At 37.3% G+C, this 144,179-nt stretch overlaps 5 protein-coding genes, 1 long non-coding RNA gene and 1 pseudogene across 10 annotated transcripts; 4 read left to right on the forward strand and 3 right to left on the reverse strand.

Moving 5' to 3' along the window:
* Window positions 1–399: 399 nt before the first annotated feature.
* On the reverse strand, window positions 400–1,944 carry LOC123878447 (annotated as a pseudogene).
* A 14,911-nt stretch (window positions 1,945–16,855) lies between these two features.
* On the forward strand, window positions 16,856–19,826 carry LOC123878881. The gene is made up of 2 exons (XM_045926259.1): window positions 16,856–18,245; window positions 18,420–19,826. Exons 1-2 carry the CDS (start codon window positions 18,216–18,218, stop codon window positions 19,761–19,763), a joined length of 1,374 nt encoding a protein of 457 aa, XP_045782215.1. The 5' UTR covers window positions 16,856–18,215; the 3' UTR covers window positions 19,764–19,826.
* A 1,517-nt stretch (window positions 19,827–21,343) lies between these two features.
* LOC123878880 (dihydrolipoyllysine-residue succinyltransferase component of 2-oxoglutarate dehydrogenase complex, mitochondrial-like) lies at window positions 21,344–26,588 on the forward strand. 3 transcript variants are annotated; one of them, XM_045926256.1, is made up of 4 exons: window positions 21,344–21,505; window positions 23,788–23,954; window positions 24,407–24,488; window positions 25,344–26,587. In XM_045926256.1, exons 2-4 carry the CDS (start codon window positions 23,814–23,816, stop codon window positions 26,498–26,500), a joined length of 1,380 nt encoding a protein of 459 aa, XP_045782212.1. In that variant the 5' UTR covers window positions 21,344–21,505; window positions 23,788–23,813; the 3' UTR covers window positions 26,501–26,587. The 3 variants fall into 3 exon arrangements, with proteins under 3 accessions (XP_045782212.1, XP_045782213.1, XP_045782214.1); XM_045926258.1 differs by lacking the exon at window positions 21,344–21,505 and adding an exon at window positions 21,512–21,679 and having other exon boundaries at window positions 25,344–26,588; XM_045926257.1 differs by lacking the exon at window positions 24,407–24,488 and having other exon boundaries at window positions 23,788–24,036.
* A 10,504-nt stretch (window positions 26,589–37,092) lies between these two features.
* On the reverse strand, window positions 37,093–50,418 carry LOC123878904. Its single transcript, XR_006798907.1, has 3 exons — window positions 50,406–50,418; window positions 48,558–48,564; window positions 37,093–37,239 (listed from the first exon to the last, which is right to left on the reverse strand). It is a non-coding gene; the product is annotated as an uncharacterized LOC123878904 (long non-coding RNA).
* Window positions 44,132–46,451, forward strand: LOC123878888 (protein ALP1-like). The gene is made up of 2 exons (XM_045926265.1): window positions 44,132–44,563; window positions 45,505–46,451. The coding sequence occupies exons 1-2, from the start codon at window positions 44,262–44,264 to the stop codon at window positions 46,382–46,384; spliced, it is 1,182 nt and encodes a 393-aa protein (XP_045782221.1). The 5' UTR covers window positions 44,132–44,261; the 3' UTR covers window positions 46,385–46,451.
* Window positions 44,562–46,622, reverse strand: LOC123878890. Its single transcript, XM_045926266.1, has 2 exons — window positions 46,445–46,622; window positions 44,562–45,446 (listed from the first exon to the last, which is right to left on the reverse strand). The coding sequence occupies exons 1-2, from the start codon at window positions 46,620–46,622 to the stop codon at window positions 44,686–44,688; spliced, it is 939 nt and encodes a 312-aa protein (XP_045782222.1). The 3' UTR covers window positions 44,562–44,685.
* Window positions 50,419–51,229: 811 nt separating the features above from the next.
* LOC123878878 lies at window positions 51,230–111,961 on the forward strand. Of its 3 annotated transcripts, XM_045926252.1 has the most exons (6): window positions 51,230–51,468; window positions 60,758–61,166; window positions 87,430–87,822; window positions 90,905–91,126; window positions 95,973–96,197; window positions 111,586–111,961. In XM_045926252.1, exons 2-6 carry the CDS (start codon window positions 60,766–60,768, stop codon window positions 111,776–111,778), a joined length of 1,434 nt encoding a protein of 477 aa, XP_045782208.1. In that variant the 5' UTR covers window positions 51,230–51,468; window positions 60,758–60,765; the 3' UTR covers window positions 111,779–111,961. The 3 variants fall into 3 exon arrangements, with proteins under 3 accessions (XP_045782208.1, XP_045782209.1, XP_045782210.1); XM_045926253.1 differs by lacking the exon at window positions 90,905–91,126; XM_045926254.1 differs by lacking the exon at window positions 95,973–96,197 and having other exon boundaries at window positions 111,586–111,959.
* Window positions 111,962–144,179: the final 32,218 nt, after the last annotated feature.

The raw sequence follows: 144,179 nt of genomic DNA on the forward strand, positions 1-144,179 counted from the left end.
TAAGAGTAGGTACCTATGTAAGATTTAAATGTGTACTGATGGAGGAGGCCTATACCCACGAAAGGGTAACCCAATAAAGGAAAACTGAGGATGTTAAGTTAAGCATAGTATTGTATTATCATACTTATATAAAACATAGTTAAAATTATAAAATGTTAGCTATAATAAAAGCTACAGCAAAATGTTATAGTAAAATAATAAAATATCGAATATTATATAGAATATATATATATATACCTAAAGCATTCTTAGTTACTATATTTTCTTTGTAAAGGCGAACGTAGATTATGATTCTAAAAAAAAAAAAAAGGTACATTTAGGCCTACTAATCACAAAACTACTTATTACAAAAGTGGTATTAAAATATGATCGTAACTTGACAACAATGTACCTAATAAGTTAAGAATTATAACTAAAAACAGCATAGCTGAATAAAGAATAAATTAGCTTTTTCACTATTTTTTGTTTTAACTGTATAATTTATTGTATTTAAAAAGAAAGTAGTAATTTATTGTTTATTTTATGTATCAATAGTTTCATATACTATGCCAAACAGCTGATGATAAAATACCTAATAAGTTAAGAATTATAATTAAAAACAGCATAGCTGAATAAAGAATAAATTAGCTTTTTCACTATTTTTGGTTTTAACTGTATAATTTATTGTATTTAAAAAGAAAGTAGTAATTTATTGTTTATTTTATGTATAAATAGTTTCATATACTATGCCAAACAGCTGATGATAAAATACTATCACGATTTGAACTTGATTAACAAAACACTTAACTATGTAGGTATTATTTTTTGCCAGTATGTATGGTAACAGAATTCAATGAACTGAACTAATAAAGCATATCCTACCTATTGTAATAAAATAAAATAATCTTATTATATTATTAATCTTAAAATTGTATTATATTATTAATCTTATTGGGAAATAAAGGCTTATTATTATTATTATTAATCCCTTTGACCGAAGGCTGAGTTGAATAGTTCGCCAGAGCGTTCCGTTAAGTCGTTCCACTTGGCCATTACCCTGGGGGCGTCGTTCTGGACGAGGCTATGTTTGACTGCCGTAGAAATGATTTGAACTCTTCGGACATGAATGACGACCCTCTATCACTATGAATGTAGAGAGGTTGGCCAAATGTCAGAAAAAGATCTTTCAGGCAAGTAATGACGGTGGCTGAGGTCATATCCTTACATGCGTAAGCAAAAGGAAACCGACTGTACTCATCAATAATCGTAAGTATGTACTTGTTGGCTGTTTCAGAAGGCAGTGGTCCTTTAAAGTCTATGTTGATCCGTTCAAACGGCGACGTAGCTTTTATCAATTGACCCTTGACCTTAAAAAACCTCGGTTTTATTTCGGCGCAGGTAGGGCACGAAGCGGTCATCTCCTTGACATCATTAGCTGAGTAGGGCAAGTTTTTAGATCTTACCCAGTGATACATTCTAGTTACTCCCGGGTGGCAGAGTGCGTTATGTAGTTCTTTCAACTTGTTTATATTCATGTAGGCGCATACGCGAGATAGAGCGTCCGCAGCAGCGTTTTCAGTGCCTGGTCTGTAAACTATATCGTATTTGAAGCAAGACAGTTCTAATCGCCAACGTTGAATCTTCTCATTTTTTATTTTACTGTTATGATTTTGATTGAACATGAAGGCTACCGATTGTTGGTCTGTTATAAGAAGAAAATGTCTACCAATCAGGTAGTGTCTCCGTTTCTTTAGGCTCTCTACTATCGCACAAGCCTCTTTTTCGATTGAGGATTGTTTGCATTCCGAGTTATTCAATGTCCGAGAGAAAAAAGCAACTGGTCTTCCATGTTGCGTCAGCGTAGCCCCTAGCGCGAATTCCGAAGCGTCTGTTTCGACTGTAAACATTTCATTGTCGTTAATGGCTACTAGAGCGGCTGCCTTAATATCTTGCTTGAGTTCTTCAAAGCACTTGAGCGCATCAGGTGGCAACGGGAAAGTAGTCACGCATGTAAGTGGCTTTATTTTTTTCGGAGAAACGCGCGATCCATTTAGCGTAATGAGCAAGCATCCCTAGGACTCGTTTTAGTTCACTAGTTTTAGTTGGAGCGGGAAGCTCTAGAAGAGGTTTTAGTCTTTCCGGGTCAGGACTGATTGTGTTATTTTCAACAGTATATCCAAGCAAGTTGATTTTAGTCTTATTGAAAACACTCTTCTGTTCGTTTAGAGTTAAATGAAATTTATTAGCGGCGTCCAAAAAGCGTTTTAGATTGTGGTCATGATCCCTTTGATCTTTGCCGCAGACGGTTACATCATCTAAGTAGGCAAACGTTCCTTCTAATTTCTCTTCTGTTATGATGAAGTCCAGAGTTCGTTGAAAAGCTGCAACGCCATTAGTCACGCCAAATGGAATGCGTGTAAACTGGTACAATTTGCCGCAAGCTTCGAAAGCTGTATATATCTTTTCATTTTCTAAGATGGGTACTTGATGATATGCGCTCTTTAAGTCGATTTGACTGAACACTTTAAATTTTGATACGTTGTTCACGACTGATTCTATGCTTGGCAAGGGGAAGGCATCCAGTTCGGTGAATTTGTTTATTGTCATGGAGTAATCAATGACAAGTCGTTTTCGATGAACTCCTCCTCCCGCTACGAGGACTTGAGCTCTCCAGGGGGAAATGCTTGTTTCAACGACCCCGTCTTCAAGTAATTTAGACACTTCTTCTTTTATGAAGTCCTCATCTTCCTTGCTGTAGCGCCGGCTTCTCACGACGATCGGTCGAATGTTTGGCGACAGATTTGTAAATACGGAGGCTGGTGGCACCGAAGCTTGTAACACGTTGCATATCTCTAAAGGTTCGCCAGGCCCACCAAGATTGAAATGAATGCTCGAGTGATGTTTGAGCAAGTCATGGCCGATGATGACGTCGGCACAGAGGTTGTCGACAACTAGAAGAGGTGTTTGTTTATAAGTATGCTTATTCATCGTAATAGTAGCAAAGCAGACACCTTCAACAAAGGAAACTTGATTGAGAGAAGCGAGATTGACTGTCTGCTGGCAGGGTTTTTTGCGTAGTTTCATTATGCGAGCAACTTTACCATTAATAAAGCTGACCGAACTTCCTGTATCGACGAGAGCATCAGCCTTGTATTCGTTGACCATGATTGGAATTGTTGCACTCCTAAGGCTCGAAGGAGAGGCAGCAGAAATAGCTCCACTGTAGAATTGGTCGTTGTTAGGGGTTGTAGGATCTTCAACTGTCGTGGAGTTCAAGTTAAAATTGCCCGATCTACAGACGCTTGCGAAGTGTCCTTTCTTTGAGCACTTTTTGCAAGTGGCTTTGTTGGCTGGACATCTGAACCTTGTGTAGTGATTCGAAAAAAATCGAATCACGGAATTGTAATAAACAATTACGAACGACATCTACCGGTCGCGTAATACATTACTAGGACAAAGAATTTCTGACATTGACAGACTTCAACGTCAACACTGATTAACATTCAGTGCCATCTGTCGGAGAATAGTTTACATAGACTAATCAAACAATGACAGTTTTTCTAGAACATTCTTTAAAATAAAACTACTCATACAAATTAGCGACCTCTAACGACAGATAGCTTTCCATTTAAAAATAACTGTCAAGACTATTTAATTAATCATATACGCTAGCGACATCTGTCGATCAATAGTCTTTCATTCTGGAAACTTCCCCGACAAACTAATAACATTTCCTGTAGCCAGAACACTCGAGAATACACCTTATTTCCGCTAAATTTAATATAAATAAGCAATCCTCCTAGTTCAGGGACATTCCTGATTTCTATTACCTGCAATCACGACGCAGGAGTGAAGTGAAAGTAATAAATAAGTGTAGTGAATTCTGTGTAACCCTGGATTAAGGTTGGTAACTGTGATGTTATTAAATTATAAGTTTAGGCTAATTGTTTTGTACTCGTTTAACCTAACCCTTGCGATAGGATATTTACTAACAGAATCTGTAAACTCGTTCCATCACTTTTATATTATACGACCTGCACTTGGCTCAGACGACCCAAGGCTCATCTAAAGTTATGGAACGAGAGTTTGAGCAAATCATTTAAGATTGCCTCTCTCGATTCCAGGGTTCCTTCTACCAGGAAGCTCTAACAGTTACACTGAAGCTCTGCTATTAACCTGACTGCTACCCCACCGGCGAAGTGTCTATCAACTTCGTACCGTCTACCCAAGCCACGCTGCACACTGCTGTCGAGTAGCCTACGCACAAGCACTGAGCCGCCGCACCGCAGCGCCGCCCGAGCATCGTCGATTGTCCGATGCGTCTGCGAGCCCTCTGCGAGCCCGTGTCTGCCCCCGGCGTCTGACCAAGGCCAGTTGTCTTCCTTCGGACGGTCAACGTGTCTTCATGCGTATGCGATTCTCAATTAACTACCCTGTGATTGTAGCGCGTTACCTACGGCCGCTCCCGACTGAGTTATCTATTAAGTTTATTTAGTTCCACAATAAGACACAACCTATTTGTAAGATTGTTTGACTATAATTATAAGTATCAAACCGTCTTCGCGTTTTACTAAATTCCTACCTGTCGCACGAAGCGCGACACTTGGATGAAGACTCCCGCCGCAAAAGAAGCAGGGTTTAGCCGGAGGTGGTGTGTTCGGGGCGGCTTGAAAAGTTCGTGACGATAGAGCCGCCACTAGATTTTCGGATTCCTTTACCCGTGAAATACCTTGCGATATGGCGGTAAGTTGCGAAGAGCTAATACCAATAGTAACTGCATCCTTCTCTGCCGTTTCCAGAGCTACGGCTTGATTAAGTGCTTCTGAGAGAGTGAGTTTAGAGTTTTCTAGTAACCGCTCGCGAATCCTTCGTGATAGTAAGCCGGATATGAGAGCACTACGAACTGCTTGGTCTTCATGCTCTTGGGCTGTGACGTCTTCGAATTTACAATCTTTCGCAGAAAGTCGGAGAGCTCTAACATAGTCAGAGATCGTTTCGTCGGCTCGTTGCTTGCGATTGAAGAGAATGTGTCGAGCTAGAATAGTATTTTTCGGTTTGACATAGATGTCTTTTAGAACTTTCATCGAATCTTTATAAGTGGAGCATGTTTTGATATGCTTATAAATCGATGCCGATAAGTGGTTAACTAGGATCTTACGCTTAAGGGAGTCCGGTACATCTTCGGTAATCTCTTCTGCTAAGAAGCTTTCGAATGTCGATTTCCAATGTAGCCATTTTGTATCGGAGTCCGCGACATCAGGCTCGATGTCAAACTTATCGGGTCGCAGATATCTTAACAGCGAAGGCTTGCCTAGTTTTTCGTCAGTCATTCTCAGTTAAATAAATTGTGGCATAATAAAACGAGAAACCAAGAAATTTTCGATTTCGCCTCGCGAAATTTATTAGCGGCGTCCAAAAAGCGTTTTTAAGGAGTATCAACAGATCCTATAAATCGAAGAGATAACAGAGTGACGCAATTTAAATATATATTGAGAAATACGGAAAAATGACCTCTACACCTGGAACATCAACTATGGAGACGGACCAAACGAATAATAAAGGAGCAACCAAAAGAGCAATAACTGTGGATCCCGATAGCAATGAGATTATCCAAGAAAGCAAAAAGCCAAAAATTGAACTGGATTTAAATAAAAAGGAGATGTGCATCACACTGCTTGTAAAAGGATTTGAAGAAATACTTACTTGCTATTTTCCAAATATACCTAGTGGAGACAAAAAGAGTTTTACAAGAAGCCCCGAGTATACAGTTGCATACTTCAACCTTCCCATATCTATCCAAATAGCCAATATTATCTTCACCCTTCACACATACTGTAGACAAGTAGCGGCAGGAAAAAAAGACACAAACATTATAAAAAAGTCGGAGAAAACAGAATTCACTATTACTTTGATGGGGAAGAGCTACATTAAAAAGAGGGATGATCTTTTAAAATTATGGACCTCTTTGACTGAAGGGATGGGACTTGTTTATAAAAATTATGGTAGAGATGAGCAGAAGGATAACTGGTACGGAACATTCGGACCCTATATTGATTTTTGCTGTGGGTTTGGACTGAGAATGAAGGAACTAAGGCTAGGTCACGATAAAATGCCCATCTCCAAGAAAGACGATGTGATGCAGGAGGTTCCAGTCAAGAAATACGGTCTAAATGGGGCACACCACATATTATTAGAAATTCTCCCCCGGTTCAGTTTTCACTCTCACTCCCATCAACCACAAAGTCCGCCAGGTAGGTGGGTAATTTTCGCGCCCTATTAGATTTCCTGGGAAGTCCAGTCCGAAGAACTGGCGAGGACGTTGACGGCTCTTCTACACGAGGCGACGACGAAGGAGCGATATTTTCAGGTGGAGGTGTGGAGTTGTTTTCAGATGAAAACGTGAGGCTATCGTCTTCGGAGGCCGTTTCAAAGTTATCATCTCTACTATCATCAGTAGAACTGGGGAAAGGAGCCAATTGACGGTTTGATACCGTTGAGGTTTCTCCATTATCCCGTCTTATGAGAGAGTAGTAGGGATTGGTCTCTAGAAGCTCGGCTTCCTCGACAAGAGGGTCCGTTTTTGAAGAGCGGATGTTCTTCTTAACGAGGATCGGTCCCGGCGTGAGCCAAGATGGCAGTGAATCTAACGACCAATTCTACAGTGGAGCTATTTCTGCTGCCTCTCCTTCGAGTCTTAGGAGTGCAACAATTCTAATCAGGGTCAACGAATACAAGGCTGATGCTCTCGTCGATACAGGAAGTTCGGTCAGCTTTATTAATGGTAAAGTTGCTCACGACTGATTCTATGCTTGGCAAGGGGAAGGCATCCAGTTCGGTGAATTTGTTTATTGTCATGGAGTAATCAATGACAAGTCGTTTTCGATGAACTCCTCCTCCCGCTACGAGGACTTGAGCTCTCCAGGGGGAAATGCTTGTTTCAACGACCCCGTCTTCAAGTAATTTAGAAAATTCTCCTCAATCGAAAAAGAGGCTTGTGCGATAGTAGAGAGCCTAAAGAAACGGAGACACTACCTGATTGGTAGACATTTTCTTCTTATAACAGACCAACAATCGGTAGCCTTCATGTTCAATCAAAATCATAACAGTAAAATAAAAAATGAGAAGATTCAACGTTGGCGATTAGAACTGTCTTGCTTCAAATACGATATAGTTTACAGACCAGGCACTGAAAACGCTGCTGCGGACGCTCTATCTCGCGTATGCGCCTACATGAATATAAACAAGTTGAAAGAACTACATAACGCACTCTGCCACCCGGGAGTAACTAGAATGTATCACTGGGTAAGATCTAAAAACGCCCTACTCAGCTAATGATGTCAAGGAGATGACCGCTTCGTGCCCTACCTGCGCCGAAATAAAACCGAGGTTTTTTAAGGTCAAGGGTCAATTGATAAAAGCTACGTCGCCGTTTGAACGGATCAACATAGATTTTAAAGGACCACTGCCTTCTGAAACAGCCAACAAGTACATACTTACGATTATTGATGAGTACAGTCGGTTTCCTTTCGCTTACGCATGTAAGGATATGACCTCAGCCACCGTCATTACTTGCCTGAAAGATCTTTTTCTGACATTTGGCCAACCTCTCTACATTCATAGTGATAGAGGGTCGTCATTCATGTCCGAAGAGTTCAAATCATTTCTACGGCAGTCAAACATAGCCTCGTCCAGAACGACGCCCTATAACCCCCAGGGTAATGGCCAAGTGGAACGACTTAACGGAACGCTCTGGCGAACTATTCAACTCAGCCTTCGGTCAAAGGGATTATCGGTTGAAAATTGGGAAGTAGTACTGAAGGACGCATTGCATTGTGTCCGCTCTCTCCTATGTACGGCAACGAACGCTACTCCGCACGAAAAACTTTTCACATACCCTAGAAGATCCCCGAACGGAGATTCACTGCCATCTTGGCTCACGCCGGGACCGATCCTCGTTAAGAAGAACATCCGCTCTTCAAAAACGGACCCTCTTGTCGAGGAAGCCGAGCTTCTAGAGACCAATCCCTACTACTCTCTCATAAGACGGGATAATGGAGAAACCTCAACGGTATCAAACCGTCAATTGGCTCCTTTCCCCAGTTCTACTGATGATAGTAGAGATGATAACTTTGAAACGGCCTCCGAAGACGATAGCCTCACGTTTCCATCTGAAAACAACTCCACACCTCCACCTGAAAATATCGCTCCTTCGTCGTCGCCTCGTGTAGAAGAGCCGTCAACGTCCTCGCCAGTTCTTCGGACTGGACTTCCCAGGAAATCTAATAGGGCGCGAAAATTACCCACCTACCTGGCGGACTTTGTGGTTGATGGGAGTGAGAGTGAAAACTGAACCGGGGGAGAATGAGGTGATGCGACCTCCGCGCTGTACCTCCATAGACAACTGTCATCTAACTACTGTCAAATGAGTCAACGTTTCAGTTAAATAAAACCAATATTTTTCTTGGTTTCTCGTTTTATTATGCCACACATAGGCTGCACTAAAAGTATCGGGAATGGAATATTTCCACTGTCCCTGTTATAATAAAATCTTTTTAATTGAAAACTCCTAGGTTTTAAAAATCGAATACCATTTATTTATTTAGAAAAAGATTCTCGGTCTTGTCACAAGGTCTTGTCAAACTTGTTTAGTCGTTGAGAAAATGGAATTGACTCGAGAAAATTTTAGAGCGATGATTTATTATGACTTTCGAAGTGGTTTAACACAAAAAGAGTGTGTCGACCGAATGATTTCTACATTTGGTGATGAAGCCCCATCTAAAACCACAATTTATCGCTGGTTTGCTGAATTTCAACGTGGACGTGTCAAGCTCAGTGATGATCCCCGTCAAGGTCGTCCAAAAACTGCAGTCACCCAAGAAAACGTTGATGCTGTGCGTAAGCTGATTGAGGAACATCGACATGTGACATACCGCGAAATTCAGGCAACTTTAGACATTGGCATGAGTCAAATACAAATAATTTTGCATGAACAATTTAGGTGTAAAAAAGTTGTTTTCCCGATGGATACCGCATTTGCTCTGTGAAGAGCAAAAAGCGGCTTGCGTTACTTGGTGCGTCAGAACTCTCGAAAGATTCCACGCAGGATCCTCAAATGCTGTATACAACATCGTATCAGGTGACGAATCCTGGATATACGCGTACGAACCCGAAACAAAAAACCAGTCACGAGTTTGGGTGTTCGAAAATGAGTTAAAGCCAACAAAAATGGTTCGTTCACGAAGTGTTCCAAAAAAATGGTGGCTTCGTTTGTCTTCAAAACCGGCCATGTTGCGACTATTCCTCTTGAGCGACAAAGAACAGTTAATGCTGAATGGTATGCTAGCATTTGTTTGCCACAGGTCGTTTCTGAACTCCGTAAAGAGAACTGCAACCGCCGCATCATCCTCCATCACGACAATGCGAGTTCTCACACCGCGCACAGAACAAAAGAGTTTTTAGAGCAAGAAAACATAGAATTATTAGACCATCCGCCGTACAGCCCCGACCTAAGCTCTAATGATTTCTGTACTTTCCCTAAAATAAAGAATACATTGCGTGGTCAGAGATTTTCATCACCTGAAGAAGCTGTGGACGTCTACAAAACGTCCTTCCGAATGGAATGGTTGCTTCAATGATTGGTTCCATCGAATGGAAAAATGTGTCAAATTTCGCGGAGAATACTTCGAAAAGCAATAAATACATTTTTAAATAGTAATGTTGTGTCACTTCCTTGATTCCCGAAATTTTCAGTGCCGCCCTCGTAGTAGACAGCTGACAGAAAGAAATAACAAAGAGATCGATTTTGAACCCCCGACCCAAAAAGAGGGGAGTCGGAGGTGTTATAAATTTTTAATTTACACTTGTGGAACAATTCGAATTCCTGCAGCCACATTCCCACCGAGACCCTCAAGCCAACACCGGTCAAGCAACGCGCTCCCGATTCTCGTCACGTTCAGCACCACCACGTTGTGAATACAGCGTGTAAATAATCAGGTGTAAATAAGATTGTAATATAATTGTACATAAATGTGTGCGGCGTTTAATTGGAGTCCATCAACACGCTGCCACAACAGCTCAAGTTGTTTGATATTCTGATTAAATCTTTTTTTAACCCCCGACCCAAAAAGAGGGGTGTTATAAATTTGACGTGTGTATCTGTGTGTCTGTGTATCTGTGTATCTGTGTATCTGTCTGTGGCATCGTAGCGCCTAAACGAATAAACCGATTTTAATTTAGTTTTTTTTGTTTGAAGGGTGGCTTGATCGAGAGTGTTCTTAGCTATAATCTAAAAAAATTGGTTCAGCCGTTTAAGAGTTATCAGCTCTTTTCTAGTTTTCTTGTATAAAAGAAGGTTAGATAACCGTTAGGTTCATAATATTGTCAATAGACAATCAAGATGGACGTTGCCTAAATACATAATTATTTATTTGAAAATGATGTTTTGGAAAACTCAAATACTTTGGATCGTCGGGGGTGTTATAAATTTTTAATTTACACTTGTTTTTAAACATATTCCTTCGGGATCATAGAACGAAATCGTGCGTGTCTCTCCTTGTCTCTTTAGAATTACTTAATTTCTTTATTAAAGACAAACCGTTTAAATAACTCATCAACCAACTTAGTCCCACAAATCAAAAAACGTTTTCACAAGCGCCGACGCACGCAAGCGTTTTTAGTAACAAACCTCTTTTGTATTAATTATATTATTTATTATTATTATTTATATTATTTATTCTATTATGTGATATATAAGAGGCTTATATGTATCTCTTATCATGTTCTTTTGTTGTGAATAAAAGAGGAGCATGGCGAGATACTGAGGCGTGATTTCGAAAGACTAAGGCAGGAAAACGTGAAACTAAACAGGGAAAAATGTAAGATTGATGTAGAACAATTAAAATATCTAGGACATATTATTATAAGCGAGAATGGTGTTACTCTTGATGACTGAGGATCAAGTACCTATACTATGTGGATGAAAAGTCCAAAAGATAGAAAAGAGTTAGTAAGATTATCAAAACAAAAAAAAAGTGTATTATTTTTGTGTCTAGTTTGATAGGTCTACATGAAAATTAATGTTTTTACATTGTTAATTTTTTCGGCTGAACGTACGATGTTTCATCCAATCGCGTGCACCCGCGCCGAGTGATCAGCCAATCGCGTGCAAGTGCCATTCAGGACCCAAGATTTTTGCCGGCCATTGTATTCCTGGCGCTCAAGCCGTGTTGCGTTGGCGTTCATGTGGTTGTGGTGGACGAGGACGGATCCCCGTGCCATGTGGAAGCTGACATTAGCTCATACATTACTACCTTACACGGCACGGTAGATACCATGCCATGACCACGCGCGTGTGAAAGGGCCTTTATGTCCACGAATTTTTATGGATTACAAAAATAACCCTCCATAATACAAAAATTCAATTCCATGGAAATTCAATTCTTAGGAGTAGTGAATCGTGTTTCGATTCCAAAATTTTCAGGGGTTATTTTCATCGTTGAGAGGTTTATAAAAAAAGGATGTCGAGTTCGTTTGGTTAGAGCAACATGAAAAAGCGTTTGACGAATTTTAAAAGCCCAAAATAAAACACCCGCTATCATCAACGAGTCGCAAATTACGACGGAATTCTCAGAATACCGCAAAAAAAATTAATTTAAAACCAATGTTTTTAACTAATCTAACTTTTGATAGCTTGTGTACTTGTGTTGCGTGTTATTTTTCTATTCTCGTGTTTATATCGATACAATCCTGGGCTGAAACCAGCCCAGGAAGAAGATTTCAGATTCGCATCGATTCTTTTTAAGGACGAAGATGAAAATAATGAACCAATATTAGACGAAGTTGTTATAAAGTCATTGATTATCATTTATATTACGAAGAAGAAGAGATTACATCACAAGAGATGGAAATTATCAATCTTCTTGAATGATCTTCCTCAGGAGGCTGTGATACGAGTACGTGTAACAGGCCACGGAAACGTTGCAATCCCAATGTTATAAGCAAATAATATTATGAAGCGAAGTCTGAGCAGTCAAAGTGCGCTCAATTGATCTCAGCCCAAGACTCATTATAGGTGAATATCTAAAACACAGTGGCTTCACCTATAAACTTTCATCATGATCAACCCATTTCCGCCCCACTACTGAGTACGGGTCTCCTCTCAGAATGAGAAGGGTTTAGGCCATAGTCTGCCACGCTGGCCCAATGCGGATTGGCAGACTTCACACACCTTTGAGAACATGGAGAACTCTCAGGCATGCAGGTTTCCTCACGATGTTTTCCTTCACCGTTAAAGCAAGTGATATTTAATTGCTTAAAACGCACATAACTGAAAAGTTAGTGGTGCGTGCCCGGGATCGAACCCCCGACCTCCGATTAGGAGGCAGACGTTCTAACCACTAGGCTATCACACCTATAAACTTTGCCTATAAAAAACTTGACAAACGTCAAAAAAATGGCGCAACTACGCGCCGCGGCCGCACTCAGTACGCCTCCGCAACCGAGCATGGCCGACGAAGAGTATACCTTGAAGGAATATTTGAAACGCCAAGGAAATCCACAGATCACATAATTAACGCTTTCCTCGATATTAGAACGCTCCACAAACATGACCCAAGCAGACATGGCGATGAACCGACATGACATGTCCTTCTCCTAGTGAAGATAATATTCAAGGAAGCAGAAGCAGCCAAATACATATACAAAAGACACTTCCCAAACCATACACGGAGAGGCCAAATTAGAGGAGAAATATGGCTTCCTACAATGGAACATCCGGTTTTGTGGTCTGGACAGGGAGACGTCAATGGGCGACAAGAAACCAAGATTCGAAACGCCAACGGATCCGATAGTAGTGCTCGCTAAGTGTCCAAGGGTGATGCTGGAAAAACAAGGGATATTGCGGGTGAAGAAAACGAGGTCTTGGCTATAATCCACAAAAAAGGCAAAAAGCCAGCCACCAAGCAAGCCCTAATTACCATCACGCAACACCACACATATCCACCAGAACACACTCGACGTACGTTCCGCTCCGACACAGAGCATCCTCAGGAGATGTAGACCTTACAATGCAAATTCAAATTCAAATTCAAATTATTTTTATTCAATTAAACTTTTACAAGTGCTTTTGAATCGTCAAAATAATCTACCACTGGTTCGGAATGCTGTTCCTACCGAGAAGAACCAGCAAGAAACTCGGCGGTTGCTCTTTTCAAATGTACAATTTACAACAATATGCCAATGCACATTGTAAGGTCCTGCATGATTAGCAGAAGGAGGGCGGGTGGAACAAAATGACATGCTGCATGTAGTACCATACAAATTTCCTTTTTTAGCGGATGAAGCTTTTGGTCCTTTGATCATGGGACTTCCGCAAAGTAACGCCTACTTCCTAGATACAATATTTAAGAAACACCTCCTACAGTGAGCATAGGCGCGGAGTTCGCTTTGGCGGAGGGCAACCTCCAACAAAGCAAGTCATACGCGCAGAGAGAAAAATCTCGCCACTAAATACATCACAAAATGCTCAAGTTCAAAATATTCCTTCTGATAACAGTAGTAATATTTCTGATAGTAATAATTATAAAACCCGTAGTGATCGTAACTTGATATGATAGTGATACGCACATTCTGGAGGATGTTCTTCCTTGCCTTTGACATCCTACTTGTTTTTCGACACTAATTACTGACAGTTGCAGAATCTTACTCAATGATTGAAAACTGTAAAACAAAGCAATCAAGAATTCAAATTCTTAGAAAATATCTTCCATCTTGAAAACATTTTAAGTGGGTTTGACAGTTTATTTTTACCCCTAATCATCATACTAAGAAATCTGCAGACATATTACTCTAAAGAGAGTAATACAAGAGAGAGAGAGACACGTTCAACTTTTCTGAAAACTTGTTGTAAAAACTTATTTGTGTATAATTACTGACGTTCTGTTACAACTTACAACCCTAGGCCAGGCCACGTATTGCTGAGGACCTGTGGGTGATGGACACGGGGTGGACCGTCGCTCAAAGTGTGGTCCTCGGGTTGGTTGGCGTGCCTGTGCACATGCTTTCGGCATGCCTCTAACGGTGTTTAAGGGCACGTAGTGTCCCAGTGGTGGGTCTGCTGAGGCGGAGTAACGAGGTGTTTTCGGCCCATTGTGCTTCGTCATCAGCCGAGCGGTGGGATGGAACTTCGTGAGGTTTTTAGTCGGTAGTAGTCCGACATAACCACCGTGCTCCCCCGTGGTCAGTGGTCAGTGGTATCCATGACGAATTTTAAAAGCCCAAAATAAAACACCCGCCATCATCAACGAGTCGCAAATTACGACGGAATTCACAGAATACCGCAAAAAAATTAATTTAAAATCAATGTTTTTTAACCAATCTAACTTTTGATAGCTTGTGTACTTGTGTTGGGTGTTTTTTTTTCTATTCTCGTGTTTATATCGATACAATATCGCTAAACCAAGAACCGGCAAGACGTCGCGTCGTGTCGCCATGCGGCACGGACACACGAAAAAATACCAATGGACAATACCAATGAAAATACCAAAGAAAATACCAATGGACAATACCAAAGAAAATACCAATGGAAAATACCAAAGAAAATACCAATGGACATTACCAATGGACAATACCAAAGAAAATACCAATGGACATTACCAAAGAAAATACCAATGGACAATACCAATGAACAATACCAAAGAAAATACCAATGGAAAATACCAATGGACAATACCAATGAAAACACCAATGGACAATACCAAAGAAAATACCAATGGACAATACCAAAGAAAATACCAATGGAAAATACCAATGCACATTACCAAAGAAAATACCAGTGGACAATACCAATGGACAATACCAATGGAAAATACCAATGGACAATACCAATGAAAACACCAATGGACAATACCAAAGAAACGGTATTTAAGGGCACGTAGTGTCCCAGTGGTGGGTCTGCTGAGGCGGAGTAACGAGGTGTTGTCGGCCCATTGTGCTTCGTCATCAGCCGAGCGGTGGGATGGAACTTCGTGAGGTTTTTAGTCGGTAGGAGTCGACATAACCACCGTGCTCCCCCGTGGTCAGTGGACAGTGGTATCCATGACGGAAAAAAAAACGCCACATATTGCTATTTCCGATATTCCGATATTTGATGTTAATAATACATTGTCAATTAGCATGGGGCCTATAAAAACGGTACAACATTTCGACCAAATACGTCAGTTTACGGTCCTTCAGTCCTATCAAAAGCGGGCAGTCCGAATATAGCCTACGTACCGCAAGATACCCCAGAGCTCGGCCATATTTTAACAGGCATATTAACCCTACCCAGCTTACACATTTTAAATGTGGCGCAACATAAAGATGACTTTGTGAATAGGGGGAGCAAAGTTTTTAATCTACGGCGTCCTAATCGTCTGATGGCGAAATATCACAGGCTTGAGAAAGCCTCGCGTACAGTGGTTGGAATGGGCCCCGAGGTTTATAATCGGATCCCCCACATCAAAAATGCGAAAAATATTAACATTTTTAAAAGAAAATGAAGAGCTGGCATGGCTATTATGTCTCACACGCACCGCCATTATTCGTTTTACTACGCGAACATAATCGAGCGACCAACAACTCCTCGATATGAAATTAGCATAATAGACGTGAAGTTGCTTTCATCATTTTCATTGCTGGAGCTTATCAGCGACGACGGTAGCCCCCATTTCATCGGAGCGCATTCCCTTGTCTGGTAAGTAACTGCATTTCGAACACTGACCGTCAAATCACTTCATTAACTTAACAATAATTGTTAAAAATCTGAAGTACTTTATAAGTTAAAGATCGGTGTCTCTGATTCTCTTTGGTCTATGACTTATCTGTGACAGTTTAGGGTGAATAACTGGACACAACAAAAAGAAACATGTTATCTATGGTCGATGGGGATGTAACTAACAGTAGAAAAACGTGAGACAAGATTGTATTTCGAAATAACATAAAAATAACATGTATTTGAAAATTTGAGCAATTGGTGAGATTAAAAGAGGACACTGATTATCCTAGTTTATCATTTTTATCACAATGAATAAATGAATATGAATATGAATAATATCTGCGCCACCTTCGGACCCGGTTATTGCCTTGCCGGTTGGACTTCAGAGAAAGACTGGAGAAGAGACTACGGCCCGAATAAACCCTTCACTAGGGTTTAATGTGTGATATAATTCAAGAACTCATTACCTTAACGGCCGTATTCACAATAATTACTATGAGGTCTCACAGTGCGCTCGAACGCAGTGTCGGTTCCACCAATCAGATGACTGTGTCACGTCATTTTACATTGATCTGATTGGTGGAACCTACACTATGCGTTCGAGCGCACTATGAGACCTCATAGTAACGACTAACGTTTGTGAATACAGGTGTAAGTGTTAACAGTGACTGCAAATGGGGTGTCTATCACCATTGTATCTTTGTTTTATGAGCATGACACCTCCACCACACAGTTCGCAGAACAAACAATTGAAAATAGAGAAACAAAGCAAAATCAAGAATAATTCCAACCCTTTTTTACAACATCACCTTTACAAAGTGACTTTGAAGTTTGTCAATTTATTTACACCCCAAAATATTTTATTATATTGGCGAAGTAAATCGCGCCCACCTGGTGCAGCTCCGCGGCCAAAATAAAATTGAATTGAATTGAATATTTTATTATCCCAAAAAACCCTCTGCCATGAAAATTACATTCTGGAAGGACATATACAGTCAACTTTTCAGCAAACTTTAAAGTTGCAAAAACTTTTTAGTGTATATTATTTAATACACTTCATAAAAGTTGTTGCAACTTAATTTCATGAACTTTTTTGCAGAACCTTCACTCAACAAATGAAAATAGAAAAACAAACCATTAGTTAAGAATTTTAACCCTTTTTTACAATATCACCTTTGGAAACCGACTTTGAAGGGGTATGGGCAATTTATTTGTACCCTGAATTATTATCATCCCAAGAAATCCACAGCCATGAGAATTATATTTTGGAGAGACATTGTGGCGAAACGGAACGTCTCTAACGCCAATGCATGCCCATAACATCATTCAATTGTTTTCATAATAAATTAGGAAAACAAAGTTTGTTTCAAATTGCTACCAGTCATGGAATTCGTAAAAAAAAAAGTATCTGGGTTAGTTGTTTTAATTTGATTTCAACTATGTGAAACTTGAAAGGCTGCAAGTAATTAAACTTGTGATGAATAAACTGTCACTTTTTCTTCATTTCGAACAAAATGTTTCTGCTTAAAAACTTGTTTTGTGTTGTGTGACATGTTCTGGAGTGGAGACCGCGTATCAGTAAGCGCAGTGTGGGATGACCTCGACCCGCTGGACTGACGACCTCAAGAAGATAGCGGGAAGTGGGTGGATGAGGAAGGCGGAGGAGCGTGAGTGGTGGCGCGCTCTTGGGAAGGTCCATGTGCAGCATTGGAAGCAAACAGGCTTTTTAATTGATTGATAATATAAATGTAACTCCAGAACCAAATAGTCAAGCAGATTTGTGATGTTGATATGAGTGATCTCCAGTCTATATTTGACTCACCATAGACTCATCTAAAAAGAAAAATTAATCGACTTCAAATTCACCATCAGCTTTTTTGTAAAAACCTCAAAAGTATCTTCCATTTTGAAAAATTTTATGCAGGCATGCAATTTATTTTTCACCCCTAATCATCTTGAGAAATTGGAGAGAGACATATTCAAGTTTTCTCCAAACTTATTGCAAAAACAAGTTGCAAAAACTTTTTATGTGTATTTATTAGAATAACACTTTATCAAAGTTGTTGCAACTTAACTTCATGCTCTTTTTTTTGACAATAATTTACTGACATTTACTCTTTACTCAACAAATACTTGGAAACAAACCGACCATGAAATCAAACCCTTTCCTGAACAAAATCTTTGATTTTGTAGATTCATACATCTTTTTTTCATATTGATAGTCCTTGAGTGCCTGTTGACTTCAATTTTAGTACAGAGGGCGCAATCTGACAAGGAACTATACATATAAGACAATACTCCGTCCGTACCACCTATACTTTTTGCAATTCACGAAGTCGAGTGAGCTTTACTCGTGGTTGAACGTGTATATGTACATTGCTGTAGTGTGCGTGTCTGACGGAGCGGTCAGTTGCGACCGAGCCGTCGCCACGGTCACTTGTGCTTGTTGTTTCCACGACGCTTATTACCACGAAGTACTGTCAGCATGTCAAAACGCAAAGTTGTTCATAGCGAGGTAAGGCATTTTTTATTTTGAATCGTTTTTTGATGAATTTTGAAATAGTTAATTTATATTTTGATCTGTCAGAAATAATAGACAGTAGAAGCCATTTTTCAAGAAAAGGTTTTTTGGCATGCAATAATTTTATAAGTGTTTTGGATATTTAATCGTATGTTTTATTATTTGTAGGGACGAGCAATTATCGCTAAAGTCTTTCACTTTCTTCAAGAAGAATATAATTTTATGAAAGTGAATAACAGTGACAAATGTGATTTAAGTCCTTTGGCTAATGTACTTAAACGTACTGCGGAAGCAACTGGCGTCTCTGAGCGCACTGTAACTAGAATATTGAAAGAAGAAAAGGAGTTGCCGTCACCTTCCTCCAAGTTCACTTCACCCATGAAAAAACGACGTAAGAGAGACAGCAAATTCATGTTGGACAATATGCATAGAGAAGTAATTCGAACTACTATACAAAATTTTCACATTTCACACAAACAAGTACCAACTTTAGCAAAACTTCAGTCAGTTTTGAGAGAAAAAATTGGTTTTGACGGATGTTTGAGCACTTTACGCTCTTTGCTCATAGAAATGGGCTACAAATGGAAAAAAATTGATAACAACCGCAAATCATTACAAGAAAGGCACGAAATACAATTATGGCGTTTTAATTTTTTGAAAAAAATTAATCAATATCGTTCAGAAGGCCGTCATATCGTATATACCGATGAAACGTATGTGCTTACTTCTCATGTACGACAAAACACCTGGTGTCTAAAAAGCAAAGATCCAACAAAAAAAGACACGTCTTTTTCAAAGAAGTTGAGTACGGGCAGCCGTTTCATTATAGTACATGCAGGCAACAGTAGTGGTTTTATTAAAGATGCTTCTTTAGTATACAAAGCGGCATCCACAACTGGAGATTATCACTCCAACATGAATTTTGACAATTATGTCAAGTGGCTTAATGAAAAGCTTCTGCCAAATATTCCAGAAAAGTCAGTTATTGTGATGGATAACGCATCTTATCACAACACCCGAAGCAGTAAAATACCTACATCAAATTCTTGTAAGAGTGACATGAAAAAGTGGCTGATGGAAAACAATATTCCGTTTGATGAACGGTCGCGCAATATAGAACTGTATGATTTAATTAAAAAAAATAAAGAGCGTTTTGTAACGTATAAAATTGACGAGATAATAAAAAGCAAGGGTTGCGAAATATTGCGATTGCCTCCCTATCATCCCGAGTTAAACGCGATAGAAAATATCTGGGGTATTTTAAAAAATCGCATTGCCTCTAAAAACATAGCACAAAACATGACTGAAGTACAAAATTTAATTTTTGAGGGCTTGAACAGCATTGACAGCAACACTTGGCTCAATACCTGCAATCATGTAGAAAAAATTGAAAAAGAATACATGAAGTACTTTGATTCTGACTTTGAATTTGTTATTAATGTAGGTGAATCAAGTGACAGCGGTACTGATGAGTTTGAAAGTAATAGTGATAGTTTAAACGAAGATGATTGATTATCGAATTAAATTAACCTAGACAGTAATTTTGTGATTTTATTATTTTTATTATTTGCAACAAAAAATTATAGGATTTTTTTTTCATTTTTTTTATGCTAACCGTACCCGCTTTCTATCTCACGCACACTGTTACAAATATACAGATACGTGCTTACCACAAGTAAATCCCGCTCGACTTCGTGAATTGCAAGAACTGTACTACTATGGTACTTTATTGAGAATGGTCTTATAAAACTCAGTCGCTGGTCGAAATGAGGGTTTAATGAGAAGCCGACAAGAAACTCAGTAGTTGTACTTAATTCAAAGGCTGTACTTACAGAGTACAAAATGACCAATTTTCATTCTGGAAGCTTTTTCAACAATTAAAACACAGAGCAGCGAATTACGTTTTTTGCCCCAAAGACATGGGACACCGTTTGAATATGCGTCAGCGATCTTCTACACAGGGAAAATCTATTCGAACTTTCAATAAGTATGAAAACATGATCAATACCAAATCAGTTATTACCTGGATACTGTGCCTGGATATAGTTTATAAGAAATACACCCGATCTAAATAACACATGGAATGGATTGATGAATTGTAATACAATACGAACTTCTGAGTTGTGACCACAGCTCAGGGAAATTGAGAAAAACGAAGTTCGAGACCATCGATGATCGAGACACTTTCAGAGCAATTTCACCTTAATCAAGGAGGAAGGAGAAATTCAGAAAACGTGAATATAAAACCCCAATCATCAAAATTCACACACAAACAACACAAAAATGGCGTTCCTTATAACGACAACGAGCGGAAGTAAATCGAATTCCGAAAATTGCAGCCCCTGCCGGAAATGGATATTGAAAATAATAAGAACCACAGATGAATGTACAGACGAGAGAGAAAAAAAAAAACAGATGAATGTATGCCAAAAATCTATGGTCTCTATTGCTTATGAAGAGAGCACAGACCTTTCATAATCGAAGAAGAAACACAGACGTCATGATTTGGTTGGATAGGGTTGAGAGTTAACGTTGGATCCGATTCATCCATTAATCTATTGAATCTGAATCTTTATGTATAAACCTGGGGATTTTGAATCATTTATCGTGGTTTGACTGAGGCTTTTCATTTCGGTCCTCGCAGCCTTCTCGCAGCACTCTCGGAGATCTTTGGAGTACTTTGGAGTTTGGACTTCGGACCATAGATAATATAATAGATTATCTACTGTCTTCTTCGGACCATAGATAATAAGCTACGGACGCGGACCAAAGAATAAGTACTAGGTACCTATCTAATTAGAGTCTAGGCTCGCCATTTAATTATAGCGCCATCTACTGTTGAGTAGCTAACCTATAGAATCATTACCCATAGCAGATAAAATAATTAAGGGAGAAAGAAAATAAGGAAAAACGAAACGCACCAAGCCTTTTTGATTTATTTTCTCTTTGATGATTTATGTGTATACAATATACTAAATTAAGCGATAGTACACAATTTACAGGATAAAAATACAATTAAATGAACATAAGATTTCATTTTGATACAATTTTTATTCAAAAACATCACAGAGAAAACATAAAATAACTTTTAGCGAAAACGAAACGTTGGTGTTCCACATGACAGGTACCTTGCCCTACCTTACCTACCGCCAACTGGATTTTTGAAGATCTTGAAGAAATTCCGAACACCCCATGGTGCAATTAATGTAGATCTTGGGACCTCAAATTCTCAACCAAGCAGCGTATCAATCAAAGTGAAGTATTAGTTTGTTATTTCTGTGCTAGTTCTTATGTTGCCAATACACTAAAATCGATTTTAAGTACGATTTTCACGGTGCACCCAGTGTCATGAGACCTGCGCTTATGTAACAATTTTGCCTTAAAATAGCATATCGGTCAGTGATAGGAATTGTTTACCTGAAATAAAGGTAAGAATGCACATTTATCTCTTACTATCTAACACTTGAAGAACGAAATATCACATTGGTTAACCTTGAAAATTGGGTTCACATATGTTTGAGCGAAAGCATTTTTTATCATGTTTGTAAATGACAAGCTTGTTATCTCGGAACACCAATTTATTATTTGTTTTTGGTTGTCTATTGTTGTATATTTGGTTTGCATCCTAATTAAGTTTTTAATAAATCTAGATAAAAACTACGTACTTGATAGGACCACTTTAGTTAATAGTATTGACAAGAGTAATTCACATGTTCTATTTTCAAAACCTAGTTTACCATTCATCTAAAGTGAAGACTTTAAACTAGGACACTTGGTGTACATTTGTAGAGCGCTAGCTCTTCTACTGTCATGCGTTTTTAGGGTTCCGTACCTCAAAAGAAAAACGGATCCCTTATAGGTTATAGGATCACTTTGTTGTCTGTCTGTCTGTGCGTCCGTCCGCCCATCATGAAACCTATAGGGTTCTTCCCGTTGACCTAGAATCATGAAATTTGGCAGGAAGGTAGGTCGTATAGCACAAGTAAAGGAATAAATCTGAAAACCGTGAATTTTTAGTTACATTATTTAAAAAAAAATTAAAATGTGTTTAAATTTTCAAAGTAAGATAACTATACCAAGTGGGGTATCATATGAAAGGGCTTTCTTTACCTGTACATTCTAAAACAGATTTTTATTTATTTTTACCCATAATAGTTTTTGATTTATTGTGCAAAAGTTGGAAAAATACCAGAGTACGGAACCCTTAGTGCGTGAGTCTGACTCACATTTGGCCGGTTTTTTCTTCTGTCTTACTCATAACCAAGCATAAACTATATAACAGGCCCATAACATGCCATGTAATATGTCTAATGTCATTACTTGAAATGGTAACAAGCCAAAATCAATACTGACCGAAACCAGTTATAACCACATAAGAGTAGAAAAAAAGATTATTTTGTATTACTAACATAACATTGACTCTTCTTATTACCATGATACATCCGCAATCCATAGAATTTTGTTCCACAATTTTGTATAACTGATTGTATTACACTAATATTATAAAGATGAAAGCTTGTGTGTATGTGTGTGTATGTTTGTTACTCCTTCACGCCTAAACTACTAGACGGATTTGGCTGAAATTTGGAATGGAGATAGATAATATCCTGGATTAGCACATAGGCTACTTTTTAACCCGGACAACCAAAAAGTTCCCACGGGATTTCAAAAACGCGAAGTCGCGGGCATCGGCTAGTAGTATTATATAATTCAGTGTGTAAAAACCGGTCAAATGTGAGTCAGACTCGCACACTGAGGGTTCTGTACTTGGATATTTTTTCCAACATTTTGGACGATTGGACAATAAATCAAAAAGTGTTATGCATAAAAACAAATAAAAATCTGTTATAGAATGTACATGTAAAGTCCTTTCATAATATGATACCCCACTTCATATAGTTATCTCACTTTGAAAATTCAGAATACTAATTTTTTGTTCATGAACACATTTTAATTTTTTCTTGTGATGCAACCACAAATTCACGGTTTTTGGATTTTTTCTTTTACTTGTACTATAAAACCTACCTACCTGCCTTTCATGAATCTAGGTCAACGGGATGTACCCTATAGGTTTTCTCGACAAAGACGGACAGACAGACAACACTGATTCTATAAGGGTTCCGTTTTTCCTTTTGAGGTAGAGAACCCTAAAAAGTAGTTTATATGATATTCTATTCTATTCCCAGCCAAATATGTCCAGATCGTTTTTGCGTGAGAGTTACAAATACACACACACACACATGTACGTAGAAATTTTCGCCTTCATAATATTAAGCACTAGAGGATGCCCGCGGCTTCGCCCGCGTGGATTTCGATTTTTTAAAGATCCCATAGGAACTCTTTGAATTTCCGGGATAAAAAATGGCCTATGTCCTTCCATGGGATGTAGCCCATGTCGGTACCAAATTTCATTAAAATCGGTTCAGAGGTTGGACCGTGAAAATGTAGCAGACAGACAGACAGACACTTTGACATATATAATATTAGCATGGATGACACACAATTTATTAACATATACAATATCTTATAATTACAGAACAAACAGAGAAAGCATAACCGAAAATGTTACGACGCTGCTCAAAACACCTTCAGACGATATACCGGAGGCAGGGCTTCCGGTTCCGGTCGATGGAGGTGCCCAAGATCTGTGGGGTATACTCGGCCAACCAGCTCGTCAAGCCCCGAGTGCTGGCCCGCAAGCAGGTGGCTTCCATACACATCACTAACCCATGCTACGCCGAGGTGGAAGTCATGACCCCCAGTTTTCCTGACTCTGTATCTGAAGGTAATTTTTTTTAATTCTTAGACTAGCGCTTGGCTGCAATCAGACCTGATGGAAGTGATGATGCAGCCTAAGAAGGAGCTAGCTCTTGACTGCAATCTCACCTGATGGTAAGTGATGATGCAGCCTAAGATGGAATCGGGCTAACCTGGAAGGGGTGTTGCAGTTTTTAGGGTTCTGTACCTCAAAAGGAAAAACATAACCCTTATAGGATCACTTTGTTGTCTGTCTGTCTGTCTGTCCGTCCATCCGTCCGTCCGTCCGTCGTGTCTATCAAGTAAACCTATAGGGTACTTCCCGTTGACCTAGAATCATGAAATTTGGCAGGTAGGTAGGTCTTATAGCACAAGTACAGGAATAAATCAGCAAGCAGGTGGCTTCCATACACATCACCAACCCATGCTACGCCGAGGTGGAAGTCATGACCCCCAGTTTTCCTGACTCTGTATCTGAAGGTAATTTTTTTTAATTCTTAGACTAGCGCTTGGCAAGTAGACCTGATGGAAACAATGATGCAGCCTAAAAAGGAGCGCGCTTGCCTAGAAGATGCAAATTCACTCTTGACTTTATTTTTACTCGGATACAAGTTAGCTCTTGACTGCAATCTCACCTGGTGGTAAGTGATGATACAGCCTAAGATGGAATCGGGCTAACCTGGAAGGGGTGTTGCAGTTTTTAGGGTTCTGTACCTCAAAAGGAAAAATGGAACCCCTATAGGTTTGTTGTCTGTCTGTCCGTCCGTCCATCCGTCTGTCCGTAAAGTATGGATGTAAGATATAATCTCCAAAACTACTCATCCGATTTCAAAAGTTCTTTCAATCATAGACATTAATCACTATTCCCAAGAACCTAGTGGTTAAGACCTCAGCCTTTAATTTGGGAGGTTGGGGGTTCAATCCCGGGCATGCACCTTTATTTTTCGGAATTATATGAGGAATGTCTGAGAAAACCTGAGTGCTTGAGTATATTGAGAGAATTAGGTTTTAAAAAATCCTGTGGGAACACTAACTTTCCAGGATAAAAAGTGGCCTATGTCAATTTTCGTGGATGCAATCAACACTGTACCAAATCTCATATAAATCGGTTAAACTGATGGGTCTTTATGAACACTGTGGAAACTCAATGATTGCCCGGGATAAAAAGTAGCCTATGTCTTTCCCGGGGGTGTAAATTAACTTGGTATCTTTCATCAAAATTAATTAAACTGTTCTAAGCTTTTAAGCTAACAGACAGACAGACACACACTTTCGCACTAATAATATTAATATGGATGATATTACTGATTAAAACTGCTTTGCTCTTCGTTACAGGCGACGTGAAACTCGACAAGAAAGTCGGAGACGCGGTCGCAGCGGACGAAGTCGTGCTAGAAATCGAGACAGACAAGACAGCTATACCCGTCATGGCACCTGACAACGGAATCATCAAAGAGATCTACGTGAAAGATGGTGAAACCGTGAAGGCTGGTCAAAAGCTGTTCAGGCTGGAGATAACCGGAGCTGCTCCGAAGAAAGCAGCCGCTGCACCAGCTCCAGAACCTCCGAAAGCTGAAGCTCCTCCGCCAGCAGCTGCAGCACCTCCCCCACCCCCACCCCCACCACCAGTAACACCCCCAACACCCCAAGCACCCCCCAAACCAGCTCCAGCACCCCCCAAAGCAGCACCAGCCTCATCCATCCCCGTCGCAGCCATCCGTCACGCACAAGCAATAGAAACCGCTTCCGTTAGAGTACCACCATCCGATTACAGCAAAGAAATAGTCGGTACACGAAGCGAGCAACGAGTCAAAATGAACCGAATGAGACAACGTATCGCTGAACGACTCAAACAAGCTCAAGACACCAACGCTTTACTCACAACGTTTAACGAGATAGACATGTCTCACATAATGGCTTTCCGGAAGAAATTCTTGGATGCCTTCACGAAAAAGCACGGAGTGAAGCTCGGGCTTATGTCACCATTCGTTAAAGCTTCGGCAAATGCATTAATGGACCAACCAGTCGTCAATGCTGTTATAGAAGGCAATGAAATAATATACCGTGACTATGTAGACATATCCGTTGCGGTTGCAACACCAAAGGGCTTAGTGGTGCCGGTCGTTAGAAATGTACAAACGATGACTTATTCAGACATCGAGTTAACCATTGCTGATTTGGCTGAAAAGGCTAGGAAAGGCAAGCTAACGATTGAAGAAATGGATGGTGGTACGTTCACTATAAGCAACGGGGGTGTGTTCGGTTCGTTATTGGGTACCCCGATAGTTAATCCACCGCAGTCAGCCATACTCGGTATGCATGGGATCTTTGAACGACCGATTGCGTTGAACGGTCAAGTCGTTATCCGACCGATGATGTATATAGCCCTCACGTATGACCACAGATTGATTGATGGTCGTGAAGCCGTGATGTTCCTGAGGAAAATAAAGGAAGGTGTGGAGGACCCTGCAACGATCATAGCAGGCTTGTAAATTATAGTAGTGTTATAGTTGGTATCAAGTTTAAAGAGCTATTAATTTATATCATACTATCACTAATAATTTCTCGATAGGGGATAGTTAGTTGCCTAGGACAATATTTAGTTGCCTAGGACAATATTTAGTTGCCTAGGACAATAGTTAGTTGCCTAGGACAATATTCGGGATGCAAGCTACCTTTGTACCAGATTTCATATAAACCAGTTAAACTGTCCATCTGTTCAAGGTGCATGAGACGGGCCTGCCCGCGAAATTCAAATTTAATTCGGTTTTTCGCAATTTGTAAACTAATACGACAAAGTAGGCTTATGGTATTTTAATTGCGCCAATGGCAGTATCATCCTCACAGGTTTATATAAAAATCTTTACTTCCAGTTTCAGAAATTAGCTATAGTATCAACTAATTTGTGAGTAACTCATTATTTTAACTAATGTCTTAAACAGAACACTTTCAAGTAAAGGTTTTTATGTAATCCTGTGAAGATGATACTGCCATTGTCGGAATTAGAATGCCATAAGCCTACTTTGTCGTATTAAATTTACAAATTGCGAGGAACTAAATTAAATTTGAATTTCGCGGGCAGACCCGTCTCTTGCACCTTAACCGGTTTCCTTCGGTTTTAACCTCTAAAAATCCCATAGGAACTGTTTATTTTTATGGGATAAAAAATAGTCTATGTCTGTCCCTAGGATGTAAGCTAACTCTGCACCTTCATCAAAATCGGTTAAACTGTTGGGTAGTGAAAAGCTAACTTAGAAGAATTATCCCGGAAAAGCATAGAGATCCAACGGGATTTTTCAAACCTAAATCCACGCGGACGAAGTCGCGGGCATTCTCTAGTACTACATAAATCTTTGTAGTGGGTGATTTATATACAGGGTGTTTGGTAATTAGTATATAATGACGACACGTACCCATGTTACTTTGATCTGATAAACACAATGCTGGAGTATAATGACGAAATAAAATTATATAAAAGTTTCCATGACCCTAACGTGCCTTAACTCACTGAAATCGTTGGCCGTCTTTAGATAGGCCGAGGCCAACGATCTCAGTGAGTTAGGTACATTAGGGCCATGAAAACTTGATCATAAAAAAAAAAAAAAAATTGTATGGAAATTTTTATAATTTTATTTCGTCATTATACTCCAGCATTGTGTTTATCAGATCAAAGTAGCATGGGTACGTGTCGTCATTATATACTAATTACCAAACACCCTGTATTTGGTGGTACAAAGTGAGAGGGGTGACTTATCTGCTGCACGATTGGTTCATCAGTCAACCACTATCTAGAGCTCTTTATACTTGACACCAACAGTGTTTAACCCTTCAGCAGTGGAAATTCGAAATTGTATTTTTTATCTTAGTTACAAACACAAGCTGGGAATTGCATAAAATACTTTTTGAGTTATTTTAAAAAAAAATGTGGTTCACAAAAACCAATGATTCCAAAAAAGAATGCTACGTAGGACCAAACTAAAAACCTTGATTTTACATAGCATTAAGAGGGGTCTCTCCGTCATTCGCTCCATACAAACGTAGTTCCAATTTCATTTGAATATTAAGCAACCAAAGTCCATGAAATGCAGACATATTCTAGAAACTAATATCTATGTCTGTGGTTTTCCAGATTTCCGTTAAAATATTCGGTTTCAAAGTTCCGCGGTCTTAAAAATTCACATACAAATCTTTGAGCCCCTGTAATTTTAAAACTACATATTTTTAGAAAAATCTAAAACACCACAGGCACAGATATTAGTTTCTAGAATATGTCTGCAAAGTTTCATGGACTTTGGTTGCTTAATATTCAAATGAAATTGGAACTACGATTGTATGGACTAAGTGACGGAGAGTGCCCTGTTAAGTTTGAGCAAAGTCAAAGTGCGGTCTATAGATATCAGCCTAAATATGGCAGTAAGAGCTTGTGTCAACTTACGTGACGAAACATGTTTTTTTTTAATTTTGAGATTATTATAATCTGGAGGGTAGTTGAACAATCTTCGAATCATGTAAATTATTATTTACGACTAATGTTAGTAGAGACACTTACCTATGTATGGATGCGTTTTTGTTGTTTAAAGTTCTGGTCACACATAACGCGGAACGGCAGCGGTTTTTTTAGGAGTTTTGTTATAAGTATTTGTATCAAGACGGACTTTATATTCAGTTTTCTTTTTAAGTAATCTCATAAGTTACGTATTATATTTCTTACATTCAGTTCATCTGTTATATGTCATATAAAAAGTATTGTATGAAGGAAATATTCTTTCTTTGGGCTAAGGGCTACTTTACAATTACGGGAGGTTTTTAGGCAATAGGCAAAAGTAAAAGCGAACAAAGTCGCGTAAATAAGCTAGTTAACAAATCTAGGTTATTGACGGAACGTAGCGTAACGTCCAGTGTGACGCCGCGCCGCCACGCGTCTTGTTTGACCAGGACCTTAATCGCGTCTGTATTTTGTTTTGTATTTATTGAACACGTCCGTTCGCTTGTATTATTGTATTATTTATCCAGTTTTTAAGTAATAAATGATAATTATGAATAATTAAAGTTAATTTTTCCTCTATGATCCTTGGCTGTTGTTTTTATTATAATTTTTAGGGTTCAGTACCTCAAAAGGAAAAACGGAACCCTTAGGATCACTTTGTTGTCTGTCTATCTGTCTGTCCGCTGTCGTGTCTCTCAAGAAAACCTATAGGGTACTTCTCATAGACCCAGAATCATGAAATTTGGCAGGTAGGTAGGTCTTATAGCACAAGTAAAGGGAAAAATCCGAAAACCATGAATTTGTGGTTACATCACAAAAAAATGTGTTCATGAATAAATAATTTAGTATTTTCAAAGTAAGATAACTATACCAAGTTGGGTATCATATGAATGGGCTTTACCTGTACATAGTAAAACAGACTTTTATTTTTATGAAAAAAATACCCGAGAACGGAACCCTCGGTGCACGAGTCTGACTCTTACTTTACCGGTTTTTATAATTAGTTTTACTTGACGCAGCTTTTTTTTACTCCGATACGTTAGACCTTGACTGCTATCTCACCTAGTGGTAAGTGATGATGCATTTCAAAGTGGCAGCGGGCTAACTTGAAAGGGGTTTTCAATTAATCGAACAGCCCTAATTAGGTACTACTTGATACCTTATGTGGCATCCATAGATAAAAGAAAATAATTTTATCTATGGTGGCATCGTACCGGAACGCGGTGGTACGGCTTTGCCGGTAGGGTGGTAGTGGTAGGTGGTAAGTAGACACGGCCGAAGCCTCCCACCAGACTCAAATTGTTAGAAGTACCTTAAATGCCCCTGACAGGAATCAAACCCGGAACCACCATCAAGGAGGTAGGTATATAGGAAGTAATGAAGTAATACAAAATCCATTCTAATGTAAAAGTCTGTCTGTGCTATCTTTTCACGGTCCATATTGACGAATTTTGTGCAAAGATAGCTTTAGCCATTGAACTAGTTGTATCCTTGAAACAGACATAGACTGTTTTATCCCGGAGCATCATAGAATTCCCACGGGATTTTTAAAAACCAATCTACGCGGTCGAAATAGTGGGCATCTAGTAATTATAAGCCTTCCGCCTGAATTATTGTTATAAATGTTGTTGAACCGTGGAAAATAAAATCCTCTAAAAAATATGTTAATGCTGCACTGACAAACAAAAAACTCCTAATGAAAGCAAAAACTTGTGTTCAAAAAATTAGTCATAATTATTATATCTCTTCTCTATGGTTGCTTACTTATTTTTTTTGGTTAGTCTTTTTTTGAACCTAGTAACGCCATCTGTTACTAAGTAGTGTTACTATAATACAGCTACTCAACAAGAGATGGCGCTCATCATAAAATAAAACTAGACACTCAACAACAGATGGCGTTGTCTATTTTTATTTAAATTATACTTTTTATTTTACAAAAAACCAAATCTTCAGTCGTATCGGATTACCTGTTTCTACTTTCTGGAGGCATGCAGGTTTCCTCATGATGTTTTCCTTCACCGTTAAAGCGAATGGTTTTTTTTTTTCGAAAATTTCTTAAAACATCCATAACTCGGAAAAGTTAGAGGTGCGTTACACGGAATCGAACCCTAGACCACCGAATAGCAGACCGACCACTTAACCTAGAAGTTATCACAGCTATCAAAACATTAGTGAGCTCCTTTTATTAAATTCGTTCAAAGTAGGTTACTCCATTGTCAAAGATGGGAATATTCCCAATATCGCATTATTTGCGCGGCCCACAAACAGCAGTCAAGTGGCGGCTTGCACCTCTCTCCGCGCAGTCGGTAAATCTGACAAATGCACTCACGATGACGTCACACTGAAGAATTCAGGGCTGACACTTACGAGTTTCTTTTTTTAAAGAAATATTTTTTTTCCTCTCTCGTCTGGCTTTACACTGATTAGTCAATGTCAAGTTTGTAGTTATTTACAAGTTAAGGAAACTATATGTATAAGTATAGACTTCGTCTGTGCCGGCGCCCGCCGACACACGCGCGGCGCCCCTTTAGAGCGCATCCCAGTCAGTTCCACCACCAATAAACACCAGCAGAACACAAAAACCGACCATTTTTAACAAAAAAACACTCCAAAAAGGCACAACACGCGCGCCAGCAAACGCCACCACAGACGAAGTCCCTAAAGAAATATTATTTTTCGATTTTTTCGATTCCTGGCAGAGTTTGAAATTGGCTAGTTACCATCCTACTGGCAAAGCAGTGTCGCTAAGCGATTTAGCGCTCCGGTACGATGCCTTGTAGAAACCAAAGGGGTATGGGTGAAATAAAAAACTGCCATACCCCTTTCCAGGTTAGCCCGCTTCCATCTTAGACTGCATCATCACTTACCACCAGGTGAGATTGCAGTCAAGGGCTGGCATGTATCTGAATAAAATAAAATATATATATATAATATAATTTTTTTGTGAATGCACAGCACAGCCCTTGTGAAATGCCGACTTTTTCGGTGATTTGGCACCTTCGCTGCAGCACTTTCGTGGTTTGGTCCAAAGTTAAAAACTTTATTATATCAGCATATATTTTTTCCAGGTAAACGCATCCCATCTTAGACCACATCATCACTTTCCATCAGATATGATTGTGGTCAAGAATTATAAAGGAGAAAGTTTGTATGTGTGTGTGTGTGTGTGTGTATGTTTGTTACTCCTTCACGCAAAAACTACTGGACGGATTGGGCTGAGAATGGAGATAGATTTTAACCTGGATTAGCACATAGGCTACTTTTTATCCCGGAAAATCAAAGAGTTCCCACGGGAATTTTAAAAACCCACATCCACGCGAATAGTCGCGGGCATCAGCTAGTAGTGAATAAAAAACAAAAAAAAAGCATTTCCATCTGCATCTTCTACAATCTAGATAAAGCGCCTGTAGATAGTCCTTGGGCCAAAATTCGCTTCCCATCAAGTGCGATCCGCCGTGGTCGTGTAATAAAAGTAAAATATTCTTTATTGTACACCGAATTTACATAGTAATCACATTAATATTATAAAGGCGAAAATTTGTGTGTATGTGTGTGTGTGTGTGTGTATGTTTGTTACTCCTTCACGCAAATACTACTGGACGGATTTGGTAGACAATGGAGATAGATAATATCCTGGATTAGCACATAGGCTACTTTTTATCCCGGAAAACCAAAGAGTTCCCACGGGATTTTGAAAAACCTAAATCCACGCGGGCGAAGTCGCGGGCATCGGCTAGTGTATAACATAATAACTCAAAATTTTAAATAATTTTTTTGTGACGGGGGTCGTCACAAAAACCTCTATAAGAAAACTAGAAAAAGTTGATAACTTTCAAACGGCAGAACCGATTTTCTTGGATTATAGCTAAGAACACTCTCGATCAAGCCACCTTTCAAACAAAAAAAATAATTAAAATTGGTTCATTCGTTTAGGAGCTACAATGCCACAGACAGATACACACGTAAAACTTATAACACCCCTCTTTTTGGGTCGGGGGTTAAAAAATAGATTATTTAAGCGTATGCCTAGGCAGGTACAGGTAGCTAGGTCTTATAGCAGAAGTAAAGGAAAAAATCCGAAAACCGTGAATTTGTAGTTAAGTACATCACAAAAAAAAGTGTTCATGAACAAATAATTAGTATTTTCAATTTTCAAAATACCAAGTGGGGTATTATATGAAAGGGCTTTACCTGTACATTCTAAAACAGATTTATATTTATTTTTTGCATAATAAGTTTTTGGTTTATCGTGCAAAATGTCGGAAAAAATACCCGAGTAGGTACGGAACCTTCAGTGCGCGAATCTGATTCGCACTTGACCGGTTTTTTACTATGTAGAGATTATTACAGGGACTTCGTCTGTGTTGGCGTTTGCTGGCGCGTATGCTCTGCCTTTTTGGACTGTTTGTTTTTTTGTTAAAAGTGGCCGGATTTTGTGTTTCACTGGTGTTTATTGGTGGTGGAACTGACTGGGAAGCGCTCTAAAGGGGCGCCGCGCGTATGTCGGCGGGCGCCGGCACAGACGAAGTCCATACTTATATAGTTTCCCTAACTTGTAAATAACTACAAACTTGACATTGGCTGATCTTTGTAAAGCCAGACGAGAGAGAAAAAAATCGCGCATCCGCTCGTGGCTTGCGTCGATCGGATCGCTTGCAGTGACATGAAATATGATTGTCTTGTAAGTGGTGCTACAGGGAGCATATTATTTGTAGGGTCTATCGAGCGTTGACAAGTCGCTTCAATCTATCTTTTTAACCCCCGACCCAAAAAGAGGGGTGTTATAAGTTTGACGTGTGTATCTGTGTATCTGTGTGTCTGTGTATCTGTGTAAACTTAGGAAGGTTGTGGGACTCATAACAGGGCATAGCCCACTAAACAAACACCTTTTTAACCCCCGACCCAAAAAGAGGGGTGTTATAAGTTTGACGTGTGTATCTGTGTATCTGTGTGTCTGTGTATCTGTGTATCTGTCTTTGGCATCGTAGCGCCTAAACGAATGAACCGATTTTAATTTAGTTTTTTTTGTTTGAAAGGTGGCTTGATCGAGAGTGTTCTTAGCTATAATCCAAGAAAATTGGTGCAGCCGTTTAAGAGTTATCAGCTCTTTTCTAGTTTTCTTGTAGAAAAGAAGGTTACATAACCGTTAGGTTCATAATATTATGTCAATAGACAAATTTCAAGCTGTCAAGATGGACGTTGTCTTGATACATAATTATTTATTTGAAAATGATGTTTTGGAAAACTCTGATACTTTGGATCGTAAGCGTGGAATAGTGCAAGAAAATCGGTTCAGCCGTTTGAAAGTTATCAGGTATTTTCGGTCTTTTCTAGTTACTGTAACCTTCACTTGTCGGGGGTGTTATAAATTTTTAATTTACACTTGTCGTTATAGGTGTTACCGACAGACCTCTGTGCAGGGCCTGCATGGAGGTCGATGAAACACTGACACACGTGCTCCTGGAGTGCACGGGCCTGCAGGACAAGGAGAACGCCATCTGGGATCCCCAACCTCACTTCATGAAGCCTTAGGCAACCTGGGCGGTCTACGTCATGTAATACGCTGAACTAATAGGCGATATTCTTCTTAGTTGAAACGTACCACACTATCAATCGCACTAATATAATAAAGGCGAAAGTTTGTATGTGTGTGTGTGTGTGTATGTTTGTTACTCCTTCACGCAAAAACCACTGGACGGATTTGGCTGAAATTCGGAATGGAGATAGATAATATCCTGGATTAGCACATAGGCTACTTTTATCCCGAAAAAGAGTTCCCACGGGTTTTTTAAAAAACCTACATCCACGCGAACGAAGTCGCGGGCATCAGCTAGTTAGGTATAATACTTTATTGTTTTCAAAATAAACTTTAGGTTCAAGTTCCGGTTGACATTTCACCACTCGCCATCTGACGCACTTGGTCATCTTTAGATAGCTTTAGATTAAGTAAATAATAATTAGTCAAAACATGTGCAATGCTGCGAAATGTTATCTCTTAATAAATATAGGTGTTGCTGTCAACGACAACGGGACTGCTCCGACACGATTTTTAAATAAATGTATGTATTTTCAATCGATTTTCAATCTCCAACAAGTCCGATAATTGCGATCTTTAAAGTAACTCAACCAATAATACTCTTTGTAGCCTCAATAGCTCAATTACCGGTAAAGGAGTGGACTGAAAACCGAAAGGTCGACGGTTCAAACCCCGCCCGTTGCACTATTGTCGTACCTACTCCTAGCACAAGCCTGACGCTTAGTTGGAGAGGAAAGGGGAATATTAGTCATTTAACATGGCTAATATTCTTTTTAAAAAAAAAAAACGGATCTGAAAAAATTAGCGGTCTTACCACACTAATTTTAAACGCGTGGTTAAGTCAGTTAAGTGTTATAAGTAGGCACTGCGTACGGAACCCTCGGCACGCGGGTCTGACTCGCACTTCGCCGGTTTTGCTACGGATAACATGTAAAACTAAAGGTGTGGACTTCGTCTGTGTTGGTGTTAGCTGGCGGGCGTGTTTCTCCTTTTTGTAGTGTTTTTTTTGTTAAAACTGACTGGAAAGCGCTCTGAGGTGCCGTGCGTGTGTCGGCGAGCGCCGGCACAGACGGGGTCCATACTTGTATAGAAAGGGGTTTGGGTAAAATTGGTGCCTTTTTTTAGGATTGCGGCCACCGATAAAACTGGTATTTTATGACAGAGCAGCAAAAAACAAACAAAAAATGTTATATAATACTTATGGCTAAATAACATCGGGGCAGAGATATTCCATCTTCAATATGTTAAATTCCATTGATTACACCCAATGTCTTTTTGTAATTGTTCGCATTAAAAGTAGTAAAAAATGCTTTTTTTTAACTCACAAGCAATGCCCACACCAAGATGTATCATCATCATCATCATTATCAACCAATAAATGCCCACTGCTGGACACTGGTCTCTTGTTAGGACTTCCACGCGCCACGGTTATGCGCCACCCGAATCCAGAGGCTCCCTATGACTTGTTTGATGTCATCTGTTCACTTAGTGGCGGGGATGGGGGGGAGAGAGTCTTCCGACGCCGGAGGTCGCATCTTGGGAAGTTGGGACCCCCACTTCAGCTTCACAACATGTTTAGCAAACTCTTTCTCCAGCCTTGACATACATAGCGCGATTGTTCGTCCTAGGTATACATACTTATCTACAATTTGCAGAGCTCTTAATAATTACTGGACGAGACAAGAGCATTGGACATGATTTTCGTCCTCCTCACGTTTATTTTTAGACCCAACTGTTGAGAAATTCTGCTGAGGTCATTAATGTCATTTTGTCAATGTCAAGTCTGTTCCAACCCAGAAGCTTAAAGACTTCTTCCAAAGAAGCGGAAAAGAGCTTCGGGAAGATTACTTCTCCCTGTTGCAATTGGATAAGCCTCGTAGTCTGGTATACGAACTGATATAATGGTGGCCTATTCGTGCAAGCACTTCAGCACTTGGATATATTAGTAGCCGATGGGACATCTCTGTGGCAACCTCAATACAGCCTTAGTTTCCACTGAATCGAAGGCTTTCTCATAGTCCGCAAACGGTAAGCAAAGTGGTCGATTATGATCTTCAGTCTTCTGTATAACCTTTTCTTACATAGGAAAATCCTCATGGATAATACTGCGCTCGTAGAGGTAAGAGTGGTTATTTCGGACGATTATCGACTAAAGCCCCACGGTTTTCCATCTCGTCCGTTGTTGCTAGGCATAGGGACACGAATGTATTCAACTGCAATCTAGCTAACGGCATCCGCCAAAGCAGGCCTCGCTCTGGGACTAAAAGGGATCCCTAACGCACAGTTTAAGGCTCGCCGGGAACAAAGGCTTGCCTTCCAACTCAAGGACATACTCTTTTACGAGTAACACTCTCCGTGCCTATTACCTAGAGATCTTATTCAAGGGTACAAGCGACGGTCATGCGCATCTTGCCTGCGCCCGATTCTCCTGCGGTGCATGGGATGAGAGTTTTTGGCTTCCACTCTCAACCTCTCTACTGCCTCCTTCTGCGTCATTACTTCCTCGCTGTAGGAGACCATCGGTTTTCAAGCCCTCTCTCTGTCCACCATGGATTTGGCCACGACGTCTTGCCCCATAATTTCCACCAGCGATTGACGCGGCTCCGCTTATGCCGGGCACTCAGACAGCGTATACTGTGCCGTGTCTGAACTGAAGCACTACCACGATGGTGACAATCCTCTCTGGGCTCTCTTCACACCACCTTGCCCAGGTATTTCCCAAAGCACCCGAACCTCGTAAGAACCTGTACAAGGTGAAACGTGAGTGGTCCGTGCTTCCTCTTCATCCACTCCTCGAGGGTAGAATAGATAGCCTCAATAGTCTTGTGACCGGCTGTGGGTGACTCGAGCCTCCTCTGCCAATGGAAAAGGAACTCGATCTGCGCTAATATCTGCCACCCATCTACTTCCGTCGCACGAGTGTTCCGCCAGTCAACGGGCATCCACTTTACTCTGGTACACACAAGCCAGTGTCATAGCGTCCAGTTCCCATGGTGGGGTCCCAGTCAAAACACAGGATGCCTCTAGGTTATGGTTCGATATCCTCTTCCGGTATTCTGTATAACCTGCCGTAACAGTGTGGGTGTGATCTATGGTACTGAAGCCTATTCGGAATACGGCTTGTTCGGGAGGCTGGAAACCTACGAGCGAGACGATTCGTGATGACTTTCGAGAACAACTTATAGACATGGCTCAGCAGGGATATGGGTCTTTAATTCTTTAACAAGGTAGTGTCTCCCTTTTTAAAGAACAGAACCACTACGCTTCTGTGCCATGCCTCTGGCGCTATGCCCTCGTGGATGGCAGGACTATACAAGCGGTGGAAGACCTATGTAATGGTTTTCCATCTGCTTTCAGGAGTTCTGCTGTGATTCCATTGTTCCATTGTTGTGATTGTTGTTCTTGAGTTGCCTGAGAGCCATACTTATCTCATAAAGGCTGACGTCCGGAACATCTTTGGTGTAGCATCGAGTCAATTTGGCTCTGGGATCTCTAGCCAAATCTTCAACAAGCTTTTGTGTAGTGGTTTAGGACTGTCCATAGAACTTCTCCCAAAATACAAATGGAGGCGCATCGCGTTTATGGCTCAGCCAATCACAGCGCAGGATTCGTCTACCTACGGTCAGCGCACGGTGGGCAAATGCTCGAAGTTTTAAGTCCCGAAATCAGTCCCATCATTCCTTGAGAAGAATTTACTTTGTTTAGGTATATAACCTGGAGATCATAGGGACTACATACTCTTATCATCATCATCATTATCAACCAATAGAGGTCACTGCTTCATATAAGTTTCTTGTAGGGACTTCCACACGTTACGGGCTTGCACCAACCGAATCCAGTGGCTCCCTGTGGCTCGTTTGATGTAGTTTGTCCATCAAGTGGGGGTTTTTTTAGCTCAAAATAAGGTCATTTTATCTTTATACATCGTATACATTGTCATATCTACATATTTAAAGATATTATTCAGTTAGAAAGTGCATTTGAAATCGGGTTTCATGCTTCAAGTTTAATTTTTCAAATTCAAATATCTCAGCCCCGATGTCACTTAGAGCACAATTATTTACTATCATTACAATGTTTAAAGTAGCACTATAAAATAACACAAATACCATCAGTGGCCGCAACAAAAAAAAAAGGCACCACTGCTCCATACAAAGTTACCCAAACCCCTTTAACTAACTTGTTACAAATAACTACAAACTTGACATTGGCTAATCAGAGTAAAGCCAGATTTAAAGAAAAAAAAAAACTAAAGATGTTTTTGTATTGGGCCAAATATTTTAAATACTTAGGTATCTAGTACTTAGGCAAAGAAGAATTATTGTGACAAATAATGTTAAATGTCAATATATTTATTTGTACCTAGAGAAAAGAAAGAAAAAGTGGACAGGGAAGCACTTATCTCTATAAGAGATCTCTACCAGTGACCCTTGGCAGTGCGAGAGGTTGTAAAGGAAGTAGAGTAGGTACAGCAAAGATAGACAGTATTCATGAAAAAAGCTTAGAATATATTAGTGTGTGTGTGTGCGTGTGTGTATGTTTGTTAGTCCTTCACGCAAAAACTTTTGGACGGATTGGGCTAAAATTTAGAATGGAGATAGATTATACCCTGGATTAGCACATAGGCTACTTTTTATCCCGGAAAATCAAAGAGTTCCCACGGGAATTTTAAAAACCCACATCCACGCGAACGAAGTCGCGGGCTTCAGCTAGTTTTATATAAATGTCGTATATTGTAAAAATGATACACATTCCTATTATAAAAGAAACTCTATGTAAATTGTAAATACAAGATACTCGTAAGCATTATTTAACAATCCTACTACTGTACTGTTAAACAGGAATTTATTATATTTAGACCATATTGTATACTAGCTGACGCCCGCGACTTCATCCGCGTGGATTTAGGGTTATCGAAATCCCGGGAGAACTCTTTAGTTTTCCGGGATAAAAAGTAGCCTATGTGCTAATCCGGGATATTATCTATCTCCATTCCGAATTTCAGCCAAATCCGTCCAGTGGTTTTTGCGTGAAAGAGTAACAAACATACACACACACACACTCACACACACACACACACACACACACATACAAACTTTCGCCTTTATAATATTAGTGTGATAATGTATTTATTTTAATGTATAACATTAATAACATAGTAAGTTGCTTGTTTTATTTCGCTGTAAAGATAAACAAAATTCTTTAGCTAAACTCAAAGGTCGAATGTTTGGAATTAACCTCGGAAATTAAGGTGGAAGCGACGGGCCTGCCCGCGAAATACAAATTTAATTTGGTTTTTCGCATTTTTTAAACTAATACGACAACGTAAGCTTATGGCATTTTCAACTGCGACAATGGCAGTATCATCCTCACAGATTTATATAAAAATCTTTACTTGAAAGGGTCCAGTTTAAGAAATTAGCTCTAGTATCGACTAATGTGTCAGAATTAGTCGATACTACAGCTAATTCAGTACAATCCGATTTTTAAATGATTGGCGTCCAATGGTCGCTTTTCAAAATGAGCCTTCAAGAAGCCACAAGTAAAAGCTAGTCTGTCGCTAACCGGAGATGGGCTAAGTGTCGAAGATCAATTGCCATCTAAAGTGTCAGCAAGACAATACATCAGACAGACACCGAATTGGCAATCAGTGTTCATTTAAAATCATTTAGCGCTGACGCGTTCCGTTAGACGCTTATTTATTTGCTACAAGCGGATGCCCGCGACTTTGTCCGCGTGGATTTTGGTTCTTGTTGTTTCCTACCAATTACAATCCGGGTATCTTTAAAACAAGAGTGAATAGGCACCTTCTAGGTAAACGCGTCCCATCTTAGACCACATCATCACTTTCCATCAGGTGTGATTGTGGTCAAGCGCTTACCTATAGTGAATAAAAAAAAAACCCGTTGGAAATCTTTAATTTTCAAGGACAGAAAGCTGCCTCATCCCTGATTCAAAATCAATTGAATAGACAGAGAGACAGCGGTTTATGGGATACTAGCTGATGCCCGCGACTTCGTCCGCGTGGATTTAGGTTTTTCAAAATCCTTGATTCAAAATCCCGGGAAATCTTTGATTTTCCGGGATAAAAAGTAGCCTATGTGCTAATCCAGGATATTATCTATCTCCATTTCAAATTTCAGCCAAATCCGTTCAGGACTTTTTGCGTGAAAGAGTAACAAACATACACACACACACATACGCCTTTATAATATTAAGTGTGAAGTGTAATGGCCCCTTAAAAAGCAATAGGTAACTTAACACGCACCTACTTGAATTAAACAATGGTGTAGGTACCTATAACGGTTAGTATTTAGTGAAGCAAGCCGGGTGACAGTACTTATGCATATTTGTTTAGGGCAGCTCAGCGCAAATAGGAAAGTAGGCTACCTGGGCGGCCCTTTGTGTATACAGGGTGCTTGGATTTTAGCTTGCTCTTTTTCTTAGTTTTTTTTAAACAAAAAACACTTTGAAGGAACAAGTTTTCTCTAAAATATGAGTCTGTTAGACTAGCTGATGGCCGCGACTTCGTCCGCGTGGATTTAGGTTTTCAAAAAATCCCGTTGAACTTTCGATTTTCCTAGATAAAAGGACCTTTTGTCCGTCATTGAGAAACAAGACTCATTTATAATAATACTAGGCGATGCCCGCGACTTCGCCCGCGTGGATTTAGATTTTTCAAAATCCCGTGGGAACCCTTTGATTTTCCGGGATAAAAAGTAGTCTATGTGCTAATCCAGGATATTATCTATCTCCATTCCAAATTTCAGCCAAATCCGTCCAGTAGTTTTTGCGTGAAGGAGTAACAAACATACACACACACACACACACACACACACACACACACACACACACACACACACACACACACACACACACACACACACACACACACACACACACACCACACACACACACACACACACATACACACAAACTTTCGCCTTTATAATATTAGTGTGATATTAAGTATGGATGGCCTAAACTATTTACATGCAAGAAAGGTCTCTGATTTTTTTTATTGGTAGAGGCAGCTTCCATCCCAGGGACGGGCATAGACTACTTTTATGCCGGAAACCCCAAAAGTTCCCACGGGATTTTTAGAACCCATAAATCCACGCGGATGAAATCTACTTTTTATCCTGGAAAATTAAAGAGTTCACACGGGATTGTTAAAAGCCCATCATTTTGACGATTTCAAGACATTTGGTGCAGAGGTAACTTGCGTCCCGGAAACTGATATAGGCAAATTTTTATCCTTTAACAGGGCTCTCTCCGTCACTCGCTTCATACAATCGTAGTTCCAATTTCATTTGAATATTAAACAACCAAAGTTCATGAAATTTTGCAGACATAAAATATGTAGTTTTAAAATTACAGGGGCTCAAAGATTTGTACGTAAATTTTTAAGACCGCGTAACTTTGAAAACGAATATTTTAACAGAAATCTGGAAAACCACAGACATAGATATTCGTTTCTAGAATATGTCTGTAAAATTTCATGGACTTTGGTTGATTAATATTCAAATGAAATTGGAACTACGTTTGTATGAAGCGAGTGACGGAGAGACCCCTCTTAAGAGTTGCCACGGGATATTTAAAAAACCTAACTCCACGCGGACGAAGCCGCGGGGATCATCTAGATAATAATTTCCCAAAGAACAGACACCCTGTACATAATAGAACAGTAATAATTCTCGCCAGTCATTTCGCCACCCCACACAAAGGGCTCGAAAGGTGTCAATTCTACGATAATGTGCGCGCGGCTTTACATGTCTTCACGACCACAGACAAAAAACTTATGGCAAGAGTGTGGAAGGGGCTTAGGTTCCGTACAATTAATATTATTAACCCACTAGCTGATGCCCGCGACTTCGTTCGCGTGGATGTAGGTTTTTTAAGAATCCCGTGGGAACTCTTTGATTTTCCGGGATAAAAAGTAGCCTATGTGCTAATCCAGGATGTAATCTATCTACATTCTAAATTTCAGCCCAATCCGTCCAGTAGTTTTTGCGTAAAGTAACAAACATACACACACACACACACACACACACACACACATACAAACTTTCGCCTTTATAATATTAGTGTGATACAAGGTGTAACGGGTGATAGTACTGATGATTACTGGTAAGGTACCACAATAAAACGTGATTTTTTTTAACGACACTGTTAAAACGAGACAGCCAGCATAAATCTGTCTCATTTTAACTGAAACTTAAGTCAGTTAAAATGGCTCTTTTCAGACTTGGGCGCATTTGGAATCCTCGTAGCTTTAGTTTCAAGTTACGTAATTAATTATCACCACTAACTATATCGTACAAATTTTACGATTTCCATCAAAAGGAGTACAATTGTGCTTACTTTGAATAAATGATTTTGACTTTGACTTTGACTTTAAGACATTGGTTTTTTAATTTTACATTGAACCCCAAAATAGAGACGGCCAGTTTCTAAAGACGCGGCGGTGAAATGTGAATTAAAAAAGTTAAAAAAAAAATACAAAACAAAACAAAATGGCAGGCGCAGTCAAGTGGAATGCCGTTGATTCCCTTCCCAAAGAGATCGTAGATCTTTTGCATGGGCGACTTTTGTTTTTTTCTTCTTATTTATTTATTGTTATACGATTTTATTATTAACTAACTGTTGACTGTCGATTGTGTAATGGGAATTGGGTGCCCAGTGTCTTTTTAGTTTTTAGGGTTCCGTGGAATAATAATACTATAGGGAGTCTTTTTAGAAAACCGTGTTTTTAAAAAAAAAAAAAAAAGAATATTAGCCATGTTAAATGACTAATGTTCCCCTTTCCTCTCCAACTAAGCGTCAGGCTTGTGCTAGGAGTAGGTACGACAATAGTGCAACGGGCGGGGTTTGAACCGTCGACCTTTCGGTTTTCAGTCCACTCCTTTACCGGTTGAGCTATTGGGGCTCTAAAGAGCTTCTAAGGCTGAAATCTATAAGGCGCACTTTGACTTTGCTCTGACTTAAGAGTGAGTTAAAACGAGACAGATTTATGTGAGAGATAGAGCTCTGTCTCGTTTTAACTCTGTCCAAAGCCAGAGCGCGCTCTATAGATCTCACCCTGAGAAAACCGTGTTTATTTTTTTTAAACCAGGCAAAGGCAAGTTAGACTCGCGCACTGAGGATTCCTAGTTCCTACTACAGAAGGATTAAAAGACGGTGAATCACTTTTGTTGACGAATCGCAAAACTAACTTTGTTTTACGATTAGAGCTGGCAGTTACCTCGGACAAAGAATTTGTTTATTAATTAAAACGCTGCCAGTATCTTCGGAACCTTGCCTAAAGGGACTCCTTTTAATAACATATTTTAGTTATTATATTATATTTTTAAGGTTTTTAGTTTAAGGTTCATTGTTATAGTAATACTAGCTGATGTCCGCGACTTCGTTCGCGTGGATGTAGGTTTTTTAAAGTTCCCGTGGGAACTCTTTGATTTTCCGGGATAAAAAGTAGCCTATGTGCTAATCCAGGGTATAATCTATCTGCATTCTAAATTTCAGCCCAATCCGTCCAGTAGTTTTTGCGTGAAGGAGTAACAAACATACACACACACACACACACACACACACACATACAAACTTTCTCCTTTATAATTGTGTGAAAGTATTTTATAAGCTTTACTTTGTTTGTAGAGGTTTATTGCTAATATCAATAAAACTATGATAGTTACAGCGTTGGTTTTATTTTTTCTTGGTAGTTAGAGCGTTGGTTTTCGCGACAGGTTGAGTTGGCAATCGGGAAATGAGGCGGGGGGACGCCCCGCACACCCGCACGTCACCCGTATAGGTACTAGGTGCCTACAATAAAACCAACATAGTTTAAAATAAAGTGTTGGCTTTCTATTTTTTTAATGATTATAAAAACTAGTACATGGGAATGGAAAACCGCATAAACTCAAGTTTTCTTGGAAAACAACCGGGCCCATTACACTTACACTAGAATTTGAAAAATGCTGTTTTCTTTACATTGCGCGGTCTGCTAAGAAAGAGGGACTCATTTCAGAACAAGATAAATTTAAAAACTAAAACCCGACTGCGATCGTCTTAATAAACGCTGAAATCTACATTATATTACTTAGAGCCTGTCCAGAAAGCGCGATTTGCGCGCGTGTCCACTCGCGCGTTTTGATTTGTATTGCGTCCAGATGCGGCGAAATCACTCGCGTTTCACGCGCGCATGTGATGAGACGGCTTTAGGCCAGTTATAAACATGGACTCGGATAAAGCGGTTCTGTTGTGGCTTGCATACCGTCGATGGAGACGTCGTAAACGAAGAGAAAGTCGACGATTTAACGTGCATCCCATTCTACGCGACAGAATGACGCATAGTATGTTTATAACTTTATACCCAAAACTCAGAGAATATAGTGAAAAGTTTTTCAACTACTTTCGGATGTCAGTAGCATCGTTTGATGATTTACTAGAAATTATCAAAGAAGATTTGACTCCTTGTCAAAATTATGTGGTACGGGATACTGTTTCTGCAGAAGAAAAACTCGTGATTACTTTGAGGTAATATTTTTTATAGCTTTAGTAAGTATAAACTAAGACCTAATTAACAAAAATAAAGAATTTGAACAAAATTAACAAAAATTAGGAATCATTCTTATATAGGTAGGTACTTAATATTGAATTTAATTATCGTAAAGTTCCATTAATTCAGATTCATTGGAATCTTGTGTAGATGCCGGTGATGGGGTTTTGTAGCTAGACGTCATTGGTGGTCGTGAAGCAGTACAATAACCTCGATTGTAAGTCGAAAAGGTTGCAGGTGGAAACGAAGATGTTGAAGGGTCTGTTGCGGTATACCCTGTTTCTCCAAAATAATCTCTCTGTCCACGTTGAGTCATTCCTGTTTGGTAATGATATTGTGACGAAGGTTGGTAGTCGGAACGAGCAGCTGCAGGTTTAAGGCACAGTACTTGTTGAGCTTGAAGTACTTTCATTAATTCAATTTTTGTTTGAAGTCTGTGTTCCTCTGGTACTTTAAGAAGCTCTTTGTGTAAGGACAAACAAAATAGTTTGTCATCATCTGACTCCGTTTGGTTTAATGTCTGTGGCTGATTTCCAGATGCTAAATTTGTTTTTATGATGGAAAGAAATTCTTCGTCGGCTGCATTTAGTTTTTTCTTCTTTTTCGCCTGACTACGTGGAGGTCTCATTACATCTTCCCCATCGCCCGAAAACTCCTGTTCTTCAACTGCAACAGACGCGGTGTTGATATTACTCTCAGTTATTTTATTCCGTGTCGATCTTTCGAGGAACATCAAACGTTCAAAATAAATATATTTGGCTTTGCTGGAGGCTCCTGATCCAGACGGTGTGGTTTTCTTCTTCTTCATTTCTCTTACAAAGCCATCACGCAACCCTTTCCACTTCTTCTGCAATAAAGTACCTGTAAACAATAAAAAGATTGGAATAAAATAATAATTCTTATGTAACTTTTTTTTCAGATATTTGGCTACAGGATGTTATTTTGCGGACCTGCATTATGCCTACAGATTAGGAAAGTCTACAGTTATCGAAATAGTACAGAAAACCTGTTACGTCATATGGAACAAACTGCAAAATATAGTAATGAGAGAACCAACGAAAGCTGAATGGGAAGAAATTTCGAAACAATTTCAAAAATACACAAATTTTCCAAATTGCATCGGCGCCATTGACGGCAAGCATATCCGTATTATAAAACCTAACGATTCTGGATCTCTTTTTTATAACTATAAGAGTTATTTTTCAACTGTTTTGTTGGCCGTATGCGATGCAAATTATTGTTTTATTGCAGTGGACATAGGCGCATATGGAAAAAGTAATGACTCCACAATTTTTAAAGACTCTATTTTATATAAAAAACTTGTCGAGAAAACTTTAGATATCCCAGATCCAAAGCCAATATCGCAAACAGATACAACCCCCTTACCTCATGTCATAGTAGGAGATGAGGCGTTTAGTCTGTCTGAAAATATAATGCGCCCTTATTGCGGTAAATCTCTAACAACCAAAAAAAGAATTTTCAACTATCGCTTATCCAGGGCCCGGCGCTACATTGAATGTTGCTTTGGCATCTTGGTAAATAAATGGAGAATATTTCATAGACCGTTGAATGTGGACATAAAATTTGCAGAAAACATCATTAAGGCTTGTTGTGTTCTCCATAACTACGTAAGGTTAAGGGATGGCTACAGGTATGATCACACTCTCTACGAAACATCTCTGATTAATTTGAACACTGAGGCAGTGAGGCCTAATGCGAGATCATTGAATGTAAGAGATAGATTTGCTGATTATTTTGCTAACGAAGACAAACTCCCTTGGCAAGATAAAATGATATAGCTTATTACTGTAAAATCTATGCAAGGAATAATATTATTTAATAAAGTATTATTTACTTACCTAAAGTTTTTTTTTTCTCCTCGGAATCACCAGCTTCACAAAAAATTTCTACTATTTCTTCCCAGTTCCTACGTTTAATGATTCTATTAGAATAATCTGATGATTCCATATCCCATATAGCTACCCTTTTCTCAATTTCGTCGATAAAAAGTTCTGTGTCAAAGTTATCACGCTCCATTTTGAACCGAATACGTCCACTCGCCACGGACACGCGCGTAGTACTGGACGCAGCAATGGCGCCGAAGTATCTCGATATGCGCGGCACACGCGCGTAAAACGCGCGAGTCGAGAGTCCCGCTCATTGCAAGCGTTTTACGCGCGTGTGAGGTAACGCGCGAGGGCATCTGGACGGGATGTATGTAGCTCTAGTATCTCGAGAACGCGCGAGTGCTTACGCGCGAGTTGACACGCGCGCAAATCGCGCTTTCTGGACAGGCTCTTACTAATAAATAAAATTGAAGTGTCGTTTCTGTTTGAACGGGCTAATCTTTTTTTTTCTCTCTCGTCTGGCTTTTACAATGATTAGCCAATGTCAAGTTTGTAGTTATTTGTAACAAGTTAGTTAAAATATACAAGTATGGACCCCGTCTGTGCCGGCGCTCGCCGACACACGCACGGCACCCCCTTAGAGCGCTTTCCAGTCAGTTTTAATAAAAAAAAAACACTTCAAAAAGTCACAACACGCGCGCCAGCAAACGCCACCACAGACGAAGTCCGGGCTAATCTTCGGAATGGCTAAACCTATTTTGACGGGACTTTCACAGACAAGTAGAGGATTAACCAAGGAGTAACATAGGCTACCTTTTAAACCGACTTTGAAAAACTGAGGGGAGTGCTAAGCCTCCACAGTAGCACCTCATCGGTTTTCTTATTATTATTTCTATTCCTTCATAATCTTCACTGCGGAAGGATCTGGGTACCCCCGCATTACTATCCTAAGAGAACTCCTACCATTATATGATTAATGGAAAGGGGTCACGACCTTCAGTAATGAGGGATAACGACTATAGAGAGAATCTGCACGCTATGCCACACCAAGGATGGAATCCAGGACCGCCTATTTACAAAGCACATATAGTTATTGTATGCAAGCAGCTAGCTTATTAGGGTTCCGTACCTCAAAAGGAAAAATGGAACCCTTACAGGATCACTTTGTTGTCTGTCTGTCTGTCCGTCCGTCGTGTCTGTTAAGAAACCTATAGGGTACTTCCCGTTGACCTAGAATCATGTTTGGCAGGTAAGTAGGTCTTATAACACAAGCAAAGGAATAAATCTGAAAACCGTGAATAACAAGATAACTAGGGGTATCATATGAAAGGGCTTTATCTGTACATTTTAAAACAGATTTTTATTTATTTTTATGCACAATACTTTTTGATTTATCGTGCAAAATGTCGGAAAAAAATACCCGAGTACGGAACCCTCGGTGCGTGAGTCTGACTCGCACTTGGCCGGTTTTTATTATTAGGTATTGTACCTATTGTAAGTAGATTTGCCAAGTCGTTTTAATAAGTTAGACCAACAAATCGCACGTTAACCAGGCCAGGCCAGTTTACAGCTCGTGGCTCAGTTTTGCGTGGGGACACCCGTCTGACTGTTCGACACTTACTAGACACCTACCTATAATACCTGATAGGTAAGTACCTACCTTTGTTTGAGGTTCCGTACCTCAAAAAGAAAACGGAACCCTTATAGGATCACTTTGTTGTCTGTCTGTCCGTCCGTCCGTTGGCGCCGTGTCTGTCAAGAAAACTTATAGAGGACTTCCTGTTGACCTTGAATCATGTTTGGCAGGTAGGTAGGTCTTATAGCACAAGTACAGGAATAAATCTGAAAACTGTGGTTACAACGAATTTGTGGTTACATCATTTAAAAAAATTAAAATATGTTTCAATTTTCAAAGTAAGACAACTATACCAAGTGGGGTATCATATGAAAGGGCTTTACCTGTACATTCTAAAACAGATTTTTATTTATTTTTATGTATAATAGTTTTTGATTAACCGTGCAAAATGACGAAAAAATACCCGAGTACGGAGCCCTCGATGCGCGAGTCTGACTCGCACTTGGCCAGTTTTTTCCATTTTGTCTGTCTGTCTGTCTGTGTCACCACGTATAAACTACCTGCTATACACGCTGTAGTTTTTATATCGATAGGTTGTACGTAATTTTTTGCCGATCGAGTTCCGAACAGGTAAAGAGGCGAAAGCGCCTTATTTAATCACGATCATACGATGTGTAGATCAACGTGGCACCATGCATTCAGTTGCAGGTTAGGCTGGTTTATCTCAGGGCTGTCATAAGTACGATTTTTTGATATCATAATCCATTTTTTTTTTCTTACTTTAAAAAAAAATATTAGCCATGCTAATCATGATTAATACTCCCCTTTCCCCTCCAATTAAGCGTAAAGCTTGTGCCAGGAGTGTGTACGACAATAGTGCAACGGGGGTGGGGTTTGAACCGCCGACCTTTCGGAATTCAGTCCGCTCCTCAACCGTTGAGCTATATAGGCTCTATATACATTAGGTACAAATACGTAAGTTTGTTGGTTTATTGGTTTGTTTTTTAATCACATCGCAACGGATCGACGTGATTTTTGCATGGGTATGGTTGAAGATCTGGAGAGTGACAGAGGCTCGGAAAATCAGAGTTCCCAAGGGATTTTTAAAAACTTAAATCCAAGAGGACGATGGCATCAGCTAGTAATAAAATAAACTGCTATGCACGCTGAATTATTTATATCGATAGTAGATATGTAATTTTTTTGCCGGCAAGTTCTAACCCCCCGTCCACACACTGCTCTACTCGCGCAATTAATCGCGACGCCGCCGCACTAGGTCGCTTGCCTTTGCAATGCGATGAACGTAGAAACTGTGGCAGCGTGCGCGCTATTGCATACTTACCGACACAAGTGTAAATTAAAAATTTTCAACACCCCCGACAAATCATTTTCAAATAAATAATTATGTATATCTAGGCAAAGTCCATCTTGACAGCTTGACACTTGAATATTATGAACCTAAGGGTTATCTAACCTTCTTTTCTACAAGAAAACTAGAAAATAGCTGATAGCTTTTAAACGGCTGAACCAATTTTTTTGGATTATAGCTAAGAACACTCTCGATCAAGCCACCTTTCAAACAAAAAAAAGTAAATTAAAATCGGTTCATTCGTTTAGGCGCTACGATGCCACAGACAGATACACAGATACACAGACACACAGATACACAGATACACAGATACACACGTCAAACTTATAACACCCCTCTTTTTGGGTCGGGGGTTAAAAATAGGGAGCGATGGGTGTGAACGAGGAACACGCGAGTAACGCGCCCACACTACGTCTCTGCCTCCGTTGCTCGCGCTTTCCCATGCCACACGGACAGTGTGTGGACGGGGGGTAACAGGTAAAGAGGCGAAAGTGCCTCATTTAATACGATCATACGATGTGTGGCTCGACGTGGCACCATGCATTCAGTTGCAGGTTAGGCTGGTTTATCTCAGGGCTGTCAAAAAGTACGATTTTTTGATAAATTATAATGATACTTGCGGATACCCGGCGTATGCTACTACGCTAAAAAAACAATGTGAATGCATTTTTTTTCGTCAATAACCATCTTCGCATTATTGCCTATTATCATTTACCACACACATTACTTATAGAATTTTAGGATAAATCTGATCAAAAATTTGCACCTTTATGCTGAAGTATCACACTTCACACTAATATTATAAAGGTGAAAGTTTGTATGTGTGTGTGTGTGTGTGTCTGTGTATGTTTGTTACTCCTTCACGCAAAAACTAGTGGACGGATTTGGCTGAAATTCGGAATGCAGATAGATAAGATCCTGGATTAGCACATAGGCTACTTTTTATCCCGGAAAACCAAAGAGTTCCCACGGGATTTCGAGAAACCTAAATCCACGCGGACGAAGTCGCAGGTGTCAGCTAGTGTTACATAAATATACTTAAGCGCTGATTGCGAAAGGTTATTCAGTGAATTAACATTTAAACAATTGGCAAAGTCAAAGTCAAAATCATTTATTCAAAATAGGTACTATTGGGTACTCCTTTTGATGGTCGAAATTGTTAAATTTGTACGATATAGTGGTGATAATTAATTACGTAACTTAAAACTAAAGCTACGAGGGTTCCAAACGCGCCCAAGTCTGAGAAGAGCCCACAACTAACTCAGCCGGGTATTCTTTTTTTATTGGCAAAGCAAAAATCAACAATGGAAGCCGAAAACTGTAGTAATTTTTTCCCAAGACGATATGATTCGACTAAAGCATCCAGATATACAAAAAAAAGAACAGGTAGTTAGCTATCAATGTGAAAAAGTTAAAAGTTTTCCTTCTTTTGAAAGAAGAAAATGAACCAAAAGCTTAATTTGCTAAAATCCAATGACTTCTATGTATCTAAAATCCGATGAAACAGGCAAATCTGTATGGTGCAGGATGCAGCATGCGATATGCACCATCCGCTCTCCCACTACTAAAGATGTAGGAAAAGCTAGTCACCAAGCAAGCAATGGCAAAACCAACGCCACACAATCAATATCATCATCAACATTTAATATGCATTTATTACAGATCTGTATATCCTTCCGCAAAGTAACGCCTGCGTCTATACAACATTATACAACGAAAATTTTAATAGCTATACGACTTTTTTTTCATTTTTCCTCTGGGCGCACGACTTTTTTACTACGATTTGTGCATTTTCTACCTGGCAGCCCTGGTTTTAACTTTACTTCTTTCAACTTTAGTAGTGTTGGCTAAACGCCCATCGGGAGTGGTCGTGTTGCTTTTCGCTAAAACACCGCGCCAAAATTACGCACGAAAACTTTTATCACATAAATTTGCGATTTTATCGAGTTTTATTCAATAAAAAACGTTGAAATTCTTCAGGAAGTTGATTTATTTGGTGTTATAATGGATATAAGTTTGAATTAAAAGTGATTTTAAGTGAAATGTTCGTGTAAAAGTTCAGTAGATTGGACCGTGTCAACGGATCGACAGGTGGGTGAACCATTTTTTTTTAAGTTATTAAAGTTCAACCCTGATTTTAGTGATCTGTGAAATTGAGCGTATTTTTTTTATTTTTTAAGTCTTGACTCTTGATTGGGTAATTTCGTGAGAGAAAAGTTAAGGAAGATTTGACTTATTGCTCGCCCCAGCAATGCGCAGGACTTTTATAGGACATGGCATAATATTGTACATCAAATCCTTGAAAAGAGCAACCGCCGAGTTTCTTGCTGGTTCTTCTCGGTAGGAAAAGCATTCCGAACCAGTGGTAGAGGCACTCGATGATTCAAAAGTACTTGAATAAAAATATTTTGAATTGAATTGAATTCAAATTTAAAGTATCAGCTTGTAAGTTAGGTAGGTAGGTACGTAGGTATCAATTATAATCCGCGACAGGTTGACATGGCAATCGGGGTATGAGGTGAGGCGTCTCCCAGCCTCATACTACTAGCTGACGCCCGCGACTTCGTCCGCGTGCATTTAGGTTTTTCGAAATCCCGTGGGAACTCTTTGGTTTTCCGGGATAAAAAGTAGCCTATGTGCTAATCCAGAATATTATCTATCTCCATTCCGAATTTCAGCCAAATCCGAAGTTTTTGCGTGAAGGAGTAACAAACATACACACACACACACACATACAAACTTTCGCCTTTATAATATTAGTGTGATGTGATGTGATATGTACCTACCTATGTATTTGCAAAAAGGCACTCTACACTACCTACCTATTTGAATTTTAAATTCCAAACATATGTATTCTGCAAATTAAATAGGTATTTGGAAAACAAATATGAGCATATTATACCTACCTATTTACTTATTTACTTATTCAGTTATCAACTATTTGTCTAATGAATTAGTTAATTATACATTAAAATATAAAACAAACACATTTTAATGAGCCACTTTAATTATTCAGTGAAATTAGAAAATAATATGGTCTTACTTTATCAAGTTACAGCCACAAACATACATAGGTACCTATTAGAATACCTATTTTCCTTATTTTAATGACAAAAATCGGTCTAGTCCGAGTCAGATCCGCACACGAAGGGTTCCGTATAATCCTTTTTAATTTTTAGGCCTCCGTACCTCAAAAGGCATAAGAAACCCTTATAGGGTCACTTCATTGTCTGTTTGTCTGTCAGTCTGTCCGTCGCGTCGTGTCTGTCAAGAAAACCTATATGGTACTTCTCGTTGTATTCAAATCATGAAATTTGGCAGGTAGGTAGGTCTTATAGCACAAGTGAAGGAAAAAATCCAAAAACCGTGAATTTGTGGTAACATCACAAAAAAAAATGTTTTCACGAAAAAAATAATTTACTAATATACATAAAAGTGCGTATACCTTGTAGGATGTTACGGAACCCTTCATGTGTGATTCCGTCTCACACTTTACCGGTTTTTTTTTAATTTTCATGGCAGCCATTTTGAAATTTTTATTATCTGTTATTACTTATAGCAGCAATAGAAATACACATTCTACGAAAATATGAACTCTCTGCCTATTACGGTGACTTCGTCTGTGGTGGCGTTTGCTGGCGCGCGTGTTGTGATTTTTTGGAGTGTTTTTTTTGTTAAAACTGACTGGAAAGCGCTCTAAGGGGGTGCCGTGCGTGTGTCGGCGAGCGCCGGTACAGAAGGGGTCCATACTCGTATAGTTTAGCTAACTTGTTACAAACTACAAACTTGACATTGGCTAATCATTGTAAAAGCCAGACGAGGGAGATAAAAAAAAGCCTATTACGGTTCACGAGATACATTCCGTTGACATACAGATGGACGGACAGCTGAGTCTTATTCGCACCCATTAGAAAACGGAACCCTAAAAAATTAAAAATGCATGATAGCAATCGTCAATCGGGTTTGCATTGAGCTGCTCATAAGATTATTGCTATACTTATTGTGAGTTTATTAATCGGATTAAAAAAATAACGGTCTTAAATTACAATATGTCAGTTTTATGTTGTCACACTAATATTATAAAAGCGAAAGTTCGTATGTGTGTGCGTGTGTGTGTGTGTGTGTATGTTTGTTACTCCTTCACGCAAAACTACTGGACGGATTTGGCTGAAATTTGGAATGGAGATAGATAATATCCTGGATTAGCACATAGGCTACTTTTTATCCCGGAAAATCAAACAGTTCCCACGGGATTTCGAAAAACCTAAATCCACGCGGGCGAAGTCGCGGGCATCGGCTAGTTTATTATATTACTAGCTGACGCCCGCGACTTCTGAATTTCAGCCAAATCCTAAAAATTTATGACACCCCCGACAAGTGAAGGCTACAGTAACTAGAAAAGAGCTGATAACTTTCAAACGGCTGAACCGATTTTCTTGGATTATAGCTAAGAACACTCTCGATCAAGCCACCTTTCAAATAAAAAAAACTAAATTAAAATCGGTTCATTAGTTTAGGAGCTACGATGCCACAGACAGATACACAGATACACATGTCATGAAAATGAGAGTTCCCACGGGATTTTTTAATACTTACCTAAATCTCTAGACTCAGTTAAAGGCTAAGTTAGCCCTTGACTGTAATTACACCTGGTGGTAAGTGATGACTGATGAAGCAGTCTAAGATGGAAGCGGGCTAATCTGTGGTATGGCAGTTTTCATTGAACCCATACTCCTATGGTTTCTATACGGCATCATACCGAAACGCTAAATTGCTTGGCGGTACGACTTTGCCAGTAGAGTGGTAACTAGCCACGACCGAAGCCTCCCTTCAGGGAAAATCATAATTGTTAACAGGGCTCTCTCCGCCACTTACTCCATACAATCGTAGTTCCAATTTCATTTGAATATTAAGCAACCAAAGTCCATGAAATTTTGCAGACATATTCTAGAAACTAATATCTGTGCCTGTGGTGTTTTAGATTTTTCTAAAAATATGTAGTTATAAAATTACAGGAGCTCAAAGATTTGTATGTGAATTTTTAAGACCGCGTAACTTTGAAACCGAATATTTTAACAGAAATCTGGAAAACCACAGGCATAGATATTAGTTTCTAGAATATGTCTGCAAAATTTAATGGACTTTGGTTTCTTAATATTCAAATGAAATTGGTACTACGTTTGTATGGAGCGAGTGACGGAGAGATCCCTCTTAATGTTTATTCCTTAACCATGCGAAATAGCGGCAAAAAGCTTGTATAGGTATACAAGTGTAAATTAAAAATTTATAACACCCCCGACGATCCAAAGTATTTGAGTTTTCCAAAACATCATTTTCAAATAAATAATTATGTATTTAGGCAACGTCCATCTTGACAGCTTGACATTTGTCAATTGACATAATATTATGAACCTAACGGTTATCTAACCTTCTTTTCTACAAGAAAACTAGAAAAGAGCTGATAACTCTTAAACGGCTGAACCAATTTTTTTAGATTATAGCTAAGAACACTCTCGATCAAGCCACCTTTCAAACAAAAAAAACTAAATTAAAATCGGTTCATTCGTTTAGGCGCTACGATGCCACAGACAGATACACAGATACACAGATACACAGATACACAGACACACAGATACACAGATACACACGTCAAACTTATAACACCCCTCTTTTTGGGTCGGGGGTTAAAAATCGACTGGCCGATCATATAATTAGGTATGTTATTAACTTAATTATATGAAATATGGGCACTTGACCGCATGTGTTGTTGTCATGCCTCTTGACTAAAGGACGTGGATTCAATTCCCGTTCGATTTAAATACTGGGCGATGGAAATCCATACCTACTAATATTATAAATGCGAAAGTGTGTCTGTCTGTCTGTTTGCTAGCTTTTCATGGCCCAACAGTTTAACCGATTTTGTTGTTTGGCGTTAGCTTATGTCCCAAGGAAGAACATTTTATCCCGGAAAATCAAAGAGTTCCCACAGAATTTTTAAAGGCCACTTGTTTAACCGATTTATATGAAATTTGGTACAGAGGTACTAGCTTGCATCCCGGAAACTAATATAGACAATTTTTTATCCCGGAAAATCAAAGAGTTCCTACGGGATTTAAAACCGGCCAAAAGTGATAAATCAAAAACTATTACTATATGGATAAAAATAAATAAAAATCTGTTTTAGAATCTATAGGCAAGTCCCTTTCATATGATACCCCACTGTATACCTAGTTATCTTACTTTGTAAATTGAACATTTTGATTTTTTAACCCCCGACCTAAAAAGAGGGGTGTTATAAGTTTGACGTGTGTATCTGTGTATCTGTGTATCTGTCTGTGGCACCGTAGTGCCTAAACTAATGAACCGATTTTAATTTAGTTTTTTTTGTTTGAAAGGTGGCTTGATCGAGAGTGTTCTTAGCTGTAATCCAAGAAAATCGGTTCAGCCGTTTGAAAGTTATCAGCTCTTTTCTAGTTAGTGTAACCTTCACTTGTCGGGGGTGTTATAAATTTTTAATTTACACTTGTTTCTAATGACGTAACCAGTTCACAGTTTTCAGATTTATTCCTTTACATGTGCTATAAGACCTACCTACCTGCCAAATTCATGATTCTAGGACAACAGGAAGTACCCTATAGGTTTTCTTGATAGACACGACAGACGGACAGACAGACAAACAACGAAGTGATCCTTTAAGGGTTCTTTTGAGGTACGACGAATAGTTTCCTATGAATTCTCTGAACAAGTTATTTTGGGTCTGGATTCTACATAATGCATATAACCGATTTAATAATGATTCACAGTTTTCTATGAATCTAACTCTAAACACCTATTTGCTTACTTCGAACGCATGTGTTAAGGAAAACGCATGGGTTCTGCGTAAAATGATCATGCGTAGGTACATATTTAAATCTATACTAATATTATACAGAGGAAACCTTTGTATTTTTGTATGTTTGTATTGAATAGGCTCAATAACTACTGGACCGATTTCAAAATTTCTTTTACCATTACTTAGAGGGATTCTTCCGAATCCGTATAGGCTATAATATTTTATCCCGGAACACCCGTGCGAAGCCGGGGCGGGTCGCTAGTGTTTTAATATTTTTAGGGTAACGGATCTTAAAACGAAAAAAATTAAAATAAAATCCGACTTCAGTAACCACAAACACAGAAAATAAAAATAAAATAATTTAATTTATCTATACATATAATAAAATTGTAGAAAAGTGGTGTCTGTACAATGGAAATATATAAAAAAAAGTAGCAGGGGTTGTTATTATATCGGTGCCGAACCCGAAATTGTAATTAATTTTTTTGTCTGTTTGTCTGTGTGTTTGTGCGCGCTAATATCAGAAACGGCTTATTCGATTTATATACGGTTTTCACTAATATATTGTAGTAAGCTTCACTATTTCATGTCAATCGGTTCATAAATAAAAAAGTTATGTCAATTTAAAGAATCACGGCGAACATTTTTAACGTACAGAGTATATGCTGCCCGAAAAGTCACTATTCCACGCGAACGAAGTCGCGGGCACAGCTAGTTACCTAATATATTATGTATACAAGAGTTTAATGTAGAAATGGCCGCCATTGGAAAAATTAACAATTAGTGTTATTTCTTACGCGACGGTACGGAACTCTTTGTGTGCGATTCCGACTCGCACTTGACCGGTTTTACTAATTCGAGTGGTTCTCGTTAAAATAATAATGTCTTACTTAAACTAGAAAAGTGAAAATCGGTCCTGAAGAGACTGTATTTGATTACCACTTCACTTGAGAGTCTTTTTACTCTACGACCATTCTACGACATTATTATCAATCGATGCGACGCTATAATCCATACTTCCATACTATTTAATATTAAAAATACGAAAGTGTGTCTGTCTGTCTGCTAGCTTTTCACAATCCAACAATTTAACTGATTTTAGTGTTTGGTACAGAGTTAGCTTACATCCCGGGGACGGACATAGGCTACTTTTTATCCGGAAAACTAAAGAGTTCCCATATGATTCTTAAAAGTCAATACGTTTGACCGATTTATACGAGGTACAAAGGTAGTTTGGGTCCCGGAAATTGACATAGACAACTTTTTATTGTCATGGATATATGTTCGAAAACCTATCCACGTCGTGTCGGATCCACGTCGTGTCGTATCCGTGTCGTGTCGTGACTCGTAAGGTATAAGTCGCCGACTCTTCCGCCACCGAATCACGCCATTTCACGTCATCGAACGTAGCTTCCATCGAGGTGACACGTCATCTTGCATTTTGCCAACTCATATGCAAGCACAGACATAGACGTATTAAATAGACGTACGCTGGAAGAGGTGTGCCATACTGGAATACAAAATGATAGTTATTTTTGTGCCGATTCGAATAGTCCCATTGAGTGTAATGAACTGGCAATAAAAATTGGTGAAGTGCAGACGTACTCGTGTAATGTTGGAGGCCCAAATAAAAGAGTTGTTTGTGGTTAGCATGCTTTACTGATACTTACTCCTAATTCTAAGGTGCGTTACAATATATATCTGTGCATCAAGTGCCGTGGGTCACATACTACACACACGAGGGGGTTCCGTGCCATCGTACAAGAAAACACTTTTAAATTTTCATGGCGGCCATTTTGAAAGTTATATTATTTGTTGTTACAGCAGCAATACAAACACACATGTATGTACGTATGTATGTATGTATGTATGTGAAAGCGTCAAATCTCTACCTATTACGGTTCACGAGATACAGATTGTAATACAATAATAATTGATGCAGGTTTTACTGCATCTATCATAAAACCGCAGGTCCAGTGTTCTTGTATTGGTATAGGTCAGTGGTGTATGCAAGCCACGATTTATTATGGGCATATTTACATTCTCGCTCCAAGGCTACAAGGTCACACGCCCATTTTATATCGAAAAGTGTAAAGGGCATTTTAATTAAAGTTCGATTTTAAAGAGCCAATTGGCTGTGACAGATGTACAGACAACGAATGATCCTGGAATCGTTTTCAGGGTTCCGTTCCTCAAAAGGAAAAAGGAACTGTTATAGGATCACTTTGTTGTCTGTCCGTCCGACCGTCCGTCCGTCCGTCCATCGTGTCTGTCAAGAAAACCTATAGGGTACTTCCCGTTGACCTAGAATCACGAAATTTGGCAGGTAGGTAGGTCTTATAGCACAAGTAAAGAAATAAATCTGAAAACCGTGAATTTTTGGTGGTTTGGTGGTGTTTTACATCACAGAAAAAAAAAATGTGTTTTAATTTTCAAATCAAGATATTTATACCAAGTGGGGTATCATATGAAAGGGCTTTACCTGTACATTCTTAAACAGATTTTTATTTATTTTTGTGCATAATAGTTTTTTGATTTATCGTGCAAAATGTTGGAATAAATACCCGAGTACGGAGCCCTCAAGTGCGCGAGTCTGACTCGCACTTGGCCGGTTTTTTAATGCTGATCCTAGAAAAACCGTAGAGAACCCTAGAAAATATGACGACTCCATAGCGAAATATGATATTAAGCTTGTGTGGTAAATACTTGTATGTAATAGGATAGACCTTAGTAGGCTAGAAACAATATTGGCGCCGTAGACAATTTTTTTGTTTTTATTAATTCATCCTTCCATCCAACAAGCAAAGATCAGACGTTTATTTTTAGATTTTGATTCCCGAGGTCTGAGCGATTATGGCTACAATTTTTTTGGAAATAGTTCAATATAGCGGCTATGAGGTGCCATTTTTTTTTTTTACTTTTTAGTTTGAATGAGATTTTTTTTTATTAGTTTTTAGGCTTCCGTACTTCAAAATGGGAAATGAAACCCTTGTAGGATCACTTTGTTATCTGTCTGTCAATCCGTCTGTCTGTCTGTCCGTCTGTCTGTCGTTTCTGTCAAGAAACCCTACAGGGTACTTCCCGTTAACCTAAAATCGTGAATGGCAGGGAGGTAGGTCTTATAAAAAAAAATAAAGGAAAAAAACCGAAAACTGTTTTATGGTTACATCACCAAAAAACAAAATTTAAACGTGTTCAAGAAAAAATAATTTACTAAATCACATGAATGGCGCTACATAAAAGTGTTAGGTATATCCTGTATATCTTGTACGATGGTCGATGGTACGGAACCCTTCGTGTGCGAGTCCAACTCGCTCTTGACCGGTTTTTTGGCAAGACAGTCGTGTTTTTAACAGAGCTCTCTCTGTCACTTCCTCCATACAATCGTAGTTCCAATTTTATTTCAATATAAAGCAACCAAAGTCCATGAAATTTTGCAGACATATTCTAGAAACTAATATCTATGCCTATGGTGTTTTAGATTTTTCTAAAAATATGTAGTTTCAAAATTACAGGAGCTCAAAGATTTGTATGTGAATTTTTAAGACCGCGTAACTTTGAAACCGAATATTTTAACTGAAATCTGGAAAACCATAGGCATAGATATTAGTTTCTAGACTATGTCTGCAAATTTTCATGGACTTTGGTTGCTTAATATTCAAACGAAATTGGAACTACGTTTGTATGGAGCGAGTGACGGAGAGACCCCTCTAGAGACTAGGTACTTACTACTTATTATGAGACTAGGTACCTAGAAAAACTAAAAAATTGCGCGGACATGAATTTCTAATAGTTTTAAACGATATTGTGACATAAACAGCTCTTAGAATAGTGAAACAGAACTATTTTATTAGTTAGGTTACCTACCTACAGCCTTTCCTGGCCAAATCATAGCATCAATCTCATTGTTATCTTATCTTGAAGTTTGAGTAAAGTGGAAACAAACAAACATTTTGATTGTTTGGTTTGTTAATGAGGTTAATAATAAAAACCTGCCAAGTGCGAGTCAGACTCGCGCACCGAGGGTTCCGTACTCGGGTAATTTTTCCGACATTTCGCACAATAAAGCAAAAACTATTATGCATAAAAATAAATAAAAAATCTGTTTTAGAATATACAGGTAAAGCCCTTTCATATGATATCCCACTTGGTATAGTTATCTTACTTTGAAAATTAAAACACATTTTAATTTTTTTTTAATGACGTAATTCACGGTTTTTGGATTTATCCCTTTACTTGTGCTATAAGACCTACCTACCTGTCAAATTTTATGATTCTAGGTCAACGGGAAGTACCCTATAGGTTTTCTTGACAGACACGACGGGCGGACGGACAGACAGACAGACAACGAAGTGATCCTACAAAGGTTCCGTTTTTCCTTTTGAGGTACAGAACCCTAAAAATGGATCAAGGTAGATCTGTAGGTCGATTCCGCAAAACCTGCATCAAACCAGTGAGGCCGTCAATTACATTTTAAAATTAATTCCCCTCTCATTTTACTGAAATAAGAAAAGGATAAAAACTAAATGACACATCTATTTGTTTCAGATTTCAAAATGGAGCTAAAATCACCAAAAGCGAAGAAAAAGCTACCACCTGTTTTATCGTGGAAGAAAATGTTGCGTACTCCTATACTGCTGCTGTTGCTCCTCGGCTCAATAAACTGTGACAGTGACAGTGACAGTGACGTTGACATTGACATTGAAATGTCAAATTCTACCCATAGACTAAACAGTTTCAAATTGAGGCACCGGCATGGACCTATGCCTAATACTAAGTCAAATGGTACTGTAGTGGATAACAAACGGATTTTAAGCGAGATTAGGTATTTAAGGCGGCATTTAAATAAGGAAATGGTGAATTTTGTGATGACTGACGTTCTAGTGGACGGTGAGATTGAGAATCGGATACATTTCAACGGAGTCACTGCGAAGGAGACTTTTGTTAGTGCTGATGGGTAAGCATATTCTTTAATCTATGATAATAACTACCTTTTGAGCAATTTTGGAGGTAAACTTGAGAGTAGTTCAGATCTTTGTCAGATGGAAGTAACGTTCGTATAACTTCCGTCCGTTACAATGGCCGCCAAACAGAACTGCTGTTTTGATGCCGCCATCTCTGTGTTTTAACCGACTTGCACATAGAAAGCGGTTCTCCTCTAAACTCTAAAAACAAATAATTATTATTTTCAACTTTCAAAGTAAGATTACTATACCAAGTGGGGTTTCATATGAAACTATGAAAGGGCTTTACCTGTATACATTCTAAAACAGATTTTTATTTATTTTTATGCATAACTAGCTGATGTAGGTTTTTCCGAAATCCCGTGGGAACTCTTTGATTTTCCAGGATAAAAAGTAGCCTATGTGCTAATCCACGATAATATCTACCCCCATTTCAAATTTCAGCCAAATCCGTCAAGTAGTTTTTGCTTGAAGAAGTAACAAACATACACACACAAACACACAAACTTTTGCCTTTATAATATTAGCGTGAAGTGTGATAGTGTGATTAGTGTGATAGTTTTCTATGTAGGTATCGTGCAAAATGTCGAAAAAATACGACTGTAATACGGAACCATCGGTGCACGAGTCTGACTCGCACTTGGCCGGTTTTTTTACATATCACACTAGTCACACTAGTATTATAAAGGAGAAAAATTGTATGTGTGTCTGTGTGTATGTTTGTTACTCCTTCAAGTAAAAACTACTGAACGGATTCGGCTGAAATTTGGAATGGAGATAGCACATAGGCTACTTTTTATCCCGGAAAATCAAAGAGTTCCCAAGGGATTTCAAAAAATCTAAATCCACGCGGGCGAAGTCGCGGGCATCAGCTAGTTAATAATATAATCGTTGATTGTATAATATGCTTTGCGTTGCTAGATACTTGCCCACGCTCTTTTCAACACTCAATTCAGCTTTACTCTTTATCTTGTTTTGCGCGAGTTTTTCTCACTACGAATACACAATTTCAACAGCTCAATAGTTATTTACGATTTTCTATGAATAACCAAGTACGCTTGGTGTAGTAATCGACCTATTTTTGTGTACACTTCATTTACGCACTTACACAACCCCATTGTGCGGCCGACCTTATGACAATGGCCTATTTGACATGATGATCCCGAATAGGGTTCCGTACCTCTAAAGGAAAAACGGAACCCTTATAGGATCACTTTGTTGTCTGTCTGTCTCTGTCCGTCTGTCCGTCTGTCCGTCCGTCCGTCCGTCGTTATCGTGCAAAATATTGGAAAAAATACCCGAGTACGGAACCCTCAGTGCTCGAATCTGACTCGCACTTGGCCGGTTTTTTATATATTTCAAGAGTGGTATCACTGACCTCTATTACACTAACGAAACTAATACGAATGAGTGCACAATGCCTTTAGGGGTTGAATTTTTAAAAATCCCTTCTTGGACCTTGGTGGATGTCTACGTCATAATAGCTATCTGCATGCCAAACGGCATCCGTCCTGCAGTTTGAGCTGTGCGATGCTAGATCAGTGTCAGTCAGTTTTTCCTTTTATTTTGACTAGCTGACGCCCACGACTTCGTCAGTGTGGATTTATATACTTTTCAAAATCATGAAGAGTAACTCTTTGATTTTCCGGAATAAAAAAAAAGTAATCTAGTATGTGTTAATCCATCGTATAATCCCCGCTATCTTCATTTCGAATTTCAGCTAAATCCGTTAAATAGTTTTTGCGTGAAACAGTAACAAACATACACACAAACACACATATATACACACAAACTTCCGTCTTTATAATATTAGTGTGAAGATTTTGGCGCAAGTCTGGAACTGGCTTAGGTTCGAGGTAACCTATAATTCAAACGCGTAATAGATCCCGATTTGATAGGAACAGAAGTTCAAATACGTAGCAACGGTGATTGTTTATCAGATAGAACGGAATGCGAAGATGGATAGATACCGCGTGTTGAAAACGTGGTATTTTAGAGCGGTAGGTACATGTATGTATTTTTTTTTAATTTCAACTTTTTTTACCTACGACAGTTAGGATACTTGTAACAAAACACCTCCGTTCCGTACCCCAAAAAGAAAAATGGAACCCTGATAGGATCACTTTGTTGTCTGTCTGTCTGTTTGTACGTCTGTTGTGTCTGTCAAGAAAACCTATAGGGTAGGTACCTACCTGTAGGGTAGCACAAATAAGGGAATAAAATCTGAAAACTGTGAATTTGCGGTTACATCATTAAAAAAAAAATTAAAATGTGTTTCAATTTTCAGAGTAAGATAACTGTACCAAGTAGGGTATCATATGAAAGGGCTTTACATGTACATTCTAAAACAGATTTTTATTTATTTTTATGCGTATTAGTTTTTGATTTATCGTGCAAAATGTCGGAAAAAATACCCGAGTACGGAACTCTCAGTGCGCGAGACTGACTCGCACTTGGCTGGGTTTTTACAAAGGTTGTCCTGTCAGGTTAGCCTAAGAGCTAACTTGACAGGATAACCTTTGTAAAAAACCTACCTACCACATGAGTAGATATTAGTAGGTAAGTAGGTACATGTTCTGGTGAAGATTTGATGAATAGTTTTGGAAATAGGGGGCTAATCGATCGAGATCAGTAGCTATAATACCTACTTAGCTTAGTAAAAAGTAAACTATCATATTAATATTATAAATGCAAAAGTGTGTTCGTTTGTTAGTCCTTCCTTCACGCCCAAACTAAGCAACCAATCGACTTGATTTTTAGCATAGAGATAGTTGAAAGGACGGAGAGTAACATAGGCTACTGTTTACCCCGGAAAATCACAGAGTTTCCACGGGATTTTTAAAAACCTAAATCTACGACGAAGTCGCGGGCATCAGCTAATGGCTAACGTTCCTAACTTCACAGCTGGCCGGGATGTTACGAATATTATCTAACAGCTTGTATAATATAAGTACCTAATTTGTTATTGTACATAATAGAAATAACTGTTGAAATACTTGGCGGCCGCCTTGGCATTGACATTGGCAGTATCAGTACTGATATAACTGTTATATAATCGCATTATACGGATTATTTACGATCTACGCTATGTTTACAACTCTCTTTAACCTTGCTTGAACCACAGTACTTGAACTTAGATATCTAATGACGCCGATTTTGTTGTCTTTGTGTAAACTAAATTTAGAGTAGGTATCTGCATCCTCCTCCTTTTAATATTGCTAAAAAAGGACGCACAAATTTTACATTTAAAGTAACAAGGTTTGACACTGTTGATAGCAGACATCCCACTCGATAGGTACAATAGCAAAAAAAAATGTTGGAGACCCCCCACTTTTTTTGATGTTACTCCGTTAGGTCAATTTTTTCGTATAAAATGAAGCCTATGTCACCCGGACCTTTACAACGAATCAATTGGTCCAGTAGTTTAGGCACTATGGGTGAACACACAGAATCTGGATATAAACATACATACATAGACTGCTAAAATCATAACCCTTCCTTTTGGCTTTGCCGCAGTCGGGTAGAAAGGGCGGGCATACTTCATACTTGGCTTTCCTTAACTTATATAATAATTAACTGGAAACCTGACTGGCTAATCTGTGTAAAGCCAGAAAAAAAAGGTTTGACAGTTCTAAATTTAAATTAAGTTTGTCTGTCCTTTTCTTACTACATTGGTAGAAAAAGGTGCGAATATTCTAAAATTAAGTTGCCGTCAGAATCAGTACCATTATCTAGGTACCTACTTAGCTGAAGGCTGAAGGTTTATTTTTATTAAGTACTTACCTACCTACTTTTACAAAGTTACGTAATAAAAATACGGTAAAATAATCATTTTAAAATGATGCAATCAGTAATTTCAAAGTCCGAGTTACTTTTCTTACAACTTACCACAGATAAAACTATTTCAAAAAGAAACCTTATGACATTTGCAATAAGAACTAACCACATGACCGATATAATTTATTAAAATAATACATAAAAGTAGACATCAGCATCACGCCACTTCGTCTCGTTGGCAAGCGGTATATATTATTTTTAAACATGTACAAATTTTAAACCATCATTTGCCAATCAAAAATCAACTTAATTCCTTTGAAATAGAGTCTATATGAACTGCAATTTAATTTTGCGTATCAGGTTTTCATTACCAATTTCATTAGATTAATGTGCAAAGAAAAATGAATCTTATTGCGTTGGATTAAAGTAGGCATTAAATGCATCATAGATTTTGTTGACAAGACGCTAATAGTTGAAGGAAGTCAGCGAAAGTCAAAAGAGAGCAACTGTATGGTGTTTTATACCTCACGATTATGATACGACATTTCTATTCAAGCACAAGACCTGGACACGACGTTAAAAAAATGATAAAATAGTGATATCGATTTTTCTTTCAAAGAGGTTTTAGTTTCATGTAGAAATCTTTATAATATGAAATATAAGGAAATTTAATGTCTCAAATTCGCAACCGAGTATCGTGAAAGCTAAAGACCTAAATAAACCAAGGAAAATAAAATATTTCGACGGCATTTTTGAAAAACCTAAAATCAGGCCGTGCTGTTTTTTAACTAAATACTATATATAAATCATACTATAGGCTATTGAAAAAAAAGCAAAGCAAGTTGTTTCAAGAAGATCTTGATAAAATTAAGTAGGTATTAAAATATTCAATGCGTTATTTTATCGTATATTATAAACCGGCTACAATCGGAAGTTACGAATATCTGTTTAATCTGTGCCGTGTCTAATTACGTGATATCAATTCGAACTGCACTAGCGCGTTCCAAATATAAATTTTCAACATGGCGCGTAAATTTCTTTTTTTTTTTATTACACTACGCATGCAATGGTCAAGACTTTGATCTTTAAATACTGTATAAGTTAAACTTTGAATTATGGCAGCTTGTTAGATGCTTTTAGTTTTAACCACATAAAATTATATTACATCCATGTAATTAGTCACAACATTTAGAAAATATACCTATTACCTAAGTGTATTAAAAAAATGATTTTTTTTGACAAAAAATATTTTCTTCTAATGACAATATTTTTATAAAATCTATCACAAAACTCGAAAGAACAGAGATTAACTATACAAAAGAAAAATAAAACCGTCTTCAAAAACCACAAACACTACTAAAAAGTAAAAAATATTTTTTGTTTCTACCCGTGTATGTATGTGTGAAGTCGAGCGAGCATAATAAAAGAAACTAGAAATCCAAGTGTGAAGCTTTCACACAAAAAAAAAATTCAAATCGGTCCAGGCGTCTTTGAGTAATCGGGGAACATTCATAAAAATAATAATAAAAAAGTTCCGACGAATTGAGAACCTCGGTTTTTTGAAGTCGGTTAAAAAATAAAAACTTTATTTTTATTATTCTTTGCTTTCCCGCCAAAACAACATGGCGTCCGCACAAGTTTACTGCCGGTTTATTTATATTTTGTCGCGAATAAAAACATGAACCCGGCCAGGCCAGGCCAGTTGGCATCGCTTCCGTTCACACGGGATAAAAGTGCAACTTTACTTTCCAAAGTTGGTTAAGTTTTTTTTTAATTTAATTTTGCTCTGGACTCTGGTTGAACTAAAAAGTTTATAGTTCGACCAAGGTTTGACCTATTTTTTTATTCGCAACGTATCCTTTTTCCGTAGAGCTTAACAGGGCTCTCTCCGTCACTCGTTTCATACAATCGTAGTTCCAATTTCATTTGAATATTAAGCAACCAAAGTCCATGAAATTTTGCAGACATATTTTAGAAACTAATATCTGTGTCTGTGGTGTTTTAGATTTTACTAAAAATATGTAGTTTTAAAATTACAGGGGCTCAAAGATTTGTATGAAATTTTTTAAGACCGCGTAACTTTGAAACCGAATATTTTAACAGAAATCTGGAAAACCACAGACATAGATATTAGTTTCTAGAATATGTCTGCAAAATTTCATGGACTTTGGTTGCTTAATATTCAAATGAAATTGGAACTACGATTGTATGAAACGAGTGACGGAGGAGCCCTCTTAAATACTGTCAATTTACCCAACTACTGGAGGAGACATTTTGGGGTTCCATACCTCAAAAGGATAAACGGAACCCTTATAGGATCACTTTGTTGTCTGTCTGTCCGTCCGTCCGTCGTGTAAGTCAAGAAAACCAATAGGGTACTTCCCGTTGACCTAGAATCATGAAATTTGGTAGGTAGGTAGGTCTTATAGCACATGTACAGGAATAAATCTGAAAACCGCGAATTTATGGTTACATCATTTAAAAAAAAATGTATATCAATTTTTAAAGTAAGATAACTATACCAAGTGGGGTAATATGAAAGGGCTTTACCTGTATATTCTAAAACAGATTTTTTTTTATGCATAGTAGATTTTGATTTATTGTGCAAAATGTCGGAAAAATTTCCCGAGTACAGAACCCTCGGTGCGCAAGTCTGACTCGCACTTGGCCGGTTTTTTATTTAACAGTATGGTGTCCATGTGTACAACAATGTATGTGTTCGTTCTTCGATTCCCTCGTAATTGCGTATTGCCTAACAATTCATTCATCATGATCAACCCATCACCGGCTCACTACGGAGCACGGATATCCTCTCAGAATTACCTAGAAGGGGTTTTGGCCATAGTCTACCACGCTGGCTAAGTGCGGATTAGAAGACTTCACACACTTCACATCCGTAGCTTTTCAGATGTCAACTATGACCAAACTATTTTCCGGGATAAAAAGTTGCCTATGTAACTCTACAGTGCTACAGTGTCCCATGCGAACATCACGTCGATTCTTTGCTCCGTTGTGACGTGATTGAAGGACAAATCAACAAACAAACACACTTTCGCATTTATAATGTAGTAAGGTAGTGATAACCATATTTTAGGTAAATATGAGAATAGCAAATTAGTAGGTACCTTTTTAACCCCCGACCCAAAAGGAGGGGTGTTATAAGTTTGACGTGTGTATCTGTATATCTGTCTGTGGCATCGTAGCTCCTAAACTAATGAACAGATTTTAATTTAGTTTTTTTTTTGTTTGAAAGGTGGCTTGATAGAGAGTGTTCTTAGCTATAATCCAAGAAAATCGGTTCTAGTTACTGTAACCTTCGCTTGTCGGGAGTGTTATAAATGTTTAATTTTCACTTGTTGTTTATGAATTTAATCATGCTTATTTCCGAAAATGGTCACAAAGTAAATCATTAACATTTTGATTAGATAGAGTAAAACACCGTATTGAAAAGCTGGTATTGTTTAACGCGAACAGTCATAAGGACAGTTTCTTTACAATTCCCATTTCGCCCCGCGCACAATCTCGCATTGTTCCGACTCGGCGACGCGGGAGTGAGCACGCGTGTGACAGGTATGAACTGTGACACAGATGCTGAATTACACAGATACACTAAAGTATTATATTTTTTTTTTATTCCGCCATAGCCTCAAAATGTCTGAACAAAGGATGTATTTTAAATGAATGATTAAGTATAAAGATTATGTAGAGTTTTTACTCCATCTGATGAATTACTAATAAATAGTAATACTAATAATGCTAATTTTTATATGGTATTTTTACCGTATAAAAAATCTGGTATTGTTTAACGCGAACAGTCATAAGGACAGTTTCTTTACAATTCCCATTTCGCCCCGCGCACAATCTCGCATTGTTCCGACTCGGCGACGCGAGAGTAAGCTCATGTTTGACAGGTATGAACTGACACAGATGCTGAATTACACAGATACACTAAAATATTATGTTTTTTTTTATTCCGCCATAACTTCAAAATGTCTGAACAAAGAATGTATGGGATATCGTTAGAATCCTTACATAATCCCGATTTTTTTGAAAAAAATAATAATATGGCGGCTGTATATTTAAATGAATGATTTGGTAGAGTTTTTGAAGTCGCGGGCATCCTCTAATAATACCATAAATTCAGCCAATCACTACAATTGCGACTGTAATAATGATTGATGCAGGTTTTTCGGAATCGGCCTACTGGATATTATTTTACCTACCCACAATTTGTATGTACGTACGTCGCGATTACCATCGGCTGACCTCCGTAACCTAAGGATAAACGATTAATCTTGATTAATACTTTTATTTCCAAGAACACATTACTCTGTGACAGAAGTCGCCGGGTTTGAGACCTTTTGACCGCTTTGCTCATATGTATTTTGTGAAATATGCACGCTTATCATCATATGGATATACCCGGTCTCTTTCTGTGTCGTTTTCCTTATTTCTGTAAGTCTTGACTCTTTTGGGGTTATCTTGGTATAATTCTCTCTCTCGTAAGAAAAATTCTACAAAATAATCCAAAATAATCCATGTTACATGAGTACAGGTTACAGGGGTCCGTAAATAAATAAATAATAAATAAATAAATAATTCATAAAATCAAAAATTATTATGCATAAAAATGTATAAAAATCTGTTTTAAAATGTACAGGTAAAAGCTCTTCCATATGCCACTCGGTATAGTTATCTGTCTTTGAAAATTTGAACATTTTTTTTTTTTTTAATGATGTAACCACAAATTCACGGTTTTTAGATTTATTCCTTTACTTGTGCTATAAGACCTATCTACCTGCTAAATTTCATGATTCTAGGTCAACGGGAAGTACATAACCTATAGGTTTTCTTGATAAACACGACGGACGGACGGACAGACAGACGGACAACAAAGTGATCCTATAAGGGTTCCGTTTTTCCCTTTGAGGTACGGAACCCTAAAAATTAATCACTCATACTATTTTGGTAAATCCATACTAAGCTGTATGAAAGAAAAGAGCTATTAAGCTAAGTTGCACTTCTCGAGAAACCCCTTGTATTTTCACTTTCAGCGCATCGGGGCAATTGCACCACGCGGTCGCAATCACAATGCAATCACTTAACAAATATATATATATATATCAATTTAAAAGCGACTTTGATAAAACATGACATGTTTTATATTATAATTTTAGGTTTCCATACCTCAAAAGGAAAAAAAGAATCCTTATACGGGTACTTAACTTCGTTGTCTGTCTGTCTGTTTTACTTAATAATAATTATTGTGTTGTCAGCATAAATAAAATTGAATACGTATCTCGTATAACTTTGGTAATATCCACACTAAACTGCTGTATGAAAGAAAAGAGCGATTAAGCTAAGCTGCACTTCCCGTGACACCCCTTGTATTTTCACTTTCAGAGCATCGGGGTAATTCCACCACGCGGTCGCAATCGCTATGCAATCACGTAACAAATTAATCACTCAATCTGAAAGCGACTTTGTTAAAAATATGTCGTGTTTTATATATTTTTAGGGTTACGTACCTCAAAATGAAAAAGGAATCCTTATACTCGTACTTAACTTCGTTGTCTGTCTGTCTGTTTTACTTAATAATAATTATTGTGTTGTCAGCATAAATAAAATTGAATACGTATCTCGTATAACTTTGGTAATATCCACACTAAACTGCTGTATGAAAGAAAAGAGCGATTAAGCTAAGCTGCACTTCCCGTTACACCCCTTGTATTTTCACTTTCAGAGCATCGGGGTAATTCCACCACGCGGTCGCAATCGCTATGCAATCACTCACAAGTGTAAGCGATTTTGTTAAAATATGTGTTTTACACAATTTTTAGGGTTCCGTGCTCGATAAGTCGGGACCCTTTTACTAAGCCTTCGTTGCCCATCCACCTTGGGTCAATCCGTTTGTCTGTACGTGTCGGACTCGCCCACGAAGGTTTGCGCACAAGATTATGTATTTTTTTACCCGACTGCGGCAAAGCCAAAAGGAAGGGTTATGATTTTAGCAGTCTATGTATGTATGTAAGTATGTATGTATGTATGTTTGTATTCAGATTCTATGTGTTCCACCGTAGTGCCTAACCTACTGGGACGATTTTGATGAATGAGGTGTCAATTGATTCTTCGTAAGGGCCCGGGTGACATAGGCTATCTAGATATTTTATACGAAAAAAATCGGACTGACGGATGTTAAATAAAAAAAAAGTGAAGGTCTCAAATTTTTTTTTATTGCTTTTGTGTCGAGTGGGATGTCCAACGAAAGAGGAGCAAATTCTGAGTTTATAAAAATAAATATAGTTATTATTAAAATATACTAAGCGACAGAAACCCCCTTTTACTATAATTATATTTCAGCGTTTATTAAGACGATCGCAGTCGGGTTTTAGTTTTCAACTTTATTTTTTAACTAGCTGATACCCGCGACTTCGTTCGCGTGGATGTAGGTTTTTTAAAATTCCCGTGGGAACTCTTTGATTTTCTGGGATAAAAAGTAGCCTATGTGCTAATCCAGGGTATAATCTATCTCCATTCTAAATTTCAGCCCAATCCGTCCAGTAGTTTTTGCGTGAAGGAGTAACAAACACACACACACACACACACACACACACACACACACACACACACACACACACATACAAACTTTCTCCTTTATAATATTAGCGTGATTTGTACATACCAATCACCAACATTGCTTCTAAAATCATTTCCCTTCTTCGTAATCGGATAAAGTCCATTAACTGGGTGTTAACTGTAAATTAATACAATCTGATTGATTGGCCGAGCATCAAGATATATAGTGGATAGGGTTGTCACTTGTTAATACACACTTTGTTGGCTGTATATGTATGTTACATTATTTATTACTAGCTGATGCCCGCGACTTCGTTCGCGTGGATGTAGTTTTTTAAAAATCCCGTGGGAACTCTTTGATTTTCCGGGATAAAAAGTAGCCTATGTGCTAATTCAGAGTATAATCTATCTCCATTCTAAATTTCAGCCCAATCCGTCCAGTAGTTTTAGCGTGAAGGAGTAACAAACACACACACACACACACACATACAAACTTTCGCCTTTATAATATTAGTGTGATTTATCATCATTAGCTTAGTCAATTTTGCATAGGGAGGTCAATCGCACAGGTCAAACAGAATAATATCTAGACTGATCCGGGACGTCGAGCTGATTTTTTTTCAGGGGTTGCCTGAAAAACAGCGCTGAGGTAGTGTATCCACGTACACTACTACATCATTATGCTGAGGCGATTCCCTTTTTGGGACAGTTTGGCGCCACAGACACGCATTCTGATTTTTACTATTATTTAGATTTTATAATTGTTTATTTTTAGATTTAATATAAGTAGATATAAGATTCATTGAAATTCCATGCAATTCGGCTCAGAGGATCACCGTGCCTTTGCAGTACAAGTTTATTATTTACTAGCTGATGCCCGCAGCTTCGCCCGCGTGGATTTAGGGTCTGAAATCCCGTGGGAAAGTTGTCACAAAGTTCCTCTATCGATTAAAAAAAAAATTACGCAAATCGGTTCAGAAATCTCGGAGATTTCGGTGTACATAGGAAGAAAAACACAACTCCCTTTTTGAAAGTCGGTTAAAAAAGTAGCCTATTTTACTCCCTGATCAATCCTCTACTTGTCTGTGAAAACCCCGTCAAAATCGGTCCAGCCGTTCCGAAGATTAGCCTTTTCAAACAGACAGACAGACAGACAGACAGACAGACAGACAGACAGACAGACAGACAGACAGACAAAAATTTTAAAAACGTGTGATTCAGTGTTGGTATCGTTCAAATAACCATATGAGCTTAATATGAGGTAGTTATTTCGAAATTACAGACAGACACTCCAATTTTATTTATTAGTATAGACTAGCTGATGCCCGCAGCTTCGCCCGCGTGGATTGGCCAGATCCCCTGCAGCATCAGGATTGAGGAGTTGGAATCCAATTTTTTTATGAAACAATGTCACAAAGTTCCTCTATCGATTAAAAAAAAAAATTACGCAAATCGGTTCAGAAATCTCGGAGATTTCGGTGTACATAGGTAGAAAAACACAACTCCCTTTTCGAAAGTCGGTTAAAAAAGTAGCCTATTTTACGCCCTGGTCAATCCTCTACTTGTCTGTGAAAATCCCGTCAAAATCGGTTCAGCCGTTCCAAAGATTAGCCTTTTCAAACAGACAGACAGACAGACAGACAAAAATTTTAAAAACGTGTGATTCAGTGTTGGTATCGTTCAAATAACCATATGAGCTTAATATGAGGTAGTTATTTCGAAATTACAGACAGACACTCCAATTTTATTTATTAGTATAGATTAGAACTACGAAATAGCGGTGGTCGAAATGCATGGAAAGCTCAGTAAGTTATGTTTTAGATAAATATTTAGGTTTTTAAGTTTAATTTATTAGTTTTTATGTTTTATCTGTTTTCATTCTATGTACTGTGTTTGCGCCTAACTTTATAGTCCCGAATAAAAGTATATTTATTTATTTATTTATTTATCATCATGATCGACCCATGCTGGCCTCCTGCTCAGAATGAGATGGGTTTATATGCCATAGACCATAGTTCGTCATGCTGGCCAAGTGGGGATTGACAGCCTTCACACACAAATTTGAAAACATCGGCTAAGTGCGAGTCAAACTCGCACTCCGAAGATTCCGTACTCAGGTATTTTTTCCGACATTTTGCACGATAAAGACTGGGCTTTACCTATACAATCTAAAACATTTTTATTTATTTTTATGCATAACTAGCCGATGCCCGCGACTTCGCCCGCGTGGATTTAGGTTTTTTTGAAATCCCGCGGGAACTCTTTGATTTTCCGGGATTAAAAGTAGCCTATGTGCTAATCCAGGATATTATCTATCTCCATTCTCAATTTCAGCCAAATCCGTGTAGTAGTTTTTGCGTGAAGGAGTAACAAACATACACACACACATACAAACTTTGGCCTTTATAATATTAGTGTGATATAGATTTATCGAGCAAAATGTTGTAAAAAATACCCGAGTACGGAACTCTCGGTGCGCGAGTCTGATTCGTACTTGGCTGGGGTTTTCTTAAATCTCTTGATTTTTGACCGACTTCTAAAAAAGAAGGAGGTTTTCAATCCAGTGCGTATTACGAGATAAAAAGTTCCCACAGGGTTTTTGAAGGAACCTTTGTCCATCCACACGGACAAAGTCGTGGGCAGCGTCTAGTCACACTATCACACTTCACACTAATATTATAAAGGCGAAAGTTTGTGTGTGTGTGTGTGTGTGTGTGTGTGTGTGTGTGTGTGTGTGTGTGTGTGTGTGTGTGTGTGTGTGTGTGTGTGTGTGTGTGTGTGTGTGTGTGTGTGTGTGTGTGTGTGTGTGTGTGTGTGTGTTTGTTACTCCTTCACGCAAAAACTACTGAGCGGATTTGGCTGAAATTTAGAATGGAGATAGATAATATCCTGGATTAGCACATAGGCTACTTTTTATCCCGGAAAATCTAAGAGTTCCCACGGGATTTCAAAAAACCTAAATCCACGCGGGCGAAGTCGCAGGCATCGGCTAGTACTTGATAGAAACAAAATGTTGGGCAACCCTGTCTAACATTTAATTCCGAAGTTTGATTCCCACACTTTACACTGAGATCAAAAACCTATACCGAAGCGAAAGCTATGACTCGGCAAAAGCAATAGATAAGTAATTGTTCTGCAACTAAATATAAAGGCTAAGGCTACTAAAAACTGGTCAAGTGTGAGTCCGTCCTCTTTGTTTTACGGTTCCGTAGATAATTATTTCATTTCCGTGCTAGACACTACAACAAACCTTGATTACTTTCAAACGGCCGAACCGATTTACTTGGATTATAGCTAAGAACACTCTCGATCAAGCCACCTTTCAAACAAAAACAAACTAAATTAAAATCGGTTCATTAGTTTAGGAGCTACGATGCCACAGACAGATACACACGTGAAACTTGTAACACCCCTCTTTTTGGGTCGGGGGTTTAAAACGAATAAAAAAATACAACATCGCCCGTGCTTAAATCATAGCTGTCAATCATTTTGGAATTTGGAACTTATAACGAATCGAACTGACTTTTCCTGTGTGACCACTTTCTGCTTAATTAATTTTAATATTACAGACTAAAATATGACGCCCGCAGCTTGGCCCGCGTGGATTAGTCAGACCCCCTGCTGTGCAGCATCAGGATTGAGGAGTTGGAATCCAATTTTTTTATGGAACAATGTCGCAAAGTTACTTAATCGATTAAAAAAAATTACGCAAAACGGTTCAGAAATCTCGGAGATATCAGTGTACATAGGTACAAAAACACAACTACTCCATTTTTCAAAGTCGGTTTAAAAGTAGCCTATTTTACTCCTTGGTTAATCCTCTACTTGTCTGTGAAAGTCCCTTCAAAATAGGTTTAGCCATTCCAAAGATTAGCCCGTTCAAACAGACAAACACTTCAATATTATTTATTAGTACGGATAAGTAATTACCACTTGCTGTGATTATAAAACGCGTTCGATTCTAGACAGAACAACGGGTCTTTTACGCGGCTACTTTAGTACCCAAAAGGTAATAAAGGAGCCCTATTAATGTCACTGCTGTCTGTCTGTCCGCCGTGGAGAACCAGCAAGAAACTCAGCGGTTGCTCTTTTTAAAGATTTGATATACCTACAATATTATGCCATAACAGTCCCAGGCATTGCTGGAACGAGCTTCAAGTCAAATCCACGCTCTATAATCTTCGATTGTGTAACATGCTTTATACATATTTGTAATACTAGCTGGTAGTTGATGCCCTCGCCTCGTTCACGTGGATATAAGTTTTTTAAAATCCCGTGGGAACTCATTGATTTTCCGGGATAAAAAGTAGCTTATGTGCTAATCCAGGGTATAATCTATCTCCATTCTAAATTTCAGCCCAATCCGTCCAGTAGTTTTTGCGTGAAGGAGTAACAAACATACACACACACACATACAAACTTTCTCCTTTATAATATTAGTGTGATAGTAGCTGATGCCCGCGACTTCGTCCGCGTGGATATAGGTTCTTTAAAATCCCGTGGGAACTCATTGATTTTCTATGCGTTCACCCAGGGTATAATCTATCTCCATTCTCAATTTCAACCAAAATTTCGTTCAGTAGTTCTTGCGTGAAAGAGTAACAAACATCCATACATACATAATAACACACTTTCGGGTTTATAATGTTAGTAGCATAATAATATGATGATCACTGAGTTAGTGAATCACCCCGCAGGTTGCCAATCGGAGCTCCAGTGTACTTGGTATTTTAGTAGAGGTCAGTGAATGGAACAAGATATCCGCAGACAAATAATAACCTACTCAAAGACAAAAATGCTGATTAGTTTGTTTTGGAATCGAACTTTGGACTGAAATCCGATGCGTATGCGTTTTTTTTTTTTTTTAAATGAACAACTCTTCAAATATCTTTTATTCAAAGAGCCTATTATGTACGTAGTACTAGCTAACGCCCGCGACTTCGTCCGCGTGGATTTAGGTTTTTTTAAATTCCCGTGGGAACTCTTTGATTTTCCGGGATAAAAAGTAGCCTATATGCTAATCCAGAGTATAATCTATCTCCATTCTAAATTTCAGCCCAATCCGTCCAGTAGTTTTTGCGTGAAGGAGTAACAAACATACAAACACACACACACATACAAACTTTCTCCTTTATAATATTAGTGTGATTCAAATAGCCTATTATGTAGTATCTCATTTTATTTTAGTTCAGAGAGTTGTGTAGGTTTTTTTAGATACAGGTTAGCCCTTGACTACAATCTCACCTGGTGATAAGTGATGATAACATAGTCTAAGATGGAAGCGAGCTAACCTGGAAGAGGTATAGCAGTTTTTATTGAACCCATACTCCTTTGGTTTCTACACGGCATCGTACCGAAACGCTTAATCGCTTGGCGGCACGGCTTTGCTGGTAAGGTGGTAACTAGCCACGGCCGAAGCCTCCCACAAGACCAGACCAGAAATTCAGAAATTGCCTGCCGGGTATGAAACCCGGGACCTCCCTCAAATAAGACCACAGCGCTTAACCACTGCGCCAGAGAGTATGGATGTAGAGATAAGTTGTATATAAATGGAAGGTGTCATGACCCTCAACAATGAAATCTACGAAGAGAGTTTCTATTCCAGAGTTTTTTTTTTTTTTATTCACTATAGGTAAGCGCTTGACCACAATCACACCTGATGGAAAGTGATGATGTGGTCTAAGATGGGACGCGTTTACCTAGAAGGTGCCTATTCACTCTTGTTTTAAAGATACCCGGATTGTAATTGGCAGGAAAAACAGATCGCGGAAGAGTATTCCAAACCTTAGCCATGCGTATGAGGAATGAAGACGCAAAACGTTTCGTGCGTGTAGATGGAATGTCAACGACATAAGGATGGAAACTTCGTTTGAAATGTCAAAATGGCATTTCAAAAGCTGCGGTCGAGGTCCGAAATTCGGGAATTGCGAGCGGCTTCCCCGGCGGGAATCCATTTTGTAAGTTTGACGTTTGTGCCAAAATGGCCGCCGCAAATGGCGACCGCCGGTAATCTTGTTGACGAGTTGTTGCGGAGTTGGGGACATGGCTTTACATTGGTAGGTTTAGGTTTTTAGATTTTGTATAGTTTTCTGAGCTGAAAAAGAATGAATTTATTTATTACCCGACTACCGGTAAAGTCAAAAGGGCTTTGCCGTCGGGTACTAATAACTTAAAATTTAAAAAAAACCCCCAACGCAAAAACCTCTACAAGGAAACTAGAAAAGAGCTTTCAACTCTACGTTAGAACGTTAGAACTTTCAAACGGCTAAACCGATTTTCTTGGATTATAGCTAAGAACACTCTCGATCAAGCCACCTTTCAAACAAGAAAAACTAAATTAAAATCGGTTCATTAGTTTAAGAGCTACGATGCCACAGACAGATACACAGATACACACGTCAAACTTATAACACCCCTCTTTTTGGGTCGGGGGTTAAAAATTATGAAAAGTTGATTACATTTATGAGAGAAAAACGTTATCTAGACGATCCTCTTAAATTAAAAAGTTAAAACCTATAATCCATTGGTAAATAACTGAAGATCGTTCAACCTGTTTAAAAAAAAAGATTAGCAAAAAACACGATTGTGTAATTAGAACTTTGGGGCCCTAAAATGCTGCTTGTTTTCACTGCATATAGTTTAACCGCTCAAAAATATTCAGTTTTTGACGTTTTCGATGGAGAGTGGAGGCGGTCATAAAAAAATTTTAATCACGAAAAATCAACGGTTTTCCACGGGATTTTTAAAACCCAAAGTTTGAAAGCTTTTTATTTCAAAACTATAAATAAAATATGTAAATAACTTGAACTTTTCACGATGTTATTTTTAATTCCTCATGAAATAAAGCCTCCATAGCTCAACGGTTGAGGAGCGGACTGAATTCCGAAAGGTCGGCGGTTCAAATCCCACCCGTTGCACTATTGTCGTACCCACTCCTGGCACAAGCTTTACGCTTAATTCGAGGGGAACGGGGAGTATTAGTCATGATTAGCATGGCTAATATTCTTTCTAAAAAAAAACACAATTGGATACAATTTCCTTATTTGAAACAATCCGGGAACTGCTCCAAATATCAAACTTTTTTTGTTTAATCGGAAACGGTAATTAATTTTTCTTTATTTGTCTCTGATGGATGTGGCTTGTTACAATTTACAATTATTTAAAAAAAAAACCTTAAATTGTTTTTTGTTTATTTATTGACATAGTTCATTTTTAAAACGCTATAATTTGTTTTTATTCGTCCCGTGGCGGTCTACATTGCTTTATTGCCATCTTTTCCTCGGCACACTACAAAGTCAAAGTCAAGTGACTTTGATTCTCAAGATCTATCCTTCTCACTTTTTCTCTTGGTTCTCTTCTCTAGGTATATTACAAAAAATCGGTCAAGTGCGAGTCGAACTCGCACACGAAGGCTTCCGTACTTGATTTTTTTTAAATTTCATGGCGGCTATTTTCAAATTTTTATTATTTGTGGTTATAGATAGCGGCATTACGTGAAAATTTCAAGTCTCTATACCTATTACGATTTACGAGATACAGCTCGCTGATAGACAGACGGACGGGTGTACCGATAGTAGCGGCATTTTATCGGCCCCGCGAAGAGAGATGATTTTATATCTCATGGTTGAATCACCCAGCCGATTGTAAGGTACCGTAAGAAAAACAAAGGCGTTTGATTCAAAGAGGCGATCGAATTGCAAAAAGTATTATAGGCTATTAGATTTATGTTATGTACTAGTGTGAGACACAGAATTCGAACCCCTAATTTAGCCTCTTAGGGGTTGAATTTTTCAAAAATCCTTTCTTAGCGAATATCTACATCATGATAGGTATCTGCATCCCAAATGTGGTTTTGTGTTTACATCACAAGAAATATTATACAAATACACACAATGTGTTTATGAAAAATAATTAATTAACTAGTATTTTCAATTTTCAAAGTAAGATAACTGTACCAAGTGGGGTATTATGGCTTTACCTGTACATTCTAAAATAGATTTTATTTATTTTTATGCATAATAGTTTTTGATCTATCGTGTAAAATGTCGAAAAAATCCCGAGTACGGAACCCTCGGTGCGCGAGTCTGACTCGCATTTGGCCGGTTTTCAAACGTCAAATAACCACTATATGAGGAATTTTGAGGGTTTGACAGTTTCGGTATAGGAAATACATCATTACTCAGAGATAAAAGTTATTTGACGATTGAAAAGTCAGTAGTAAGCTCAAGAAAAGTAAAGTATAGTATTACATTAAAGTACCTATAGAAACTGGAGTAACCAGCTCTCCATTTCAATCCATTATCGAGGAATGTCTATCTGTGTGTCCGCACGCAACCTCATAACTCCGCAGTGGCACTTACAGAAAGTGCAATTTGTATACTGTCTAAGATCGTGTGGAAATATGTTAATTGTATGTTAACTAGCCATGATACAACGTGCATGGCTACTGGATGGTATAAGTAATTTACTTCTCTTTGGCTAACGTGGGAGATAAACATATCAAAGAAAATTTCTTGGAGAAATGGAAAAACGCGTAAGCGACGTGATTTCCTCGGCGTGAGTTAGGTTTTCACTCGTATCATGTGTATACAAAGTGCATGACTGGATTGGATTGGATTGGATGGTGTAAGTACTTATGTTCGCTTTAGCTGACTTGAAAGTTAAACATATCGTGCATATCACAGAAACTTTCTTGGAGAACGCGTAAGCGACGTGACGGCGGTTTGGACCTTCTAGAGTTAGATTTTCACTCGTATCATGTGTATACAAAGTGCAAGGCTACTGGATGGTATGAATACTTTAGTTCTCTTTAGATGATTTGAAAGATAAATATATGTCAGAAACTTTCTTGAAGAAACGCGTAACCGACGTGATTTCCTCGGCGTTTTGGACCTTCTAGAGTTAGGTTTTCACTCGTAAAGTGCATGGCTACTGGATGGTATAAATGCTTTAGTTCTTTTTAACTGATTTGAATGATAAACATATCACGAAACTTTCTTGAAGAAACGCGTAAGCGACGTGATTTCATTGTCACAAAGTCGTATGGGCCATTTTTGTGATATGATGTTCATAACTTATGTGCGGATCCCTAAAAAAGCGAGGCCTGACTCTCACTTGACCCGTTTTTACATAATAATGTTGTCAAATGTCTCATACTTTACGTAAATTGAATAACTGTAACATCTACGATATTCCATGATATGTTCGACCACAGATATCAAAGTGGAACTTTTTTACATCGCTGTTCAACGAACTTATTTCTTTATAATAAAAATCTTGAGCCTAACCTAAACTATAAAAAATATCCCACGAAGTACGCATTACATCATTTATAACAATATTATAGCAGTCAATACAATCATCTTTTATATTCGTTAAAAATTCAAAAGATTTATTACTGAATTCATTTACCTTATACAACCATTTTAACTCTACCATCTTTCTGAATACTTACGTTCAATTTTCAATTCTACTGCTATAAAAATAAGGTTGTACAAATTTAATACAATGGTAAATTCAATTTGGTACAACGTACACCGATGTATCATTTCATTTTATTTCAAAATTCGAATTACTTACTTTGCCGTCAATAGCAGCGCTAGTGTCTTTACAAAATGATTATTGTATGCAATTTTGAACCTTATTTCTTACCAGTCAAATTAGTTCCCAAAATTGCCACCAGCAAAGTTACGCTTGTGATAAGAAGGTTCTTTTATATAGAATGATAACTTTCTTTATGGCAGCGCTGATGTTCTTATTTCAAATTGATTTTACATGTAATGAGTGTTACGGCGGCCCGATAAAGAACACAGGCAACAGATAATAAATCATCTGACTGTAAAATAACTAATCTTAAAAAAAAGAGAATTGTCTATTATACGTGTGGAATGATGTTATAGGAAAATAATATTAATATTAGCTGTTTTTTTATTTCTCGTCTGGCTATATTAGCTGTTGTACATATTTAATAAACCGTGATAGCCTAGTGGTTGGAGCCTTCTCTAACTTTTCAGACTTTATAGTATGTTACGGTAAGTAGGTAGGTTTATCATAGGGTACGCATCCGTACGTAGTTGAAATTCCTCGGACACGTACGAAGCGATTTGCTTCTTCGTTTCTAACCCGATCTGCTAGGATATGGAACGCCCTCCGGCATCAGTTTCCCTTCCACTTTTAATATAAGTAACTTCAAGTCAAGAGTGATTATGCAACTTCTTGGCAAGCGCGCTCCATCTTAGGCTGCATCATCACTGGTCTGATTGCAGCCAAGCGCTTAGGCTACTTTGAAAAACAAAGGTATACTGATGCTGTAGAAGATGTTTATTACTGCCCAAAAAAAAAAAAAAAAAACGTTTTCAGGACGTATTATTGTACCTACCTAAATGCGATTTTTTTTATTCCACCAGACCTTCTAAATGTCTGAACAGATTTGGATGTGTGGGTTATAGAATCCTTACATCATTCCGAATGACGCTGGCAATAAATTAAAAAAAAAACGACCAAGTGCGAGTCAGACTCGCGCACTGAGGGTTCCGTACTCGGGTATTTTTTCCTACATTTTGCACGATAAATCAAAAACTATTATGCATAAAAATAAATAAAAATCTGTTTTAGAATGTACAGGTAAAGCCCTTTCATAATATGATACCCCACTTGGTATAGTAATCTTATTTTGAAAATTGAAACACGTTTTAATTTTTTTTTAAATGATGTAACCACAAATTCGCGGTTTTCAGATTGATTCCTGTATTTGTGCTATAAGACCTACCTACTTGCCAAATTTCATGATTCTAGGACAACGGGAAGTACCCTATAGGTTTTTTGACAGACAGACAGACAACAAAGTGATCCTATAAGGGTTCCGTTTTTCTTTTTGAGGTACGAAACCCTAAGAAAACAATATGGTAGTAATATGGTGGTTGTTTTTGACAGGGCAGTCGTGTTTGTTTTTATTAAGTACCCCTACGTCTTGTTTACCTTAGTTTCAAATCCTAGACCTTATTGGGTATTTAAGCGTACAAATGCAAATTAGCTGTAGGTATAGCAGCGTGAATTTAAAATGAGAGCATGCTCGGCCACAATCCGTCTGCGCTGTGGTCTGGCGCGAGAGTGTGGCGCAGCAATAAAGATTAGCCCTACTCTATGGTCACGGTCACTCTACTCTCCGTGTCTATGCTCAGTTTTATTCACTTACTGGAATTCTATTTATATTCTATTTAATTCGGATTGTAAATAAGTAAAACGGTGAAATAGAATTTTGTTTGTTATATTAATTTATGCCGAGAAGTTGATAATTAATTATACTGGAATCTACTAACTAAACTTTAGTTTTCCTTCGTAACTTCTCGCTGAAACGCATACAGTATAGTTTTTAGGGTTAATAGGAAAAAATTAACGGCCCGTTTTTTGCTCGTCTAGTTAAAATATTGTTGTGAAGACTTTAAATATTTTTAGTTCATTCGTCTGTAACTAGATGGCGTTGCTGGGTATTCCGCCGCGCTATCTTTCGACGCTATACTAAATATAAGATCCTTTGGTGAACGGTAATTGACAAATCGGTTCAGTAGTTTTTGAGTATTTTTGGATACTATTTCGGCGTAATACTTTTACGCTTGAAATAGACATAATTAAACAGAGACATTATAATCTATCAGGTTCAAGATGTTGAATTCTCATAATGTTGAATTTGCAAAATGTTGAATTTCAGAGTTGTGTTGAATATTCACAAAAAAAATTGATAATGCAAGAACTATGCAAAATAATTTATCTTTGCCTGGGATTTGAGGGGGGGGGGGGGGGGGGGTTATAGGCAGTAGGCGATTAGATAAGAGTGGTGTTATAAGTTAGACGTGTGTATCTATCTGTCTGTGGCATCGTAGCTTCTAAACTAATGAACCGATTGTAATTCAGTTTTCAGTTATCAGTTCTTTTCTAGTTACTGTAACCTTCACTTGTCGGGGGTGTTATAAATTTTTAACTTACACTTGTATTGACTTTCGAAAAGGGTTGCATATGGAAAATGTTGTTAGGTTTAAAATAAAACAACGTTTTCAAGCAGTTGCATCTTTATTAAAAAAAAATATTATCGATATGTCTTTATTTATAAAAATGTCATCCAAACCACTGTAAAGAGGCAGGGTGGCCAGAACGTTGGCTTCGTTAGCACGTTGGATGGCCAGACTCATATTCTCTGACCGAGGTTACAGTCAGACCTCTGGTGACCCGTGGACTCCACGAGACGGGATGACAGGTCCTAAAAAGAGGCAAAAAAAAAGAAAACAATTGTGACAGGAGGGCTGGCTCATTTTTTGCGCAACGGATCAGCCTGGCTGTCCAGCGTGGAAATGCAGCCAGTGATCTTGGCACCATTCCACGCGGGCATGATTTGTATAGTAATAATTACAATTAGATAAGGTTAGCTTTAAGTTTTATTGTAATATTTTCAATTAAAAAAAAAAAAACAATTTCATATTTGTAACTTTTGGCGTGGAGACCATGGGCTGATCCTTTATTCATATTAATTTTCAAAGACCGTAAACTTTTATATTAAAATAATAATAATTATTTATGCACTTGTACATTATCTCGTCTGCTATTAATTATTTGTTAAAAGATTTAAACAAAGAAAAGGATTTCAAAAAATTTATTCCGAAGGCTAAGGAGTTTATTCGTAACTTGTACTCCGAACAAACGTAGTTTACAATAATGAATAAAATAATCCACCAAAATTATAGAATTATAGGACTACAAAGTACAAACCCCTATTTTACCCCTTAGGGGGTTGAATTATCAAAAATCAAGCTCAATTTCAGTCAGCAGCAATCTCTTCTTAGTCACACTAATATTAAAAAGGCGAAAGTTTGTGTGTATGTGTGTGTGTGTATGTTTGTTACTCCTTCACGCAAAAACTACTAGACGGATTTGGCTGGGAATGAAGATAGATTATATCCTGGATTAGCACATAGGTTCCTTTTTATCCCGGAACATCACAGAGTTTCCACGGGATTCCGAAAAACCTAAATCCACGCGGGCGAAGTCGCGGCCATCGGCTAGTAAGGAATAAGGATGTAACATGTCGATATAACGAGTAAAATAATGTTCGGATTTCACCCAAATCGGTTAAGTAAAACATAGTAGCGGTTAAATGAGCTGTGATTGGGTGATCGAGGGGTCCAGCTATTGGGGTGAGGGTGCCACATGTCGGTAATCTAATTGTGTTGGTAAGCGATAGTGCCTTGGGATGGCTTTTGATGGGTGCTGAAACATAAACAGACTATGGGAGTGAAGGAATGGAGAGTGCAGTATTTACAAGGACAGCGTCTTACGTAAATTGAGCGGGACAAGGACAACGCTTTACACAATAATCCATTAAAGAGCCTTATTAGATTCAGAGCCTCGATAGCTCAACGGTTGAGGAGCGGACTGAATTTCGAAAGGTCGGCGGTTCAAACCCCACCCGTTGCACTATTGTCGTACCCACTCCTGACACAAGCTTTACGCTTAATTGGAGGGAAAGGGGAGTATTAGTCATGATTAGCATGGCTAATATTCTTTTTTAAAAAAATTACTCATTTTACTTCAGCATTGTATTTATCAGATCAAAGTAACATGGGTACGTGTCGTCATTATATACTAATTACCAAACACCCTGTACAGAAATAAATTTCCACCCTAATATCCAATGTCCGCGAATAATAATTTTGCAAGTACATACAGTAATTTTATTACATCCCCTAAAACTAAGAGTAAACCGACACCAATTGAAATCAAGTAGAAAAGCAATAAACATATATCTGTTACAAACTACCCTATCTGTTTGTAGTGTAACGATTCATGCAAGAGATTGCCAACCACTGAAAATAGGGTTACCAGATGCCCCGTATTTTACGGGTCACCCCGTATTTCAGGGTATGATAATACAGAAACCCGTAATTGCGAAAATGAAATACGGGGTAAATAAAGCTCCCGTATTTTATTCAAATTCAGCCGGGGCTGGCTGGCGAAACCAAACCCTTACGTTTAGTCCAGTAGAAAGAATATTTTCCTTGTGCGGTAATGCCTGGACCAATACCCGCGTAGCCGAAACCGAACGGAATTATAAGTTAAATGTAATTTTAAGTTAACATGCAGAGATTTTTATACATTTGTGTCACAAAATTCGTTTTTATTTCTTCATCCAGGTGTCTAACCAGATCTTTATATGCAAGGGTAATCGGAATGCAAAGTGCAGTTCGATTCAAAGCAGAAAGAAATAAAAACGAAAATTAAAAACTGGCGAATGGCTGACGTAGGAATATGTCCATAGACTAAACAGTTACTCGTCATATTATATCAATAATTGACATGACCTAAAAAAACAATCTTAAGGGCACAGACAGTATTTTTTCTGCCTTTTCCGGAGAGCTATGCATTAAGAGTCCTCTATGATAATTTTATGGAACGTTCGCTGGAAAGGTCCTCATTCTATGGTGTGGATACATCATATTGCATAAAGCCATCCACCCTCTCGCCATGTTAGTCCCTGTGGACTTGTTAATGTCCCCAGTGGGCAACTTAATTTTATTATCGTTTAAAAGAACATCAAACAGTAATTTTTATGACATGAAAAAATGTAATCCATACTGTTATTAGAAAATACTAGCTAAAGCCCGCGACTTCGCATGGATTTAGGATTTGAAATCCAGTGGGAACTCTTTGTGAACTAGACGGGTCTGCCCGCGAAATTCAAATTTAATTTGGCTTTTCACAATTTGTAAACTAATACGACAAAGTAGGGTTATGACATTCTAATTGCGCCAATGGCAGTATCATCTCCACAGGGTTATATAAAAATCTTTACTTGAAAGTGTTAGTTATTAAAATAATGATTTTGATGTAAGTTACTCACAAAAAAGTCGATTATTTTGACTAATTACTTTTGGTTTGTACAGACTACTTTTTTTAATTAATTTATTCATTCAGATACAAGTTTAACTGCAATCTCACCTGATGGTAAGTGATGATGCAGTCTAAGATGGAAGCGGGCTAACCTGGAAGGCGTATGGCGTAGGCAGTCTTTATCCAATCCATATCCCTTTGGTTTCTACACGGCATTGTAACGAAACGCTAATTCGCTTGGCAGCACGGCTCTGCCGGTAGGGTGGTAACTAGCCACCGCCGAAGCCTCCCACCAGACCACACCAGAGATTTAGAAATTATAAAATTCCAAATCTCTACCGGGAATCGAACCTGGGACCTCCCACTAATAAGACGTTTACCACTGCACCAGAGGTTGCCACTTACATATATGTATTAACAATGTAAAACAAGAAGTAAGCATTTACATAAAACGGAATAATAATTCTCTACACGATTTGGGCGTTCCGTTTTACGCAGAAATCATTAAAAATCTTTGATTAAGTCATTACCGTTTTGAATTATTATTATTGGAAAGTTAATCATTTCAACATGATTTCACTTGTGCCCTTTAGCTATACATAAATCCATACATTTTTACTCTCAATAAATTATACCTACCTAGCTTTTTAGCTTATACATATAAAAAGTCTTATAATTGTCGCAGGTATATTGTCAAAGCCGCGATATTACAATCTCACTAGTGATATTATAATTAAACGGTAGATTGTCAATTGACTTAATTTCTTACGATTTACCGGCCTGGTTTTAGTGACATTGTAATGTCCCGGGGTCTTATAGTGACATTCGGTCAAGGTCAAGGTAATCACGTGGTTAGTCGACGTAAGCCCGACAAGTTCGACTGAAAAGAACCCCGGATGGGTTCAAAACTAGTCGGGCTTACGTCGACTAAACCACGGGAGTACAGCTGGAAATAAATTTTAACGCTAAAACAAATCTTTTTTTAATAATATTGTGAGTAATAGGTGATGTTTTTCCTTGTTTCAGAAGCGGCCTGAAACTCCGTCAGCTGACCGATGGCCGCCATCTTGTGCAAGTCATATACACACCAAATGGCGTCCTTCAGGACTGCGAATACTTATCAGAGCCAAAATCAGCGAGAAACTTCATTAAAACATTAAGAAAAGAACTAAAATTAGCGTTAGACGAAGAAAGTTATAGGTTACTAGAAAAAACCCCGCGGAATTACGAAGAGGAGCGATATTACCGCCATTTTGGAAATGTGACGTTTCGGATTTTAAAAAATGGCGAAAAGTTACCACCAGATGTCGCTAGTTGGTTCAACTATGACAGATTAAAAACGGAATGCTTTGAAAAGCACGAAGAATTAACTTTTATGATGGAAAACAGGAATAAAGTCAGCGAAAACAGCTTGCAAAGGTTAGTTTTATTGTTATAGATTCAATGAGTGAAAATAGAAAAATCCAGGAAAAATCATGATTATCTTTCTTTTTCTAATTACAAAATTAGCTATGGACTCTGGGTTTTTTGTTATTTTAAAAGAAAGAATGAAACTACCTTTTGCCTTTTATTAACAGAAATAGAAAAGTTTTTCCAGCAGTCAGTTTTTTTTGGTTGGAGGGGAAGAAAAAATGAGAAAAAGGATTCATGGCTGATATTTTTTTTTGTTTTTGATGAATCTTTTATAATGATAGTCTATTTTTTTACAAGACAGTGTGCTTTATATAACGATATATTCACTTGAAATCTAATTTTGAGAAAGTGTCTAGATTACCACAAGATTGTTTGATAATAAATATCTAAAATTCGGCCACAAGAGGTTATTCTATTTTTAAAATTATTCGATTGCAAATTAATAGCTTTTTTTTATTCCTTATCTCAATCCAGCAAGGTTGAATTCTTAATACACGTATGGCAGCGTAATTATAATTTTTGAAAAAAAAAACCTTCTGTGGTCGGATACTATTTTTAATTTTTTTTATATCTAACGGCTACTTGTGACCATCTAGGCACTTCCTAATTTCAAACATTTTTCGTGAAATAACACTTCTTTTCTACACAATGCACTAATTAAATTACGTTTGTGTGCTTCCATGTTATGTATCTTATACTATTCACTCATTTGTATGTGTGATTCTACACGCACAGACGAAAGGAAAATAGACGGTGCCTTTGCGAAAAACGTATTCATTAAAGTGAAGCATGACCACGTGGTCTCTTTATTGGCTTCCCTAAACTGGCTTCATATTCTGGTGCTTCTTACCATATTATTTTTTTTATTTTTCCTTTGGCCTGATCTGACATATTAAATACATGATATATTTAAAAAAAATATTTTTCCATTTTTTGGATGCTATTACCTCTTCTGCACTTCGCACCACAAAATTACATAAACATTTTCTTTTGTGACTAAAACCTTAAGGCAAATTAGATTATTATTTATCTGTGACCATACTTTTTATTTAGGTAAGTACTAATCATTCTATTTTACACAAACATCTTAAAATGATTCAAAGTATCATTTTTGGTATTGTTAGGATCAATCAATATACATTTATATTGAGTGGTTTTATTATTTAAAAAGTATATAAGTACTAAAAATAAAAACTTTGTCATTAAAATGCCATTTTTTGCAATGCATATGGATTATCAGTAGCCTTGTCTGGATTATAGTCTTATACTTAATTGGTTAGTTAAATACATAAAAGAAGAAACACGGATATCTTATTATAAATTATAGCCATAAAAATACGCAATAAAATTATGGACCTCAGCTCTAGAATGCATTCTAGAATTAATGAAACGCAATAAAATATGTTTTAATCAGGGTCTTTATTTAAATAGGTAATTTCTTGATAACTAACTGATGGTTAGGTATATTTTTAACAGGGCTCTCTCCGTCACTCGTTTCATACAATCGTAGTTCCAATTTCATTTGAATATTAAGCAACCAAAGTCCATGAAATTTTGCAGACATATTCTAGAAACTAATATCTATGTCTGTGGTTTTCCAGATTTCTGTTAAAATATTCGGTTTCAATGTTACGCGGTCTTAAAAATTTTCATACAAATTTTTGAGCCCCTGTAATTTTAAAATTACATATTTTTAGAAAAATCTAAAACACCACAGACACAGATATTAGTTTCTAAAATATGTCTGCAAAATTTCATGGACTTTGGTTGCTTAATATTCAAATGAAATTGGAACTACGATTGTATGAAGCGAGTGACGGAGAGAGCCCTGTTACATAGGTAATTTCTTGATAACTAACTGATGGTTGGACGAACTTTTAGGATGACGTAAAAAATGGCAAAGATTACAAACTAATATGCAAAAAAAAATAGTTTTATAACATTTTCCCAATATTTTAACAATGTTTTGCAAATATTTGGTGAAGTTTGACGAAGTTTCAATCGTTAATGTATTGAAGATATAAAAAACCTCTTTGGATTTAACGAACAGATAAATAATAATTATTTAAAATTAAAAAAAAAAACATTATTTAAACCAGTTCGCACAAGTTGGCACTCGTACGCATGACTATAAAAAAAAACCGCCCAAGTGCGAGTCAGACTCGCGCACTGAGGGTTCCGTACTCGGGTATTTTTTTAACATTTTGCACGATAAATCAAAAACTATTATATATATAATAAATAAATAAAAATCTGTTTTAGGATGTACAGGTAAAGCCCTTTCATATTATGATACCCCACTTGGTATAGTTATCTCATTTTGAAAATTGAAACACATTTTAATTTTTTCTTTTAAAATATGATATAACCACAAATTCACGGTTTTCAGATTTATTCCTGTACTTGTGATATAAGACCTACCTACCTACCTTTCATGATTCTAGGTCAACGGGAAGTACCCTATAGGTTTTTTGACAGACACGACGGACAGACAGACAACAAAGGAAAAGGTGTAAACCTGTAAAGGTTCCGTTTTTCCTTTTGAGGTCGGAACCCTAAAAACCAAAAAATAAAAAAATATTAATAAGTATAGGTGTTATGACCGCAAATTCTTATTACTTACTTTAGATAGTATAATATACTTACTCTACGTACGCTACTTGGTTTAGAGTTCTGACTTTGACATAAAAACAGTCAGTCCAGTTAATCAGTAGGTAGGTTTATCTCGGGATAAATCATTAGAAACTGTATTTTACTGAATACTGAATAGGATTCAGTCACTATTTTTGCACGATCATTTCATTCACATCACCATTCCATTCGTTCTCTACCATACATTTCGCTCGCTCAATGCGCATTCACTCTCTTTGGGGTACAATAAGCTTATTAATATTACATAATCAATTATTATTCATCAATTAACATTTAAATATGCTGAATATCTCAACGCTTTTGCCCATCTTGCTGCACAAAAAACAAACGTTCCCGCCATTACAACCATAGACTGTTGTTTTTATTTTATCCTCTGACAGGCAAAGGTCGAAAACCGTACAGCCTGGTAAAATTAACATGCAACAACGGATGACAGGTCGCGCAGATCACTCAGGGAGAATTTCATAATGCCCGGGACGAAATGGTGCGGCGCAGGGCAATTGGCGGAGACTTACACCGAATTGGGGCCCGATAGGAACGAAGATCGGTGCTGTAGAGCACACGATAACTGTCGGATGAACATTGGAGGTTTTAAGCGAAGATTCGGCTATTTCAACGTCATGCCGTTCACGATCTCGCACTGCCGCTGTGACAGGAGGTTTGTCTATGATTTTGTTTTTTTTTTTCGGGGTTTTTGGTAGAGTGTCACGCTTGGGCTTGGGGATTGGGGAGGTTTGGAATTGGTGTTGTGTTTTGGGTGAATGAGTTGGGGTTTAACGGGAGTTTTCGGGGTTTGTACAGGGGTATAGACAAATCAAGTGGTTTATTGGTGGTATTACTGCATTATTGCATTTCAGAGTTATAATTTTAAGCAATGTTACAGCAAGATCCATTTTGTATATTATGTGTATAAATACATAATATTATGTACTGGACGATGTTTTGCATATTACCAAAAAAAAATATCATTGGGATGGAGGCGATATAGCTTTTCAATACAAGAGCACTGAAAAAGTAGTATAATTATAATAAATATATAACAGTTTCTACAACCGCACCGCAAGCTAACATCACACTCACTCTCGTGCTCTTCAACCCCAGTTTTTTTTTGCCATGCACCTTCCATGCACAATATGCAAACTGTGGAACGAACCTCCATCGTCAGTGTTCCCTCTAGATTTTAACATGGGGTTATTCAAGGGGTTGATCAACAAACTGTTGAAAAAAATATCGGCAGTTAAAACACCAAATTAATCCTGGTATGTACCCATTATCTACAATATAAGATGTCGTTAACAGGGTTCTCTCCGTCGCTTACTCCATACAATCGTAGCCCCAATTTCATTTGAATATAAAGCAACCAAAGTCCATGAAATTTTGCAGACATATTCTAGAAACTAATATCTGTGCCTGTGGTGTTTTAGATTTTTCTAAAAATATGTAGTTTTAAAATTACAGGGGCTCAAAGATTTGTATGTGAATTTTTAAGACCGCGTAACTTTTAAACCGAATCTTCTTTGTCGTAACACTCTTGGCAGAGCGGTCGTGGTCATCACGAGGTAACGTTTTTAGGGGAAGAAACCGAATATTTTAACGGAAATCTGGAAAACCACAGGCATAGATATCAGTTCCCGGAACGTTTCTACAAAATTCCATTGAGTATGATTGGTTAGTATTCCGATGAGAGACGAACTACGTTTGTATGGAGCGAGTGACGAAGAGACCCCTCTTAAACCACGAAATAAGCTTAAAATCATCAACAATTTGATTTATGCTATGAAAGTTTTATGTCTAAGAATAATAAATATTTACGGCAGAAAAACATACAAAGTTGTATTGAACTAGACATATTGCATTTTAAACACAGTTGCAATGCTTAAAATGTATGTATTATAATACTGTTTGCTTTATTATTTACTAGATGATGCCCCGACTTCGTCCGCGTGGATTTAGTTTTTTCTAAAAATCCCGTGGGAACTCTGCTTTTCCGGGATAAAATTCGCCTATGCCAATTTCCGGGACGCAAACTACCTCTGTACCTCTTTAAAACGGATAAACGGCTGAGCCGTTATGAATCCCGTCGGAACTCTATGAGTTTCGGGGTTAAAAAGTAGCCTATGTCCGTCCCCGGACGATGATGTAAACTAACTCTGTACCTTTCATCAAAATCGGTTAAGCTGTTGGGCTGTGAAAAGATGTGTCTAAGCAAATGTTTGAAATAATATCATAACGAGGTTAAACAAGATATTATGTAATTGACTAATTTCTTAATGGCAAAGTTTACCATCATCGACAACCCATGAGACATCCACAGCTGGACATAGATCTCTTGTAGGGTCTTCCACACGCCACGGTCTTGCGCCGCCTGAATTCAGCGGCTCCCTGCGACTCGTTTCGTGTCGTCTGTCCACATATTTCGTCGACCTTCCTGTCGCAGTGGTAAGCGCTGTGTAGTGATTCCTTTTGATTCTTAATCTATATACTAATAAATAAAATTGGAGTGTCTGTCTGTAATTTCGAAATAACTACCACATATTAAGGTCATATGGTTATTTGAACCACACCATAACTGAATCACACGTTTTTAAAATTTTTATCTGTCTGTCTGTCTGTCTGTCTGTCTGTCTGTCTGTCTGTCTGTCTGTCTGTCTGTTTGAAAAGGCTAATCTTCGGAACGGCTGAACCGATTTTAACGGGATTTTCACATACAAGTAGAGGATTGACCAGGGTGTAACATAGGCTACTTTTTTAACCGACTTTCAAGAAGGGAGTTGTGTTTTTCTATCTATGTACACCGAAATCTCCGAGATTTCTGAACCGATTTGCGTCATTTCTTTTTTAATCGATAGAGAGAATCGATAGATTGCGAGAGAATGTCGCAAAGTTTTGCGACATTGTTTCATAAAAAAATTTGGATTCCAACTCCTCAATCCTGATGCTGCAGGGGATCTGACCAATCCACGCGGGCGAAGCTGCGGGCATCGGCTAGTCTAGAATATGGGCATATTATCAGTAGGGCAATACATATTTTCATTTTATATTGCATAATACGTTGACTTCGTCAGAATCCGAGTTTCTTTGTAACTATCGTACCAATAAAGCTATAAAAGTATAAAACATGTGATCTAAACTCGTAAATACCCTTCAGTACCTCATTTATTATTATAGCACTCCATTGAGTTATTAACCCATGGAGCAACCAACACGAGCAGTTTTAAGCAGTCATGATTGACCGCTTCAAGTCGCTACTGCATGGTGAATATCTACCATTCGATATCCCAAGCGAATATACTTTAGTAAGAAAGAAAGAAAGAAAGGAAAACTTTTGTTTTTTGAAAGCTGTACCTCACATTACCCTATTATAACTGCGGGTTAGGTTATCCTGGCGCCTCTAATACTTGAGCATTGAAGTCAAAAGACCTCAAGCAGAAGAAGCGCCGGAATAAACTAAGTCATAATATGTGGCACAAACCCAAAAAAAACCGGACAAGTGCGAGTCAGACTCGCGCACTGAGGGTTCCGTACTCGGGTATTTTTACCACGGATTTATTCCTTTATTTGTGCTATTAGACCTACCTACCTGCCAAACATAATTCTAGCTCAACGGGAAGTACCCTATAGGTTTTCTTGACAGACATGACGGACGGACGGACATATAGACAGACAGACTGACAACAAAGTGGTCCGTACCTCAAAAGGAAAAACGGAACCCTAAAAACATCCAGCGCTGGTGTTCAGTCGGAATCCCAAAAGTTACCTACTGCACAAGCTGCCCGTATATGATGGCTGTTAGAGTCGCATATGCATTTCTTTGAATATGGGTCTGACAATTTTTATGCCAAGGTCATGAATTAAGAATTTAGCATGACTATGACTCATGACCTCTATGGTCAAAAATAGAGATGCACAAATTATGTGAAAAATCATCAATTTTGACGATATTTTAAACTGCGTAGGGGCTAGGACTTCAAGAAATGGACTCCTTTTTATATCATAGCCCAAAAAACGTAGTGTAGAATTATCATGTTTTATGTGTGTGCGTAATAAGTATGAATTTCTTCATTCCACCATAACTTCTAAATGCTTGAACAAATTGGGATATAAAGGGATATCGTTGGAATTCTTACATCATCCCGTGTGATACTTACTGGCTATAATTTTTTTGAAAAATAAATAAATCAATATGCTCTATGGCGTCATTTTCAAACGTGAATATTTTTAGTTTTTATTTATTTATTTATTTTTTATTTGTACCAGAAAGTTGTAACAATATAAATAAAAGGAAAGAAAAAGTGGACAGGGAAGCACTTATCTCTATAAGAGATCTCTACCAGTGACCCTTGGCAGTGCGAGAGGTTGTAACGGGAGTAGAATAGGTACAGCAAAGATAGGATTTTACTTGATTTTTGGCAGTGTTTTTTACATTACAACTGGTTAAATCAAAACTTCCCGTTCGCATCGTCAAGAGTTAGAGTTGTTGACAAAAATAATAAAGCAGCTCTAGGAATTATTAGCTCGATGTAACACTCCTAGGACGGATCACACATTACACAATTTACATTAAAATTTTAACGATTTGACACGTAAAATTAAAAAATAACGTTTCGTGTTGGTGGTCGAATCGGAAGAGGTCATCACATCAATCACTGTCAATAGAGTAACAATACATCCGTATCAGTCATATTTATATCTAGCTGTTAAAAAGAGAAATTCCTGAAAGGCCTGCAACGCATCGGCGGTACCTCTGGTGCTGCAAATGTTCATGGGCGGCTATAATCACTTAACACCAGGTGACCCGCCTGCTCGTTTGATCGCTATTCTTTATTTAAAAAAAGAAAGAGTTTCCCTGCGTTCTCTATACAAACGTATTTTGAAGATCCCGTGGGAACTGTTTGGGTTTCCAGGATAAAAAGTTGTCTATGTCAATAACATTCACGCAAGCTACCTCTGTACCCATACAAATCGGTTGACCGGATGGGTCAACTGATTTGAGGAATGCCGTGGGAACTCTTTGATTTTCCGGGATAAAAATAGCCTATGTCCGTCCCCGAGATATAAGCTAACTCTGTACCAATTTCGCCAAAATCGGTAAAAATTAAAAGGTAGCAGACAGACAGACAGACACACTTTCGCATTTATAATATTAGTATGGATTCAAATGAGAGCCAAAATAAAGACATTTGGCCGTCTATGTAACAGATTTACACCAAAGTCAGTGCCACGTTTATTCACTTGTCAACCTAAAAAAAGTTGCAAAGGTATGGTTAACATGCCAGAGTGTAACTGTTCATTACAGTTAAGCTTTATAAGTAAAATTGTATTATATGTTCTGGAATTTCTGGAACAAGCTCCGTTTTTCCTGTTCAGTTATACCGTACAGTTATGCCCTTATAGCTCCAAGCCACAGTGGCTCATGCATCACTTTACCGTCAACGTCCATAGCTTTTCGCAAAGGCTGCGCCGATGTGTACCTTTGCTTAGCAAAAAAAAAAAAAACTTGACAGAAAAAAACGCGACTCCATGGAGCTCCTACGGGTTCCGGGGACGAAATGGTGCGGCAAAGGATACTCGGCCACGAGATACTCACAGCTCGGAGGCTACACGAGAACTGACAGATGCTGCAGGGTGCATGATCTAAGGTGCCCTTTCTGGATCGGCGGCGCGGAGAAGAAATATGGTCTCTACAACTGGCGTGTCAACACGCTTATGCACTGTCGCTGTGATGAGAGGTGAGAACGTCAAATATGGAATGCTTCAAATTAGCTTGTGATTTCCCGTCTATTTTTTTACCTTAATCTTTGGTTTTAGAACAGGACTGCTGATGTTTGTGTTGCGGAGTCTAGTTTGTTAATTCTTTGGTAAAATTAAATGGTAGTAATTTTTAGTCTATTTTTTGCTTAGTCTGTGGCTTTTAAACAGTTTTTGGTGCGAATTATCAATGGAAAAGTAAGAAAATAATGTCCAATTCAATCAATTCAATTCAATAATCTTTATTGCGAATATGGGTTAGTTTACAGATCTTAAAACTATTATTGTTAGAAAACTAAGAAAACTATAGTCCTCAAAATAATAAACTAATCGATTTTCGCTGCTAAATACGTGCACAGTTTACACTAGCGCTTAGGAAAGTTTATACTGCAAGCGCAAGCAACGTATTTCTCAGTAGGTATCCTTTGAAATGCGGTCTGATATTCGTACGAAATCTCGTCTTGTTCCATTATTCAGCAGCCATGATTTTCTATAAAAAAAAAAAATTGTCTATGGTAACAATTTTGTACAATAAAAAAGTTAAAAATCTATCGGATAAAATCAAGAAAACCCATTTGTTATTAGATAGGTAGTTATTATCATAGGTAGATACTTATTTATTTGAATTGTGTCTTATTTTATTTCTTAAGTTATTTTTTCAGATTTTTTTTTTGCATAATGCATTTGTTGATGTAGAGTGTTAATGGATGAAATAAAATATAATCGGATAAAAAATTATTTTGTATATTTTTCCTTAATTTTAGTCTTGCAGGAAATGTACTATTTTTAGCATTTTATCATAAGTTTTGCATGTTTTCTTCATACTGTATAATGAGTACAATTATTATATTATATGCCTGTGTATAAAATTGATTTTATGTATTTATTTAAAAAATAAACCAAAATGCTTGTTCAATTCCAAGGATTTAGAGGATAGACTTAAATGCAAACGGTTTTATGTTCAAATCGTTAATAAATATAATATTTTCTAGTCTTTCGAGAAAACGTTTTGCGTCTTCATTCCTCATACGCATGGATAAGGTTTGGAATCATTCATTCATTTTGAAATCATTTTACATTGGTTCTACATTGCTGGTTTATCAAGTTACATAAAAATATTTTTTCGTAGAAAACCTTCAATGGATTAAAATTAAATGTCAAATGAGCTGGGTGATTATCATTCAGTGTTAGACACGGATGGTAACCCTAATAAAAGCAAGTACCATTTCCAAAAAACCAGAAAGTCTCCAAATGATCACATTAATAGAGTCATTTCTGGTAAAGCGTCGGTAAAAAAGGGTAAAATGAAATGTTTTTATACTTGAAATAAAATGGATAGAAATAATAAAAAACGTCACCACCCTGTCCGTGGACAAGATAGACGCAGCGGTTGGAACAGGTAATCTGTGGAGACGATTATCCATACTGATGTATAAATATTGTACCAACTATCATCATGGATTTCGTCTGTGTTGGTGTTAGCTGGCGGGCGTGCTCTGCCTTTTTGGGGTGTTTTTTTTTGTTAAAACTGACTGGAAAGCGCTCTAAGGGGGTGCCGTGCGTGTGTCGGCGAGCGCCGGCACAGACGGGGTCCATACTTGTATAGTTTAACTAACTTGTTACAAATACAACAGACGCAGGCGTTACTTTGAGGAATTCCATGATATACAATGGAACCAAAAGCTTAATTTGCTATAATCACACTAATATTATAAAGGCGAAAGTTTGTATGTGTGTGTGTGTGTGTGTGTGTGTGTGTGTGTGTGTGTGTATGTTTGTTACTCCTTCACGCAAAAACTACCGGACGGATTTGGCTGAAATTCAGAATGGAGATAGATAATATCCTGGATTAGCACATTTTATCCCGGAAAACCAAAGAGTTCCCACGGGATTTCGAAAAACCTAAATCCACGCGGACGAAGTCGCGGGCGTCAGCTAGTCGTCTTAATAAACGCTGAAATATTAGAGTAAAATTGTTTTTCTGTTACTTTGTATATTTTAATGTTGTTGTACATTTATATTCATAAGCTCAGAATTTTCTCCTCTTTCATTTGATATCCCACTCGATACAATAGCAAAAAAAAATTTGGAGACCTCCACTTTTTTTGGTGTAACATCCGTTAAGTCAATTTTTGTCGTATAAAATATAACCTATGTCACCCGGACCTTTAAAACGACTCAATTGACAACTCATTCATGTAAATCGGCCCAGTATAGTTTAGGCACTACAATGGAACACACAAAATCTGGATACAAACATACACACATGTCACATACATACATAATAGAATGCTAAAATCATTACCCTTCCTTTTGGCTTTGCCGCAGTCGAGTAAAAGCCTTTAAAGCTTTTGATAACAATCGACTCTGTTCGTTCTCTATTCCAAACTACAATCACAGAAACTGATAAAATCTCATACCACCTAATTGGTGGCTATAAATTCAGTCTATCCGTCCGTCTGTCTGTCTGCTCGGTTACACTGATTGGGAGTTATAGAGACAATTAAAAAGATGATTTTATATAATTTTGGACATAAATATTTAGTTTTGAAAGTCTAAACATACCTCCATTATAATAATCCATACTTTATATTATAAATGCGAAACTGTGTCTGTCTGTCTGTCCGTCTGTGTGTCTGCCGTGCCTGTCAAGAACACTTATAGGGTACTTCCCATTGACCTAGAATCATGAAATTTGGCAGGTAGGTAGGTCTTATAGCACAAGTAAACGAAAAAATCCGAAAACCGTGAATTTGTGGTTACGTACAAAAAAATAAATTAAAATGTGTTTCAATTTCAAAGTACTTAAGATAACTATACCAAGATGGGTATCATATAAAAGGGCTTTATTACTTGTACATTCTAAAAATGATTTTTATTTAATGCATAATAGTTTTTGATTTATCGTGCAAAATGTCGGAAAAAATAACCGAGTACGGAACCCTCGGTGCGCGAGTCTAACTCGCACTTGGCCGGTTTTTTCAGTTAAGTAGAATTAATACAGTTAAAAAAAATAAGGGTCACCCTATAATTAAACGTTTAACACCCTCTATTCAGATACAGGGTTAAAATTGTAATATCATCGTGTAGTGTAAGGTATCCGCCATTTTACTTAATAGATAACGTCACAGATAAAAACTACCTTTTAGAGAAGGGCACCATAGATAATGAAAACTTATAAAAACCTATTGAGGAAGTTTTAACTGTTCTCCAGATCTTTATTGCCGTAAAATAATCTTTTTATTAGTTTAGTTATTGTCCTGTCATTAAAGTTTATAAATATAGGCATACCTGTGTTCAGTAGTGGGCCGGTGATGGGTTGATGGTGATGATAATGAGGCATACCTAGACTAGCTTTTTAAGGTTCTAGAATAGAATAGAATATATTTTTTATTCAAATAAACTTTTACAGGTGCTTTTGAATCGTTAAAATAATTTACCACTGTCTGTCTGTCTGTCCGTTTGTCTATCAGCAGGCTGTATCTCATGAACCGTAGATAGAAAGTTCAAATTATCACAGAGTAGGTATGTCATGCCTATTGCCGCTATAACAACAAATACTTAGTAAAAATTTCAAAATGGCTGGATTTCTATTCAAATTACTAACTGATACCTGCGACTTCGTTCGCGTAGATATAGGTTTTTTTTAAAATCTCGTAGGAACTCTTTAATTTTCCGGGATAAAAAGTTATCTATGTGTTAATCCAGGGTATAATCTATCTCCATTCTCAGCTAAAGAGTAACAAACATACACACATACACACAAACTTTCGCCTTTATAATATTAGGGTCGTCGTCGACTAGTCGTCCGGTGGACATGTTGAATGCGTAATTAGTCTTAACTCTAAAGGTGCCCACGAACTTGAACTGAACTGCAGCTGAACTGCGCGTCGCGTCAGCGCCCCGCACGATATTCTCTCCAGCCGCGACGCGCATACGTCACTGCCGCGCGGCGCCGCTGGAGAGAATATCGTGCGACGCGCTGACGCGACGCGCAGTTCAGCTGCAGTTCAGTTCAAGTGCGTGGGGACACCTTAAGGGTTCCTTTTGTCCTTTTGAGGTACGGAACTCTAAAAATTAAGAAATGTCTCGACACCATCACTGCATTATTGAAACCAGCAGGCGGTCAACGCAACATGACTTTTAACGAAGTATCAAAATGATTGCAAACTCAAACTCATTTCTCAGAAGGCATGCCGAGACGAGAATTTTTGGCGTGCCTTGAATTTGATTGATTTCTAAGAAATTGCCAGAATATTATTGCCTTGGTAACGTTGGTAACCGAGTGCGTGTTGCCATGCCAGTGATGTAAAGCCGGCTCTACACTCGCACGTGAAGTCGCGCTGTTATTTCACCCCGTGAATGTATGCCGCGATCCACGCGTGAACTGTGTCCCTCCACACTCGCAAATCTTCAGTCTTGTTCGTGACTATGGACGAAACCCTTTGTCGCGGACCAAAAACCGACACTGATCGGGGAAAGGCGTGAACAACATCTACACTCGTGATTCGCAGTTGTCGCAGGCATTCGCGGCCGTTCGCGCCGCGAGTGTAGAGTCCACTTAATATTATGTTCGCTATCTATGGGCCTCATAAGAAAGCTCAGGTTGAAATCTATAAAGCGCACTTTGTCTTTGCTTAGACTTAAGTTTCAGTTAAAACGAGACAGATTTATGCCAGCGGTATAGCGCTGTCTCGTTTTAACAGTGTGTTAAGTCTGAGCAAAGTCAAAGTGCGCTCTATAGATTTCAGCCTCAGTGTCACTCAGCGGGCGATGAAGAGAGCTATGCTTGGAGTTTTTCTACGTGATCAAATCTGAAATGAGGAGATCCGTAGAAGAACCAATCCAGAATCCAGAATCCAGAATCCAGTGGATTGCGAAGCTTGATCGGCACTCGACAGGTGTTGGGTGTCAAGATGCTGGAATGGTGACCTTCCAGCAGAAAGCTCAGCGTTTGAAGACTCCCTATTAGGTGGAACAGACGACATCAAACAAGCCGCTAAGAGCCGCTGAACGATGCCAAAGAAAGCACAGCATTGATATCCATTATCCATATTATTAATTACTAGCTGACGCCCGCGACTTCGTCCGCATAGATTTAGGTTTTTCGAAATCCCGTGGGAACTCTTTGGTTTTCCAGGATAAAAAGTAGCCTATGTGCTAATCCAGGATATTATCTATCTCCATTCCGAATTTCAGTCAAATCCGTCCAGTAGTTTTTGCGTGAAGGAGTAACAAACATACACACACACACACACACATACAAACTTTCGCCTTTATAATATTAGTGTGATGAAGGAGTAACAAACATACACAGTCACACACACACACACACACACATACAAACTTTCGCCTTTATAATATTAGTGTGATTAAAAAGGTGTGTCTGTCTGTCTGTCAGCTAGCTTTTCACGGCCCAGCAGTAAAACTAATTTTGATGAAATTCGGTACAGAATTAGCTTATATCCCGGGGACGGACACAGGCTACTTTTTATCCCGGAAAATCAAATAGTTCTCACGGGATTCCCAAAGACCCATCTGCTTAACCGATTTGTATGAAATTTTGTAATGAGGTAGCTTGCGTCCATGTAATTGACATAGGCAGTTTTTTATCCTGGAAAATCAAAGAGTTCCCACGGGGTCTTTAAAAGCCTAAATCAACGCGGACGAAGTCACGGGCGTCATCTAGTAATATAAAAATATAAATAAAAAGAAAAACAGTCATGGCTTACCATCCCAAAGGCATTGTAATAAAATTTTGACATGGCAACATTCGGTCGGGCATTTATTAATCGCGAACTTCCCCGTGACCAACAAAAAGACCTTTCCGCCCGAATAAACAAGAAAATAGATATCGCAGATACCTACGTACAAAGAACCCTATTTGACGTTCATAATTTATGTATTGTCAGCCGCTGTATTTAACCTACGCGGTATTTTTCACATTATGCGCTGTCAAGCGTGGCGATAAAGGAACGCACCCATAAGCGGAGATTCAAGATGGCGCCTTTTGACAGCACTTTTGGCGGGAAATGGCCATTGTTTACAATTAATGCAAATGCCACTGTTAATAATAGTTAATTTACACTTTGCACTAACATTTTATGCTAGTTAATTGAAATAATCGAGACTTAATTAGAAAATACAAAAATAAATAAGTGGAGATTCAATATGGCATCTTCTGGCGGGGAATGACGATTGTTTACAAAAGCAATCACATTTAAAATAATTAATTTTAAAGTTATTTAAGTTTTTGAAATAATCAGACTGTTAGAAAATACAAAAATCGAATTATACTAGTAGTATGCTGAATTTAATTTAAATAATGTCAGTATAAACGAGCCGATCCACTCCTTTGCCCTAAAATATCTGTATCAAAACTTTTAATATTGAAAAAAATATTTTAAAAAACATCTTTAGTCTATGGTTTCCGCGCCATTAGTCGCGCGTTCAGGCGAGCGCGATTTTCGAATTTCGAACGTCTCGAAGATGGCGGCGGGCTCATGACTCGTGTCATCTTGTAAACGGCCAGTTGTCTACGAAATATGAGCGCGCAGACGTTGATATTTTACCAAACTAGATATTTTTTATTCCGATACAAGTTAGCCCTTGACTGCGATCTCATCTGGTGGTGAGTCATCACTGAATCATCATTCAGTCTTATCATCAGTCAGACTATCGATAGTCACACTTCACTTTTTTTTCGAGTTTTGAAAGTATGGTAGAAACTAGAAATGTAGCTGCAGGAGGTCCCCTGGAACTAGCTAAATTTTGAAAGTGGTATGAGAAAAAAACTCCGGGAACCTCTGTTCACCTCTACTCGTTTTGGTGTGACTCGTTGGGAACCCACCTTGCTAAACCCTTCTTATTCTGAGAGGACCCCCGTGCTCAATAGTAGATGGGTTGAGATGACGATGATACATTGTTGTCGCCTGCCACTTCTTGATTTACGGGTCATCAGCATAAAAAATACGGGTTTAAGATTTTTTACGGGAGATTTTTTTACTTTGTATGCAAGGAAAATATTCATTCTACCCAAGAAAAACGTTAGGTATGGTTTCGCCAGCCTGCTCCGGTTGAACTGTCACACCAATATTATAAAGGCGAAAGTTTGTTTGTATGTGTGTATAAGTTTGTTACTCTTTCACGCAAAAAATACTGAACGGAATTGGCTGAAATTTGGAATGGAGGTAGATATTATCCTGAATTAGCACATAGGCTACTTTTTATCCCGGAAAATCAAAGAGCTCCCGCAGGATTTCGGAAAACCTAAATCCACGCGGACGAAGTCGCGGGCGTCAGCTAGTAAAAAATACGGGGGATTTATTTACCCCGTATTTTATTTTCGCAATTACGGGTTTCTGTAAGTATTATCGATCATACTGTGAAATACGGGGTAACCCGTAAAATATGGGGCAATCTTACATAGTGCTAAGAGGACTGTGTATCTTTGACAAGTAATATGTATCTATATCAATGTACGGAGGCTTTGTGAAGAGTGAATAGGTTCGTCTTTATAAGAGTGTGAAGATACAGGGAACTAATTGAGTGTACTCTTCTCGTCTATAGGTACTCTTTTTTTAGGGTTCCGTACCCAAATGGTGAAAACGGGATCCCATTACTAAGCCTCCGCTGTTCGTCCGTATATCCGTCTGTCATGGCTCGGCCACATTAACGGCCAATAACGCGCTGTTCAACGGCGTTTCCGTTAAACGTAGATGTAGCCACGATCAACGTACAATGGCATTCACTATGCCGTATAGCGTTAGACAATTTTAACTCCAATTCACCTAAACCTCAACCTAAACCTATACCTAAACCGTTCGAATGTATGGCCACTCAGTTTTTAACGCGTTAATTATCGCGATAATTATGGCGTTGTTGGACATTCACGTTAACCTTAATGTGGCCTGAGAATTAGAGGGCTGGTATCTCGTGAAAAGTTGTAATTTTCATAACTAATAAAAAATATAAAAATTAAAGAACGGCCGACATGAAAATTAAAAATATTAAAAAGTGCTATTTCTTGTATGTATGAGGGTACGGATAGGACAAATGCGCACATTTTACTGATTATTATTATTAATAGGCAAAATCGGAGTATTACCCAAGCTGTGATAGCTTAGTGGTTAGAACGTCCGCCTCCTAATCGGAGGTCGGGGGTTCGATCCCGGGCACGCACCACTAACTTTTCAGTAATGTGCGTTTTAAGCAATTAAATATCACTTGCTTTAACGGTGAAGGAAAACATCTTGAGGAAACCTGCATGCCTGAGAGTTCTCCATGTTCTCAAAGGTTGGTCTGCCAATCCGCATTGGGCCAGCGTGGCAGACTATGGCCTAAACCCTTCTCATTCCGAGCGGAGATCCGTACTCAGTAGTGGGGCGGAAATGGGTTGATCATGAGGGAGTACCTATAGGTTAAATGTAGGTATAGTTTGTTAAGTTAGTCCTTGGGGTTAAAAATCGGCAAAATCGGAGTATAGGTGAAATATCGGTAGGTATAGTTTGGTAGTGCGGCGCGCGGGATTACTGCAAGCTGACAAAGCGGTACTTATTTCGCACTTAACGAGCCCTTTTAGAGGTTTCTCTGTGTATGCATTTCGCGTAGACTAACCTAACACAGAGGCTATGGCGAAATCCAACAATCCAACTATATTTACCTTTCACCTATAGATACTCCGATTTAGCCGAATTATAACTCCATGGATCTACCTAACAAATTATACTGACATATCACGTACTAGCTGACACCCGCGACTTCGTTCGCGCGGATGTAGGTTTTTTTAAATTCCCGTGGGAACTCTTTGATTTTCCGGGGTAAAAAGTAGCCTATGTGCTAATCCAGGGTATAATCTATCTCCATTCTAAATTTCAGCCCAATCCGTCCAGTGGTTTTTGCGTGAAGGAGTAACAAACATACACACACAACACACACACACACACACACACATACATACATACAAACTTTCTCCTTTATAATATTAGTGTGATACTCCGATTTAGCCGATTCATCATTTAGTAATCAATTGATCATCATTATCCACCGATAGATGTCCACTGCTGGACATAGGTATCTTGCAGGGTCACGGGTCGAATAAATCCACGGGCTCCCTACGATAGGGGGTCTTACGACGCTGCGCTTTCTGATGAGAGGTCGCCATTCTAGCACCTTGAGACCCCACCGTTCGGCTAAATCGGATTATAGGTGAAATATCAGTATAGTTTGGTAGTGCGGCGCGCGGGATTACTGCAAGCTGACAAGCGGTACTTATTTCGCACTTAACGAGCCCTTTAGAGGTTTCTCTGTGTATGTATTTCGCGTAGACTAACCTAACACAGAGGCTATGGCGAAATCTCAAACAAAACTCGTGGGACGCGAAACTCGACCGGTATAGTACTGATTCTGATAACAACTAAATTGTGTTCGCATTAAATTTCTTATCAACGTAATATGAAAAAAAAACCGGCCAAGTGCAAGTCAGACTCGCGCACTGAGAGTTCCGTACTCGGGTATTTTTTACATTTTGCACGATTAGTCAAAAACTCATATACATAAAAATAAAAAAAAATCTGTTTTAGAATTTTCAGGTAAAGCCCTTTCATATGATACCCCACTTGGTATAGTTATCTTACTTTGAAAATTTAAACACGTTTTATTTTTTTTAATGATATAACCGCCAATTCGCGGTTTTCAGATTTATTCCTGTACTTGTGTTATAAGACCTACCTACCTGCCAAATTTTATGATTCTAGGTCAACGGGAAGTACCCTATAGGTTTCTTGACAGACAGACAGACAACAAAGTGATCCTATAAGGATTCCGTTTTTCCTTTTGAGGTACGGAACCCTAAAAAATAAATTAATTATTACTTACAAACATTACAAACCAAACCATTACAAACTTAATTATTTGAAACTGTCAAACCTCGTGACATTAGACATCACTTTTCCCTTTACTTGTGGTATAAGACAGTTCTGCCAAGTTTCATGATTCTAGGTCAGCGGAAAGTAGGTACTCTAGACTCTACATATAGTAGGTCTATAGGTTATGATCCCCTTGTCGGATCTTATCAGGCAGACAACGAAGTGATCCTATAACGGTTTCTCTTTTCTGAAGAGATATATAGAACCCTAAAAATGCAGGTAGAAATAAAACCCGTGAGCTCTACAACAAACTACTCTGTACGATCGAGACGGGCTCCCATTCACTCGTTTGATTTTGCGAAGTTCTTCTGGTCAAGCGGCAGGGCGACTAGGGATGTAATAATTTTGTGTCGATAAGTCCAATATCGATCAATTAAATCGACCTCGTGGTACAAGGTCGAGTGGAGGACAACGTCCACGTGGTCGTTCTCCAACTTGGTGGACGCACTTGATCCGTTTTTTTTACTCGTTAGGCGCCGCGTCGGTCAGCGAAAAAACTTTACTTGTAGGTTACGACTTTAGCTACGAAAAACTACTACTAAAACTATACATATAATTTACTAGCTGTGTCCAAAGAGTAGGTCCAAAGAGTCAGTGACTTTTAGGACCACACTTTTAAACCCCTATTTTACCCACTTAGGGGTTGAATTTTCAAAAATCGTTTCTTAGCGGATGTCTACGTCATAATAACTATCTGCAAGTCAAATTTCAGCCCAATCCGTCCAGTAGTTTGAGCTGTGCATCGATAAATCAGTCAGTCAGTCAGCCAGCTTTTCTTTTTATATTATAGACTTAAGCCTTTTAAAATCAGATTAACAGTATTTCAAATTTGTATTTTTGCATTGTGTGAGATTTTTAGAGATACAATGGCTTATTCTATACAAATGAAAGAGGTAGATACAAGATAAATATTTAATTTCAGAACATCTTAAATCTAAATTATTAAAACAATGAACCTAAAACTAAAAACCTTAAAAAATAATATAATATAATATCTAAAATAAATTATTAAAGAAGTGCCTAAAGGGACTTCGGTTCCGAAGATACTGGCAGCGTTCCCCCTTTGAATGGCTAGACTAATTCTTTGTCCGAGGTAGCTGCCAGCTCTTCGGTCTCCTGTGATGTCGACTAACCTTTTTGATATTTCCCTAAAAAGCCTTATAGCGCTAGGACCCCACGGACCAAGGCTCTCGAGTCTCGACACCGAATCAAGATTATAAAATGTTGACATTTTAATTTTAAATGTATTATAGAAGCAGGCGTTATTTTGCAAAAGTCCACGATATACAAGGAACCAAAAGCTTAATTTGCCGAACCAAAGAAATCTGTATGGTACGCAGCACCACACAAATTCCAACACCACTCGACGCGCGTTTCGCCCCGACACCGGAGCATCCTCAGAAGATGTAGACCTTACAATGTCTAATTGCAATGCAATTAAAAAATTAAGCGATTAAAGCAAAGGTTTTAATTTTTAACCCCCGACCCAAAAAAGAGGGGTGTTATAAGTTTGACGTGTGTATCTGTGTATCTGTCTGTGGCATCGTAGCGCCTAAACGAATGAACCGATTTTATTTTAGTTTTTTTTATTTGAAAGGTGGCTTGATCGAGAGTGTTCTTAGCTATAATCCAAGAAAATTGGTTCAGCCGTTTAAAAGTTATCAGCTCTTTTCTAGTTTTCTTGTAACTTTGTAACAGACCGTTAGGTTCATAATATTATGTCAATTGACAAATGACTAGCTGTCAAGATGGACGTTGCCTAGATACATAATTATTTATTTGAAAATGATGTTTTGGAAAACTCTAATACTTTGTCGGGGGTGTTATAAATTTTTAATTTACACTTGTACTATCGACAGTTCGGATTTTATCGATGTATCGATAGCTCAACCCTAGTAAGTGGCTTAGTTAGGTTACAAGTGCCAAACAGCGGGCCATGCGGGCGACTTAAGAACAAAAGGGGATTTGAGCACACCCGAAAAGGAATTAGCGAATAACGCCATTTCTTATTGTTTTTCTTTTTTTCCACTCGTTAGCCGCCGCGGCGACCAGCGGAAAGACTTGGCTTCTGAGTTACGACTTTAGCCCGCATGATATTTTGTTCTTATAAGTATATTTTGTTCTTATAAGTACGAAAAAACCGGCCAAGTGCGAATCAGACTCGCGCACCGAGGGTTCCGTACCCGGGTATTTTTTCCGACATTTTGCACGATAAATCAAATATGTAAGAGGAATAATTAAAGGGTTGCATTAAACTGCTCATTCTGAGAGGAGACCCCCAGAAGTTTTTCCGCCATAGTCCATTCCTAGTCCATTCACAATAAAGTGCGAATTGTCTGCCAATACATGCCTATGGCCTAATTCCTAAATCCCTCGTAGTAATCCCTGAGAAAACTGACCGGGTGTCATTGTTTTTTTAACCGCGTGATATTTTTTTGACCGATCGCGCTAACTGGGCGTTGTTTGGTTCGGTTTATCTTTTAACTGCGATTTTAACTTTTGCTGAGTGCAGGTTGTTTTGCCTTGGCAATTTTAGCTACTATTAGACAAGGTTCCGTGGCAAAACGTGAAAGGAACTTAACTCACGGAACCCTAAAAAAAGTCCCGTTTCACTCATAGACTGACTCATAAACACCCAAGCCTAAACCACCCTAAACCCTTAGCCCTAAAATACGCGACAGGTGGAGATGACTATCGGGGTATGAGGCGGGGGGACGCCCCGCACATCCGCGAGTCACTCGCCCTGTCCCGCACCGCGTTAGTGCGAGGGCTGCGGGGCGTCCATCCCGATTGCCATCTCAACCTGTCGCGTTCTTATAGAAAGCTGGAAGTTCCCTTTATAATGTAGATAGAAGGAATAAGGTCGGATTCACACAAGTTTAACAAATACATTAAAAGTATAGTTACTACTGAAAAAGCATATTATACAATCGAAGATTATGTAAATGACAAAAAAAGCATGGATTTGACTCGTTCCAGCAATGCGCGGGGCTGCAATTGCTTGTATGTACATAGTCACAGTATGGGCATAATATTGTAAATTGAACACTTGAAAAGAGCAGCCGCCGAGTTTCTTGCTGGTTCTTTTCGGTAGGAACGGCATTCCGAACCAGTGGTAGATTATTTTGACGATTCAGAAGTACTTGTAAAAAGTTTACTTGAATAAAAATCTATTCTATTCTATTTTTCGAAATTCCCATGATGCGGGCGGTCATCACCATTCTCATGTTGCTCATGATCAACTGATAGACGCCCACTGCTGGACATAGTGGGACTTCCACCTGCTACGGTCTCTCTGCGACCCGTTTGGTGTCATCTGTCTTCCTACTGGAGGTCTTCGCCATTCACCACTCTATTGTAAATACCCGATTACAGTGTACCCCGGGTAATCCGGCCCCTGTCTAATCCGGCACCCCCTGTAATCCGACATGTCTATTATTATTGAATTTATTAAATTTGACATACATAGTTAAGTATGATTTGTACTTCAGAGTATGTATAACATATAGAATCTTATTACATTAGGATTACAAGGAACTCTTTTGTAAAAAAATCCGGACTATAGGGGGTCTTAGGCAGTACTTTATAATCCGACAAATTCGATAGTTCGACAACGTCCTGCAAAACGTTTGTCGGTTTACCGGGGGTCCACTGTACTATTGTAGATTCAAAAATAGAACAAACAATAATAATAAAGAATTATCGGCCATCTTCAAAAATATATCCGTTCAGAAACACCTCGGCGCAATAAATGGCGCGAAACTGCCTTTATGTCAGTGGCATATGTCAATGTCAAATGCACTCCATTTCCGAACGTTTATAGTGCGGTGCATCGGGATATTATTATGGTTTTATTCGCTCTTTTAAAAGTTTTAGGATCGAGAATTCTTCGAAACTATCTCTGGTGGGAGGCTTCGGCCGTGGCTAGTTACCAATCTACATACTGGCAAGGCCGTACCGACAAGCGATTTAGCGTTCCGGTACGATGCCGTGTAGAAACCGAAGGAGTATGGATTTAATGAAAACTGCCATACCCCTTCTAGGTTAGCCCGCTTCCATCTTAGCCTGCATCATCACTTACCACCAGGTGATATTGCAGTCAAGGTCTAACTGGTATCTGAATAAAGAATTTAAAAAAAAAATATAACTTATCCGCGGAAAAAAGTTAGTACTTATATGTATATCGCTCTCTCTCTCTCTCTGTTACGTAATCCCATACAAATGATAGAGAAAAAAATCTCAGTGAGCGCTAACTATTTTGAGTCACCAACCAATCACAAACGAAACTATGTTTTCTAATTTAATTTCGAATGTTTTAAAAACATGCTTTTGCTAGGTTGGTGACTAATAATGGTGAACACCCATTGAGATTTTTTTCTCTATCATTTGTATGGGATTGTGTAAAAGAGAGAGCGCTATACTAATTTCTTTTCGCGCATAGAATATAGCTGATGCCTGCGGCGTTGTCCGCGTGGATATGTCTTATGTCTTAGGGACAAGAATGTAACCTTAAATTATGAGATGCTAATAAATCTGAACCGAAAGACGTTAACTTTGTTAAAGGGGGGATAAATGTAAAATGCTGACGAAAATAATAAAACACACAGTAAAAAGTGACAATAAAAATCCGTCATACCCCTTAATATAACCACTATATGACCACCATACGACTACCATAAATTGTTCCATAAAACCACTGTTCATGACAGGGGAACTTCTGACACAAAGATTTCTAGAAAGATTTCTTCTAAGATTATGTAAATTACAATAAAAAAATTAGTGCTTATGGTTTTTGAAGTCGGTTTTATTTTTCTTTTGAAAATTTTTTATTTCACAATTTTTAGTGGCCCCACTGTACTATAATATGCTATGCCCAGTTAAAACCCTACTGTTTAATAAGCTATTATACTGATCGCGAGCAATTTGCTCTTATCCATTGAGGAGTTCTGTTCTCCATCTCCGAAGATATTCATCAGATCTTCACCAAATTTATATGGGACCACCTGCACAGTATACCCTTTCGAACAAAAAAAAAAAATTCCAAATCGGTTCAGGGGTCTTTGAGTAATCGGTGAACATACATTAAAGACCGCAAGACGTCGGGCGAGTTTCCATTCTTATGTCGTCGACATTCCATCTACACGCACGAAACGTTTTGCGTCTTCATTCCTCATACGCATGGCTAAGGTTTGGAATACTCTTCCGCGATCTGTGTTTCCTACCAATTACAATCCGGGTATCTTTAAAACAAGAGTGAATAGGCACCTTCTAGGTAAACGCGTCCCATCTTAGACCACATCATCACTTTCCATCAGGTGTGATTGTGGTCAAGCGCTTGTCTATAGTGAAAAAAAAAAAGATTCCGACGAATTGAGAAGTCGTTTTGAAGTCCTTTTTTTGAAGTCGGTCAAAAAAGATAAAAATGGTTTATTTATGTTTCCAGGTTTCGGGCATGTCTCAAGTTGGCCGACACGTCGGTATCCAACATGGTCGGGAAGCTATTCTTCAACATTGTCCAAACCAAGTGTTTCATACTGAAGCCGGTGAAGGTCTGCACACATCGTTCTTGGTGGGGCAAGTGCTTGGGACGGGGCGTCATGAAACAAGCCTTCCTGAGGGATAACCTGCCGTATTAAAACGTACATGAATATTGTTATACAAAATCTCATTAACAGTCTTGTGTCATTATTATTCAAAGTGCATGAAGATGGGTCTGCAATTTGGTTTTTTGCAATTTGTAAACTAATACGACTACGTAGGCTTTTGGCATTTTAATTGCGCCAATAGCAGTATCAACCTCACAGGTTTATATAAAAATCTTTACTTGAAAGGGTCCAGTTTAAGAAATTAGCCCTTGTTGAAGAATTGTGAGTTATAGTCGATACTAGAGCTAATTTCTTAAACTGGACCCTTTCAAGTAAAGATTTTTATGTAAGCCTGTGAGGATGATACTGTCATTGTCGGAATTAGAATACCAGCTTACGTTGTCGTATTAGTTTACAAATTGCGAAAAACCAAATTAATTTTGAATTTCGCGGGCAGACCCGTGTCATGCACCTTAACTTGTACATCAAACCAAAAAGAAACTCTTTTGTCACAACTACTAACGCCATCTAGTAAGCATTAGAAAAGTAAAGCTTCTTACTCCTGCTCACTAGACGTCCATTTAATTATATTTAATTCTTGAGGTATATAATTTTCTTTATCGAAAAGTACATTGGACACAAGAGAATCTTTTTCTATTACTTTTTGTCAATTTCTAATTTATCGTGTTGTCAATAAAACAATTAATTGTTATTTTAAATTACGACATAAACAGCCAACGCCATCTAGGAGGCAGTAGAAAAAGTAATGTTTCTATCTTCTGCATACTAGATGGCAGTATATCTTTATTATTTAATTATTTGAAATAATGAGTTTTAATTATCTGTACTGAAAAGTGAATTGGACACGCAAATCTTTTCTAGGATCTTTTGTCGATTTATAATGTATCGTGGATGTCAATAAACAAAAAATATTATTTAACTACGACATGAACTAGCAGCGCCATCTAGTATGTAGTAGAAAAGCTATGCTACAGCCACTTCTCACTAGATGGCGTTAAATTAAATGTTAACTTAATTTCAATAGTTTTTCGTACAATACGTAGACATTGTTTAGTACCAAGTTATAATTCTTGTAAAATTAATAAAGTTTCTCGATTTTAGTAATTTTAAAAAACTGTATATAGTGTAAAAGTAAAATATACTTACCGAAAGTTATAATTTTAATTTAAGCATTGAACACTATAAAATATTATAACTTACTTTACCTAATAATTTATTTATCGTAATTTTCACAGGGAATTTAACGTTTTAATTTACTATGTAGTGTATGTGTATTAATTTATTTATTATTTTATAACCACACTAGCTGATGCCCGCGACTTCGTCCGCGTGGATTTACATTTTTCCAAATCCCGCGGGAACTCTTTGATTTTCCGGGATAAAAAGTAGCCTATATGTTAATCCAGGGTTATAATCTATCTCCACATCCAAATCCATTCAGCTGTTTTTGCGTGATTGAGTAACAAGCATCCACACTTTCACAAATATTAATATATCTATACTAATAAATAAAATTGGAGTGTCTGTCTGTAATTTCGAAATAACTACCTCATATTAAGCTCATATGGTTATTTGAACGATACCAACACTGAATCACACGTTTTTAAAATTTTTGTCTGTCTGTCTGTCTGTCTGTCTGTCTGTCTGTCTGTCTGTTTGAAAAGGCTAATCTTTGGAACGGCTGAACCGATTTCGACGGGACTTTCACAGGCAAGTAGAGGATTGACCAGGGCGTAAAATAGGCTTAAAGCTTAAGGCTTATTAGCGTAAAATACTTTTTTAACCGACTTTCAAAAAGGGAGTTGTGTTTTTCTACCTATGTACACCGAAATCTCCGAGATTTCTGAACCGATTTGCGTCATTTCTTTTTTAATCGATAGGGGAACTTTGCGACATTGTTTCATAAAAAATTTGGAGTCCAACTCCTCAATCCTGATGCTGCAGGGGATCTGACCAATCCACGCGGGCGAAGCTGCGGGCATCAGCTAGTATAATATATAATAGGATTAAGACTAGCTTTAGCCCGCGACCTTTTCCGCGTGAACTACACTTTCAGCCCCCCTTTTTATCCCCTTTGGGGTAGAATTTCAAGATCCTTTTCACGTCATAAAAGCTGCATGCCACAGCGCGATCCATCCTGTAGTTTGAGCTATATTATTGGTAGATCAGTCAATCAATCACCTTTTTCTCTTATAATAATAGTAGGTATATTTAGACTATGAACTATGCCACTATGGTCTTAGACCCTAAATTCTTTTTATTCCGAGAGAATGCTCAGTAGTGTGCCGACAATGGGTTGAGATGACGAAATAACCACAAAAAGAAATCAGTTATTTTTCTACCTATACATCTAATAATAATAAAATTGTAGAAAAGTGGTGTCTGTACAATGGAAATATATAAAAAAAAGTAGCAGGGGTTGTTATTATATCGATGCCGAACCCGAAATTGTAATTAATTTTTTTTGTCTGTTTGTCTGTGTGTTTGTGCACGCTAATATCAGAAACGGCTTATTCGATTTAGATACGGTTTTCACTAATATATTGTAGTAAGCTTCACTTAACATTTAGTGTTTATTTCATGTCAATCGGTTTATAAATAAAAAAAATATGTCAATTTAAATAATCACGGCGAACATTTTTAACGTACAGAGTATATGCTGCCCGAAAAGTCACTATTCCACGCGAACGAAGTCGCGGGCACAGCTAGTCTATTAATATCTACGTTATAAAACGATTTTAATAGTCGTACACTAAACACTTAGTTTAGTTTTCGTATTTTTTTTAACCCCCCGACCCGAAAAATAGGGGTGTTATAAGTTTGACGTGTATATCTGTGTATCTGTCTGTGGCATCGTAGCCCCTAAACTAATGAACCGATTTTAATTTAGTTTTTTTTGTTTGAAAGGTGGCTTGATCGAGAGTGTTCTTAGCTATGATTCAAGAAATTCGGTTTGAAAGTTATCAGCTCTTTTCTAGTTACTGTAACCTTCACTTGTCGGGGGTGTTATAAATTTTTAATATACACTTGTTAAATTCCAGTGCATACTTTCCTAGTCAGGCACTTATTTTTAATTTTTCAGAAACATACTTAACTTACTAGTTAATTGGTAGGCCAGATGTTTTTGTAATACTCTAAAGATATAAATGTTTAATCGTTTTACTATGGATTAATATAAATTGGTACCTATTGTAACATAAATTCATATCTTGTGGTTCGTAAATATGTGGCATTAATGTGAATTCAATCATACCAACTATTTATAAATAATAGTACCTAATATTTATTTATTATTACTTATTATTAATAATTATAATTAGATTGCCCTTTGACGCAATAATTTCATAAACAAAGAATCGAAAGTAAAATGTACCAACTCTACATTTAAGAACAGCATCTTAATTATTTAATTCAGAAAGTTTAAAATAATAGTTATAATCAATCAACTTTTATGTAAAATTACGTAGGTACTTGTGAATAATATTTCTTGATAGAGTTTTATGAGACCTACTTAAAAAATTTAAACTTTAAATAATTCAATTAGTAGATTGCATTAAATTGCATAGTTTTACTAATCGATAAATAGGTGATAAATGATAATAGGTGGCGTTAGTGCTATAATATGTATGTGCTGTTTAAGTATTTTGTAGAACCACTGATTTCCATTAATAAGGACTTATAACCCGTACGAGCTAACTGTGCACCTCAATTAAATTCGTTTCTCTCGCTCTCTCACTATGACTCTCATATCCATCTCTCGCTCGCTCGCATTGTGACGTCATCAACTACAGGTGCACAGCTAACTCGTACGTATTATAGTGATGGCGGAGCTGTTTTTGAAGCACCTTGATTTTCGCCATTTTGGCGCTGATGAAGCATTGTGAGCGTACTCGGAACTAAATTGTTTGGCACTTAATTTTTTTTTCTCTCTCGTCTGGCTTTACAAAGATTAGCCAATGTCAAGTTTGTAGTTATTTGTAACAAGTTAGTTAAACTATACAAGTATGGACCCCGTCTGTGCCGGCGCTCGCCGACACACGCACGGTACCCCCTTAAAGCGCTTTCCAGTCAGTTTTAACAAAAAAAAAAACACACCAAAAAGGCAGAGCACGCCCGCCAGCTAACACCAACACAGACGAAATCCTAGAATAATTCTATTAACTGCCAAACAATTTAGTTAAAATTATTGTAATTACCTTTACTATGCAACGCCCTGAAGGGGCTTCATGTTGTAATATTGTATTTTTTTTATGATATAAGACATGAATGCTAACAAAATATAAAAAAAGAATAAATAATAAATGTTCATCACTGATGAGACATCTAGAATCTAGATCACACAAGTTAATTTTGATTCCCGGTACGCTCGGTCGGGTGCTTCGAATCGGCACAAAAAATAACTGTCGTTTTGTACAACATGACTCCTAGCGTCGATACTTGTATAAGTCCACATCAGTGTGTTTATAACCCTAGAACATTTTAATAATATGTAGGTTCCCAATTCTTGAAAACCCTTTTCAATAAATACCAGGTATTAATAAGGTAAAGAAGAGAAAACAAATCGATTCTAAAAGAAAAATAAGGATGGTTTTGCAGTTGCAACTTGGAAACCAATAAAAATAAACCTAGCAGTAACTTAAACCATAAGTCAGATTTTTTTTTAATAAATAAGAATAGTTTTACTTCTCAAAGTTCCTGTATTTGACAATATTTGTGTAGTGTTATGTGATCATGTGTACTAGAGTGTAGATGTTTAATGTTTATAATATAATATATTAGATTATTATGTATCAAAACCGGTTGCGAAGGGTAACATTAGAATCAATAATAATTATAATTTAAGTATGTATAGGTGGAATTTTATTTCAGCAGACTATAATTACTCATATCTTCATAGTATAAAATATAGGTGTCTATAAATTCCGATTTGCTTTGATCGTCTTTACACACACACACACACACACACACACACACACACACACACACACACACTCACACACACACACGCAAATACACACACGCATGCACACACACACACACACAAACACGCACGCACACATACCCACACACACGTCATCCAAATTTTAAATATGTGGTAGGTGACCCTTACGCTATAAAATTACAGACCTATTTTTAAACGTACATATATTATATTAAGTTTTACGGCATGTACTTACTAAATTATTCAAAGTAAAATAACTTCTTAAAACTTCGAAATTCGAATATTATTAAAACGATACACACAATTCTATTGTTTTATTGTTTTAAAATCCAAAACGAACCCTTAAATAGTGTTTAGATGTCGTTTTGAGTGTTACAATAATTTAGTCTAGAGTTCTAGACCTACGAGAGCCACATGGCCGCATTAGATTAGTGACTACAAAATTGTGGTAATTTTGTAATTAGCACAAAAGTCAGATTTAAAGGTGCCTTTTATCTTTTTTATATTGCACGTATATAGTTGTTTAATAACACTTAATTCCATAAACCACATATTTTATGCAATAGTTTTTAATGGTATCCTAAAAACTTTCGCTTCCTATCAACGTTACCCGTTTCCATGATAGGTAGGTACCTACTCACTGCCAAGTAACAATCAAGTTGGTGAGTCTGTTAGTAGTTTAAATCCATAGACACGGTCTATGGATGGTCTATTGAGGTCTGTGGTCTCTCTCACATTCTGTTATCTGGTTATTTATCTTTGGTTCTCTGTAACTCTATAGCTCTTACCACAGACCTATATTATTAATAGTACGCTGGACTGGCTTGGTTTTTGAAGCAACTTGTTTGTCACCATTTTAGCGCTTATAAAGCCTTATGAGCGTCTTCTGAATGTACACAGATTTAAATTTTACCGATGGAGACTTATCAACACGAGGAAAAAGTGTCAATTTTGATTCCCGGTACGCCCAGTGGTATCCTTCGAATTGACACATTTTCTAGCGTCATTGAATTGTAGCTTAAACAAGTACCTACATTCATTGCTGCTATCATGGTGCAGCTTCATGCTTGTTGCAAAAACAATATAGCAAGCAAGCAAGCAAACACCACAAATGGCTTACCTCCCAATCGGAACACTTCAAAGAGTTGGCAAACAGGTACGCAAACGCCCGTTCACGCTTGCTGTTTACTGTTTGTCCTAAGCATTTGGTGGTACAGATAATAATTAAATGATCTATAATTTTCGTTTGACATAATATTTTATAGGATAAAAGTAATTTTGTACGGACTACCTACCTATTTAGGTGTGTTTAGTAATCGTAGGTCCAGCGTACTTGTATCAGTAAAGGTCTGTGTCTCGCGTACATAGAGGCTAGAGCATGTAAAGTCTCTATGCTTATTCTGTGCTCTAGTCTATGGTAATTATTACAACTTTTTTCGCACTTTCGCAGACGGAATGGAATAATTTCTCTACGCAATTTTTCATTTTGATTTTTGGGACGTGGGACGTGTTGTTTTGGTGGTGTAATGGTGGATTTCTGTAATAATTGTATATAAAACTTATTAGTAGGTGAGCCTGAGGTTGAATTTATATTTCATGTGCTTTGCCATGGTTCGACTTCACAAGAGAATATTGTATTTTGGGCCTTAGCCCTCCATTTTGGATTTGGAATTGCCGCAGCTGTTTATTCTACCGAATGTTAAAGACATTATTACTCTTATAAATCGAATCTTATATCTTGTTTATCATGGTGTTCCGCAGTTATTAATCTATCAAAGGTATTTTGTATTTTCTATATTTTTTCAAGTTTTCAAAATCAAAATGTTTCGAGGCCGCCATTTTGGTTACAAATATTCTAAATGTTCATAATTTTAAGAGATACTGCTCAATTTAGCTTGCGTTAGACACTCAGTAAAAAAAATTGCTCTAACGTAGCTTTAAACACCATTTGAGAAAAAATTTCAACCGTAGTGTTTATATTCTCTTTGATTTCAACTTCAATAAAAATGAGAACACAAATCGCTACTTTTCTTGTGTAGTTCTTGGGTAGGACATGACTTGAAGAGTTTGTAAGAGTAGCGGCTACTCTCAGTGCAATGTACACTCAAACTCGTACGCACGAACGCGACATAAAATGTGAAGTAGTACATTTTGAAACGTTGAGTCGCTTTTACATTTTGACGTCATGTACCTACGGGGCAAATGTACTGCCTCTTGTAAGTCCTACTCAACAGTCAACACTACAGTGAAAAATAAAGGATCAAATTTAGAATTATCAAGGGTAATCAACATTATTCAATGTCTTAATGGACGCAGGTGCACTTCTGGGCATAGTTGACTTTCAGGGATGCCTACACTCCGTGGTTCTATTCCATGGTTGCATTTATTGTTTGATGATGAGTTGAGAAAAGTTTAAAGATTTTATTAATTTTCCAAATAGGACAGCATAATTCATATTCATCTCTCTGAGCAGAACGACTTGGTAGTCTGATTCTTTTCTTTGATGAGTTATTTGAGAAAAGTTTAAAGATTTTTGTTTAACAGGGCTCTCTCCGTCACTCGTTTCCACTCGTTTCATACAATCGTAGTTCCAATTTCATTTGAATATTAAGCAACCAAAGTCCATGAAATTTTGCAGACATATTCTAGAAACTAATATCTGTGTCTGTGGTGTTTTAGATTTTTCTAAAAATATGTAGTTTTAAAATTACAGGTGCTCAAAGATTTGTATGAAAATTTTTAAGACCGCGTAACTTTGAAACCGAATATTTTAATAAAAATCTGGAAAACCACAGACATAGATATTTGTTTCTAGAATATGTCTGCAAAATTTCTTGGACTTTGGTTGCTTAATATTCAAATGAAATTGGAACTACGATTGTATGAAACGAGTGACGGAGAGAGCCCTCTTAAAGTTTGAGGTTGTACATTTATTCCAAGTATGATCTTCGTTCTTACCATTCTCCATATCAATAAGAAGCTAGATCGTCTGATCTTACATATTTAATCTGATTGAACATATTTGTCAGTGTGTTTCCGATTATTACAGTAGCATTTAACTCCACAATATATTATTTCCAAAGAGAGAATTTTTAAGCTCCTTGGGACCTCAACATCCATTAGCTCTCTGAGCAATATGACTGCTTATTCAATGGACCTTGTTATTTCTGATTTGTGATTGCACTTCGTGGCTCAAAATATTAAAACAACTTGGTTTCGAATTCACAGGACTAATTTAATTATTTTTTAAAGGAACAGAAAAGAATTATAGTAGGTACTGACAGCTTAACTTTATGACAAGAAGAAAAAACACAGTTAAAATAAAGAGTTGTTCATTTGCTCCGCACTTTTGTCAGGCGATATCTTGAACAATTTGACCCCCACAATTTTATGAACCAAATAAAAAAAATAAGTGAATTTGCTCAAACTTAGGTTTGTATTACCTAGATTTGAGCAAATCCTTATTTAGGTCTTTCTGAAGACCAAAAAAAGGACAAAATGGGATGGATTAGTGAAGTCATGGCTACATAACATAGGGAGTGGACTGGCATAACAGTTGTAGAACTATTCCGCCTAGCCATGGACAAGGAGAAGTTTAAAAAACAGACTGCTGACCTTCAGTAATGGGCACATACATAAAGAAGAAGAAGACAGTTGTAACAAAGAAAATTTTTCACCACCCAATAGGTGAAAAATTTAAAATAAAATTTATTTAAAAAAAAAAAAACAATACAATTAATTCCTTACTTTTACTTCCAGCTGACAAAATATATATATATAAAATGGATATAGGGAAAACCTTCGGGCGCCAGCCAGCTGGATAGAAATCTCCACAGATAGACTTGCCGAGGTCTGGACTTTTAATCGCAAGTCAGAGATTCGGTCCACCTAGCCGTGCTCTCTATTCCGGGACGCCAAATGTCCTCAAGAAATAAATATTGGTGAATAAAAATCAAAGAATTTAAAATTTATTATTAAAAATTAATTTATTAAATTTCTAAAGTTTTATACAAATTTTATTTATTAAAGAGGAAAAAAAAATATGACAATTTATAATAGGTATCGCCCCTTTGTTCTTGTCTTAATTTTATATGTCATATATATAGATACAATGATCAAAAATAAACAAACTTATAGTACCTGGGCCACATGGCCACACACTAGGTTATAAAAAAAAATAAAGTCCAAATTATCACAAAATTTGTTAAAATAGAGAATAAGCTAGGCACATGTCGAATATCTAACTAATTCCACAGGCCGAAAACTGCATTCCATCACACCAATTCCGGGATGGAATCCGATATAAAACGTAACATGTACGATCCAAAATGAAATTTACGGGAAAATCCTCATGATAAATGCTCAAATGAGGCGTTAAATGATAACAATCTAGGATCAACGGAGATCTAGGATCAACGGAGATCTAGGATCAACGGAGATCTAGGATCAACGGAGATCTAGGATCAACGGCTGTAACAAGGAAATGTTAGGTTAAAATTTTCATTCATTTTCTTGTTGGAAAATTCAATGTTCTAATGGCGAAATTGGGTAGAAAAATGAACACTTACCGCTAAAAGCGCCGTGTCCTACCACTCTATAGCCCTCTGGCCCATAAATATGTATTATACTTATTTAGTTTAACTTTCACATTTTTAAAAATTAATAATTGACGAGCAAATGTTTGCGTGTCTATGTAGGAAGAAAAAGTGAACCTTCAAAATGGCCACCGAAAGATGCCAACTTCATTCGGTAAACGAGCTGTCAAAAATGTTACTAGTTTTTTTTTTCCAATATGAAAGAAGGTTTGACAGATCGTTGAATTACATTCCCAAACGTCACGCCTTAGAAACGTCATGGTGAAGTTTGGGACACTGACATATGACGTATAAAAGGTCTACTAACAGATTTCAGGTTATGTTAATAAAAATATGCGATCTAAATAAAGGATGTAACGGGACCGCTAAGGTACACGTTACAATTTCCCCTTTCTAGAGAAAAGAAAAAAAAACCTTTTTTTTTTCTTTACCCTAAACAATTCTATAAGACAAAACAAAGGGAACTACCAAACAAAAGGAAAGTTAAATATCTAAATTTATGTAAGCCAAAACAACCAAATAATCATTAATAAATACAGATTGAGAAGCAATCCATTAAAACAAAATTCCTAAACTAGAATTGCATAGTATTGGTATACTACTGTCCAAGACACTAGCATCAACGCTGTGAAATGGCAAACCAAACTAGCTAAGAAGGGAAGAAAACTTTCTAAAGAGTGTGTGATTAGGATTGGTATACTACTGACCAAGACACTAAGCATCAACGCCGTGAAATGGCAAACCAACCTAACACAACATAAGCCAAAATAAAAAGAGTCTAGAGTTAGTATGCAACTGATCAATCCACTGAGGCACCCTCGCCGCGTATTGACGAACTAACCTAGCTAAGGGGTTTTCGGAATGGTATGCAACCGAACAAAGCACTCAGGCACCCTCGCCGCGCATTGTCGAACCATCCAAAATAAAGATGCGCTACAAAAGAGCAACACCTAAAACATCGTCCTGCCTAAAGCAAGGACCTAGCGAACATGTCCACATGTGTGAGACAAGGCCAAGGATGAGTACTAAAGACCCACATAGAAAAAAATATATACATCTACTTGCCGATAAAACAGACACAAGCAGGAGGATAACATGGAGCATGTGCCAACCATGATCCCACAAAAGATCTGTACATATTTACAAAACTACCTGACTGACTATAGCAGAACAAGCAGGAGGATAATACGGGGCATGTGCTAAACCGTAATCCCTTAAAAGAAAACTATACATATTTACAACAAAATTAGGTAATACGGTGCAAACAAAGGCAAAACCGCAACCTACAAATCGGTAGGACTGACAAAGGAGCCAAAAAAAATCCTACACAAAATAGTAATGAGTCCTTATTGTGTTAGCTTCTGCTAGATTCTTTTCCTGTTAAAATTAATTTTAAGTTTTAATTTTGTCAAATTTTAAGAATATCTTTTATATGGTATCTACCTGTACTATTTTTTTCCAAATCTTTTAATAAATATACATTATCTGAAATTTTCTTTATTATTTTACATTTAACAAATTTAGGGGCTAATTTTGCGGAAAAGAAAGAAGCAGCATTGGATTGCACAAAGTTGCGCCTCCAAACTGTGTCTCCAACACAATAAGAAATGCTTTTTCTTCCTTCATTGTAGTATTTGGCATTTCGTCTATATGACTTGGCCAGATTACTAACAGTTTTATCAAAAATATTACTCAAAGTAAGAAGTGCGTCCGAATAATCTGAACGACTACCAATAGTTAACTCTGAAGGGTCAGAGATAGAATAAAATTTATGTAAGGATCCATCAAGGAAAACTTCCCTACCAAACATAAGAAAATTAGGTGTGTATCCTGTAACTAAATTAATAGTGCCATTAATAGCTGCCTGAACATGGGGTAAATATTTAGACCACGTTCTATGGTCACTTTCAACATAGCATGCTAAGCAAGTCTCAATAGTTTTGTTAAAGCGTTCTACTGGATTATTCTGAGGGGTATATAAAGTGTTATAAAATACTTTTGGAATATTATATTCTTTAGCAAAACATTTAAAAGCTTTGGATGTCATCTGGACACCATTGTCAACGATGCAAATTTTTGGGACACCGTATTTTAAGAAGACTTCTTTTTGTAGTAAGTTTATTATGGTCCTTGTAGTTGCTCTACGCATGGGTAAGATCCAACAGAATTTTGAAAAAACATCTACCACCGTAAGTATATAAACACATCCAGAATAAGATTTTGGCAATGGACCTACAATATCGATGGACAGCATTGTCATAGGGCGATCGACCAACTTAGGATTAGACATAAGACCTAAAGGAGCTGAAGGGGAATGTTTATATGCTTTGCATTTATCGCATCTATTTATATAATCTTTAACATCTTTAAACATTTTAGGCCAAAAGTAATGCATTCGCAATTTGCCAATAGTTTTATGTATACCAAAATGACCAGAATTCAAATCATCATGATTATTTCTAATAGTTTCCAAAATGTTTTCTCTAGGTATTACTATTTTCCAAGCTAAATTTCTATTCAAAAGGGATTTAGACTTTACATATTTATATAAGGTATCGTTATCTACTTTATAGGTTTTAAATTTAGAAGGATGTTTCTGACATTCTACAAAAATTTTAGAATACCATGGATCATGGATATCCTCTGGACATGATACAATTTCAGCAATTTCTATACGAGATAAAGCATCAGGGACTGTAAGACTACTACCTTTTTTATGAATAATATTAAATTTATACTGTGACAAACGAGTGGACCATCTAGCTAACCTACCAGAGGGGTTAGTTAAATTCATCAACCATTTTAAACTAGCATGATCAGTGACTACTGTAAATTCAGTACCTTCTACGTAGGGTCGAAAATGTTCTATGGACAACAAAACAGCTAAAAGTTCTCTTTCAGTAACACTATAATTCTGCTCAGCTTTAGACAATAATTTAGAAAAGTAAGCAATAGGATGTTGTTGACCTGAGTCATCATCTTGCATCAAGACGCTACCAATTGCATAACCACTGGCATCACAATGTATAGAAAAGGGTTTTTCAAAGTTAGGGCATTGTAAAACTGGGGCGGTCACTAAAGCATTTTTAAGATAATCGAAAGACTTTTGTGCATCATCATTCCAAGTAAAGGTAGTTTTAACATTTCTTTTACTGCTAGTCAATTTAGTCAAAGGAGCTACATAGTGAGAAAAGTTTGGAATAAATTTCCTATAGTAAGAACACATACCAATAAAACTTCTAACATTTTTAATAGACTTAGGTTGAGGATAATTTTTAATTATTTCTAATTTTTCAGGATCAGTATGTAAACCATCTTTATCTACAATATATCCAAGATATTTAAGTTTTTCTTTGCAAAATTCAGATTTACTTAGGTTAATTGTAAGTCCAGAATCTTTTAATCTTTGATATACTTTATCCAACAATGCTAAATGACTTTCAAAATCTTTTGAAACTAAAATAATATCATCTAGATAACAGAAAAGTTTGTTATCAAACTCTGGTCCAAACAAACGATCAGAAAGTCTTTGTAATTCGGCGGGCGCATTTGTCACACCAAATGGCATCCTAACGAATTCAAATAGACCACGACCTGGGACTACAAACGCTGTCTTTTCTCTAGAAGATTCTTCTAACATAATTTGATAAAAAGCCTTAGAGAGATCAATAGAGCTAAGGAATTTAGCATCCCTAAGGTTTACTAATATTCTAGAAATATAAGGTAAAGGGTAAGAATCTCGAACAGTTACAGAATTCAACTTCCTGGAATCTAAACAAACTCTAAGACTACCATCTTTTTTAGTCACCATAACCAACGGACTACTCCATGGCGATCTAGAGGGTTGAATAATACCTTCCGCTAACATTTTATCGATTTCTGAATTTAAAGCTTTTAATTTAGCAGGACTTAATGAATAATAACGTTGTTTAATAGGTTCACCAAAAGTTACAATTTTATGTTGGACTAAATCTGTTTTTCCCAAACCTTTTTGTTCATAAGAAATATTTTCAAAGGATTGAGTTACTTTATTTAATCTAAGTTTCTCTTCGACAGATAGACTAGACGCTGGGGTAATTGATGAAATTTCAAAAGGGGAATCATTCTCTATACAATTAATAATAGAAATTTCCTTTTTCAATTTGGACAAAATGTCAAAGTTAATCCAAAAATCAATGCCAAGAATGACGTCACTGGTAAATGAAGGAATGACTGCAAACTTACACTGCCTGATTCTTTTAGCACACCTGATGGGCAATTCCATGCAACCGATTACTTTTTGGTGCTTTCCATCAGCTGTAGCAGCAGAGAAGGATGAAGGTGTCATGTCAAATCCCATTTTTTGAAATAATAAGTGAGAGTTATTACCTAAAACACTTATCTGGGCTCCACTGTCCATTAAGCCTAGGAATTCTCTACCTCTCACAGAGAATGCTAAGTAAGGGCGATTATCAGAATCCTTAAATTGCAATAGGGAAGCTACTTGCATCATTAAATTACAATTATTACTATTTACATGTAGTGGGTTTTTAGAAAAATATTCAAAGTCTTCTGTCGTCGTGCACCTGTCATTTTCTGAAGAAAACCGGCCACGGCGACGCCTATTTAGTTTTTTGGCTCCGTTTCTAACAAAGAAATGGCCTTTTTAGGTGGGTGGCATTTTGGGCAATCTTTTGTGGTCACATCCGGGTATTTGCATTGGAAGCAAAGCTTTCCAGGGTAAACAGGACAATTCAAAAATATGTGATCACTACCGTTACATTTTTTGCATATAATTTTCTGATTTTGAAAAACATTGGGTTTAATTTTTGAATTACTGCCAGACGGTACACTAATTTCCTTTTTTATGCTTGTCGTAGGGGTCGATGCGGGTTAAAAATTCTATCGGGCAGGTCTTTCCGTTAAATGTTAAGTTAAGCTTCGAGAAGTCAAAACGCTTGTTCACATAGTAATTACTCACAGTTTGATGAGACAAGTGGCTATGATCGTTCCTAGACATGGTCGGTGTATCATGATCTAAAGTTATCATGTGGTCGGGGTCAACGGACACATTTTCAGGTTTATCATCCATTTTTGCTGATATTGTATATAACAAAAATGTATATAAGCCTCAAAATAAACTACGCTTATTAACTTATTGCGAGCACACTTAAATTAGCTATGCTAAAACAAACATCTTAGTATCTAGGCATACAATAAAAAAAATAAGTTACAAGAATACAATACACCTTAAAATATTACAAAAAATACAAATTAAGACAAGAACGAGAACAATTAAAATATTTATTCACTAATACTATGAGAATCAACACAACTAGGTTCCCAAATAAAAATCAGTCCCTGTTCGGGGCCGCCAATTGTAACAAAGAAAATTTTTCACCACCCAATAGGTGAAAAATTTAAAATAAAATTTATTTAAAAAAAAAAAAACAATACAATTAATTCCTTACTTTTACTTCCAGCTGACAAAATATATATATATAAAATGGATATAGGGAAAACCTTCGGGCGCCAGCCAGCTGGATAGAAATCTCCACAGATAGACTTGCCGAGGCCTGGACTTTTAATCGCAAGTCAGAGATTCGGTCCACCTAGCCGTGCTCTCTATTCCGGGACGCCAAATGTCCTCAAGAAATAAATATTGGTGAATAAAAATCAAAGAATTTAAAATTTATTATTAAAAATTAATTTATTAAATTTCTAAAGTTTTATACAAATTTTATTTATTAAAGAGGAAAAAAAAATATGACAATTTATAATAGGTATCGCCCCTTTGTTCTTGTCTTAATTTTATATGTCATATATATAGATACAATGATCAAAAATAAACAAACTTATAGTACCTGGGCCACATGGCCACACACTAGGTTATAAAAAAAAATAAAGTCCAAATTATCACAAAATTTGTTAAAATAGAGAATAAGCTAGGCACATGTCGAATATCTAACTAATTCCACAGGCCGAAAACTGCATTCCATCACACCAATTCCGGGATGGAATCCGATATAAAACGTAACATGTACGATCCAAAATGAAATTTACGGGAAAATCCTCATGATAAATGCTCAAATGAGGCGTTAAATGATAACAATCTAGGATCAACGGAGATCTAGGATCAACGGAGATCTAGGATCAACGGAGATCTAGGATCAACGGAGATCTAGGATCAACGGCTGTAACAAGGAAATGTTAGGTTAAAATTTTCATTCATTTTCTTGTTGGAAAATTCAATGTTCTAATGGCGAAATTGGGTAGAAAAATGAACACTTACCGCTAAAAGCGCCGTGTCCTACCACTCTATAGCCCTCTGGCCCATAAATATGTATTATACTTATTTAGTTTAACTTTCACATTTTTAAAAATTAATAATTGACGAGCAAATGTTTGCGTGTCTATGTAGGAAGAAAAAGTGAACCTTCAAAATGGCCACCGAAAGATGCCAACTTCATTCGGTAAACGAGCTGTCAAAAATGTTACTAGTTTTTTTTTTCCAATATGAAAGAAGGTTTGACAGATCGTTGAATTACATTCCCAAACGTCACGCCTTAGAAACGTCATGGTGAAGTTTGGGACACTGACATATGACGTATAAAAGGTCTACTAACAGATTTCAGGTTATGTTAATAAAAATATGCGATCTAAATAAAGGATGTAACGGGACCGCTAAGGTACACGTTACACAGTATAGCTTGATTTCTGGTTTGAATTCTGGACATAGTTGTCTTTTAGTAAAGTCAGCATTCCACGGTTTGTTGATACTTATGTCCCAATGGTTCCAATGCTGCATTTGACGTTGATTTAAGCACCTTGTTAACCCCGACATCCATCTCTCTCTGAGCAGTGTGACTAGTTTTTGTATGGAACTTCTCATTTCAATTTGACTAGTACAATTAATATTTTAGTATCAAAAAATAAGTATTATAAGTGAATTTACCCAAACTTGGGTTACTCTTATCTGAACAAACCGAATGACGCCCAGGTTCCTTTTATTATGCAGCGGATTTAGGATTCACATAGACTCCGCTAGGCATGGTTACTGTGTAGACAGGCATGGCCAGGTCCCTTACATCATGCAATGGATGGATGGATGGTAAATTTCCATAGACTCCGCTGAGGAATATGGTAACTGTGTAGACACGGGCAGCCAGGTCCCTAACATCATCCGTTTTTTTTTGGTTTTACTAACTGTAACTCTTTAATTACTGGACATTTCCTCGTGAATATTTTGCACAAAACTCTGCCGGTTTTTGATAATGGATGATCTCTTAGTTACTTTTTGAAGATTTTGAGTTTCCATTCCATGAGTGTGGTATAGGATCGTTTTTAAAACCAAAAACAATTGCATTGAAAGCTTTCATGTTATCCAACATTACTCTGTTGTTTGTACTCTACACGAAGATTTTTTCTGATGGTCTGAATTTTGGTACACATTTTTGATGCGTTTTTGTCTCGTGTAACACAAATCTAGAAGTGATTGTCACTTTTCAAATATTTCGTATTTTATTCATCATGTTATCATTACTGCCATTTCATGGCTTATTGAATTTATTAGTTTGTACTTAAACCTTACTTAAACTTAAAGTTCTGACACTTTATCTCAGGATGGCGCTCAAACGGTAATCCTACTGAATCGCAACACTTGAACCACTGCACAAAAATGCACACGTGTCGCACACCTCCCAAAGATATGAATTTTTTAGTGGGAGTGAATCGTTGAACCCACTGCTATGGGGAGAATACCACCGTCTTTTTTCTTGAGGGCACATAGATTGCTACCATATAAGGTTTCAATTATTTCGTGGGATCTAGATAAGATTAGGTTCACCAGATTAGTGATGGCTTTGAAGAATGCTCCGTCTGTGACGATATTTGGACCACAAATCTGTAAAATGTGACCTGGACCTCATGGAATGCGTCTTAAAGGGATTGAGTTCTTAAATGCTGCTTAAAGTTACCCATAGGCGGGCAGCAAGTAAGTTTGGAAATAAGGAGAATGAAATGGGTGTTCCCGATGTTGGATCTAAGGTTTTATGTACTTTTCTGGATAGATAGCTGTTTGATTTTACACAATTTTGTTGTTTCACTAATTGTTTTATGAAATGGACTGTATGTAAAGAATTGTTACGTGCTAGGGGTTCGGATTAAAATGCCAGTTCCCGAAACAAGAACGTTTATTCCATTACCATTTACCTTTGTTATATTTTCTTTTCCCTTTCTACTCATCAATTTGAACTTTTTCCCAGGTCCCACCATTTGTGACATAATTGGAGGTGTGGTTCAGGTTTATTTTCAAACAATGTTTCAAAAGACTTTGTAAGAAATAATTTTTCACCCCAATAGACGGTGAAAAATTAAAAAACAATAGTAAAGTAAAGAATGATAATTAAATAAAAGTTAAGTTAATAAAAAAAACATGAATTCTTTCTTCCAGCTGGCAAAATAGAAAGGGGAGGACCCTTGGTGGCCTTCCCCTAAAATACAAGAAAACCGTCGGGTGCCAGCCAGCTGGATATAAATATGCTCGGATAGTCTTGCAGAGGCCTAAACTTTTAATCTCAAGCCAGGAATTTGGCCTACCTAGCCGTGGGCTGTGTTCCAGGGCACCAAATGTAGGAAAGATATTGGTGAATAAAATCAAAGAGTTGCACTTAGAATTTAAAATAAATTTATTAAGTGTCCCAAAATTTCATCAAATGTTTTATTTACAAAAAAATAAATAAAAAATACGAAAATATATAATAATGTCCCTTCGTTCTTCGTCTTATCTTAATTTTTTATATAGGATACCCATTACAAAAATTAAAAAAAAAAACTTGGAGTAAACTGAGTCACATGATACGATGTTTCAGCGAGGCTTGTGACACATCATTGAAGTGGAAAGGAGGTGGACTGTCTGACTGAGTCTGATCTAGGACATCGGTGTAGGTATTCTGACTGAGACTCAGAACTCAAATATCTTGTTATTGGTATTCTAACTGAAACTCAGAACTCAAATATCTTGTTATTGGTATTCTAACTGAGACTCAGAACTCAAATATCTTGTTATTGGTATTCTAACTGAGACTCAGAACTCAAATATCTTGTTATTGCAGGAGGTATAGAAGTCGGTACCAAGGCACTGGCTTTCTGGTCTAAAAATGTTATTAAAATACTGGCGATGTTGTATGTCAAACTGCTACATATACTTTTTTTATTTTTTTTATTTACTAACTTTTGTGAAAATAAAACTTAAAGCTAGCCTTATTTATTTTTCTTGGTATTAGACATATTTGACTCATCTTCGATGGTGATTACGGTCAACCTCACATAGATTATAACGTTTATCCCTTAATCAAATACTGGGAAATAATTTCCCACTTAGTCAGGACGAATATTTTCCATATTTTTTTTTAATGACAACACCTGGGAGTGCCAACCATAGATAAGGATTTCAAAAATCTGATAACTATATAAAAATAAAAGTGTGCCCATTCATTGACCAAAACATGACTGTGCCTTTGTTGTCCTTTTTATGATTTATATTATTTTATTTTTAGCAACTTCAAAAAAATGATTGCCAAAAAGTATAAAGTACTAAACAAGAAGAATCTGGAAGCCGCTATTGAGAACCTAGCAGATATATCCGATTTGTCCGGATCAGATAGTGATGATGACCCATGTTATGCCAATAGTGTTGATTCTATTCCAATTAGCTACTTGAATCAACCTGACGATAGCATTATAGAACAGCGTCTAGAAGAAATTTTTGGCACAGAAGATGATTACGAGACTGTGGAAACTGAACCCATTGTACATACAACAGAATCATTATTGTCAGTTTTAAATGATCAATCTGACTCTGACAACACAACTAACACAGGTGGCATAGCTCAATCAGTTGATTTCAATTTTGATCAAGATACATATAATAGCCAACTTCAAGTACAAGAAAAAGACACTGAAAATCAAGGCAGTCCTGAGGCAGTATATCTTGAAATTCCAAAAGACGATAGTAGTAATAGTCCACTCCTGGAGCCAGTTATTTCTAATAGTCCACTCCTTGAGGCTGAAGCTACCACTGCTGTGTTAGATAACTATTTTCTAGACAACAATCTAATAAACGACTTTTTAGAGGATGATCAACAAGAGTCTCGCGCTCATAATGTAGTACTTAGGGACCGCTCCCAACCAAGAGAATGGAAAAACCAGGATTTAGCCCATGATATTCCTCCTTTTGAAAAGCGATTTGAACCCAGGACTAGGGACACCCACAAAACTACACCATTGAATGTTTTCGAAAGGTTTTTTCCAGATAAGGTTATACTAATTATAGTCGAACAAACAAATAGGTATGCTCGTCAAAAAAATAGCCATAACTGGATACCTGTCACTGATCAAGATATTAAACCCTCTACCAGACATGGAGTTGTACTGGTCGACAGATCCGTTTTATTACAACAAAGAAATCGCCCAGGTTTTTCCAATAGTTAGATTTAAAAAAATAACGGAAAACCTTCACTTGAACGACAATGCTACTGAACCACCAAGAGGCTCTTCTGCCTATGATAAATTATACAAAGTTAGACCTCTGCTCACTGAACTTAATAATGTATATCAGAATGAAGCTCACAACTCGGCGGTACAATCGATTGACGAGTGTATGGTCAAATTCAAAGGCCGTAGTTCGTTAAAGCAATACATGCCTAAAAAACCAGTCAAAAGAGGATTTAAAATTTGGGCAAGATGTGACGCAAAAACAGGATATTTATATCAATTCCAAGTATACACCGGAAAAGGCGACAGCACTGAAAATGAAGGCCTTGGCTATAATGTGGTAATGACGCTCTGTAATAATGTACCACGAAACACGTTACTCGCGTTCGATAATTTTTTTACGAGCTGTAATCTTTTAGAAGACCTATATGAAAAAAACATTTATGCAGTAGGAACAGTCAGAAGTAACAGAAAAGATCTTCCTGACATGATAAAGAAAAAACAACCAAAAGCATTGAGACTAGAGAAACATGATTTTGCAGCTGTCACAGCAGAGCCAATCACAGCCATCAAGTGGTGTGATACTAAAGAGGTAGCAGTTCTCTCCACAGCACATCAGCCACGAGATGTAATGTTCGTGAAACGAACACAGAAGGATGGCTCTAGAAAAGAAATTCTCTGTCCGAAAGCCATAGCTTCATATACCCTTAGTATGGGTGGGGTAGATTTATTTGATCATTTCAGGTCTTCCTACCCAATAAACCGCAAATCCAGAAAATTCTGGATGAGATTGTTATTTTTCTTATTTGATGCATCAATTATCAACGCGTTTATAACCTACACCTATACACATGTGGCAACGTTGCACGCTCATAGGGATTTCAGGTTGCGTTTAGCACGTTCATTGATAGACAATTACACAACTCGGAAAACAGAAGCACAAAAAGGAAGTGTTTAAAAACAAGAAAGGCGGTATCTTCGGTGTCCCGGATGAAATCCGTTTATTGAATGTGGGCATACATTTACCAGAAGGAATCAGTACTTACAAAAGATGTAGATTCTGCAGCACAAAGAGACAAGAACAGAGGACCAAAATTCAATGTACTACATGTAAAGTAGCTTTGTGTGCCAAGAATTGCTTCAAAACTTTTCATACCTGTCCATCTCAATAGTCAATAATTGAAATATTATCAATGCTATGTCTACTCAGTGAATGAACATCTGACACATGGCATCCAGATAAAGTTCATAATTCTTTTTTTTTAAATATTATATTATAAATATTTACTACCGATAAAATTACAAGTCTGAGGTACCTACTTCATGATTATGGAACTTTATGTGGTGCTGGTGATGGTGTCAAATGTCCAATCACTGAGCAAACAGAGCATTGAAATGAAACCATAATTTTGCATTTACTTTTATTTTTGTCATTAAACTATTAAAACCTCTACACTGTTTTATTTTAGAATTGCATGATATATATTTTTTATTTTTTATATAAAATAAAATGAAAAGCAAAGCAGGGTGAAGAACTAGTATATTAGCAGTAGTAAAATTCTTGAAACTATCTTAACCTACACTGAACAAAGGGAAATTATTTCCCACCGCAAAATCCCCTTTTCCCCCCACTTTTTCATATTATTTTCATGAGATTTGAAATCTACTCACAAAACCCCCCCTAGAACCGGTCTCAGTTTTTATGTATCTCTTAAAAAGTGTTCCATTTGATTAAGGGTTATAATCACCTTCAATTTTAGCCATCATTTCGTCCAGAGAAAACTAACACTCTTTAGAATTCTGCTCGAGATAAAAATAAATATACTGCATCGCAGTTTCGATCTCATGTGCATATGAGCCTTTTTTTGGGTTTTATACCCAAAGGATGCCAACGGTACCTTATTACTAAGTCTCCTCTGTCATTCATCCGTCCGTCCGTCTGTCTGTCAGCGGGCTGTATCTTGTGAACCTAATAGGTAGAGAGTTGACATTTACACAAAATGTGTATTTCTATTGTCGTTATAACAACAAATATGTAATAAAAATTTAGAAAACGGCCGTCATGAAAAAAAAATTAAAAAGGAGCTTATTTCTTGTACTATGGTACGGCAAAATAAAAATTTGGAAAGAGCACATCGAAATCTATAAAACCACCAATTTGCAAAACTCCCGGAAAACTTTCCATCTAAAAGACCAAATGACTGGTCTATTTAGTTTCGCGCTACATTGCGTGTGCCTCCTAGCATTTAGTTCTACTTTCGCAATGCTTGCATTACTTTTACGAAACTAAACGACTTTCGTGCTCAACGCGATTTTTAGACGAAACTAGTGTCGTGCAACTAATTGCATAGTACAAAGCCGAATTTACTTAGGCACCTATTACAGATTTATTCTAGTTCAACCCATTAGAGGTCAAATGAAAAGTACAAATATTTTTTTGGAACCACCTTTATTTATGTATTAATACAGAACAAACATAAAATCAAAGAAAAAAATTATGAAAATATAGTTTTCAGCAAGTTACAGGGGTGTACACAAATGAGTACACTGACCGTTTAAGTATGAAAATTTTCGAAACATGCTTTTTCGACACAAAGTGTTTTTAGGCACTTCTTCAGTCAGTTCCACGCGAACATCTTCGTCTAAACTCCAATACATTGATTCTCGAGGTTCCAGCGGTTTAGCTTCATTGTCATCGGTACTACTATCTTCGTTACCACCATCCGCACGATTCGTAAATATCTCAATAGTACCAGGCACGTCATGCGGTATGAACGACGACACCATATCCTCATCGGCCCCTTCTTCTTCATCAGTCGACGCACTTGGATCGGTGGCATGATAGCCATATCAAACTCATCATCGTCGCTATCACGCTAAATGGCGTCAACAGCCTCTTCAAGTCCTTTGTAGTTGTTTTGAGCCAAAAACATTTGTTGTTTGTTCGTTTTTTTTTTTTAATGTGTTCCTTCCTTTTTTCCTCCAACATCGGAGACTGTTGTAGGTCGGTACTATGATAGCGTTTTTTTTTTTCTGCCATTTTTGTTTTGCTGTGGTTTTTATTTTTACTTGCTGCACCTATGTGCAGTTCGTTGGGGATTTTAAAACTATAACTAGCTACATCTTAATTATTATTAATTATTGTCTAGGATTCTGATACTCTGATATTTGTTTTTTTTTTTTTTTTTTTTTTTTTTTTTTATTCGTTTCTTTTTATCTGGTTTTTTTAATGTTTGTTATTCTATTTTTTTTTTTTTTTTAGCATTAAAACATACATCCATAATCTTCGTCTTGTTTGTTCGTTGTTAGGAATCGGAAGAAAAAAATATTTTACTTATCGATGTTGTCAGTGTACACAATCGAGTACAGCCAGATTCATATGGCTATAGTTTTATTGTAATTTTAGCTATTTGATTAGAATGTTCTTTAAAACTTACGTTGACAAGTATTGTATGGTAATTGAATGTGAAAACCAATTATTATACAGTAATTATTATAATATTTCCAAAATGATTCACTTACCTGCATAGTACTCCCGTGACACGACTTCGACTGAGATTTTTATTCAAAAACAAACACACTACTCACATAATATTTATCTGAGCTTTGAACACTATTGTTATGAAATAAAATATCAAGAACAATACCGTCAATTGTTTGTTACAGTTTCTCTTCCCCCCGCGTCCCTCTTACCCCACCTGACCTTACCTACTTTTCAAGTGTCTTACTGAAGCTGGTGTAATGATGGAAGAAAAGAAGGTTTAAATAACACAAGGGTTATATTGGAAGAAGAAAAAAATTGTTTTCAAACACAGGTTTACATTAAAATCTTACAAAACTAATCATTAACACACTGAATGCCAGCTACGCAATATTGCGTAGGGGTATATTAATGCAGGGGCCAAATACAAATACAACGTAGCACTTTCTTACAATTTAAATGGGTATTTGCACTATTAGTCCTCCTGGAAAGGACGTTATTAGGTTCGTTGGCATCTCAAATAAAACATGACATGGAAAAAAAGTAACTTTATTATTTTTAAACTATTCTAAACACAACATTTATAAGGCACTAAGAAGGTCCAAATTACAGTATTATTTATGAGATCAAAAATTGTTTTATAACTAAAGAGATCGATAACTAACGATATGAAAAAAACAGGAACATGTGAGAACATCAACAGAACTTTTATCCAAAATTATACAAAACGAGGATCAGTGTGGTAGGTATAAAAACAGTTTACAACACACAAGGCAGGCTTTTCCGGACAAGTAGCACATACAAAAGATGACTCCTTGCGTTTTTTATTTTTAGTGCAGACACGACAAGGCTTCGCTGGAACAGCCTTCTTAGCACCACACACATTACACACTGTGGTGTATAATGTGTGTGGTGTAATTTACTTTAGTATAATGATCATGTAAAATCAGTCTCAATGTAGGAACATCAACTATAATTATAATTAACTTTTAGTATAAACAAAAAACTAGCAATTATATAAAATACAATCAATGCTTGATAAAAAATGCAATAAAAGATAACGAAAAAGTATTTAGTTATCATTTTCTTCGACTGTATCCTCTGCATCAGTATCGAGTAGAACGTCTTTGGAATTGCAGTATTGCAGATTTAAATATTCTTTATGAAATATCTTGGGTACAACCCCTGTGTCACATAATTTCTTTAGATCCATGTATTTGGCTTTGGTAATCCGCTTTGGTGCTCTCATATTCGTGCGCAAACTGAGTGTTTCAATAGATAGCCACAAAGGAGATGATTTAAGGCACGCTTTAATAACGTCGGCACGTGTACCTTTTGTTATAACCGGAAGAGTTTGTCGAAAATCTCCAGCTAAAACAAAAGTTACACCTCCCATAATGTTACCACAGCTCCTAATGAGCTCAGCAACACTTTTGATCACATTAATAGTTTGCCCCCGGACATTTAAGGTAGCAACCTGCCCTCCGTTGTTGATGTCGCGTCGTCTATAAACGGGATAACCATCTTCACCGGTCTAAGTTTCAGCTACGAAGCGTCGTGGATATTTTTTCGAACATATGCCATTTTTCATGCACGGCGAATTCAAATTTTGTTCCCCACATGGTCCATGTACCATATTTTTTGTAACTATTCCAAATAATACTGGGTCTTCGTCCTTATTGGGCAGTTCGGCAACTATTATATCATCAATTTCATCGGGTTGTATTTTCGAGTCGGGCTAAAATAACATATGACAATGTGGTAACCCCCTTTTTGCCACTCAACAGAAAGCATATAACATTTAACCGATCCGGAAATCGCGTCTTTCGTTAATATTTTAATCATCTGTTTCATTTTTAAGTGAAACACTCGAGCAATGATGTCATGTCGGTCGAAAGAACGCTGACCGGGTAATAGTTCCTGTTTTATTTCTTCCCATTCCGGATTACAGGTGAAAGTGATAAAAAGATCCGGCCTTCCATGATTGCGCACATATGTCATAGCATCTTAGTAGTGTTGAATTGGGGATTCTGTATCAAAATTGGTGGGGATTTTGGATCACTCTCGCTACGCTCGCTCGCTTCGCTCGCCGTGATCCAAAATCGCCACCAATTTTGATACAGAATTCCCCAATTCTAAACTACTGTCCTCAACAACACATTAAATAAATGGAGTGTAGCTAAATCCAAGCAAAAATTAATCAACTATCCGTATTTTGAACAAACTATTCACATGGTTTAAGAACGAAATATTCATTCTATTTGCACGAGCAAATATGGTGATAAAACTAGATAGGTACTAAGAAACCTTGAATTTTAAAATTACTCTTCAAATGTAATATTTTTACAACATGAAAAACAACTATTTGGCTATAACAACCTACACCAAATATTGTGTTTTCAATACGAGTATAATCAGTAAATTAAATAAAAGAAGCAGGTATATGGAAGTTAAACAAGCATATTTAATCATCTAAAACTTTATTATTCATACACCACTTTTTTAAACAAGTTACATTTTTCAGCGCACAGATGGTCGGATGATAAACACAACTATATATGTCAGAATGTGAATTATACAACTCATACAATGTTAATAAACGAGGACATCCTTTATCTTCTAAATTATGTACGTTAGGATTACTTAATATATCTTTTAACCATAACTGCTTTTCAAGGCCTTTACAATAAATATCATTATTTTTTAAAATATCTATTAGATGGTATTTATAGGTCTCGTAAGGCACGATTCCCTCGCTCCATAATATTTTTCTATTCTTTTCAATCCATTTAACTTGTTTCTTTTCTGTGTCTGTTAGCCATTCATAGGGATATGGCGGTTTTATTAACAAAACTTGAACTCGATCACTATACACTATAGCAATCTCTTTAGGCAGAAAGTAATTTTGATCATTTTTAAAACCTTGAACGTCCACAATAATTTTCATGATAGTTTTCGAACAATGTTACTCAGCGGCCTATACTCCACAAGACGATCGTTTATGATTAAACAGTAAGCGCTGGTATTGCTTGGAATTTCCTGAGACGTTTCTATTTCCAGACGAACATCAACTGGACCAGTTTTTAAATTTTCATTTTGTCTGGAACAATCTATGACAAATAAAGGCGCTATTTCTTTAAATGTATGAAGATCAAGCAGTGGATCAATAGGAAGGTTGTAAAACGACTGACGAAACTTGGTGTACATGTCGTATAATATACTGTATTTATTTTCCTCAAACTTGAGATTTAAAGCATCATACGGATAATAGTGGGAATTCAGGAATAATGTGACATTGGTTAATGTACAATGATCGAATATTGTGCTGTCTCTGTTTTTAACGTTTTTTCTATTAGTTTGCAAACCAAATATAACATATCGAGGTTTTTCTAATTGAGAAGCAGTCTTTAACGCCCATGAATGTTTGGTAGTTTTTGGCAATAATGGATATTCATACAAATCCCAATTTCTAAATGCTATTTGTACGGGATTATCTTTTTCTAATTTCCTTAAAAGTATTAATCTTTGCTGATCTGATACTTTAATATGTGGTACTCGCCATTGGATTCTCTGTATATCAATGTCTACAATATCATCGCTACCCATGACAACACTATTTATGTTAGTACTACCTCTGTTAAGTATGAGTTCATGTTTACAGTTTATTATTATTTTATTGTAGTCTTCAGCAAAACCTAAAATCTTATTTAAGGGTATCAAAGCATTAAAATTTCCATTTTGATTTTTAAATCCGTCTATATTCCAACCCCAAGCAGCAGCCGCTTTACTGTCACCGCTATTCATTGAAATGAAAGATTTTATGGTTGTAGTTATTCCAGCATTTCTAATACGATCGATTTCAACACCATTCATTTCGTATCGGATATCTTGAAAAAGAAATGCAATTGCATTATTACTGAAGTCAACACTTTTCTTTTGAACTTTGCCAGCTTGATCTTTATGAGTCACCGAAACTTTTCCTTCAATGTAAATGGAACTGGCTGATGGTAACACGTAAATATCTTGCTGGTGAATAGGTATCCGAATTTCATCATTTTCATTGAAACTGTTATTGTATGGATTATATGTATGAACCTCATAACTCTCGATAGAGTTATCGAATTCAGGTAATTCGTTGATCTGAAGGAGGCTCATACTTTGAAGCCGAGGGCTTTAAGAAATTGTTTATTACTCTGATGAATTTTTTTATATACTCTAACACGTCTTCTTTGTTTTACACTTTCCTTGGTAATAACTTTCTTAATAGTTGGGTTATACTCTTTATAATAATTACTTTTGTTAAATACGATCATTTTGACTTTTTCAAATGAAGACACAAAACAATAGTTTCGCCCTTAAAATTTATATTATTGCCTTCCAAATCCAAAATTTTTATTGTTATTGATGAAATTATCTTTCTTTTGACCGGAAAATATATCACATTACTTGGAGATTCTATAAATCTATGACCTGGAGGAATGTTTGGCACAAACTCATAAATAATATGTGAAGGAGAACCGTTAGTGTACGAACTCTGTACAAGATCACATTCGATCCTTATGACAGACAGTGGTAGAATGTTAACGGATTCTGTAGATTCATGCCATTTATTTGCTTTTAGTTTTTCGTTAGAAAAACCTAGCATAGGTCCAATACTATTTTCTGAATTAAAGTTTATAGTTTCAGTACAGTACAAAGAGCATGTCATTGTATTGATGTTAGATTTTATTTGTAATTCACAATTTTCAACTCTTTCTTTTAGGTATTCATACAAATCTTGTAAATCGTAAGCACCTGGTTGAATAAGAATTCTTTTTTTCTCTTCTCCATATTCAAACACATTATTATTATAGTCTACATTTGGAATTGAATTAAATGCAGAAAAATATACTAAGCCACACTCATATTCGTCTTCCAAAATAAGAGGAGGGGCGTAAAATGATTCTAGAATAGATTTTTCACCCACGATCGTGAGTGTAATAGACATGATGGTTAAATGAGCTTACATATTTTTGTATCATCTATTTATTTTCAATTTTTATTCCAAAAATTAATAAGAAATTTGATACATAGATGGCCACAGTTATAAGAATTAGATCCTTGATAATTGTCATAATTATAATTAATATTCGCTCCCACATATTTTACAAATTCTTTAGGCGGTTTCAAATTACCATAACTATCAAAGTATTCAATGTAATTATTTATTTTTGCATAGGCTACCCAATGAGTTCCAGGATTTTCAGAGCTATCTAAGTTGATGATACCACACTCTTTTTTAAAAGGATATTTTGGAAGTTCATTTCTCATAAATACACCTCTGAAATAAGGAATATTTTTTGAAATTTTTAGAATATCCAAGTTACTTAGAGCACGATTAGGTAGCCGCCGAATCAGTTTTTTTCCTTTGCTGTGTATATTCCCAAACCATTACCATAGGGCTTTATAAATAATCCTTTTCCGATACACAATGTTTCCATCTTCTCGTTATGTCTCTTTAGTTCTTGAAATTTTTTTTTCATTAAATTAATAGCATTGACTGCTTTCACTATACTAGCAGTACCACCCGCTAAGCTGCCCGCGGCAGACAATCCTGCAAATATGGGGACTAGTGGCAAAACCCCACCTGTCTTTGGTATGGGTATTATACGCGGTACATTAACTGAAGATGTCGCTGCTAATTCCTTAGCAGCAGCAAGAGCTAATTCGATTGCAGCTTTTTTGCATTTAGGTTTCAATTTATGGATATGTTTTTTCGCGCGAGATACAATATCCTTAAAGCTTTTCTTAAAACCAGCACCAGAATTACTTGTTTTCAAATTGTTAGATTTTCTTCTCAAAGTCATTTTACGCTTGGATGGTTGTTTCTCCATTTTTAATAAAAGAGAACTCTGCTCAGTATCGTAGATAATAAGAGACTGAAAGTTGTTAACATAAAATGTGTTTATAAAAGATTTAGTTTATCTATCCAACTGTTTTCACTAGGCGGCAGACCTAACCATTTGACATATAATTTATTTCCTTTTGTTTTTAAAACCTTTTCAATAAGATATATATCAGGATGTTTTGTTTTTTGTAATTCTTCAGTATAGAATGATCCTAAAATAGGTCGCTGTCTTGCATCTTTTAGAAGGTAAGTAATTGGATGAGTGTTTTGAACTTGAGCTATATTAAAAATTTCAGTTGACCAGTTGGGAGTATATCCTTTGTCAAAAGTTCCTTTGTATTTGCTTATTCTTACATAATCTCCAATTTTGAATTTTGAACGTTTCTGCGATGGTGCTGATAATTGTAGTAGTCTGTATCTTTTTAGTATATTTTGTTTATTCTTTTCATTAACTTTATCTGGAGCTGTACCAATTGTTCTGTGAAATGTGGAGTTATATTTTTTCATGATGTGCTCGAGGGTTCCATCATTCCATTTGTAATTCCCTTGCAAGCTAAATTGCTTGTACATTTTAGTTTTCAACGTTCTTATAAATCTTTCTACTATTGACGCCTTTTTAGTGGAATAAGTGGAATAATGATTTATACCGTATTTTTGTAATAATTTTTTGAAACAACTATTATAAAATTCTGTTCCTAAATCAGTTTGTAGATTTTTGGGAACACGACCTTTTTCTAGTAACTTACTAAATGCTTCAGTCACAGTTTCTTTATTTTTAAGTTTAAGCGGATATGCCCATGCATACTTTGAAAAAGCATCGATGACTGTTAAAATATATTTATATTGTGAATTATCTTTTGAGAATGATTGCATATCAACTAAATCGGCCTGCCATACATCATCAATGTCTTTAAGTATAACATGTCTTCGAGGAAAATTTTTCCTAACATTTTTATGTATTTCATTTACTACACTATCTTTGCTCATTTTTTGAATTTACGACTTACACCTTCTATATTCCTTTTTAGACTATTTATTTCTGATTTTAACTGCAACAATGTTTCCTCTACTGTTTTTAATCGTATATAGAGCCCATCTAAGAATTTGTCAACATATAGTTTAGTAGCACAGTCGTTTGGGTCAATGGGTGTACCAACATGTTTGATGATTTTATGTTGAGCATCAAAGATATTTTCTAAGGCAGAGCTATCCATTTTCAGTTTCTTGTGTACATGATGACCAAACTTGTTGACATTCATGTTCAACAGTGTTTATAGAACTAAGCAAAAATGTAACCAGGTTTTATTTTTATATACTTATTTTATTATACCAGCTTCTTTAAGTTCTTCAATTATTGATATAATCTCATTGTCATGACTAGTGTTGCCAGCATCTTTTGAAGCAATTAAAATTTTCAATCTATCTACTAACTCATTCGGATCATCCCAGTATATGAAATCTGTATTTTTTTTCAAAGTTTTAAGAGTTGGCATAAAACCACCTTGTTTTTTTTCTTTTAATTCACTATCAGTAAAGAGAGGTTTCACAATTTTAGTATATTTTGTCCCTTTATCGCCTTTAATCTGATTCGTAGGGTTATAATCTCTCCTATGTGCACTAGTATTGCATAAAATATCTTTATATACTAATTTATCTTGATCAGATACAATCTTTACATCTGGTTTACTCTGAAATAATAATTCTGCCAAACCTGGGGTTACTTCATAGGATCTATTTCCTATTTTAGCCATCATATTTTTGCTATGAGCATCACCATCTGAAAATGTTACTTTTGTATTTCCAATCATTAAATTACTATTTTCATTACGTACACCAAAAGGTACATTCAAATTATAGATTTCATTGCTTTTTTCAGGCGTTGGAGATGGAGTATAGAATTCTTCGATTTCTTCAAAATTTTGGGTAGAAGTTATTGGTTTTGGTGTTACATAATTTTTATCATCATTTTCTATGTTTTTAATTTTATCAGAAGTTGAAGGTGAACATGTATCTGGTAAATCATGGTGACTATTGTTTTTATTTTCTTTTTTTTGCAATACTATGGATTCTAATGGATCCGTTATGGATTTAAAAAGTTTGCGCCTTTTTAGTTCTAAATCATCTTCTTCTTCACGCATTTGTTTTGCTTTCTTTTTGATGGTTTCAATTGATTTAATTAATTGTTTCTTTACAACGGCTTCCATTTTTAAATTAAATATGGGTAGGTATTCTTACCAGTGCTCTCATTTGACTGACTAAATTTGTGTCTCGTATGTGGTATATAATTGTAAAATTGTTAGTCGAATTTCACGAATATGTCAAATGTTTTTCTGTACCGACCGTTATTTAGTTCGCAATCTTTGTTGATTGATAAAAACATAAACGGATCTTTCCAAATACTTGCACACAATTGTTTAAAGACATGCCAGCTCATATCAGAATTAACATGTTCCTTATATATATGTTTTAAGTTTATATCATCTTGCTTGAAAATAATTAAAAAGTTAACATTGTCACGTATTAATTGCTTAGGAATTTTTGAATATGTTTGGGTCAAGTAAAAGCAATCAATTTGTTTGTGTCTGCCCATCGAAAAATAATTTCGAATATTAACTTGATTTTCACAAGTCACGTCGTCAAAAATGAAAATAGAATTTCTTAAGGCTTCAGTTGGCGAAATAACTTCTTCACTATTTTTGAACATAATAAATTTAACATCTGGAGTATTTTGAAAAACTTTTTGTAGGAAACAATATTTAGATTGAAAAGTGGACTTTGAGTAAATATAAACATTTTGGAATTTAAGTCCATTTTCGTGCAATAATAAGTTTATCATAATATTTGTTTTCCCACAGTTGGAGGGTCCGCAAATTATGCATCGAATTGTGTTTGGTAGAAGTTTACTATGTCGGCTAAAGCATGGTGGTGGTGTTTCAACATCTATATAATTTATTTTTAATGATTCAGCCTGTTTTATCAACTTCATATTACTGATTGATGATAATTTTAAAAATGCAACTTATTAAATAACTTCATATTATTGCTAGTTGATT

Source organism: Maniola jurtina, chromosome 26, assembly GCF_905333055.1.
Source record: "Maniola jurtina chromosome 26, ilManJurt1.1, whole genome shotgun sequence".
Classification (NCBI taxonomy): domain Eukaryota; kingdom Metazoa; phylum Arthropoda; class Insecta; order Lepidoptera; family Nymphalidae; genus Maniola; species Maniola jurtina.

What these genes read in the sequence shown, in the direction of transcription:
- LOC123878881 (XM_045926259.1), top strand. Translation starts at nt 18,216, where the DNA reads ATGTCAAAACGCAAAGTTGTTCATAGCGAG. An exon ending in GCAAAGTTGTTCATAGCGAG is followed by an intron (nt 18,246 to 18,419) that starts GTAAGGCATTTT and finishes TATTATTTGTAG; the next exon opens with GGACGAGCAATTATCGCTAA.
- LOC123878880 (XM_045926257.1), top strand. Translation starts at nt 23,814, where the DNA reads ATGTTACGACGCTGCTCAAAACACCTTCAGACGATATACCGGAGGCAG. An exon ending in TCCTGACTCTGTATCTGAAG is followed by an intron (nt 24,037 to 25,343) that starts GTAATTTTTTTT and finishes TCTTCGTTACAG; the next exon opens with GCGACGTGAAACTCGACAAG.
- LOC123878888 (XM_045926265.1), top strand. Translation starts at nt 44,262, where the DNA reads ATGGACTCGGATAAAGCGGTTCTGTTGTGGCTTGCATACCGTCGATGG. An exon ending in AAACTCGTGATTACTTTGAG is followed by an intron (nt 44,564 to 45,504) that starts GTAATATTTTTT and finishes CTTTTTTTTCAG; the next exon opens with ATATTTGGCTACAGGATGTT.
- LOC123878890 (XM_045926266.1), bottom strand. Translation starts at nt 46,622, where the DNA reads ATGGAGCGTGATAACTTTGACACAGAACTTTTTATCGACGAAATTGAG. An exon ending in GGAGAAAAAAAAAACTTTAG is followed by an intron (nt 45,447 to 46,444) that starts GTAAGTAAATAA and finishes TATTGTTTACAG; the next exon opens with GTACTTTATTGCAGAAGAAG.
- LOC123878878 (XM_045926252.1), top strand. Translation starts at nt 60,766, where the DNA reads ATGGAGCTAAAATCACCAAAAGCGAAGAAAAAGCTACCACCTGTTTTA. An exon ending in ACTTTTGTTAGTGCTGATGG is followed by an intron (nt 61,167 to 87,429) that starts GTAAGCATATTC and finishes TCCTTGTTTCAG; the next exon opens with AAGCGGCCTGAAACTCCGTC. An exon ending in AGCGAAAACAGCTTGCAAAG is followed by an intron (nt 87,823 to 90,904) that starts GTTAGTTTTATT and finishes AACGGATGACAG; the next exon opens with GTCGCGCAGATCACTCAGGG.